Raw genomic sequence first — 144,179 nt, 5'->3', positions numbered from 1 at the left:
CTGCTGTTTTGTGACAGAGTCAAAACCGAGTCACAAAGTGGAGATTGTTTGTCAGTGCCCCAGGTAGACAGTCCATGAAGAACACTGGGTGACGACAGTGCGTTGGATTGATCAGCTGGTCTTTAAGAGATCTTTGTGAAATGAGATTGGTGAACTTGACCCAATCTGAGCAGGCCTGGGCCCAAAGTATAAAACTGTTCATAACTTCATTGTTTCTACCAGCTAAATGGAGGGCGTGTAGCACAATAGGTAACACTCCTGCCTCTGAACCAGAAGCTGTGGGTTCTCATGTGTGAAGATATGAAACAACCAAAACAAGACTGGATAGGCCGGGGCTGTTTTCCTTAGAGCAGAGAAGGCTGAGAGGGCACCTGATTGAGGCGTACAAAATTATGAGGGGCATAGATAGGGTAGATAGGAAGAAATGCTTTCCCTGAGCGGACGGGTCAGTAACCAGGGGGCATAGATTTAAGGTAAGGGGCAGGAGGTTTAGAGGGGATTTGAGAACATTTTTTTTCATCCAGAGGGCAGTTGGAATCTGGAACAGACTGCCTGAGGGGGTGGTAGAGGCCGGAATCCTCACAACATTTAAGAAGTGTTTAGATGAGCACTTGAAATGACATAGCATACAGGGCTATGAGCTGGAAAATGGGTTTATAGCAGATAGGTACTTGATGGCCGGCACAAACACGACAGGCCGAAGGGCCTGTTTCTGTGCTGTATAACTCTACGACTCTATGACTATAAATCACAGAATCATCCAGTACACTGGGAGGTCCTTTGGTCCATCGAGCCTTTACCAGCTCTCGGACAAGAGAGATCCAATTAGTCCCACTTCTCATAGTTCTACAAACGTATCCTTGTCCAATAAATATTCAATCCCCCTTTGAAATTTACAACTGGAACTGCTTCCACTGCCCCTTTCAGACAGTGCAATCCAGATGGTGACCAAAAGGGGAATTTTTTTTTAAATCATCTCCTCATCGGCATTTTTAAATCAATTATTCTAAATCTATGTCAATCCGAAAATATTTACACTTCATTAAGGTCAGAGTCTGGCAGGCAAATACCACCAACTCTTTGCCTATCTGTTGCCATTAAACCAAACATGCTCTTCGTCCAAAAGTTAGGTGTGTCAGCTCATTCTAGAATTGTCAAAGCAAGTGTAGCCTTTGGCGGACTGGGAACTGTAAGGGGCATCAGACTGGGAACTGTAAGGGACATCAGACTGGGAACGGTACGGGGCATCGGATTGGGAACGGTACGGGGCATCGGATTGGGAACGGTACGGGGCATCGGATTGGGAACGGTACGGGGCATCGGTTTGGGAACGGTAAGGGGTATCAGACTGGGAACTGTAAGGGGCATCAGACTGGGAACTATAAGGGACATCAGACTGGGAATGGTAAGGGACATCAGACTGGGAACTGTAAGGGGCATCAGACTGGGAATGGTAAGGGACATCAGACTGGGAATGGTAAGGGACATCAGACTGGGAACTGTAAGGGGCATCAGACTGGGAACGGTAAGGGGCATCAGACTGGGAATGGTAAGGGACATCAGACTGGGAATGGTAAGGGGCATCGGATTGGGAACTGTAAGGAGCATCAGACTGGGAACGGTAAGGGACATTAGACTGGGAATGGTAAGGGGCATCAGACTGGGAACGGTAAGGGGCATCAGACTGGGAACAGTAAGCAGTAGGTCTGCCTACCAAACTGAAAGGCTCAGGCTTTTGCGGCATCGTGGAGACTCAGTGGAGCTTCCAAAATGGCAGACAGGGCCTGGAATTGGAAGCCCCACCCCCATTTCTGACAGATCCAATTTTTGTCATTAAGGGAAGTGGCGAGAGGTCACTCACATGAGGGAAACCCAAACCCAGCAGGACCATTTGAACTCAGTGCTGAGTTCAAACAGAATCTGTTTTGGCTGCTGCAAGGGACTTAACCCGCCGTGTGGGAATCACAAATTTATGGAGTGGGCGTAAATGCTCTTGAAGGGTGGATAATGTGTGTTTAACTAATCTCCAGCCTTTTAAAATGACAACAAAAACAGGCTTCAGGTGTCAGTGATAATTTTTTCAAAAGTCTGTTCTAGCAGTTTCAGTGGTTGTCTGTTGACATTTCCCTCAAGGTTGTTATTAAATGCTTGACTGATTTCCAAAAGCTACAATTATTCTAGTGGGGGGATTCTGAGTTCACAGTTTGATTGACAGCTTAGAGAGGCCATTAAAGGTTTAGCTGTCTTTAATGTGGGGTATGAATGGATGTTTGTTTGTTTGAATAAGAGGTTAAGTATTTAAGGTTTTAAAACAAGCTTTGAATGGACTCTCATGAATGGGATTCTTTTTACTATTAAGTCTGTATAGTGAGAGCTGTATTAGATTTTTAGAACTTTATTTTATTTCATCGCCACTGGCAACTGAGGTCTGCCCAGAGTGGATACCTGGTGAATTGGCACAGGGGTGTAAGGGGCCATCGGCGTATATGTGTTGGCATGATTTGGTATGAATAAGCATGGGGGTATATGGGACCATGGGAGGTGGATGGGGGCATTAGCTGGCATGAGATGGTATGGGGGAAAAGGGGTCATGACAATATGGGTGGGGATCAGTTGGCATGAGATGACATGGAGATATAAAGAGGCATCAGGGTGTGTGGGGGGGTGAGTTGGTATGAGATGGCATGGGAGTCTAAGGGGCCATGGGGCGGGGGGGGTGGGTGTATAAAGGACAATGGGGGTGGGTGGGGGGGTGAGGCGGTGTGAGGGCTAGAAGGCCCAAAATCTTATAACACAACTGAGATGAAGTTCCAGAGAATCGAGGTGGGCTTGATGGTAATGGTGGAGCAGGGGATGTGCCAGGCCATGAGGATACAGATTGCGGTTGATACAGATTCTGCAGCTGCTGATGGCCCACAGCGCCTCATGGATGCCCAGTCTTGAGGTGCTAGATCTGTTCAGAATTGATCATAGTGATAGTGCTGAACAATAGGATGCAGTGTGTCCTCAGTGTGAAAATGGGACTTTGTCTTTAGAATGACTGCGCGCTGGTCACTCCCACCGATACAGTCCTGGACAGACACATCTGCGACAGTTAGATTGGTGAGGTTGTGGTCAAGTGCGTTTTTCCCTCTGGTTGGTTCCCTCACCACTTGCTGTTGACCCAGTCTAGCAGTTCTGTCCTTTGAGACTCAGCCAGCTCGGTCTGTAGTGGTGCTACTGGACATTTAAGTCCCTCACCCAGAGTACATTCTGCGCCCTTGCCACTCTCAGTGCTTCCTCCAAGTGATGTTCAACATGGAGGAGCACTGATTCATCAGCTGAGGGAGGGCGGTGCATGGTAATCAGCAGAAGGTTTCCTTTCCCATTTTTGACTTGAAGCCATGAGACTTCATGGGGTCTGGAGTCGATGTTGAGGGCTCATGGAGCAACTCCCTCCCGACTGTATACCACTGTGCCGCCACCTCTACTGGGTAGGACAGGACATACTCACCGATGGTGATGGTGATGGTGGTGTCTGGGACATTGTCTGTAAGATATAATTTGGTGAGTATGACTATGTCAGGCTATGGTTTGACTAGTCTAAGGGACAGCTCTCCCAATTTTGACACAAAGCCCGGGTATTAGTGAGGAAGACTTTGCAGGGTTGACAGGGCTGAGTGTGCTTTTGTTGTTTCTGGTGCCTAGGTCAACACCGGGTGGTCCGTTTAGTTTTAATCTCATTATAATTTTCAGCAGTGGTCTGATACAACTCACTGGCTTGCAGGGCCATTACACAGTGTAGTGTCACATGTAGGTCAGACCGGGTAAGGATGGCAGGTTTCTTTGCCTAAGAGTCATTAGTGAACCAGATGAGGTCTTAACAACAATCTCACAATCACCATTACTGATAATTGCTTTCATTTTATTCCAGATTTTTAAAATTCAGATGGATGAGCAAATTCAATTTGAAACATCACCATAGGTGCTGAAGACCAGTTTCATTATTGGTTGTCTTGATCAATGAGGAGAGCGAGTGTGAGACATGGAAACAACCGTGCGGGTACACTAAGGTCTTATAACTGAGTGAAATCTGCTGAGCTTGCTTCTGCCTTTCCTTAACGTTTCTTCTTATTAAACCTGCTTTTGCTTTATTCTTTAACGGGATGCAGGCTTCACTGGCTGGGCCAGCATTTATTGCCCATCCCTAGTTGCCCTTGAGAAGGTGGTGGTGAGCTGCTGCCTTCTTGAATCGCTGCAGCCCATGTGGTGTAGATACACCCACAGTTTGTACCAGAGTTTGGAGCTTGTGTCGAGATATGTGGTTTTCCCCAAGTATTCTCTGTCTGTCAGACGGAGATAGCGGATGCAAGACATCGTGTACCTGCTTCCAATGAGGCTCTGACCCTTGGTAGGTCAGGTTATTAGCTGGAAAGTGAGGGTTTGCTTTTATGGATGGTCTTTTGCACAGGGCTGAAGAGTAATTGTCTAGTGAGAGCTGACATATGGCCCTATCTCCCTGTACCTTGCTGCTGAACAGATTATCCACTCAGTTTTCGAAAGAGCCATCTGGAAAGTTGCAAAAACTGACACCAACAATCAATTTTTACAGGTATTTTTGTTTGAATTTCCAACACTGTCGCTGGGTCAAAACCCTGGAACTCCCTCCCTAACAGCGCCGTGGGTGTACCTACACCACATGGACTGCAGCGGTTCAAGAAGGCAGCTCACCCCCCACCTTCTCAAAGGGCAATTAGGGATGGGCAATAAAAGCTGACCGAGCCAGCGAAGCCCACATCCCGTGAATGAATGAAAAAAAGATGTTTCTTTTAATTCTCCTCAGCTGGCTGGTGCACAGGTTTCTCTGTTTCTGTCTCTCTTCAATTTCGGCTGGGGCCTATGGGGGGCGCTGCCTGAATATTCTTTAGCCCAATGTCATCTGAGCCAAGAGTTTCCCCCTTAAAGCAAGAAAGATTTGCGTTTATATAGCACTGTTCACATCCACCAGATGTCCCAGAGTGTTTCACAGTGAGTGTGTGAAGCACTTTTGAAGTGTAGTCACTATTGTCATGTAGGAAACAAGGCACAGCAAGCTCCCACAACCATCAGTGTGATAATGACCCAGATAATCTGTTTTTGGGATGTTGATTGAGGGATGAATTTTGGCCTGGACACCTGGGATAACTCCCTCATGCTCTTCAAAATAGAGCAATGGGGTCTTTTACATCCACCTGAGAGGGCAGCCTTGGTTTAACATCTCACCCAAAAGTTGGCAACTCCAGCAATGCAGCACTCCCTCTGTACCGCATTGGTGGGTCGACCTTGGTTTTTGTACCCAAGTCCTGAAGTGAGACTTGAGCCCAGAACCTCTTGGCGTAGAGACGAGGGCGTCACCTACTGTGCCACAGCCTTGGGGACAATCACTAAACCCGGCACAAATAGAACACAAAATTGCACCGGTTGTCGAAAGGGGTTTTTTTTTGAGCTCACGCATATTTGCACATTGCCGGACTTAAAATCTTCATGAACCAGCGCAATTGGGCAGCGGTTTCTAACTAAATTCCCTTTTCAACTTTTGCATCAGAAAATATTCTTGGCTATATTAAAGAGCAATAACCAGCTTGGCTCACTGTGGGCTCAGAAAAAACAAAATTACAACATCAACTCTTCACCTGTGAGTAATCCAATTTTAAACTACTGAAAATTACTTTTAAAAACTATTGCAGGACCATTTTCATTGGTGTGCGGTAAGATTCTAAGTAATTTTTTTTTTAATTAAAAGCTTTTAAAATGTGTCTATTAGCATCCTTGCATCTAAGAGAAAGTTTAATTTTGAGATGCTCAGTGAAGGCCCATAAACAGGAACAATTAATAACAACAAAAACAGAAAATGCTGGAAACACTCAGCAGGTCTGACAGCCTCTGCGGTGGGAGAAGAGGAAGCAGAAGGGTCACACAGACTCGAAACGTTAACTCTGTTTCTCTCTCCACAGATGCTGTCAGACCTGCTGCGATTTTCCAGCATTTTCTGTTTTTGTTTCAGATTCCCAGCATCCGCAGTATTTTGCTTTTACAGTTAACAGCAACTTGCAACACTTGTTCATTTGATCGTGGAGCATGGGCAGTTTTTTTTGGGGTGGGAGAGTGACTTACAGTGCAACGTTTTTTTAAGCTGGTGTGATTCACACTGGATGCAATTTACACTTGAAACTCCGCAATCTTTTGTGGTGATTTGGCTGAGTTTCGAAACAGCCTGGCCCTGAGCTTTGGCGACTGCACTGTGGCTCCTACTCTGCTGTCGCTCAGTGTTCCATCTCTGTGTTCCTCTACAGTCCATTTGCCATTTTGACTGCTCTCTGTTTCCCTGGTTTCCCGGCCTTCTTGTCTTTTCGTAAGTTATTAATTATTCCTTTGTGATTCCCTCTTTGTTTCTGACCCACTCTCGACTTACAACTTCAGCACCTGTCTACTCCAATCAGTCTGCTGCCTTCTCTCTCTCTCTCTCTCTATCTTGCTTTCCCTGTTTTTAGATCCGAAGACTGTGTCCCACTAGTGCAGAATGCAATAGTTAATTGATAACTGGCAGTTAACAGGCAGTTTTCAGTTAACTGGTGCATTCTCAGGCTCAAAATTGTCATCCTCAACAAGGCTGTCCTAAGCCACAAATGTAAGACACCAAAGAAAAGATTTACCAGAATGGTAAAGGCGAGGGATTTCAAATATGTGGATGGGCTGGATGGAGAAAGTGGGTTTGTTTTCCTTGGAGCAGAGGAGGTCAAGGGGAAATTTGCTGCAGGGGTTCGAATTTGCGGCAGGTTTTGACAGAGTAAGGAGAAACTGAGATTTGTCAATGAGGGCACAATTAAGATAATTGGCAAAAGGAGCCAGAGGGTAGAGGGGGAGAATCTATTTTATGCAGCAAATTGTTGTGATCTGGAATGCACTGCCTGAAAATCGAGGTGGAAGCGGATTCAATAATAATCAAAAGGGAATTAGATGAATACTTGAAAAGCAAATATTTGGCAGTGCAGCGGGACTAAGGGAGTGGGACCAATTGGATAGTTCTTTCAAAGAGCCAGCACAGATATGATGTGTCAAATGGCCTTCTTCAGTATTGCAAGATTCTAAATAGCTTCTGTTCTAATAGTTGTTGGGTAGTGCAGAACTTGAGTATTGCTGAAAATTAACACATGTTGTCGAAGTTTTTCATCTTGCACTCATCAGGACAATTTGCAAGAATACCAAATTGTGAAGAGAACAACAATTTGTACTGCATGAGAAGACAGTACTGATTGGTTGGCAAGTGGACTCTGATTGGTAGAGGCGTTGCCATGGAGAATGCACCAGTTAACTGAAAACTGCCTGTTAACTGCCAGTTATCAGTTCACTAGTGCATTCTCCATGCCAACGCATCTACCAATCAGGTTTTTATTCTACAGAGTGACACAATGGCCTGAATTTTCAGCTCAGTGGGCGGGTGCAATCGGTGGGCCCAGGAACAGACAGGAAACAGACCACTGACCATGACCGGCCCCCCGACCGCCATTTCACACTGGCTGGCCAATTAACAGCAGTGCTGCCGGGGTGGGTGGGGTGGGGGTGCGGGAGGAGGGTGGGCACTGACGTCAATGCGGGTGTGGGTCAGCGCTGACAGGAAGCTCCATGAAGGCTGGGAGCTGCCTCAGGGAGCTGGAGGCCCGAAACCCAGGAAACAGAGTTTCTCATCATTTGACGATTGGGAATTTACTTTATTCAATGCTTATGGTCAAGCAGATACTAACAGTATCCAAACAGTAAATGGTCAGGTCAGGGATGTCTAACGTTCTTGTCTACATTGTGGAGTCTTGGAGGCCACATACATTCCAGGGGTTTCCCCTTTCTGATGGAGAGTCACAGACCCGAAACGTTAACTCTGTTTCTCTCTCCACAGATGCTGAGTATTTCCAGCACTTTCGGTTTTTATTTCAGATTTCCAGCATCTGCGATATTTTGCACTCTTGCTTTTCTTCAGAAAGTGTCTTGGGACTTTTGCTTGATAGGGCTGACTCAGTTTAATGTCTGATCCAAGAGAAGGCAGCTCTGGCAGTGCAGCACTCCCTCAGTGCTACACTAAAGCGTCAGCCTAGATTTTGCGCTCAAGTCTCTGGAGTGGGGCTGGAACCCCTAACCTCTGTCTCAAAGGCAAGAGCATGTATCACATTGCTGATTGTGGGATCTTGCTGTGCACACATTGGCTGCCAATGGTCCCTCCATTACTTCAGCAACTCAGAAAAGTACCTGATTGCTTATTAAACACTTTGGGATTTCCTGAGGTTGGGACAGGTGCTTTATTAAACACTTATTCAGTGTTTTATCTCCTTCTGATTATAGTAAAACACTCAAAAGTTCCACCCACTTTGAGATCACAAGATAAATACAGATGAGGAAGGCCATCCGACTCCATTTAGTTCATCTCTCCAGTTATTCCTGAAATAACTCCATGATATCTGGCTGCATTATCTTACCCTGATGCCCATTCTGTGTGATCACTCTGTCAGCCACCTCCCAGCACTAGTCCGAAACCTGCCTTCCACCAGTTTGTCCTGTGGTACAGCTTAGAACTGACTTTCCCGGGTTTAACTGTCCGACGTGTCTCTGCGCTGTCACAGAATCGTAGAATTGCTACAGTGCAGAAGGAGGCCATTCGGCCCATCATGTCTGCACCAGCTCTCCGAATGAGCAACTCACCTAGTTCCGTTCTCCCGCCTTCTCCCCTTAGCCCTGCACATCCTTCCATTTCAGATAACAGCCTCATTTCCTTCTGAAGGCTTCAGCTGAACCTGCCTCCACCACAATCTCAGGCAGCGCATTCCAGACCCTAACCACTTGCTGAGTGAAATAGTTTTGCCTCATTGCTTCGTTCACCAATTGCTTTAAATCTGTGCCCTCTCACTCTCGATCTTTGTCACCTCTCCTTGCAAAGCTGGAGTTCTTCAGATCTTGCCCTATATTTCAGTCCTTTGATGCTGTTCCTCATTAAACTGCCTGCAGCATATTTCACTTGTGTCTCCTCTCCTTAGCACAATGTCAGTCTGAAACTCTGTATTCCACTGTAATCTTACTGCTAATTCAATCCGAGAAACACAACCCCTGCATCGCCCACAGGGGCACAGAGCTGGAGCCTGGAGCCTGGTCGAGAGGCAGTGGGTCACCCTCTGGCATTAGCCTGACCACCTCAATCATTTCAGGGCAACCCAGAGAGCAGCCTCACTTAACAGTGCGGAATGACTGGCGTGAGCAGGGACCAATGAGGGAGAGGAACCTGCGACAAGCGGCCAATCAGGGAGGCTAGGGGGCAGGACCCAAATTTAAGTCAAGTTGGACTGACTCACGGCGAACTGTAAGAGATCTTTAAATATTTGTCTTTTTCAGGATTAAAACGGGTAAATTCGACAGCAAATGATTCAAGACAGCAGTAAGAAATAAAGATCAAAGACAAGACATGCAATAATTAAAGCAAAAGATCCAGACAGATATGAATTTTAACTTTAGCAAAAGTTGTTCCAACTTTTATAAAACTTTCTTAAGTTGTATGGAATAGCGGTGGGAAGGTGGAAATGAGATAAGAAAAGTTAAACCTGAGATATCAGCAGAAGGTGCTTCATGCTGGGCGGCTTCGAGCTGCTCCGCTTGTCCTTCTCTTGGTAAAATGCTGTCCAAGGACGTTCAGTGTGACAGCTCTGAAACTCTGCAGCTGCCAAATCACAAGGCTAAGGGCAGCTGCACAGATCAAACTTCTGTCTGCAACACTGCCAGAGAGATAAAATCAACAGTTTGCATTTATATAGCACCTTTTCTGAGACCTCGCGTCATCCCGCAGCCCTTTCCAGCCAATTAAGCATTTTCGAAAATGCTGTGACCATAGAATCAGAGAATGGGTTGCAGTACAGCAGGAGGCCATTCGGCCCATTGTATCCATGCCAGCTCCCTGTAAGGGCAACTCAGCTAGTCCCACTGCCCTGCCCTTTGCCTGTAACCCTGCAAGTTTCTTTCTCTCTTCAGGTTCTTATCCAGTTCCTATGGAAAGCCCCGATTGAACCTGCCTCCACCAACGCTCTCTGCCAGTCTATTCCAAACCCTAACCACTTGCTGTGTAAAATAAAGTCCTCATATCATCGTCGGTTCCTTTACCAATCACTTCAAATTGATGTCCTTTAGTTCCTGAACCTTCCACCAACAGGAACAGTTTCTCTCCCATCCAGGCACCTCATGATTTTGAACGCCTCTATCAAATCTCCGCTCAACTCTCTTCTTCTCCAAGGAGAACAGTCCCAGCTTCTCCAATCTATTTTCCTGACTGAAGTCCCTCTTCCTGGTGGGAAATGCGGCAGCCAATTTGCGCACAGCAAGCTCCCATAAGCAGCAATGAGACAGTGACCAGGTCATTTGTTTCAGGTTTTGATCGAGACATAATTATTGGCCAGGTCACGGGAGGGCTTTCCCGGTCTCCTTCACAATATTGCTGTGGGATCTTTCAGATCAAAGTGAAAGGACCCGGATTAATGTCTCAGTTATCATTTTCGACAGTGCAGAACTCCTTCAGTGTGTGTCAGCCTACACTTCGTGCACAAGTGGTTCGAAGTGAAGAGAGATACCGAGCCAGGGCTGCCTCTGAAGATATTCCCATAGTTTCTGTCCCCTCACTGGTTTCCACCATCAGTTCCTCTCCTCTTGGAATCCATACTAAACCACAGGAGCCTTTAACACCCTTTAACACTGGTTTGTCTGTGATTGTACGTAGAGAATTATGGGCCTGTCTGACTGAGTGTTTAAATCGCTTTAAAGATTTAACAGGGTGGATGGATCAAGAGAAACTGTTTCCTGTGGTGGGGGAAGCCCAGAACAAGGGGGCAGAACCTTAACATTAGAGTTAGGCTGATCAGGGGCGATGTCAGGAAACACTTCTCCGCACACAGGGGAGAGGGAATCTGCAACTCGCCTCCTCCCCCAATAAAAAACTCTCACGGTTGGGAGTCAGTTAAAAATACCAAGACTGAGATTGCTCGATATTTCTCAGGTAAGGACGGCTAGATGGGTTACGATGCAGTTCAGCCATAATCTAATTGAATGGGGAAACAGGCTGGAGGGGCTGAATGGCCTCCCCCTGTTCCTATGATTCCAGCCCCAGCCACACATCCAGAGTGCACATTTCCCGAAGCTGTTGCTGGACAGTCCTCAGCAGTGGGGATGTCATAAACATGGAATTCTGCTGCTAATTCTAGCATTGATACCAAAATAAAATACTGCAGATGCTGAAAACCTGAAATCAAAACAGACAATGCTGGAAATAATCAGCAGGTCAGACAGTATCGATAGAGAGAGAAACAGAGTTTACATCAATGAACTTTCCCCAGAAACCCCTTATGGGCTCTTACTGAGTGAAACACTCAGTTCATTGTCAGAAGCTATGGGTTCACAGCCCACTGTAAACAGCCTGTGGATTTGGGGTGTGAGATTTTCAGTTTCTACCTGTTCTCTTTCTTAGACAGTCCCTCGGGATCGAGGGTGACTCATTACCAGTTTGGTTCGATGGGCCCTGAGATGGTCGATAAGTCCGATGCGCGGTCTGCAGACTCTGTCACAGGTGATGTCGGAGGGTTGGGTAGGTGAGTTATTCAGAGGTTTGTGCACTTTCCCTGATGCCACAAGTTTACCTCAGCGTGTTCCTAACAGAGTCTCTCACTGTGTTCAGTACCTCCCTGAATGAATGTCTTCCATTTTGGTCAGTCACAAGACAGGGACTCCAATGAGTCGGTGAGGATGTTTGATCTCTTCAGGGGTGTTTTGAGGACATCCCTAAAGTGTTTCCACTGTCTCCCTGGGAGTTTCCTGCCGTGGCCAAGTTGTGAGTAAAGCAGTTGCTTTGAGGGTCTGGTGTCAGAAATGCGAACAACACCTCCTCACCAGCCCAGCTGGTTTTGAGAAAATGGTTAAGACCACAGCCAGATCAGTCATGATCTTATTGAATGGTGGAGCAGGCTTGAAGGGCAGAATGGCCTACTCCTGCCCCGAACTCCTATGTTCCTATACGTTTATGGGATGTGGGCTTCGCTGGCTAGGCCAGCATTTATTGCCCGTCCCTAGTTGCTCTTGAGAAGGTGGTGGTGAGCTGCCTTCTTGAACCGCTGCAGTCCATGTGGTGTAGGTACACCCACAGTGCTGTTAGGGAGGAAGTTCCAGGATTTTGACCCAGCAACAGTGGAGGAACGGCGATATATTTCCAAGTCAGGATGGTAAGTGACTTGGAGAGGAACTTCCAGGTGGTGGTGTTCCCCATGTGTCTGCTGCCCTTGTCCTTCTAGATGGTAGTGCTCGTGGGTTTGGAAGGTGCTGTCTCTGGAGGTTTGGTGAGTTCCTGCAGTGCATCTTGTAGATGGTACACACTGCTGCCACTGTGCGTCGGTGGAGGGAGTGAATAATGAAGGTGGTGGATGAGGTGCCAATCAAGCGGGCTGCTTTGTCCTGGATGGTGTTGAGCTTCCTGAGTCTTGGAGCTGCACTCACCCAGGCAAGTGGATTAACGTCTTGCTGTTGGGCATGTTGGTTTGGGAGAGGACTCTACTGTTGGACCCCTTTTCTTGCCAATGGATTTGGAGAATCTTGGTGGTATTTCTCTCGTGCTTTGAGGTCCTGCAGCTTACAGCTAATTGTACACCTTAGGGTTGAAACACTAAAGGATAACCACTCATTTGTCTGCATTCACTTTATTTCATTACAGCCTCCAAATTATTCTAGGTTCAAGCACTGAATGTATTCAGGTAAATGTCTTGCTGCTCTTTTTGCACAGTCTTTAATTAGTTTATTTTAAACAGCTGGACAGCTCCATGCAAATAGCAGAAGAGGAGCTTCAAACAAACCTCTCAGCTTTTGTAGATTGGTGTCCCCTGGGGTTAAATTCAGGGCTTTTCTCTCTCCACAGACCAGCTGTTTCTGAGGCTCCAGTATCCATTGTGACAATGGAAGTTCCCTATTAGTGTTTCTGAATGCTCACCCTGTGTCACTCACCCTGAGCTGAGCTAATCACAGAACCATTCGCAACACAGAAAGAAGCCATTCAGCCCGTTGTACAGGCAGAAAAAGCTATCCAGCTTAACCCCACTTTGCAGCTCTTGTCCCATAAGCCAGTGGGTTACAGCGCTTCAGACGCATGTCCAAGTATTTTGTTTAATGTTATGAGGTTTTCGGCCTCTGACACCCTTTCCGATAGTGAGTTCCAGACCCCCACCAACCTCTTCATGAAAATGTTTCCCCTCAACTCTTGTCTCATCCTTCTACGAATTAATTTAAATCTATACCCCACCCCCCACCCCCAGTTATTGACCTCTCTGCTAAGGGGAAAAGTTCCTTCCTATCCGTTATATCCAAGACCCTCATAATTTAATATACCTCAATTAAATCTCCCCTCACCCTCATCTGTTCTGAAGAAAATCACCTCAACCCACTCAATCTTTCCTCACAGTCAAATTGTTCCAGCGCTTCAGCTGTGACCTGACTAGTCTTTTGTACAATTGCAGCATAACCTCCGTTGGCTGATAAAGGAAACTATCCCACGTGCCTTCTTGGCCACTTTATCTCCCTGTCCTGCTCCTGTCAGTGATCTGTGCCCGTGCACTCTGAGGTCCTTCTGTTCCTCTCCACGTCTCAGTATTCGAACATTTATTAAGCATTCCCCAAGGGCACGACCTCACTCCTGTGGATTGAATTCCACCTGCCCACCAACTAATCATAGAATCATGCAAATGGTTACAGTACAGAACGAGGCCATTCAGCCCATCATGTCTGTGCTATCTCGCTGCAAGAGCAACTTAGTTAGTCCCATTCCCCTGTCCTTTCCCCATAGCCCTGCAATTTTTTTTCTGTAGAGGTGTTCATCCAATTCCCTTTTGAAAGCCATGATTGATTCTGCCTCCAGCGCACTCTCAGGCAGTGCATTCCAGATCTTAACCACTCGCTAGTAAACCAGTTTTCCCTTTTGTCACCGTTGGTCCTTTTACCAATTACCTTAAATCGATGTCCTCTGGTTCTTGGCCCTTATGCCAATGGGAACAGCCTCTCTCTAACTACACTGTCTAGGCCTGTCATGATTTTGAACACCTCTAACAAATGTCCTTTAAACATTGTCTGCTCTTCTCTAAGGAGAACAGTCCCAGTCTAATGATATCTTCCAGCTTCTTACTCCTCATCATCAACTGTAGCGTATCATCTGCAAACATCTTAATCATGCCCCCTACATTCAAGTCTAAATCATTGACATATACCGCAAAAAAGGGAGCTGAACCCTGTGGAACCCCACCGGAAACAGATTCCCAGTCACAAAACGCCCGTCCATTATTACCCTTTGCTTCCTGTCGCTGAGCCAATTTTGAATCCAATTTGCCGCTTGTCCTTGGATGCCAAGGGCTTTTACTTTTCTGATCAGATTGTCATCTTGTCAAAATCCATTTGACTACGTCAAGTGGTGTTACCCTCATTGACCCCCCTTGTCACCACATCAAAAACTTCAATCAAGTTAGTCAGAAATGACCTTCCCATTACAAATCCATGTAGACTGTCACTGATTAATCCATGCCTTTCTAAATGATGATTAATATTGTCCCGCAGAATTTCTCCCTATAACTAGACTGACTGGCCTGTTATTATTCACTCTATCCCCTTCTCCCTGTTTAAACAAAGGAACAGGGTAAGCTGTTCTCCAGTCCTCCTGGACCACACCTGTAGCCAGAGAGGATTGGAAAGTGATGGTCAGAGCCTCTGCTATTTCCTCCCCTGCTTCTCTTAGCAGCCTGGGATACATTTCATCCAGGCCTGGCAATTTATCTGCTTTCAAAGGTGACAAATCCATTAATATTTCTTCCCTCACTATGCTTATCCCATCCAACAATTAACAACAATGTCTGCATCTTCCCGCTCTTATGAGGACAGACACAAAAGTATTTATTAAGAAACTTGTTAATAAAATCCAAACCGGTTGGTGAAGTCAAGGCCAAAACCAAGACACAGAGCCTTTCTTTACTGAGAGAGAGAGCTTAGTGACTTTGTTAAGACTCATAGCTCTCCCCACACCCCCAGTGTCCCAGCTGCCCCCTATTTATACTCTTTTAGCAAAACAAACAAAAGATAACCTAATTAACTAATTAAAAAGACAGTCCCTTAAAGGGGCACTGTAACAAAAAGGCAAAACTTCAAAGGAAACTTAACAAATCAAATCAAAATGTTGTTCCTGGGGCTGATGATGCACTCCAGTCCCCACGGTGCCCACTGGTCACCGAAGGCTTTAAGTATACCAGCGGACACTGCGTGCTTCCTCTCCAGGGACACTCGGAAGTCCCCTATTTATATGTGCTCGAAGTACTTAATTAAACAATGCCCTTCACCTGTAATTAACATACCATTAACAACCATGCTGATGTCTTCCAGCTCCACACACGCATAATCCTTTTGGTCTTTAATAGGTCCTACTCTTTTATGAAGCATCTTAGGGTTTTACTTGATTTTGCTTGCCGAATATTTTTATACCCTGAGCTTGTTTTCCTAATCCTCTTTCTAATTTCAGCCCTACATTTTCTATCCTCTTCCAGGCTTTCTGCACTGAGTTTTTGGTGTCTGACATAAGTTTCCCTTTTTGCCTTGTCCCTTGTACCTTCCTTGACATCCAGATACCTCAAGGTTTGAGAATCCCACCCATTTTCTTTGTAGGAACAACATTTGCTCTAATCTCTGGAGCTGCCATCTTTTGAGAAGTCTAAAAGCAGGCAGGTGGCACAATAGGGACAGGACGGGTGGGGTCATGGCCTGAGTTCTGTTGTACGCTTTGTTGTAAATGAAAGTGAGCTCACAGGGATGCATAGCTTCAGTTGATGTGGAGAGACTGGAGAAGCTGGGACGAACTTGCTTAGAGATGGGGGGAGAACATCCTTAGAGCTGAGAAGACTAAGGGGAGATTTAGTGGAGGCGTTCAAATCAATGAGGGGTCTTGATGCAGTAAACACAGCAAATCTGTTTCTACTGGCAGAAGGGTCAGTAACCAAGGAAACAGATTTAAGATAATTGGCAAGAGGAGCAGAGGACGGATGAGGAGATTTTATTTACTCAGATGATCTGGAATGTGCTGCCTGAAAGGGCAGTGGAAGCAATTGTAGCTTTCGAAAGGGAATTAAATAAGTACTTGAAGGGAAACATTTGTAGGGCTATGGAGAAAGAGCTTGTGAGTGGGATTAATTCAAGGAGCCAGCACAGGTTTGATGGACTGAATGGCCTCATTCTGTGCCCTATGACATTATAAATTGAAACTTTTAATCATTTGGCATCAGCACAGAACAAAATGGAAAACATGCATTTGCTGCTGAAACTTTGTGTCTTCAATGGCCAGCTTTCACTTCTTAAACTGTGGTGCAATGTGGAATGAAACACTGGGTCTAATTTTACACTCCCTTTGTCAGGACACCCGCCTTTCCTCACTCCCCTCACACACCGTTGGTCCCACTCCTCCACCCTGCCCTGCTGAGATCTGTTAATTCTACACAGGCTGAGATTAAAGTGGCAGAGACACAGTGCGAAAAGAGACCGACAGTTAAGATAAAAGAGAATCCAAAAATCGTCTCTCGGCGTATAAACAGTAAGAGGGCAGTAAAGCGGGATGGGGACAATTAGGGAGCAAAACGGAGATTTACTCACGAGGCAGAGGGCAAGGCTGAGGTACTGAACGAGTACTTTACATCTGAGTGTAGCAAGGATGAAGATGCTGTCCCAAATCTTAGTGAAAGAGGAGGTAGTGGGGGCACCTGGATGGGTTAAACATTGATAAAAGGGAGACATTAGAAAGTCTGGATGAACTTAAATGTTTATGTCACCGGGACAGCGTTGGATTTGTGCACATATACCCCCGGGTCCCTCTGCTCCTGCATCCAAGGATAATGAGGCAAGTAAGCGTGGAATTTGTGGAGGCACTGGCCTAATCTCCAACCCTCCTTGGATACAGGGGCAGTACCAGATGAGTGGAGAATTGCAAATGTTACACTCTTGATCGAAAAAGGGTGAGAATAAGCCCAGCAAATACAGGCCAGTGATGGGAAAGCTTTTAGAACTGATAATCTGGGCCAAAATGAACAATTACTTGGACTGGTGCAAATAATTTAAGGAAAGCCAGCACAGATTTGTTAAGACTCGTGTTCAGCTAACTTGATTGATGAGGTAACAGACAGAGGGTAGATGAGGTGTACATGTGACTGATGTGGTGTACATGGACTTCCAAAAAGTGTTTGATTAAGTGCTACATACCAGACGTGGCAGCAAAACTGAAACCCACGGAATAATAGGGACAGTAGCAACATGGATACGAAGTTGGTTGAGTGACAGGAATCAGAGAGTAGTGGTGAAAGTTTGATTTTTGGACTGGAGGAAGGTCTACAGTGGAGTACCCCAGGGGTCAGTATTAGGACTGTTGCTTTTCCTGATCTATATTCATGATCTAGACTTGGATGTACAGGATACAATTTCAAAATCTGCAAATGGCACAAAACTTGGAAGTATTGTGAACTGTGAGGAGAATAGTAACAGACTTCAAGAGGACACAGAGGTGGAATGGGCAGACAATTGGCAGATTAAATTTAATGCAGAGAAGCACGAAGTGATACATCTCAATAGAAAGAACAAGGAGAAGCAATATAAAATAAAGGAGACAATTTTAAAGGGGGTGCAGGAGCAAAGGGACCTGGGTGTATATGTGCATAAGTCATTGAAGGTGGCAGAGCAGTTTGAGAGAGCGGTTAATAAAGTGTACGGGATCCTGGGCTTTATAAATAGACACATAGCGCGCAAAAGCAAGAAAGTTATGTTGAGCCTTTATAAAACACTGGTTCAGCCTCAACTGGAGTATCCTGTCAAATTCTGGGCACCACAATTTAGGAAAGATGTGAATGCATTAGAGGAGAGTGCAGAAAAGATTCATGAGAATGGTTCCAGGGATGAGGAACTTCAGTGATGTGGATGCACTGGAGAAGCTGAGGTTGTTCACCTCGGAGAAGAGAAAGTTGAGAGGAGATTTGAAAGGGGTGTTCAAAATCACGAGGGCTGAGCAGAATAAATAGAAAGAAACTGTTCCTGGTAGTGAAAAGGTCAAAAACCAAAGGACATCGATATAAGGTGAATGACTAATTCACCAATGGCAAGATGACAAAAATCCTTTTTCCAGAGCGAGCGGTTAGGACTAGGAGTGTTCTACCTGAGAGTGTGCTGGAGGTAGATTCAATCATGCCTTTCAAAAGAGAATTGGATAAGCACCTGGAGAGAAAGGAAAGGACGATGGGGAAAGGGTGAGGGACTGAGACTAGCTGAATTGTACTTCCAGAGAGCTGGAACAAACGTGATGGGCAGAATGGTCTCCTCCTAGGCTGGAACCATTCTACAATAAGTGCCAGCCTTTTCAAAAATACTTCTGTCAATTTATAATGAATCACTCCTGATGGTGCCCTTATTGGCTGTGTTCAAAAGTTGTGATTTCTAAGGTGACATTGTTATTCACATTAGCTGGTAGGATATTCAATGGAAGTGAAATTGGCTTCAATAACAGGTGCCAATTTTATGTCTAATAGGGCAGTTGAAAATCCACCTCATTATCTCAATGCTGGTCTGTACCTCCATGCTCCCAGAAGGAAAGTAACAGGAGGTTAAGAACCTGTGGAAAGAGGAGACCAAGAACTTGAACAAAGTACAGAACTGAGGAAACCGAGGATCTAGAGACACCAGGTGGGACCAAGGATCTGAAGAGCAAGAAAAGTCCAAGAACTAAGGGCCGGATTTTCACCACAACAGAGTGGCTCCCTCTGAAAATGGTGCAAGTGCCCGAAAATCATAAGTCCCCACCCCTCCCAAACGCGGCTCTTCCCATTTTCACGCGCGTTGTCATGGAGACAGCTGGCCATTGAAATCATCAGCTGTCTTTGCTGGAGTCAGGTTTTTCTATCCCAGGACCTGTGAAACCTGAAGTGTGCAGGGCAGACCTGGTAAGAGCAGGCATTAACTTTGTGGATTCGTTTGGATATCATGATACCCCTTTAGAGTGGTAAGTTACCCCCTTTACTTTTACCTTTGTTCTTTACCCCTTTGGACATGGTCCCAGGACACCATTGGGGGAGGTCAGGTGCCCTTTGGAATTGTTAACATTAGGCATAAATGTGGGTAAAAAGTGTAAAACTCTGACTGTCAAGGTCATCGAAAATGTCAACAGATCTGTCAAAATCAACTGTCAAAATCAACTGTCAAGAGGACCTGTCAAAGGGAGCTGTCAAGGTGTCATTGGCGTTTAAGAGTCCTGCCCTTTATATCTTTGAAAAAATATCTGGTGTGTTAAAAAAAATCATTGCTTGCTATTTCACTCTGTCTGTTCACATAAACCAGAGGGCTTCCATTACTGGATTATTGCTGCATGACTGATTTCACAACCATTCATTATCACAGTAGGGTGCCTGCCATTGCAGTTTGATTGACAGCTAGTAGTAGTTATAGACTCTTTGAAGTGGAACTATAAATTCTAATGCTTATTATTATTATTATTATTATTAGGGATTATGCACTTGAATGAAATGTTTGTTGTTATAAGGCTTTATGTAGTAGAAGGAACATACATGTAGTAAATGGGTTTTTATGAATTAAAGTATTGCAATAGACACTTAGAACTTTATTTTATAAAACCATCTTTTATCTCATCTCTGCATGGGTCCTGCAGTCTGCCCATGGTGGGTACAGGGTGAGTTGATATGGTAGGCATAGGGGCAAAGGGTGGGGGGCATGGGTTGGCACCAAGTTGGAATCGGGGCTATAAAGGCCAATAAGGTGCATACAGGACATGAAGTGGCATGGGTTGCCATGGATGGGGCATGGGGTGTATCTGGGGGTGGGAGGGTAAGGGGGTGTGGGCTAGAGGGATGTTTCATGTTTTATTCTTTCTAAAAAAAATTTGGAAACAGCGCCAGAGCCCCAAAGCAAGCCTTTTGCCCAAGCCTGCCTCTCCACCCAGCATGACCTCTAATCCAGCTTGCCTGGCACTGCGCCCCCTCCCCCGGAAATCTGATATCCAGGCGGCCAGTTTTAGTCCAGTTTGTGGAGCTGGGAATCCTCCTGACTCTACGCATCTGACTCACGAATGAAAATCCAAACCTAACAGTTGGACGGAGCAAGCGGGTAAGTCTATGTTAATTTCGATATAAAGCCAAAGGTTTTCAGTATCGGATAGCTTAGAATTCATCCTACACTTTCAAGACGTTCATATCTTGCTGCTGTGTTTTATGGAGAGTCCCCTTGTATCGATGTCTTATGCCCCCTTCCCCACCCCACCCATCTGATGCCACCCAGAAGCACTCTCAATTGGTCCATTGGTGAAGAACGGAAAACTAGAGGTTGCCAAACTTCTAGGATTATCCTGACATCTCCGGGAATTAAAGATTAATCTCTCGGATATTGCTGCAAGCGACACCCAGGAGTAAATTCCTAGCGGTGTTAAAACGAACGGTATCCCTTTTTCATTCTCTTTGTACAATTTCATTAATGGTTATATTGGACATGGGGTGAAAAGGTTGTTTGACTGGGTGGTGTGTCTAGGTCATGTGATGCAGACACGTCTTCTCAATAAACTACACAGCACAATGACAGCACGATGTCACATTAGACATCACATACACTGAGCAAGCGGTGAGTTGGATGTGGAGCTGGTAAAACCAGCCCAGGAAACACAAGAACTAAAGTAGGTCTCCACCTGCTGCTGGATAAGAAGTCGGGGTGAGTGATCCCAGAGGTACTGAGGAGGATGCCGGGTGGAGAGGCAGCCCGGGCAAAAGGCTTGCTTTGGGGATCTGGTGCTGTGTCCAAATTTTTACAAAAAGAATAAAACATGAAACATCCCTCACCCTTCACCCGCTCAGCCCCCAGACACACACCATGCCCCATCCATGCCACTTCATGCCCTGCACTCATCCCATGGCCCCTCATACCCTCCATGCCAACCTGTGCCCCTGTATCCACCCCCATTGGCCTTTATAGCCCCTATTTCAATGGTGCCAACTCATGCTAACCCACCCACCACCCTTTTTGCCTTTACACCTACCGTATCAGCTAACCCACTATACACCATGGACAGACCTCAGGACCCATGCAGAGGTGAGAAAAAATAAAGTTCTATAAATTAAAGTTCTAAGTGTTTATTGTCGATTACTATATTGGAAAAAACACTAATTCATAAAAACCCATTTACTATATGCACATTCCTTCAACTACATAAAGCTTTTTAACAACAAACATATTTCAGAGTGATTATTAATAGCACTGTGTCAGCTAATGAATTCGAGATTGGGCAGGGCTTATGGCAGGATCTACAACAAACAGTCTATTTTACAGCAAACAGAGTCTATTTATCAACAAATAGGATCTACTTAACAATGAACTGGAACTCTTTCATGACAAATAGCATCTAGTTTAAAGCAAACAGACTCTATTTAAACAGGAGCCAAACTAACTGCAGCAAACAGGACTCATAACCGAAACTATAGCAAAGTCTCCCAATAAAAGAAGGATAATTTCTTCAAGAAAATGCAGTGAGTGGAGGATAGTTTCACAATACAAATTATGTCCGTTAAAATCAGTCCCAGTCATTTACAACAATGTGGGATCCAGGCATGATTGACAGGGATAATTACCCACTCATTATCTTTGTGGCCAGGAATAGTAGTGCATTTTGACACTACTAATAGTATTGGTGCAACATATAATGCAGCAATTATATTTACAAAGGTGAAGACAGCAGGTGAACTGTGCATTTGCCATTGACTGTTGCAACATAAAAACACCTCTGAGCTGAAATGATAGTGAGTTCTGTTATATTTGGTCTATAGACAAAGTGGTCCTGATCTGCACAATGCCATCACTTCCACCAGTGACTTTAGTGTTGAGCAGGTTAATATTTAGTGGAGTGAACTGTGTCAAGGTTGAGTTGACTGTTCCATTAGGGGTTTCTTTGTGTTGGAATGCTCTTTGCTTACCCTGTGTTTTCCAGACCCAGGGCTGGTTCCCGTGTTTAGATCTTTGTTTAGATTCAGCACAAAGTTCAATGGTTCCAAGTGCCAGTCAGTCTGAGACCAGTTACTTTCCCAGCTCTGGATAAACTGGAACACAGAGTGAGGTGGGAATGATTTCCTCACACGTTTGGGGGCCGGAGGTTTCCATTACTCTTTGCTAACTTATCTACCAACGGTGGCCAAGGGGGCATCGGAGTGATCTGCTGAGAGTCCCGACCAGCCTCATGCTTAAGAGGCTCCTAGGGGGAGCAGCAAGAGTGACTATCCTTCCGACCGCTCTACTCCTACAGGCTGAAAATGGCCATGGTTTGACATATTTATTTATTTCTTTAATGATACCCAACTAGAGCCATACCCACCCACCCTGGCAGATTGGTAGCAGTGTGGCAGTGGGCGGGTAGTGAAAGCAGACATTTGTTACACTGCACCATGCAATAATGCTGCATCGCGCTGCACTATTGCTCTGTCTCAGTTCTGACTGTTTGCTTTTTCTGCCTGTTTAGTTTGCTCCATTGGTGATGGATCAGAGAGGGGGAAATAACCAGTGACATCGATAAAGTGTGGGAATGACAAGAGGAGATTGTGATGGATGGAGAATGGGGACTGGAGGCCAGAGGTGATCAGGAATCAGGAGTGTGAGGGAGCTGGGAGTCGAGTGGAAGCTTTAGGTTGGTTTAGACTTTGGTAGAGTGAGGAATTTCCTTAGGATTTTTTTCTTAAAAATCTAAAATTTATAAAATTTCGACAGCACTTTTCACAAACTCAGGACATTCCAGCAGCCAATGAAATAATTTTTGAAGTGTAGTCAGTCTTTTAATGTAAGAAACACATCAGATAAATTTGGCTGTGGGAAAAATATTGACCAGGACACAGGGGGTCCTGAGCTCTTGCTCAGAACATTGCCGTGGAATTTTTATGTCCTCCTGAGAGGGGGTGGGGGGCACGGGGGTGGTTAATGTTTTGGTTTAACGTCTCAGCACCTATGGAAGGGCAGCGCTGCCTCAGACCAGCCTTGGTGATGGGCTCAAGTCTGTGCAGTGGCACTTGAACCCACAAGCTTCTGATGCTAAGGTGGTAGTGCTACCCACCGAGCCACAGCTGCCATAGAGCAGTGTTGCTTCCTTTAGCCGGCCCCATATAGTTGTGATGCCTCATGTATCACGATCCAGACCCTCCCAAGGGCACGTCACCTCCCAGGAGAAATGGCACCTGGCAAAATCCAAGGAAAACCTGGAAAATTCCGCTCTCACCTCCCTGGGCGATGGGCATATGTCCAGCAAGCAATGTTAGTGCTGATGTTAGTGCTCTCCTAAGGTGTGAGCTGTGCTCCAGCCAGGAGCGGGAGTATAGAGCGAATCTGCATTGACAGCAGGAGAGTGATCCACAGATCCTACATTCTCTGGGAAATGAAGATGTGCCCAACATCTCACCTAACCCGGCCAACCTGGTAAAGTGAAATCCCTGCTTCTCCATATCCAGTTGTTCCACAGAAACACAATCTGATCCTTTTACTATTTCATAAACCCTGATTATTTTCATAGTCCCTAAGCCTGTACTTTTCTAAAGTATAACGGACCCAATTCCCTGAAACTATCTGGGATGTTTCAAACTTGGAATTACCCGCGTGGTTCAACTTCTCTGTATCCTTTTGGAGACTGAACCAGGAGATAATGTTCTTACTAACTGAGATCTTGCACAAAGGGAACAGGCGTGTGTTCCTTCGTGAATACAAACGAGAAACCAGGTTTGCTTAACCAAAATCATAAAAATCTTAAGACCGAATGAGGCAATTCAGCCCATCGTGCCTGTGCTAGCTCTTTGAAGAGCTAGTGATTAGCACCACTCTCCTAATCTTTCCCCTTAGTGCCTGCAAATTTCTCAAATGTTTATCAAATTCCCTTTTGAAAGTTACTATTGAATCTGCTTCCACCTCCCTCTCAGGCAGCACATTCCAGATCAGAGCTGCATAAAACCTCCCTCTGATTCTTTAAAAGCTCATGGCTTTGGTCATTCAGTGGATACACTTTAACGTCCTTTTGTTCATTGCTGGGTCACATTCAGTTCCCTGTAAGTTTTATGTTTGTTTAGCATTTGACTGGCATCATTTGCCAAACACAGGCCCCAATGCACCTACACGTTAAGTCGTAGCATCCTGAGCTGTTCTGTTACAAAGTTGAAGTACATAAGGTATTTCTGGTTTAACCTGTGTGTTTAAATTTAAGGAAAATTGAGTAAAGAAGGAGTCACGTGACCTGTTCCAAATGCTGGTTGATAGCAAACATGGTTTAGTTGCTAAGGGAATAAGAGAAGTCAAGGAACTTGCTAAAAGGTGTAAAATTCTCACACTTGAGACAAAGTATAGATTTGTCAGCTCCAGGCTGTTGGACAGAAGAGAAAAGAGGGAGAGGGAGAGGGAAAAACCAGGAGGTTCTCTGTTGTCCGCAGAGAGTAAAGGCTGCTGGCTCTGAGTTACCACAGCGGGAGGGACACAGTCTCTAGTTGAAGAGGCCGATCCTGCAGCAATCTACGGATTCCGGGAGATTTGTCCTGGGAGATTTATTCAGCCTTCTACAGATTACGGGAGAAGAAGAATCGTTGGAACAGGCTTTACTGCTGGTAGTGGATTAAGAAACTCTTCGAAAACTGAGGAAAACATCTGGAGATGGTCACTCGAAGTAACCACTCGGCGATTTGGGGATATGGGAACCCATCGGAAGCTGGGAGCAACTGTGAACTGTTTGCTAAAAGGACTGTAATTCTGTGGGGAGTGAGATGGCTGATAAGAACACAAGGGCACTTTCTGCAGTTAATGTAAGTTGCCTGCAAAACAAAAACAGTGTTTAGTCATTAGCTTTTTTTAGTCATTTGTTACAGTAAAAATTTCAAAATGTGAAACCTTGTGTTATTCTTTCAGCTAATAACTGAGTTTGAATCTTGTCTTGCCCATCTTGTCTGTGCTGGCCCTCCAAAGGAGGGATTCACCTACTGCCACTCCTTGGCCTTCTCCTCGTAGCCCTGCACATTCTTCCTTTTCAGATAATAATCCAATTCCCTCTTAAATGATTCAATTGACTCTGTCTCCACCACACTCTCAGGCAGCACATTCCAGATCCTAACCACTCGATTGACCCTGTCTCCACCACACTCTCAGGCAGCGCACTCCAGATCCTACCCACTCGATTGACCCTGTCTCCACCACACTCTCAGGCAGCACATTCCAGATCCTAACCACTCGATTGACCCTGTCTCCACCACACTCTCAGGCAGCACATTCCAGATCCTAACCACTCGATTGACCCTGTCTCCACTACACTCTCAGGCAGCACATTCCAGATCCTAACCACTCGATTGACCCTGTCTCCACCACACTCTCAGGCAGCACATTCCAGATCCTACCCACTCGATTGACCCTGTCTCCACCACACTCTCAGGCAGCACATTCCAGATCCTAACCACTCGATTGACCCTGTCTCCACTACACTCTCAGGCAGCACATTCCAGACCCTAACCACTCGATTGACCCTGTCTCCACCACACTCTCAGGCAGCACATTCCAGATCCTAACCACTCGATTGACCCTGTCTCCACCACACTCTCATACAGCACATTCCAGATCCTACCCACTCGATTGACCCTGTCTCCACCACACTCTCAGGCAGCACATTCCAGATCCTAACCACTCGATTGACCCTGTCTCCACCACACTCTCAGGCAGCGCACTCCAGATCCTACCCACTCGATTGACCCTGTCTCCACCACACTCTCAGGCAGCACATTCCAGATCCTAACCACTCGATTGACCCTGTCTCCACTACACTCTCAGGCAGCACATTCCAGATCCTAACCACTCGATTGACCCTGTCTCCAGCACACTCTCAGGCAGCACATTCCAGACCCTAACCACTCGATTGACCCTGTCTCCCCCACACTCTCAGGCAGCACATTCCAGATCCTAACCGCTCGCTGCATGGAAAGGTTTCTCCTCATGTCTCCATTGATTCTTTTGCCAATCACCTTAAACCTGTGCCCTCTCGTTCTCAATCCTTCCACCACTGGGAACAGTTTCTCCCCATCTACTCTCCAGACTCCTCATGGTTTTGAACACCTCTATCAAATCTTCGCTTCTTTAAGGAAAACAGTCCCAACTTCTCCAATCTATCAACGGAACTGAAATTCCTCATCCCTGGAACCATTCTCATGAATCTTTTCTGCACCCTCTCTAATGCCTTCACATATTTCCTTAAGTGTGGCTCCCAGAACTGGACACAACACTCACTCCAGTTGAGGCCAAACCAGAGTTTTATGCAAGTTTAACATAATCTCCTTGTTCTTGTCCTCTGCCCCTACGAATAGAGCCAAGGGTGTCGTGTGCTTTGTTAACAGGATGTAACCTGTCCTGTCACCTTCAATAACTTATGCACATGTCCACAACCTTCACCCTGCCTGCTGATTATAATGATATTGGCCTGCACAGGTGGGACCTCAGTTCACTCATAGCTTCGAGGTGAGTGGAAGGTATATAGCCTACCTGCCATCGCGCTGCGCCGGTCTTGTAGCGATGAATGCCTCACTGCTGGGGCTCTAGGGTTGGTCTGCTCCTGCTCTTTGTCTACGTTGTCCCGAGGAACACCACTGCGCTGTGATACTCATACAGGCCTCCACTTTCAGGCAGTGACCAGTCCTGCGGCCGGGGTTGGAGAGTGCAGGGGTCTCCTACTCCCGGTGGCTCAGACTGTTGTCCACAAGGACATCACTGTCCAGCTGTAGTCAGACAGAACTCAACCTTCAGAAACTCGCACCTCACCCAGGGGTGGGGTGTGAGGCGAGGATGGGGATGACAAGCACAAGGTGGGCTAAGGGGAGGGAAGGCTGTGGAATGGTAGTGAGGGGGAAGGGTGAACATGAGGGGGCCTTTCTGGGGTCACCCTCTAACCTCTTGTTGCCGCAGGAGTGAGCAGGAGGCTGCTTAGAAAGAAAGGAGCAATACCTCCTTGCGGTGAAAGCCACTGAAAGCCAATGGCTTCATTAACACTGTTAAAGGGCAACTCAGAACTCAGCGGCTTCACACCACAGTCACTGCATCTCAAGAGGAACACAGGAACTAGAATTTGGGAATTAAGGCCACAGTGAAAGAGGCACAGCTGCACCATACATGGCATTCCATCAATGAAGGCCTGTCACATGTTCCCCAGATGTGACACTCCTAATAGGCCATAGGTCATCCAGCCATTGACCATGAGCAGCTGACTGGTCACTGCTGTCCCACATCAGAGATTGGAGCACAGAGCTAGGTGTGTCTCAGGGACAAGCAGCATCAGCCATTGTGCAAGTAGAGCGGCAAAAACTTTGTACCCTCACAGTCTCCATATGCTTCACTTTCTTGCCCCTTGAATCATTAATGTCTTCAATGTTTCCTTTCAGAGAGAAGGGAAAAGCAGATATGGATCCAGGGCTCAATGCTGCCCTTTGTCAGGGTCCTAATGCAATGAAGGAGGTGATGCCATGCACAGCTCCAGCAGGAGGGACATGCCTGAGGGACATGGTCAAGCGGGGCCAGAGCATGGACAGGATCTCTCGCGCCTGTTGTGCACCAGCTTGGCCTGTATGAAGAGGAAAGAAAGGCGTGTGTGAGAAGGGATGGAGCAGAGGTTGGATGAGATGCATGACCCCCGTGTGTGGTGAGCCCTCCCCAGAAGGGCCAGAGGATGGATTGTGAGCTACATGATAGATGTGAACGTCTCGGTGAGAGAATGAGTGTTGATATGTGTCCTGCCCCTAATGGTTGCGTGAGATCCCTGAAGAGAGCAGCCGTTTGAGTGCATGGTGTCTCGATGAGAGTTTGATATTGGAGGGAGCTGAAGGATGACTTACCCTGGTGGAGAGGATGAGATCATTCACCCTCTTCCTGCGCTGGATAGTGTTTCAGGCGTGGTTCCCAGCTGCACTGACCTGCTCTGCGACAGCCTCCCAGGCCAGAAATGTGAGGCTGCTGTGCTTCCTGGGACCATCCCTGGGATACAGGACATGCCTGTGTGCCCACACTCCTCTGACCGAGGCCTGGAGGGCCCGGTGGGTGAAGCGGGGGGCCCTGCCTTCTGCTTGAGGCTTTCGTCCTGCTTCTTGTGGATGGAAGACGTCTCTGCCCATGTCCTGAAGACAAGGTGGACTGGAGAGAACGAGATTATGTGTTGAAGTGGTGTTTAAATGTGGCGCCCTGACCTTTGACCCCGCCAGCTGACAGTGGGCAGACCAATCAGCTCCCGACCCGCCGGGTGATTCAGCCCGATACTCGCCTGGGCATAATGACCCTCCAAGCACGGATTTCCCGCCATTCCAGCCAGCGGGGTGGGTGCCAGCAAAGCCGCCCACCACCGCACACAGCCTCATAAATGGAAAATTCCAGCTGTTCCCTCTCTCTCTCTCTCCGCAGATGCTGAATTTTTCCAGCCCTTTCTGTTTTTATTTCATGTCTCCAGCACCAGCTGTATTTTGCTTTAATTATATTGGAGCACTGGGAACACCAAAGGCAGAACAGTTGCTAAGGCAAAACTTCCCAAACTATCTTCCAATGTGACCCCATTTTAACACTTGAAAGTTAAGGTGACCCCAGACACCAACAAAAACAGAACATGCGATAAAACAGCTGAGTAACATCCAATATGTCATTATTAACGTTTACAATCAATAGATAATGCATTGTATAAATATGAAAATCTATGTTTTTGCAGTATTTTGTAAAAATGTTATTAATTTATGTACTCACCAGTCTATCATTTCATCTGAGCTCTTCCTGCTCGTGGGTCTTGACCAGGAAGCAGTGGATACTATTAACATTCACATTTGCGTTCAGCATTGCTAATCGATAGCAACATCACAATAAAGGTTTCCATTAAACCGTTTTGACATTGTTGATTTTAATGAGGCAAATCAAATAAACTTCTAATTTTCTACTGAGGGTTTCAGTCTCTCTCTCCCCACCCCCACACTGTATCAACCCCTCTCCTCACCCCTCCTCACACACATACTGTAATCAACCCCTCCCCACCCACCCACCCACACACTGTAATCAGACCCTCCCCCACCCACACACTGTAATCAGACCCTCCCCCACCCACATACAGTAATCAGACCCTCCCCCCACCCACACACTGTAATCAGACCCTCTCCCCACCCACACACTGTAATCAGACCCTCCCCCACCCACATACAGTAATCAGACCCTCCCCCCACCCACACACTGTAATCAGACCCTCTCCCCACCCACACACTGTAATCAGACCCTCCCCGCGACCCCCACACGGTAATCAGACCCTCCCCCCGACCCCCACACGGTAATCAGACTCTCCCCCCGACCCCCACACTGTAATCAGACCCTCCCCCCACCCACACACTGTAATCAGACCCTCTCCCCCACCCACACACTGTAATCAGACCCTCTCCCCCACCCACACACTGTAATCAGACCCTCTCCCCCCGACCCCCACACGGTAATCAGACCCTCTCCCCCACCCACACACTGTAATCAGACCCTCTCCCCCACCCACACACTGTAATCAGACCCTCTCCCCCACCCACACACTGTAATCAGACCCTCTCCCCCACCCACACACTGTAATCAGACCCTCCCCCCACCCACACACTGTAATCAGACCCTCTCCCCCACCCACACACTGTAATCAGACCCTCTCCCCCACCCACACACTGTAATCAGACCCTCTCCCCCACCCACACACTGTAATCAGACCCTCCCCCACCCACACACTGTAATCAGACCCTCCCCCCACCCACACACTGTAATCAGACCCTCTCCCCCCACCCACACTGTAATCAGACCCTCCCCCCACCCACACACTGTAATCAGACCCTCTCCCCCACCCACACACAGTAATCAGACCCTCCCCCCACCCACACACTGTAATCAGACCCTCTCCCCACCCACACACTGTAATCAGACCCTCTCCCCCACCCACACACTGTAATCAGACCCTCCCCCCACCCACACACTGTAATCAGACCCTCTCCCCCACCCACCCACACACTGTAATCAGACCCTCCCCCCACCCACACACTGTAATCAGACCCTCTCCCCCACCCACACACTGTAATCAGACCCTCCCCCACCCACACACTGTAATCAGACCCTCCCCCCACCCACACACTGTAATCAGACCCTCTCCCCCACCCACACACTGTAATCAGACCCTCCCCCCACCCACACACTGTAATCAGACCCTCCCCCCACCCACACACTGTAATCAGACCCTCTCCCCCACCCACACACAGTAATCAGACCCTCTCCCCACCCACACACTGTAATCAGACCCTCCCCCCACCCACACACTGTAATCAGACCCTCTCCCCCCACCACTCCAATCACAGCTGTGACAGCCCAGGCCCCAGCTCACACTCCAGCCTGAGCTGGTGGGCCGTTCGGGAGGAAAGCAGGTGCTCAGGCCGGATCCAGTGAAAGGTTCAATGGAGGAAGGGATCACCTGATTTTCCATTGAACAAGCTTATTTCACATCATTAATAGGGAGGAGATCAGGATGGTCCGATTTCGATACAGAGACAGACACAGGGTGAGGGTAGGGCCGGACACTGTCTGGACTCCGTGCTAGTGCCGGGCGCAGTCTCAGAGGAGGGGGTGCCCGTAACCCCATTCGCAATTTGTGTGACCCCAACCGGGGGTCTTAACCCACAGTTTGGAAAACACGGCAGAATGGAGCGCACAAAGGTGACCAATTGGCTTCTATAAAGACACTGGGGACACTCTGCTGGGTGATGATGGTTCAGAATGGTCATTGTGTGGCTTTATTTCAGGATTGTTGCCCAAGCCATGCTGTGATGGCCCATGAGAGAGGAGATGGAAAGGTGTGGCAATGGGATTTGTACAATGGGATTTGGGGTTGTGGTCATGGGAGCCGTGGTCAAATGAGGCAATGAGAGACAGCCCAGTCAGGACAGGGATGGGCAGCTGCCTCCCACACTCCTCACCATGTCCCTGGGAGGCAAGGCCTGGGCCCTCTGGATGCTCAGCTTGTGGAGGTTCACCACACTCCGATGGGCGCTGCAGGATTCTCCAGGAACAGTGCAGGTAGTGGAACCATCGCTTCAGCACCTCAATGGTCAGCTCTGGGATGCTGGGCGTGGCAGTGTGGCTCTCAGTGTAGCCGCGCTGATCATGTGTGGTTGGGTTGGGTTGCGGAATGGAGTCACGAGACCGGTGTGGTGGATAGACCCTCTCACCCAGCTTGGCTTGGCATGATGGGCTGAAAGGCTGAAGTCTCGGAGCCCCCTCAGCAGATAAGGCATCTCGCTGAGAAGCTTTCTCCTCCCCCCTCTCCTCCCCCTCCCTCTGAGAGCTCATTGTTGTCTCAGCTCCATCCCACTCACATTGCAGCTATAGCCCCCATGGTGGGGGGGGGGGGGGGGGGGTGGGGGGTGGGGGGGTGGTCAATGGCCTTTCAGTCACAACTCTGACCCCTGAACCTTTGCTCTCTCTGTCTTGACTTGCCTGCCTAGACATTTCTTGAAAGATTCAAACTGTTCCCAGTTAAAACATCCATTTTCAGGCTGTGGGTCAGATTTTAAGAAAGCCACAATTCGGAGGGATTGGCTGAAAACAAAATCCAAAGACCAAGGGCAAGATTTTCCACTCGGTATGCGAGCGGGCGCCCAACACGCTCGAGTGTGAAATAACGCGCGATGATGTCAAGCGAGCGTCCCAATGTCATCGCAGACTCGCGCGATATATTTCGGTCAGCGGGTCTGTGTGTAAGAGTTGGCAGGGCGCCGGCCGACAATTAAGAGGCCATTAAAGTAGCAATTGAGAGGGATTTTTCGCTGGCCGTCCAACGTTACAGTTGGCGGACGGGCGAATCGGCCAGGCAGCCTTTGCATTTCTGAGGAAACCTCATCCAGGGGCGGGATCGTGTTTCCGTGATTCGTTTTTGAAAAAAATTAAAATGTTTTGAAAAAGTTTTCACCACCCGTATGTTGAGGTGACTCATCCTGAGACGTGGACATTTTTTTCCGGGTTTTAAATTCTCCCGGAGGCAGGTCTCTGCCTCCAAGGTGCTTTCCCTCCGCGATCCCCCCAAACCCGCACTGACTTCAGCTCTCGCCCTCCTCCCACCCCCACCCCAGCAGCGCTGAGCCTTTCAGCGCCCGTTTCACGCCCGTTAATTGGCACAGCCGGTGTGGAATCGCGGTCAGGGGCCGATCGCGGTCCATGGTCCATTCCCCAGCCAATCGCCGCCGCCGCCTGCCCACCCAAAAATTCTACCCCATGTTCGGAAGCAGTCACAGCTCGTCATGGGTTTGAAATGTGATGTCAAACACAGGAACCAGTTCCACAGAGGAGAAGAGAAGAGTAGGCAGCAACCTCGGCACCTGGGGACAGTGGGGAATGAACTCTAACAGCCGTTTTCAAAGCCGCATTGAGTTGTCCATCTCCTCATACCCGGATGGATCCAATTCACTGGCCATGGGATAGACAATGTCATTTAATTTGACCAATTCTTGCGGATGGGGTAACACAGGAAATTTTAGGGGGTCAGGTGACCATTTGGGCCACAGCTCTTCTCAGTTTACCCAACACAACCTTCTGACAAACAAACAAGAGTCAACACATTGGTGTGGGACTGGAGTTACATATAGGCCAGACCAGGTAAGGACAGGTGGTTTCTTTTGCTAAAGGGCCTCAGTGAACCGGTTATTTACGGATTTAAGATTTTTTTTTTACTGAATTCATATTCTTGAAGAGCTGTGGTGGTATTGACGCTCACATTCACGGGATTATTAGTCCAGTAACATAACCAATCTAATCTGAACCCAGGCACTATGCTTAAAGTATATTAAAGATACAAAGAGTGTTTTTATTTTAACATTTTAAACTGCATTCCATGGATGGCAAGTAGCCTCTAGCACTCCACCATGGGGCTGTTCATCATGTGTAAGTCTGGAATGTGTAAGGTCAGCAGCACATTTACCCTTAAAGAACATTCTATTATTCTTCCACCCTCACATCTGATTCCCACTGGCGACTTGGCTCACCTTCCTACACTTTGCAAACTCTTTGACTCTTCACCTCGCTTTCTTAATAACCAAAAACCTGCACCAATAAACCCTGACCTGTGACACTCCAGCCAGTGGTCTCTTTTCATTGGATGGCTCACATCTGCATAGCCAATTAAGAGCTGATTGGCTCCTTTCACAAGATGAATGCGCAGGATCCAACGAGTCCTTGAACAACTTCAGTTCAATTTGTTCATCACTATTTTTTATTCTTTCATGGGATGTGGGTGTCAGTGGCAAGGCCAGCATTTGTTGCCCATCCCTAATTGCCCTTTAACTGAGTGGTTTGCTGGGCCATTTTAGAGGGTCAGTTAAGAGTCAACCACATTGCTGTGGGTCTGGAGTCCCATGTAGGCCAGACCACGTAAGGACGGCAGATTTCCTTCCCTAAAGGACATTAGTGAACTGGATGGGTTTTTACAACAATCGGTGATAGTTTCATTGGTCACCATTACTGAGACTAGCTTTCAATTCCAGATTTATTAATTGAATTTACATTCTATCAGCTGTCATGTTGAGATATGAGCCCATGTCCCCAGAACAAGTCCACTGATATTACCACTACACCATTGACTCCCCGTGATGAAACTTCTCCCGAAACCAGTTCTATATTTGCCCTTGGACAGTCTGAACTCCTGCCCTGGCTACAATAGTGGACAGAATTCCCTTGCTCTTTTTCAAAGAGTGGCACGGGATCTATTGGGGAGGGCAGACAACTCCCTCAGTGCTGCACTGCGTAGAGGTCAGCCTAGGTCATGTGCATGAATCCCTGGGACTCGAACCCATGACCTTCTGACTCAGAGGTGAGAGCGTCAATCACGTGCTTTTTTTCCCAAATCGAGTTTGCCACTAAAAGAAATGGTTATTTTAAGACTGTTGCATCTTTAACATCCTGTCAACGTAGACCCCCCCCCTAGGGTTTGTCTACATGTTGTGGATCCAAGGACACCTGAAATTGGATTGAGTGATCCAACTCATCCATCTGGGACGCAAGACAAAGGAAACCTTCATCTCTGTCTATAGGCAAAGACAAGCTTCCAGAGTAGAGTTTTCAATCCTCCAGGATTGTCCTGGACTCTCCAGGAATCAACCTCCTAGAGGGAAAAGAAAATCATTACAAAATCATTCTCTCTCGTCATCTTCTTTGAACAGTGCTGCTCATTAGTTACAAAAATATTGCAGGAGTCGGGGGGGGGAGGAGGGGAAGATTTTCATTTATATAGCACCTTTCACGATTGGCGGGCGCCTCAAAGCGCTTTACAGCCAATGAAGTGAGTGTAGTCACGGTTGTGATGTCAGAAGCAAAAGGCTGCTTGATGGGAGCGGGGTGGTTGGAGGTAGCGATGAACCTTTCAGGAATATGTCCAGTTGGAGATGACATCCCTGCTCCAGAAGGTGAAAGGCAAGTTTGTAATCCATTACTGCCAGCCCCTTGTTCCAGTTACTCAGTAAACAGCATCACATTGCAGAGTTACTCAGTAAACAGCATCACATTGCAGAGTTACTCAGTAAACAGCATCACATTGCAGTACCCACAGGTTTATTTTATTTTGGTTCAGATGATACAGTTTCTGACAATTGCAACCAAAATTACACAGAGTCTCAGACTCCCATCACCAGGTTTTGGGGAAGAATGGGAAGGGTTACATCAAATCACTGGGTCTACAGCCTTCCCCCACTAACACTGACCTTTCCTGCTTGTTCCTTTTCTCATGGCACTTTCATCTTCGCCCAATAGTTTCCATCCACTTGCATCTACAGCACCCCCTTCCCCATCATCAACCATGCATTGCTCTTTACCAACGGCCCGACAATGGCCCTGTAAAATCTTTGGGGTTAAGCCACTTGTCGGTCAGCAAGTAACTACAGAGCCATCTAGAGCACAGGCTGAGCAATGATACATACACCTGTACCCAGCACCCGCCATTGGGGGAGAGACCCTGCCACCAGTCAATGGATCAGCATCGCTGTTGTTTCAAATTAAGGAAGTTTTGAACTACAGGCCACCAGGAACGGAGAGGCTGAACAGCCCTCAGCAGCTACACATAACCTCAAACGCTTTGCAGTCTGAAGGATGTTGAGAGATCAAGCACGCCTCACAGGGTCTGGCCGAATGGGACCAAAACAGGATTTTGGACAGTTAATTAGGGTTGCCAACCCTCCAGGACTGGCCTGGAGTCTCCAGGAATTGAAGATCCAGACACTGCTGTGAGCAACCTGGGAGAAAAATCATCGGGCCATTAAAAAAACACTGTTTCTTTTAAATTTTCTTTGAACATTTCTCTTTAGCTGATACAGAAGTGTTGAAAATGGGGGGAAAAGGCTGTTTGGCTGACAGTCCAGCATCATCCAATTGGGTAATGAGTCATTTTGCTATCCAGTTGGCGTAGGAAGGCCGTACGTCACAAGGATGGACGTGTTCACAGAATCACACAGTGCAGAAGAGGCCCTTCGGCCCATCGAGTCTGCACCGACACGTGTTGGCCAACTAGTGGCTGGAGTGTGGGGGTAAGTCACGTGATGATACCTCCAAGAACACTTTTAATCACAGTTAGCAACCCTAGTTACCATGGAGACATCTATGTGCTTAGACTATCGTGTAATCCAGGGTGAAGGGGAAAGGTGTAGAGGGCTGGAAGGCAGGGCAAGAGGAGTGAAACCTGAGGTCAAATTATAACAAAACATAAATGAGAGAGAGAGACAAGGCCCTTTCATTTCTGGAATAAGTTAGAGAGTTTAGAATGATGTGATTCGGGATGGACTTTTGAGCCTGCTGTAACATCAGCTTTTTTAAACATTCATTCCCAGAATGTGAAGGTCACTGACGTGCCAATATTCATTGTCCATCCTCAGCTGCCTTATTTGATACAGCTGAGTGGCTGTCTGGATCATGTCAGACAGCAGACGGTGGTAAGAGGAAACCATGTTGGTCCGGAGTCACCAGACTGGGAAAGGACGGCAGGTTCCCTTTCCTGAAGGACATTAAAGGACCTGTTGGGTCTTTGATGACAATCCAACAGCTTCACGATCGCTAATCCCGACTGCTTATACACACTGAACTCAAATCCTTAACTGGCCATGATGGCTTCTGCAGCCCTGGCCTCTCGCTTACCAGCCCTGAAGCACAATCACTACACAACCATAGCCCCCATGAGAGCACGTTCATTAGAGTAGGGGAAAGGCGCCATGGCAAACCCGGGTTACGTGAGGCGTGGAGCACTCTCCCAGGGCTTGAGGAACAGGTCAGAAACACTCACAGTAGTTAGGAAGAGACAGCAAGTAAAGTAATAACAGGAACGGTTTCAACAAACTGGGTTTAAATTCCCCTCTTTAAAGTTGCCCATCAAAAGCGAAGCTGTTCCAGTTCCCAATAAAAAGTGCCTTTAAGGCATCCATCACCCCATAATTAACCAGTGACATTGCAACATCTTAGAAACAAAGTCATACCCAAACATTCGAGCGTTTCATCCGTGCTTATTCATTTTTAAATTGCTGACGTTGTTACACTAGATTTTCAGCAGATCTTCATAATGAAAGGTAATTATTTCACACGAACAACGTTTTATTATAGAATCTTAAAGCAAGCTAAACTGAGAGGAGGAGTTTGCCACAGCTGTTCCCTTATTACGGTCAACTGGCTACAGACCACCCCCAGCTATGCAGGCCCGTCATTTTCCCTTTTATTAGTATTTCGAATGTTAATTCAAGAATAAATCGTGCCCAATCAGCTCTGTATTTACAGTAATTACTGTGCCTGTTGGTGGCAGTAGTTGCCGGAGGTTCGACAGCATGGTGCGGACTGAGATTACAGGAAATCTACAGCTTCTGAAAGGACAGGGCCCAGGCCCAGGATGAAATTATTAGGGTGACCATATTTTCTAAATCAAATCGAGATGCGCAGCCCAAGGTTCAGCCGCACCACCCAATCTGGCTGCGCTCACTAGCCAGTTACCAGCGATTCCCGCCACTCGCGTATTTTGGCTCCAGGCCCCGTTTTATCTGCCAACCGGGTTTCACAGGAAATCTGCGCGCGGTTCTGGAGCTATGATTCAGTGGGGAGCGGAGTTTGGTGGGGGTGTGGTGGTCGATCACACACACTGTGGCAACAGAGCGTGACCTCTGCGTAAATTAAAGTCCTTCAAGTTAATGCTGCAAATGCTGTGACAATCTATACCTATAGATGTAGCTCTTGGGGCGAAAGGGATCAAAGGATATGGGGAGAAAGCGGGAGCAGGCTATTGAGTTGGATGATCAGCCATGATCATAATGAATGGCGGAGCAGGCTCGAAGGGCCGAATCGCCTACTCCTGCTCCTAGTTTCTATGTTTCTATAATTGAGTACATGTTCTAGTTGTGATTAAAAGCAGTTAATACTAATTGGGGAAAGGTTAGGGCACAGATAAGAACTTGGGGGTGGGGGGGGAATGTTGTCTGAAAGGGAAAAGAAGTCAGAACTTATGTTACACTGGGTTTTGTGAATAACCCGATGTTGAAAATGGACTGGGTGCAGCTTCTTCCTTTGCCGGGTGGATATGTTTCAATGAATTAACACCTCACTGAGTCCACCCTTTCTATTGGTGAAAACAGGAGATTGACATCCATCCCTCCCACCAATCAGAACGCACCCTGTCCAATTTATTGATCAACCAAGGGGCAGCTCGGGGTCACGTGACTCCTGATTTGAACCCACAAAGTCCTTAATAATTAGGGTATTTATTCAGAGAATGGGTTTCGTGAACCTGAAAGTCTTAGAGTCATAGAGTCGTAGAGTTATACAGCACAGAAACAGGCCCTTCAGCCCATCGTGTCTGTGCCGGCCATCAAGCCCCTATCTATTCTAATCCCATTTTCCAGCACTTAGCCCCTAGCCTTCCTACTATGGCGTTTCAAGTATCTATGCCCCTCATAATTTTGTGTACCTCAACCAGGTCCCCCTCAGCCTTCTCTGCTCTAAGGAAAACAACCCTAGCCTATCCAGTCTCTCTTCACAGCTGAAATGCTCCAACCCAGGCAACATCCTGGTGAATCTCCTCTGCACCCTCTCCAGTGCAATCACATCCTTCCTATAATGTGGCGACCAGAACTGCACACAGTACTCCAGATGTAGCCTAACTAGCGATTTATACAGCCCCAACATAACCTCCCTGCTCTTATATTCTATGCCTCAGCTAAATAAAGGCAAGTATCCCATCTGCCTTTTTAACCACCTTATCTACCTGTTCTGTTGCCTTCAGGGATCTATGGACATGTACACCGAGGTCCCTCTGATCGTCTGTACTTTCTAGGGTCCGACCATTCATTGTGTATCTCCTTGCCTTCTGGGGATATTGTTTGACGTAGAAACAGTGCCTCAGCTGGTGACCCAAGCAGGAAAGTATGGCCACCCGGGAGTTAATAAAACACCAACCCATTCTTCCTCTTCACTAAACGTACTGTGTAACTTCCCCATTTTTCCCCTCATTATCTTAGATTTGCAGCCCTTTTGTCAATATAGTGACTATATGACAGGGTCAGTACTGCCTACAATAGGCCCTTGGTAGCAGAGCAGTTCTTTCACACTGAACTGCACAGAGCCAAATTAAGTTGATATTTTCACAGTGATAAATTTAAATGTGAAATAGGAACCTTTTGGGCATAAAGCAAAATGTTTGTCAATAATTTTTCCGGTGGTGATATAACTGAGAATGAGTCAGAGTTTGTTTCCAGGGTCTCAGTCAGGGGCGGCCATCTTGCTTTGTCCAGGCCGTGCATCCTGGGATGTCCCTGTGGACAGTAAGTTCCATCTCAGACTTAATCCTCCATCAGGTGGCACATCCTCAGAGCCAAGAGTCAGGGCCTGATGAGTTTGTCACACACTGTCCTGACTTGGAAGTATATCACCGCTCTCTCGCTGTCACCAGGTCGAAATCCTTTAACTCCCTCCCTAACGGCACTGTGGGTGCACCTACACCACGTGGGCTGCAGTGGTTTAAGAAGGCGACTCATCAGCGCCTTCACAAGGGCAATTAGGGGTGGGCAACAAAACGTGGCCTCACACGAATAATGATGTTACACTGGGTTTTGTGAATAACCCGATGTTGAAGATGGACTGGGCGCAGCTTCTTCCTTTGCCGGGTGGATATGTTCCAATGAATTAACACCTCACTGAGTCCACCCTTTCTATTGGTGAAAACAGGAGATTGACATCCATCCCTCCCACCGATCAGAACCCACCCTGCCCACTTTCTTGATCGACCAAGGGGCAGCTCGGGGGGTCACGTGACTCCTGATTTGAACAAATAATTTTTTTTAAAGTTCTCCAGATTCTGGGAGTGGAACAGTGAGTGGGAAATCCACAAAACGCACGGTTAACCCTCAGAGCCATGACACAGCAAAACAGGCCGCACTGTGTCATGGAGCCACAAAACAGTGACGGAGTGAGGCGAGGAAAAGATCATCAACATTCAACACAAACGGTGAAAGAATTGTCTTTGTAAGGTGAAGTCCTAAGAGCAAACTCCCTCCAAGTCTCAGTTTGCTTTAAGAGCCCAGTTGCAATTCAGTATTGGTACAGATTAATAAAGTGAACACAGGCAGAAACCGAGGTGCTGCAATTCTGACCCTGCGAGCAGTGTCGGGGTGTGATGGGGTCAAACACTGCCATGCAACACTAGCGAATGCATAGTTTTAGTTATCGAAGGAAGAACAGATCTCGGAGCTGGGAAAGTGGTAACAAACCATCTGCTCACCGCGATGTTGCTGATGGTGGTACGGGAGCTGAGGTGGGCTGGGTGGGGGGACAGACAAAGCCGTTTATACTTTCACACAGGCCGCATGCAGATCGCTTGCAAGGCCAACGGGTTAAGAGGTCAGGGGTCAGGGTGTGATGGCATTTGCAAAGAGATGTTTGTGATGCTTTCATTGGTGCAGAAAACCATCAGGTAACCACAGTAACAGTGAACTGACAAGTAAACGAGCACTTAAAGAGACAGCATCCCCCTCACTGTATAAAACAACTGTATTAAAATAAGAACAAAGAGACAGGATTCCACTTTCCAGGGGCTTCATTCTACAATGCGGAACAGAACGGTCTAAGGCCTCTTGTTCCCTGGGACCTTTCGTTTGTTAACTTCAGCATTTTAAGAAATAGTTTGCTGTGAACGTTGAACGTTAACTATTCTGAAGTAACTTAGAGAAACACAAGTACTGGGAACATTTCTTAAAGGGGTAGAGTTGTCTGCTTTTTTGTGTGTGGAAATTCCACTCTCCCTGGACGTGGGCCCCACTGGCTCAGGAGGTACCCCTGGATAAGGTTGGGCTGGAGATGAGTTTTTCTATGGCGCAGCCTCCAAAGCTTCCTTTCAAAAATTCTCGTCTGCAGGTGCAGAACACCAAATTGGTGTGTCAAGAGAGCAGGCTCCCGTGTCCAATGATCGAAGGAAGGAGGTAGCAGAAAATACGTCGGGGGATGTGCTTCTCTATCTAATTAGATGTATCGTCGACACCACAGAATCTGGGAGCTGGGAACTGAAGGGGGAGGTTTAAGCGTGGAGGAAGTGCTAAGGTGTGTGGACACTCCTCAGCGCATCCCTCAGTATCTTTCCAACTCCCCCCCTTCCCAAGTTTGCCAAAAAAAAATTGGCCGGAATGTCTTAAGTCTATGGCGCCAGGTCTTTGTGCTTTATTGGCTTTTGGTGAATGCAAAGGTACAATAAGAAAGGCCTTGATTTTCACCCCCATGTTCCAAATACTTGGATTATCTGAGGCACACACATCCAAAAATCCCCTAAGCCGAGAAAGAGCAGGTTACCAGGGAAGATGCTGTCTCTTTATTATAAACAACTACAGTTGTGTCCTAATAAACACTCATCCGATCCAAACCTGGGGAACCCCAGTCTACCGTCTCAATTCCTAGCCCCTTTCGCGGTAAACAAGGAATCCTGATTTCTACATAATATTGCTTGGCAGAAGTTAAGAAGAGTTTTAAGAGGGTGTACTCAGCGATGGAATGGGACTGGCAGAGAAATCTCTGGCACCCAGGGAAGCAACTCTGGCAACCAGCATAGTTTGTGCAGGATAAATGCCACCCGGAATGTGCTGGAGATTTCTCGTCCCAGCCAGTTTGTGGGAGCCGTGGCCTTAGAACAGGAACCGTCCAACTGGGGTTTGGCTCCTGGTCTATGGTCTTGCATCCCAGTGAATTATTTGGCTAATAGATCACAGGCGTCAGGATTTGCGGTTCTCTGGCTAGAAAAGGTCTTAGGATCTGCCGGGTGTTTATCAGAATTCAACTGTGTCTTGCGAGCTCGCTTTCAGTATGTGCCCATTTTTATCACAATTACAGAGAAAGACTCAAACATAAAAAACCACTGACAAGTACAAAGATTAAAAAACTAAATACACTCCATTTACTCTTTAGACAGGCATTAATACAAATTCACATTTAAAAAAATACACTTTCCACAACTGGAACAATTTGTTACACTGAGAAATTATAAAATAAATTAAAATGTACAGAAAGATATTGAACCTTGTGGTTTCCTATCACAGCAACAGGGACTTGCCCCTCCAGGACCTTTCGGATGCTGCAATGGAGAATGGGATGGGGGAATCTGGCAGTGCGAGCAGGGTGGGTGAAAGGTTTGCTTCCCTTCAGCCACTTTCCAGCATCTTGTTGGCGTGTTTGTTGGCTTCATCGATGCGGGCTTTGTTCATATCCCCCTGGGTGAGAGCAATATGTGGAGTTTAGAGCTGTGTGCGTGTATATACCCAACTCTCCCATGTAACCTTCTGCCATCGTTCCCTACAATCCTGTCATTCACTCCCTCTTGTTTTCCTTTCCCATCTCACCCCCAAACCCAAATCTCTAGTCAACTCTCTTAACTCCTCTTCCAATCCTTGCCCAATGTCCAGATTTCACTCGCACCCCTTGTAAAACATCTTGTAATGCTTGCTCCATTAAAAAGGCACTTTAACAGTCAAAGCTGTTGTGTGATTATTTCTATCTTTAACGGCTATAGTTTTGTTACAAAGGGCAGTAGGTACAGTGGCGCAGTGGTTAGCGCTGCTGCCTCACAGCTCCAGGGACCCAGGTTCAATCCTAACCTCGGATGTTTGTGTGGAGTTTGCGTGTTGTCTGAGTGAGTGTGTGTGGGTTTCCGCTGCCTGTTTCAGTTTCCTCCCACAGTCCAAAGATATGCTAGTTAGGTGGATTGGCTATGGTGAATCACCTCTTAGTGTGAGGGTGTGTGCCCTGTGATGGACTGGATGTACCCTGCCTGTTGGGATAGGCTCTGACTCCCTGTGACCTTGAGTTGGATAATGTGGTTCTGGAAAAGTGAGTGAGTTTTTAATACAAGATTACTCTGGATGATGGAATATCTCGTCTTTCCAAGGAAGGTTCATAGGAAACCTCTGACCTACACCTAGGAATACTTTGCCAATTAATTGGCATTTGTGGAAAATACATCTGACATCTGGAAATTGAGCATCTCAAAGTGCAATTATTAAAATGGAGGAGTTGTTGCTTAGGTTTTTAACAAATGCAAAGAGAACATAATTCAGGCTGAGACTTCCGGCTGTAGTGAGGCAGTGCTGTACTGCCAGAGATGCCAGTTTTCAGATAGCACCATTTAAAGAGCAGACCAACATTTAAGCATCAACCAACATCCACAGAGCAGATTGTCTGATGAATTATCCCACAGGAATTGTCGGGACATTGTGATGTACAAACGTTTTAATGGTATTTAATTGCAGCTAGCAACAAGGCTTCCCATTGACTGCACTGGATATGGTCTGACACTCCCAAACTCAACTAATCAATATATCAACATTATGAACTCAAACTTGAATTTATTTGAACGACTAGCTCCTAATCTGATAATGGCCCAACATTGTTTGATGTTTGAGGGATGCACCTAAAGTCAATTGGTCATAAAATGTTATTTGAAACTCTGGTTACATTACAGAAATATCTCATACCAGACGTTCTGATCCACTATCTCAAACAAAACGTTCCGCCAATCTCACTATTATTACCTTGGTCACAATCCGGTCAATCTGGGTGTTCTGGGAGCTTATCTCGTTGCCCATGTCAAGCGCCATATGTCGCAGGTTTCCGATGATACTGCCCACCTGATCCAGGTTTTCCTCCATCTCATTTTCTCGAGCATCTTCTGTGACTCTGGAATGAGACAAGTTGCCTAAGGTGAGATGTTGAATTCGGAAGCATCCCCAGGTGCCTCTCATATGGGTGCCTTTAGTTTGACTGCAATGCACCAAACTCAACAGCCAGAACAGAACAACTAACATGAGTGAGTGAGGACCAATAGCCCAGGTGACTGGTGAGCTGTAGATATCCATAGAGGTTGGGTCGGGTTAGTCAGCAAAAGCAAAACTTGCCTTTTAAAAGAAATTTAAAACCAGTCAAATGGCATTTTCATTGAACTGATGGCGTTCAGGGTGCGATTTTAACATTTAAAACATGACGGGTGGAATTTTCCATTTCTGAGACTAAGTGCAGTGATGGGCAGGTTCGACAGTGTCCACCCCGCTGGCCGGAATGGGGAGAACCCACGTCCGATTTTGGGCTTGGAACCTTATTAATTATGCACAGGTGAGTATCGGACCCAATCACCTGGCGGGTCTGGAGCTGATTTGTCCGTCCCTCCATCGGCTGGAGGGGTCAAAGGTCCGGGCGCCATATTTCACAGAATCACAGAATCACACAGTGCAGAAGAGGCCCTTCGGCCCATCGAGTCTGCACCGACACGTGAGAAACACTTGACCTACCTACCTAATCCCATTTACCAGCACTTGGCCCATAGCCTTGAATGTTATGACGTGCCAAGTGCTCATCCAGGTACTTTCTAAAGGATGTGAGGCAACCCGCCTCCACCACCCTCCCAGGCAGCGCATTCCAGACCGTCACCACCCTCTGGGTAAAAAAGTTTTTCCTCACATCCCCCCTAAACCTCCTGCCCCTCACCTTGAACTTATGTCCCCTTGTGACTGACCCTTCAACTAAGGGGAACAGCTGCTCCCTATCCACCCTGTCCATGCCCCTCATAATCTTGTACACCTCGATCAGGTCGCCCCTCAGTCTTCTCTGCTCCAATGAAAACAACCCAAGTCTATCCAACCTCTCTTCATGACTTAAATGTTTCATCCCAGGCAACATCCTGGTGAATCTCCTCTGCACCCCCTCCAGTGCAATCACATCCTTCCTATAATGTGGCGACCAGAACTGCACACAGTACTCCAGCTGTGGCCTCACCAAGGTTCTATACAACTCCAACATGACCTCCCTACTTTTGTAATCTATTCCTTAAACAACAGTCGAACACGTACATCCCAGTCTCTGCAGGTCACCTGTTTCCGGGAGACTGTTACTGATGTGGTCCATGCACAAGAAGGAGGCAGCAGCCAGCATCCAACATGACGCCTCTCCAGGCCTTTATCAGAGGCGGGTGCAGGTGCATTGGGGTGTGCTCTATCCCAGGGACGGTTCCAGGAAGTAAACCAGCTTCAACCCCCAGGCCTGGAAGGCCATCGCCAAGGAGGTCAGTGCAAGGTCAGAACAAGATTCAGTGCAAGAAGAGGATGAATGATCTCATCCTTCAGCTCCCTCCAATGTCTAACTCTCATCATGTCACCATGCACTCAAACGGCTGCTCTCTTCAGGGGTCTCACACAACCATTACCAGGGGACACATATCAGCATTGACAGACTAAAGGAACCTTCTACATCACCATCACCCCCATCTATCATGTTGCACACTCTCTATCCTCAAACCTGCTGGGGAGGGCTCACCACACACAGGAGGCCTGAATCTTTGCTGACCTAAGAGCCACCCCTTCTCCTCACCTGCCTTTCTTGTGTCTTCGTCCAGGCCAAGCTTACCCGCAGCAGGCAGGAAAGTTCTGAGGGCAGGGGGTGGGATGGACATGGCCGCCATCACTAGCCTCAAGAAGGCTGCAGCCCAGACCGCTGGGGAGGACAGGGATCGCTCCTGTGGGGAAGAGGAGATCGGATTGTCTCAGCAATCCAGTACGGATCACTCCTCCATGAACTCATCACATCCTGAAAGTTACAGTGAGCGACATGAAGTCTTATATTCCTCATGTCCTCGTCTACTAAAACTACATTCTTTATCTTACTGGCACCTTATGGAGGCCCAAAAGGAACATCACCAGAACTCCCAGCCCTTAGGCCACGTCTGAGGAGGGAGATGGTGAAGAACTGTCACAGGGTACACCCGCACTCTCCAGCAGTGCATAGACACACACCTCGGCGAGGGACATCTCCAGATGAGGCTCGGGCTCACTTTCTGGGGAACACCTCACCGACACGTCCCCGCAGCAGTCGGAGGCAGGGACAGGCCAGATCCCCGGCACTCGGAGGGCTGCTGGAAAGGAGCCACCTGCCCAGTCCCAGTCATTTGATGAGCCTCTGGAAGCGGCCTACTAACTCAGGATGGAGAGTCAGTGAGAGGCGGGGGGACAGTTGTGTTTGGAGCCCTCAAAGAGGGTGTCTGCCAAAGACACCAAAGGCAAGAGGGCAAACAACTCCGCAGGGGGCCTCCACGTCTGCAAATATATTCACTCACTGCATATTGTCTCCTGTTTCCTTTCAGCTTCCCCCTAAAGGCTTTGCCTGCACCCCTTCCCACCAGCCCCCCAGCAGGTCTCCTGCCTGCAGCCAACCTCACGACAATCTGCAAGAAGAAGGGTCTGTGGCAGGACCTCTCAAGGCCTCATGCAAGCATTCTCCCCACGCACAGAGCCTTCACTCTCCCCACGCACAGAGCCTTCACTCTCCCCACGCACAGAGCCTTCACTCTCCCCACGCACAGAGCCTTCACTCTCCCCATGCACAGAGCCTTCACTCTCCCCACGCACAGAGCCTTCACTCTCCCCACGCACAGAGCCTTCACTCTCCCCACGCACACGGAGCCTTCACTCTCCCCACGCACGCGGAGCCTTCACTCTCCCCACGCACACGGAGCCTTCACTCTCCCCATGCACACAGAGCCTTCATTCTCCCCACGCACACGGAGCCTTCACTCTCCTCACGCACACGGAGCCTTCACTCTCCCCACGCGGAGCCTTCACTCTCCCCACGTACACGGAGCCTTCACTCTCCCCACGCATGGAGCCTTCACTCTCCCCACACACACACGGAGCCTTCACTCTCCCCACGCGGAGCCTTCACTCTCCCACACACACGGAGCCTTCACTCTCTCCACGCGGAGCCTTCACTCTCCCCACGCGGAGCCTTCACTCTCCCCACGCACACGGAGCCTTCACTCTCCCCACGCACATGGAGCCTTCACTCTCCCCATGCACACGGAGCCTTCACTCTCCCCACGCACACGGAGCCTTCACTCTCCCACGCACACGGAGCCTTCACTCTCCCACACACACGGAGCCTTCACTCTCCCCACGCACACGGAGCCTTCACTCTCCCCACGCACGGAGCCTTCACTCTCTCCACGCGGAGCCTTCACTCTCCCCACGCGGAGCCTTCACTCTCCCCACGCACGTGGAGCCTTCACTCTCCCCACACGGAGCCTTCACTCTCCCCACACACACGGAGCCTTCACTCTCCCCACACACACGGAGCCTTCACTCTCCCCACACACACGGAGCCTTCACTCTCTCCACGCGGAGCCTTCACTCTCCCCACGCGGAGCCTTCACTCTCCCCACACACACACGGAGCCTTCACTCTCCCCACACACACACGGAGCCTTCACTCTCCCCACGCGGAGCCTTCACTCTCTCCACGCGGAGCCTTCACTCTCCCCACGCGGAGCCTTCACTCTCCCCACACGGAGCCTTCACTCTCCCACACACACGGAGCCTTCACTCTCCCACACACACAGAGCCTTCACTCTCCCCACGCGGAGCCTTCACTCTCCCCACACGGAGCCTTCACTCTCCCCACACACACGGAGCCTTCACTCTCCCCACGCGGAGCCTTCACTCTCCCCACACACACGGAGCCTTCACTCTCCCCACACACACGGAGCCTTCACTCTCCCCACACGGAGCCTTCACTCTCTCCACGCAGAGCCTTCACTCTCCCCACGCGGAGCCTTCACTCTCCCCACACGGAGCCTTCACTCTCCCACACACACGGAGCCTTCACTCTCCCACACACACAGAGCCTTCACTCTCCCCACGCGGAGCCTTCACTCTCCCCACACGGAGCCTTCACTCTCCCCACACACACGGAGCCTTCACTCTCCCCACGCGGAGCCTTCACTCTCCCCACACACACGGAGCCTTCACTCTCCCCACACACACGGAGCCTTCACTCTCCCCACGCGGAGCCTTCACTTGCCCCACGCGGAGCCTTCACTCTCCCCACGCGGAGCCTTCACTCTCCCACACACGTGGAGCTTTCATCCATCAAACTCATCTTACTGGTCCTTAGCAAAGTCATTACTGCTGCTGTGCTTCCCTTTCTGTTGTCCATCTGAGCTGAGCGGCATCTCCTCCCGTGCAATGACCCAATTCTCATGCAGCACCTGTGCCCGTCCAACACGAGGCTCCACTCACTTTCGATTTGAGAACTATGGGAGTGGTCACTTTTTTATGAGCTGCCCGACCATTTTCCCTCCCCCGGTCACCCATGTCCTTTCTCCCATCGCCATTGACCCTCCTGGCATCACCTTCAACCTCCCCACCATCACCCTCCAGCCCGAACCCTTCTCCTTCCAGGATGTCCAGGTGAACCTGCATGTTCCCTACCTTCCTGAACATCCCAACCCTGTGCACATTGACCTCCCCGACCTCCTCCTTACTACCCCACCCCGTGTCCGTGTCTATCTCCCCGACTAACAACCCTCGCTGCTCCTTCATCTGACACCGTCAAACCCTCACCCTCCCACCCTGCCAGCTCCCTCTGCCCCCTGTAACCTTAACCATCCCCTCCTACCACATGCGCCCTGAGTTCACACCCCGAGTGACTCCACCGAGCCTTGCCTGTGAGCACGTTCACCTGGGAATCTCCTTCGTCCCCATCGGTACCTCCTGCTGCCCTCCACCCCGCAGCTGGAGGCTCCCATCCCCCATACCGAAGTCCCTGGGAGAATGCTGGAGCCCACGGTGAATCCCCTTGAAGATGGTGCAAAGCTTCAGCGAGGTCCCTGAAAGGTCGAAGCCTCAGCCAAGGTGAAGCTGCAACCTGGAGACCTTCCACCTCCTTAAGGCTGCTTCGCACAGGAGCCATGTGCTGAGGCACCACCCACCATGTGATGCATGTGTTCCTCCAGGGCCCGGCTAGCTGTGGGCTTCCATCAGCTTCCTCTCATCGGATGTTCGCAAACTGAACAAGGCCCTAAAGGTAAGTCCCAGCTTGTGCACCTCACTCACATTCAACCGGGTTTGAGGCCAATGTAATTTCCCGCTGGAAAGCCTGACAATATTCCAGCGAGCGGCTGTTTCAATGAACATTCGTGAGATGTTAATGAATGTAAACGGTGTTCGGCAGGATAATCGCCCCAACATTAACCCGCCATTGGGAGAATTGCAAACTCTTCTTACACCGGTGGGTTTCCCACTATTGAGCTGCTGTTAGATTCTCCGCCCCCGCTCACCATGGGACCTGCCATGGGAGGGATGGGAAAATTCCACCCAATGAGTTATTTTAGAGAGGGGACGTTAGCTGTAGTGAGAGGGTTCAGGGAGATGACTGGAACTGTGTTAAAACAGATTTGTTTCTCAGGGACAGTTACACTGGGATGGGTGTAGGGAGATTGTTCTAGAGAGAATGAGACAGGGAGATAGGTATCTGAACCGTTGTATCTGATTGGCTCTAACTACTGCACTTCTGATTGGCTGTGAGCCATTCTCCCAGATAGCCAGCACTTGGAGTTGGCCAGCGCTCTTTCTGATTGGCTGGGAGCTGAAATCTGCAGTGTCCTCGTTAATTGCCCTAACTGAGGCTCGGTTCCAGCTCGGAGCTCCTTTGTCCTACTTTGAACGGTGATCTCTGGCCTGAATGCTGACTTCATTTCAGACCTCGGCTATGTTCTCACTTTCAAACCTGCCGTAATTTTGTTAAGTGACTGGCCCTGCCCCCCTGCTACGCCTCCTATTTTCTTGCAGACGTCCCACTTTCTTGACGAGTTACAAAGCCTTTGTTTCTCTAATGGCATAATGCCTCTGTCCATAATTTGGCTGAGATGATCTACTGCATATTTCATACATGGTTCCACAGTATTTGTTTATATATGTATACATTGATACATATACGTACATATATTATATATACTTCCCCCTCATTCTTCCGATTGGATTCATACACCTGCCCATCTCCTTTGGAAGAATGAAAAACAGTTGCACACAAGATATTAACCCATCTGTTCTCTTCCCTGGTGTTGAACATTTATATCTAGAATCTTCTGTTTTTCTTGTCTTACCAGTCAGCTGTTACTTTAGTGTGACTTTGAGATTTGTCATACCCATCGTATTATGAATTTTCAGTCAATACTTTTCAAAATTGGAGACAAACAAGATATTAAAATGGCTGCTGAAAATCACATGACCTTTGACATTTGGGCTACAGTCAGTATCAAGTCTCAGGTGAATACCTAATTAAATATGGACGTTCACAGCCATCAGGGAATTCACACAGCTCTTTGTTTAAGGATGAGCCAACACAAAAGGACAACGGCATTTCCAGACTGCCTGACCGGACAAAAGGAAAGATTGGAATTCAATTGCTGGAAGATGTAGGTAAATGGCTCCTATCTCTGTCCCAGTGTTTCATGATGGCTTTCCCCATCCAGACTAGACTGGGTGAACCTCAGAGGAGTTAACCCACAACACAGGGCATGAAATCAACGTAAAGATCACCCGTTAGTTGGTGAAGGACCTGAACTTGTGAACAGTCACATGACGAGAGGCAGCCATGTTTTTCTCTGCTTTTAAAAATCAGCTAAGAGTTTTTTGCAGTTGTCAGTTGGTCAAAAGCCTGACCATAAATGAACTGCAAGTCATCAAGCATCCAAGGTAATTAACAGCAATACCTTGAAAGTGGGAGATGCCAACTGAGAGAAGGACGTGTCCAAGAGGACATTGGGGCCAGTTGGGGCCAAGCCTATCACTGAGGTAAAATGAAAAGGGAAGTCAATACATCATGAGATGAACAGCACTTGTGAAAGGCACAAGGGAAGTACAATTGCAGTTACCGTGAAATTGTCCACTAAACAATCACAGCATCAGGTTCACAATCCTAAATTCACCTAAACCCAGCAGCTCAACTCCCGAGCCCACTGAGGACAACATGCAGGGGAGAACCCGGACACCTCTCAGCGGTTTAAAACAATATACCACACACCATCATCCTAGAAATAAGGATCATCAATAGACCAGAATCCAAGTTGTCAGACCCCAGGGTTGAGGAAACGGTGATTAAAGGATTAAGGACTCTACAAGCAAGACAACCCAGCAATCAGAGCAATTTAAATACTGCAAAACTTTCAAGCAGACCCCAGGCCTATGATATCTGTCTCCTCCCCAGGAGCCAGCCTGGAATTTGAACTCTCCCTAACTTTAAATGTAGAAAGAACCATATGCCTGTTAATTTTACAGGCCCCAGAGCCATGTGTACAGATATTAGTGAAACCTTCATCAGATGACATGTAAGTAGGGATTTTAAAAGGAGATGCAACACATTGAGGAAATCGTGGGAGTATCAGATTTCTGTACGAATGATAGAATCTGTGAGGAATGTAGAATGTCACCCATCGCAACCTGTTCCAGTTTAAAATTCATCTGAGAATCAAACTTCCGGTTATTCGACTACAAGAAACCTCACAACCTGCTGCGAATCCTTTGCTATACAAGACCCTCACTCCAACTTTAAATCATCAAAATCATTCAGGAAACCAGCCTACCATGTGCAAGGTCAAAGATCATAAATCAGAGACTGAGATAACTATAATCTGTAAAAGTACATTACCTTCACCTGTATCCAATATCTGTGTGTGCATGCATGTGTGTGTGTGTGTGTGTGTGTGAGAAAGAGAGAGACAGAGAAATAAAGTGAGTAAAGCTGCATTAATTCAGGGTAAGTGTGTGAGAATAAATAACCTTTATATTTTAACTCACAAAAGCTTACTGCTGAAATCATTTAACTGGAACATACACTCAAAGGGGTAAGAAAACACAGACCTCGTTCCAGACAACACATATGGATCACGGGCCATAAGAAAGCACAAAAATTCAGAATGCCGTGTGTTTAATGCTCCTACAAAGAACAGATTGGGCGACCTTCCATTCTGAGCTTCTGCTATAACAACAAGTACTCCCAGGTCAGAGGAAAGCATGGGTTAGACGCAGAATAAACTTCCCTTTGTTCTAGCCTTCACCTGAGAAAGCCCACCCTCACTGTACCAGTGGAATATTTACCCATTCCTCACACGAGTTCCTTAATGGCCTCTCTGAGTGGGATTGCCAATCTAGTGTGAAATTACAGACCATTCTACACTGTAGGCGGGGGTTGCCAACAAGTGATATTCCTAGAACTTTCTTCACATGACCTCCTGCCTCCAGCAATAAGACTCAATGAAGGAGCATCGCCCACCACCTCCAAAATTTTTATAACTAACATCCGATGAAAATGAAAATAAAGCCTTTTTTTAATGCCTTTACAATTCTTTCTCGTCTTGTTGTGGTTGTTTTGGAGAGATTAATCCTTAATCCCTGGAGACTCCAGGACAATCCTGGGGGGTTGGCAACCCCTCCATGTTTCTAACTGCCCAAAGGCATTCCTTTCACTGGAGCTTTCCTGTCAGGAGGAAGAGTGAAGACCTTGATCAGCCTGGGCTGTGTCCAACATCACCCAATTTCCATCCACGAAACACATTCCTGTCCCCACATGTCAGTGTGAACAGGAGCGGACTTCACCAAAATAAATTTCTAGCCTCCGATCTCTGTTTACAAATCTTTTACCTTCGGATGTATCCACCGCTCATCGCCATCTGTTCCCGATCATCCATCACTCTGGCCGGCTGGCTGGCCACTACACCGTCCTGGTTATTCCCCCACACCTTCTTGTAGGCTCCTCCCGCCTCAAAGTTCTTTAACCTGAGATGTAGAAAATGTACAAGTGTTTTTTTTCTCCTTCATTAATTGTTTAAAGCCAATGTCTTCCTAGTTCTATATACCCCATGACCACACTTTACAAACAGGTCATTGGGCAGCTCATGGCATCAGTTCCTAAGGCTTTGTGCGATAACATTTTACTCATGCACTTATTCCAAGACACTTTGCTCTTTCTCACCTTCTAGCTGTTGCTGTGCTGTGAATATGGGAGGTACTTCCCTTCAAGGTGGTGAACCAGCCTGGACTTATTGGCTTGCAGTGACTGTGAGGCCCCACAAACAACAGCGCGATAATGACCAAACAATCAATATTTGAGAGGCCGGTTGAGGGATAAATATTGGCCAGGACACACCTTCTCTTGTGTAGATCGTGCCATGGGATCTGTTATGTGCACCTGAGATGCCGGACAGTTTAAAGCCTCATCTGCAAGATAGCACCTCTGATAGGGCAGCACTGTCTGGGTGCCACACTCAGAGTGTCAGCCTAGATATTTTGTTTGAGTTTCCAAAGTTGGGGCTTGAACCCATAACCCAGAGGCAAAAATGCTACCATTAGGCTGCAGCTAAGCCTATTATTAGAGCTCCCCTGTGGCTCAATTGGTATAAGGAAGAGGTCTCAGAGTTAATCCATAGTTTATGTTCACTGGTCACCCTGAGCCAGAGTGGTATTAAGGATGCTGCAACCACCATCAATGTCCCTGGGCTAAGGAGCGGGGAAGAAGTCACCAGGATTCATGCTACAAATAACAATCCCTTCGAGACAGTGGGGTTTTTATGGAAATCCATGATGGCCCCTGGCAGGTGAATACCTTGCAAACATTCACCGTCTGTGCTCATGCATGGCTACACGGCTAAAACCCCAGAGGGTGAAGAGGGGGAGAGGGGAAGAGGAAGAAAAAAACTATTGTCCTTTTTGAAGAGAGTGGAGAACATTACCATTCTGCAGCCAACACGGCCCTACAGCTGTAACATTTGTCAATAGGAATTAATTATTTGTAAGCCTTTTAATGAACACTGCAACTGCCATAAATTAATTAGAAGTACAAGGAGCCAAGAGACTCTGTTCTGTACAGCACCACTCAACAGTGGAAATAATATGAAGACAAGAGTCGCAAAGGTCTCAACTAATCTTTGTTTGAAGTGCACTGGAGGAGCTTTGTTGGTTCACCAGGCATGTGGATTGGGGTCAAACACTCTTTATTGGGTTCAGATCTTTATCCTGGCCATTTCCTGTCCCAAGTTAATTTGTTACCAACATGAGGGCCAGGCAGGAAGGATGTTTCCCCTGACTGGGGGGGGTTTAGAACCAGGGGGACACAGTCTCAATGTGAGGGGGAGGCCATTTAGGACTGAGAAGCGGAGGAATTTCTTCACTCAGAGGGTGGTGAATCTTTGGAATTCTCTACCCCAGGGAGCTGTGGAGGTTCAGTCGTTGAGTATGTTCACGATTGAGACCGATAGATTTCTACATATTAAAAACATTGAGGGATACGGGGATAGCGCAGGAAAGTGGTGTTGAAATAGAAGACCAGCCATGACCTCATCGAATGGTGGAGCAGGCTCGAGGGGCTGAATGGCCTCTACTCCTGCTCCTATTTCTTATGTTCTTATACCTTAGGCTTCAATGCGTCTCTTCCAACCCATAGATTGATATCATCCAATCATTACTCTCCCTTTTCAGACAAGGTCCCGCCCTACGCTCGATCAGGGTAGATAATGGAGGGAGGTGAAGTTTCTCCCTGTTCTGATGGCCCTCTGGTACTTAGGGGTTTCCAACCCTCCAGGATTGGCCTGGAGTCTCTGGGAATTAAAAGTGAACTTCCTGGAAACTGCTGCAGCAAAACCCAGGAGAAAAATCATAAACCCATTAATTATTTTTTTTAATGTTTTCTTTGAACATTAGTTTTAGACTGGCCGGAGTTGCTGCTGGAGAGTTCTCGTCACTCGGTTACTGGAGTAGATTCTCTGGAATTGCAGCGAGGAGGGACAGTTGTATTTTTGGATGCGCTGGTGCTAGGCTGCTGATAGGGGATTCCCAAAGATCAAGTGAGGGAGTCTGAAGGCTCCTTGGGGTGACTGTGGAGCAGCGAGGGATCTGAGGGGACAGCACTCCTGCTTATCTTGGCCCACAAGGGGCTCAAAGACAGATAGAAGTTGGCCTGTTTTGGCCAGTAACCATGTGGCTGCATGTTGCCAGGCAACAGGCAGTGTAGGACTCCCTGTGTGGGTCTTAAATTTACAAAGCAGTGTCAATGCTGTTAATTGTATATTAATTGAGTGTTGATTGTACATAAGTGGTGGGCATTAATTGGGGATTCACTGGTGCTCATGTCAGCTGTGGCTCAGTTCATAGCACCCTCGCCTTTGAATCAGAGGGTTGTGGGTTCATGTCCCACTCCCGGAAACCAAGAACTGTGATTGTACTCAAAGAGTTGCAATCTGTGACTGTTGATAACTCGAAAGAGTATAAATAGGAGCAGCCCTCTGTGCCCTTTAGCTTGGTGAGGACGGGTTTCCTGCATGGGCTGTTGCTGCACACCCTTCACCTCCTTACCCTCGTCCACTGATCGGACGTGTGCCTTGTTGTGGTCCAGCGGCGTGCGTCCCCAGTGGAGGGCTTCCTACTTGGCAGTCCTTCCCCTTACCATCGGGGACCTGGGGTGAAGGGTGTTGCACACAGCAGCCACATACAACCGTAGGACGTGTCGGTTCATGGACTCCCAAGAAGCCTGCGTGTTTTGCGGCCTTGTGGGGTCCGTGGACCACTCACATGTTAATTGTTGTCAACTGCACCCCCTTTTCAGTTACTTGAATAACTTGTTACTTTTGCTCTGTTTGCCCCACGCGCCTGATCTTCGGTCACCCGGTGTGGAGCGGGAAGGGAGGAGGACATCCCCATGAACCTGCTCCCGGGCCTGGCCAAGTTGGTCATCAATAGGCCCAGGCGATCGAGGTGGGGGGTGTTGTCCAACCTGACTGTCTGGCCCTCTTCCATGGCGATGTTTGTGGCCGGGTGTCCTTGGAGAGGGAGCACGCGGTGTCCGTGCCCGGTGAGCACCGCGGGGACTGGGGTGTTTTATTAATCCCTTTAATCACATTTTGATTTGACATTTGCAAGTTTCCTTTAAGGTTTTGCTTTTCTTTTTGCAGTAAGTATCCCTTTAAGGGGCTGTCTTTTAATTTGTCCCTTAATTTGTTAATTTTATTTATTTGGTTCCAACAGAAAGAGTTATAAATAGGAGCAGACTGAAACTGTATTTTTATAAGTTTTGAGGTGCATGTTTGTACAGTGTGTCTTGGTAAATTAAATTTTATAGAGTATATAAAGGTTAGCTCCAGTTCTATCCTTCACCACCTGACCATCTAGATCAGAACAGATGACATTATTGGGCATTTTAATAGGCTCCTGTCTGCTTTTAGGGAACCTCGTCCAGGGCCTGAACCATCACCAGTTAATATTTTGGCAGGGGGTTCTCTAGGTTACATGGTTAAACTTGACATTTTATTTCCTGCTTTCTTAAAGAAGGGTTTACGATCAGTCGGTGGGGAAAATATTTAACAGAGACGTCTGTAAAAACGTATATTATTTCAGTCATCAATCCTCTCTCACAAAGGGACTACAAGCGGCTCGAGGATTCAATAACTCCACTGAATAACTAATCAAGCTCTTGTGGTGTTGCACAGGGGAATGAGTGACGAGTGTAGGCTTCAGGGGGAGGGAGTTAGTGGGTAGAGGTAATTATGCCTGGGCATGCAGACTTGGCATTACAATGACTCCACTGAGAAGGAGGGCATATTGCAATGACCACCACAACAACCTGTATTTATAATGTAATTAATCATCCCAAGGTGCTTCACGGGAGCATTATCAAACAAAATCTGGCACTGGGTCACTGAAGGGAGTATTCAGACAAATGGTGAAAGAGAAATGTTTTAAAGAGCATCTTAAAGGAGGGGAGAGAGAGGTAGAAGGGTTTCGAGGGAGAATTTCGAGGCTTAGGGTCCAGATAGCTGAAGACACAGACATCAAAATGGAGTGATTAAAATCAGACGTGCTCAAGACCTCCACCTGGAAGTTCCCCTCCAAGCCACTCACCATCCTGACTTGGAAATATATCGGCCGTTCCTTCACTGTCACTGGGTCAAAATCCTGGAACTCCCTCCTTAACAGCACTGTGGGTGTACCTGCACCACATGGACTGCAGCGGTTCAAGAAGGCAGCTCACCACCACCTTCTCAAGGGCAATTAGGGATGGGCAATAAATGCTTCCCTAGCCAGCAACGCCCAAATCCCACGAGTGAATTTTTAAAAATAGGCCAGATTTTGGGGAGTACAGATATCCTGAAGGTTTGTGGGGCAACAGTTACTAAAAGAGTCGTGAGCCTCTGGAATGTGCTTCCCTGATGCAGTGAGCACTGACTCTGCTAACAAGAGGGATCTGTGGTTTCCGACTGGGGTAGAGATTGCACCACCTGGAAGATAAATGGCTTATGGCCCACATGATGCTCTGGGCTAGTTTTGATCGCCTGATTTTTGGATGTCTCAGGAGATTTACATGGGCTGCGGACAGGCGGGAACCAGGGGGAGTAGGAAGTGTCCAGTCATGATGCTGCAGTGTGGGGCAGGATTGATGGAGAGGTCACCTTTACCTGCTTATCCGTTTCACATGTCAGTAAAACAGCCCTTCCCAAAGCTTGAAATTCCGAGGGGACAACCAGCAAATTAAAAATGTCAGGGTGAATAGGACTGAGCAGCCTGGGTTTCCAAGGTGAGTTGGACACTCTTTTTGAGGCTGTGTACTCCATAAAGCTTCACTCAATGATAAAGCAACACAAGCAGTGAAAGGAAAATAATGCATGTGCTCAGGATAGAGGAACGCGGGGATTCTCTTAACATTTTATGCAGTGTCCCTGTGCCCATGGCTCTCTCCATCTCCATGACCTCTCCATCAACCCTGCCCGTGACTCTCAGAGAAGCTCTGAACATGCATTGGAATGTACATACTCACATACATTCTTAATGGAGCTCATTCTTATCTACTGAGTCTGTAAGGCAACGCAAGGTCATGGAAGTTGGGAAGAATTTCATAAAGGTCTCCCAAGCTGCTTCCAAGACATTCATTGGCACCCGGCTCCCCTTCATAATTTTACACGCCTTCTGCAACTCAGCAGGGAAAGGTTATCTATCATTAAATTGCCTTCTGAATGATAGCGGTTGAACAGGCTACTCAGTCACCATGCAGGTCAAAGCATTCAAACCATGCGGAGAAATGATCTTCTCTTCATGGTACCTTCAGCTGAAGCAAGCTGAACAGATAGGCTCCAGATACATACAGAAATAACACATCCAGTTCATCGCTAGGGCTAGTTATAGGACATCGACACCAGTATGTGTATGAGCATTACATGTTTCAGCTCCATTCACCCTTCACAAATACATTGGGGCTGCCAACCCACCAGGATGGCCCTGCAGTCTCCAGGAATTGAAGAATAATCTCCAGAGTGCTAAGAGCAACAACCAAGAGAAAAATCATAAGTAATTTGTGAACTGTTAACATTTTCTTTGCACCTTTTCATTGGAGTTTGGTGGGGGAAAGGGGCTGAATGACTGACAGTCAAAATTAATCTCATTGGGGAATGAAGAATCTGTTTGCTTTTCAGCTGTGGGAAAGCACAACACATGGAGGATGGACCAATGGTGGGAGAGTAGGGGATGAAGGGGTTCAAGGCAAGATGTCACATGATGAAACCTTCAGGAACCCACCCATGTAGAGCTTCCAAACCTATATATGCCATCTGTCTCCCTGGGTATCTCTTGCTAAGCTCCCCCTGTCTACCTTCCTCACCCCTTTTCCTAATCTATCTCCCCGTCATTCAATATCCCTCCATTTAGCTCCACATCCATCTCTCTGTACCCCATCCATCTCCCTCATCAATCTATCTCCCCAGTCTATCTACCTCCCCTGTCCATCTATCTTTCCCACCCATCTATCTCCCCGTCTATCTGTCTTCCCTATCCATCCATCACCCCCATCCATCTATTTCCCATGCCTACTCACCTCCTCCTTCAATCAACCCTCCTCCATCTATCTCCCCCTCCATCTATCTCCACCCCCATCTCTCTCCCCATCTATTGCCCTGCTAATCTATCCCCCGATCTATTCCCCCTTTAATCTTGCCCACCTCTCTCCCCAACCTCTCTCCCCATCTATCTCCCCCATCTTTTTGGCCATCTACCCCGTTCCTCTCCCTCTCCCCTCCTATCTTCTCATCTATTTACCCACCCCTCTCCCCTTTCTACTTCCTCATGCCCCTCCATGCCCCCTCCCTTCCCCCTATCTCCCCTTGTCTCTCCAAACTCCTCTACCTTCCCCCTGGCTTTTTCCATCTATCTACCCCACATCTCTCCCCTGTCTACCTTCCCTGTGTCACTCACCGCCCCTCTCCTTTCCGCCTATCTCCCCCATGTCTCTCCCCGCCCCAATAACCCCACTACCTCCACCCCTGGCTACTTCCCCATCTATCTATCCCACCTCTCTCCCCCCTCATCCCTCTCCCCTGTCGCTCACTATTTACTGTGTGTTCATCACATTCCAGATGGCACATTTTTATTTTTCACGGCTGCTGCAATAACTTTTAAAGAGGAGGAAAGCTTGGAATTTCATCCCAGGCTCTTCGGAGCCGCATCCCGAAATTTACAAGCAATTTACCTCTCACTGACCCCACCAACTGAAAAGAAACAACCAGGTGAACTCCCATGTTGAATAACTGATTAACTGGTGAACCTCACAACCATGCTCGAAACCTCAAGCAGTAACAAGGGAGGCTAGATTCTGATTGAATTTTTCTTTATGCAACAGCAGAAGTGTTTAGGAAAATGTTCCCATTCAGTAACTTTGACACCAAAACTGTCTTATTTCTAGAGCAATTTAGAAATCTAATCAGACACCATATTCCTGGTGGGTAGCATTTGGCTTTAATGTCATAAAACCCTGACTGATAGTTAGTTTCTTAACAGTCATATTTATATATATATATATATATATATAACAAAATTTTGCAGAGTAGAACACATTGACAGGTTATTTATTCAGTGCTCCAGTGTTTTAACAAATCGATGCCTCACGAACACAAGGATGTCACATAAATAGCCCCAGTGACTCTCTGTTAGCAGAAACAAGCACTGAATGACACAGAAGGAGAGAGACAACCATTTTTCAAGAAAAGGAAAGAACAAAAGAGTCAGATTGTAATTGAACGAGACCCACGTGAGGATTTCGTGTTACAGTTTCCCGATGCTGGTTGTTAACAGGCCTTGGAAACAACAATCTCCACTGAATACCCACTGGATAGGCCCCCTCGCGGCAACCAGTGAGATAAACCAATCAAAACTATGCTCTAAAGGGCGCATACACGGCCTAGCGTTTAGAAGCTAACCTTTGTAACTTATGGAATTGGGACCATTGGCCATGTCGCCATCCTCACCTCAACCCAGCTGGCAAGTTAGGTCTGATTTTTTTTTTTTGACCATCTTTGTCTGGTGCACTCGTGAAAAATACCCTGTCCTGGCAGATTTTCCCGCCAAGAGTCTTTCCTGAGATGTAACTGCTGAAAGCAGCGATGTCCCTTAAACATCAAACTCTCGCGGTTTTATTTCACTGTGAATCTTTTGGGTTTACACAGCGCACGAGGGCGCTGAGGGTCCAGCAGAGGATGGGCTGAGGGTCCAGCGGAGGATGGGCCCACTCAAGCGCACGGTGGCCAGGAGTTTCTGTCCCGACACTGGCAGGCACCGGCTTTTAATGGCTCTCCGAGTTTTCCCGTCCCGCCCGCAATGCTGCCCACCGGTGTCGGGGCCGGAGATTCCCGCCAAGTGTTGATGACCACAGCTACTGGCACTGACCACACTCATCAAGTTTTTGGTTGTTCTCATCAAGAAGAGTGAGGACAATACTGGGGTGACTACATTTCGTTTTACTCCAATAGTGCCCATCACCATTTAAAGATAAGGGGGTCCCCCGTTCACGAGGGCGAGATGAGGAGGGAATTTCTTCTCTGAGGATTGTTAGTCTTTGGAATTCTCTTCCACAGTCGGCAGTGGAGGCTGGGTCACTGAACGTATTCGAGGCTGAGTTGGATTTTTGATTGACAAGGGAATTAAGGATTATGGGGGACAGGTAAGAAAGTGAAGTTAAAGCCACGATCAGATCAGCCATGATCTTAGTGAATGGCGGTGCAGGCTCGATGGGCTGAATGGCCTACTCCTGCTCCTACTTTTTATGATCCATTGTTGAATCTCACCTGACCAAGGTGTGTAATACAGTGCAAAACTTCCTCCTGCATTCCTTGACCAATGAGTAAGAGCAAACATCTGTGATTAGTTTGATAGTGGCTTCAAGTTTAGACAGTTTAAGGGGAGATGGTGACGTGGTGGTGATATCACTGACCAGCAATCCAGAAGCCCAGGCTAATTCTCTGGGGGCATAGGTTCAAATGGCAGCTGGTGGAATTTGAATTCAATGAATAAGTCTGTAATATAAGGTGGTTTCAGTAACGCTGGCCAGGAAACTATCATTGATTGTTGTAAAAACCCATCTGGTTCATTAATGCCCTTTAGGGAAGGAACCTTACTGTCCTGGCCTACATATGATTCTGGACCCACAGCAATGTGGTTGATTCTGAACCGCCCTCTGAAATGGTCTAGCAATTTCACTAGGTTCAAGGGCAATTAGGGCTGGGCAACAAATGCTGGACTTGCCAGTGACGCCCATCAACCATGAAAGAATTTTTAAAAAAAGTTCAGAGACTCAGTACACTCCAAATCTACTTTATGATATCAAGTCAGCTGTCAAAAGTGTGGAGAAAGCCTCTGCTGATTGCCAGACATTTAGAACATTTACCACTAAGGGACTGAGATGCAAATTATTACTAGATGTCTAGGTGCTGAACACCAACCTCAATTTAGTTTGCCAGAGATTAATGTGTAACTCGAGAAATGCCTACAAGCTTAGAAACTGACCAACAGTCAGCTGACAAGCTTAGAAACTGACCAACAGTCAGCTGACAAGCTTAGAAACTGACCAACAGTCAGCTGACAACAGACAATCACCCTGACAAGCTTAGAAACTGACCAACAGTCAGCTGACAAGCTTAGAAACTGACCAACAGTCAGCTGACAACAGACAATCACCCTGACAAGCTTAGAAACTGACCATCAGCTGACAACAATCACCCTGACAAGGAGGCCCCAAAACAAAAAAGCAATATGAAAGACTTACCTTTGCTGTAGTGATTTCACATGTTGGTGTCTAATGGTGGGAATCTCTTCATTGGACACTGAAAAATTACATTTCATGCGTACAGAAGGAAAGTTTGACTCTGCACATCTGCACTGTGCTTCTCCTCTCAAATGGTTCGAATTAGATGATACTCTTGTGTTTTCTATTCTCCAAATGTTGGCCATTTTCAAGACAATTTGGTGACAACGTTTGGGTTCAAAGATGGTCTCTGTAAATCTGTCTCCTGTTACTCAGTGCCAGGACACTTCCTTCCTCTACAATCTATGGGCTTGTACAATGAGATTAAATCTAGGGTCACCCTGTACCTTGAGTCAGGAAGCAGAAATGATGGCCAAACTCCTAGCGTGCAAGCCTTGCCAACTGGATGTAATGTCACTGGACCAGTAATCCAGAGCCCAGGCCAATGTTCTGGGGACATGGGTTCAAATCCCATCAGTGGCAGCTGGTAGAATTAAATTCAATTAATTAACCTGGAATTGAAAGCTAGTCTCAGTGATGGTGACCATGAAACTGCCACTGATTGTTGTAAAAACCTATCTGGATCATTCATGCCCTTTAGGGAAGGAAATCTGCCATCTTTACCTGGCCTGGCCTGGCCTATTTGAGTCCAGACCCACAGCAATGTCGTTGACTCTTAACTACCCTCTGAAATGGCCCAGCAAGCCACTCTGTTGTCACCACCAACTTCTTGAGGGCTATTAGGGATGGGCAACAAATGCTGGCCTTGTCAGTGACCCTCATATCCCATGGAAGAATAAAAAAAACACTGCCATATAGAGGGGGCCATCAGCTTCTGTGTCTGAGCTGGTTTCAAACCCAATTCTCAGATCTGAAATCTCATGTCACGGTTACTACATCCTGAGTTCTATCCTGTTATTACCCAATTGGACAAGTTTAATTCACAGCACCAGGGTGGGCAATGGGTTAGTTTACACCCAATAATAAAATATTGTAATGTTAGCTGAGTTCAGGATAACTTGACGCCATTATCATTGGGGCCTTCAATGGAATTTTTTCATTTAAAATCCAACAGATGGGTAGCACAAACCAACTGAATGATTCAATCTAGTGTTTAGTGGAGGGAGTGAAACTCACAACATTGGCAAGGCGGGGGGAGAGAGGGAGTTAATGTGCTAGTGATGTCTCTCGGAGACAGGATATTTTACTGTCAATCACCACTCAGCATTTTGAACATTTGTCTCCATGGAGATAACCAAAGGCTCTACATGGCATTCATGGCTAGCCAATCAGAAACTTTGCTGATGAGATACAGTTGGTGGGAAAACTCAAAATGATCATCTTATGGATTGAGTTGAACTTCATGGAATCAGAGAATGAGAGTCTCAGGGAATGAACAAGCCAACAGTTGGGAGGTAATGGTTTTCACGTCTACTCTGCAGCAGGTGGTTCACGAGGCTGTCAGTGGCTGTATGGAGCCGTGTTATTTCTGAGCAAGCAGGTTTCAGGCAGGCATGCAGGCAGGCAGGTGGCCTCTCGGACCGACGGTTGGCACCTACTTATTGCAGGGGCAGGAACAAAGACCACAGCATTTGCCCAGATCCGACAGATTTTTTTCTGCTTCTTTCATGTCCTTATTGATTTGATCCATTCCCTCTTCAATCCTCTCCAGTTGCTCTGAATGAGGAAGACAGTTAGTTTCCACAGGCACTGACAACAAAATGAACAGGGGATCAGTGAACCCCACAGACTGATCGGGGTTGAGCCAAGGCAATTGCAAAATGGGGCATAGATGCTCTCGGAGAAGCTTCAGGATGTTGGACATTGATGTCCCCAGTTGGCACCCATACCACAGTTTACACCGCCCCAATCAGCGAGGGATTCCCTCATCCCTCTGACGAGCTACACACTTGTCGAGTGATGGAAAAGAGAGAAATAGACAGACAAAAAAAAGTACCACATGGACACAGGAAGCTATCACAGTACCCTGACTCAATGGGGCCAGTGTAGGCCCTTAAAGTGCCTACTATTTGGCAAATGCCAATACCTACTTGGCGCATGGGCAAACGCAAAGGCCACAGCACTTTGCCATGTCTGATAAATTTTTCTCTGCCTCCTTCATGTCTTGGTTGATCTGGTCCATGCCCTCCTCAACACGATCAAGTTGTTCTAGTCAGAACAGAAGCAAAGGAGTTGAGTTTCAAGAGGAAAAAATAATCGGGGGCAAACAGCATTGAGAATGAGTTGGGAAGTTTGTTGTGGGACTGATATTCCAAATTCATGACTGAACTACTCGCGTCCAGTTACCTTTAGGTCTGCAAGATTGTAGATATGATGCTAAAATGTTATTTAAAAAACAGTGGCACGTCATAATTAGGATAAGGGTCACTTGATTATCATTCCCCTCTGTTCCATATTCTTCCACTCCTCCCTGTTAACTACATGGAAACATGTCATCATTCAAGGACAAGCTGCAATGCTCCAGGAAGTAACAAGCTCCACAAATGCTGTTGCTCCTGAATCAGATAACCGGGTGATAAGATTGATCAGGCTGCCAAAGGACCAGAACACCTCACTCCTCCAATCCCCAAGAGCTGCCTCAGATGAAATTAAAATTAAGATGTAAGCATGCCGGACAGGACATGGCCACAGGCTTACACTTGCTACTCGCAGGTCAAGTTCCCAAGCCCAACTGTGCTATCAGAGGTGATACTGAATAGAAAGCAGTTGTACCTCCTCAGTGTTTTGGGGTGGGGTTGGGGTACTGTCTCACACACCTCCAGAATAGCACTGACAAAAACTCAGGAAGGGTAACACCATACGGGTTGGGAAATGTCATGTGAACGTAGGATTCTAACATCGAGAAAATAACATGAACCTGAAATAAACCGGAGGAAAGCAAGAGGGGAATGTATTAATCCTGGGTGAGGTTGATCATGGGGGGTGGGGGGCTACACATTGGCGCAGTGGTTAGCGCTGCTGCCTCATAGCTCCAGGGACCCGGGTTTGATCCTGACCTTGGTTGTATGTCTGTCTGTCTGTCTGTCTGTCTGTGTGGAGTTTGCACGTTCTCCCCGTGTCTGTGTGGATTTCTGCCGGGAGCTCCAGTTTCCTCCCGCTGTCCAAAGACATGTTGGTTAGGGTGATTGGCTACGGTAAAGTTTGTGTGTGTGAGAGAGAGAGAGTGAGGTGTGTGCGGTGGTGTATGTGTGTATGGGAGAGGGATGTGTGTGTGTGTGTGTGAGAGAGAGAGAGACAGGGGGGTATGTGTGTGTGAGAAAGAGAGAGGGATGTGTGTGTGTGAGAGAGAGTGAGGTGTGTGTGTGTGAGAGAGAGAGGGAGAGAGGTGTGCGTGTGCGTGTGTGTGTGTGCGCGCGTGTGTGTGTGTGTGCATGTGTGCATGTGTGTGCGTGTGCATGTGTATATGAGGGAGAGGGATGTGTAAGAGAGGGAGAGAGGTGTGCGTGTGCGTGCGTATGTGTGTGCGCATGTGCGTGCGTGTGTGTGCCCTGCGATGGACTGGTGCCCTGTCCTGGGTGTATGACTCCAGGCTCCGACTCCCCATGACCCTGAATTGGATGAAACGGTTCTGGAAAAGTGAGAGATTGATTACAAGGAATTTGACTGGGGGTTTCAACCAATGAGCTCTTAGAATGGAGCTGGAGATGTGATTTTCATTGCAGTAATATGTAGAGCAGAGTTTGGAAAAAGCAATCAGATCTGAGTTTTCATTCAGAGGATGTGCCCCATGATTGGCCTTTTGTGATATATCAGAACCACCACGTTCTCAAGAATTCTCTCATGTAAATTGTTACCTTAGCTTTCTCCTTCAGATACTAACTGACCTGCTGAGCATTTCCAATACTTCCTGATCTTACTTCAGGTTTCCGGGATTTACAGCTTTCCTTTCCACCTGTGATCTCTCGCCTGCCTACCTGGTGCTGGGGGTGTCATCACCGCCCACCAGCTGGGACCTGCCACTCGCGTTCCCCGAGCGGGTGGCCCCGGTGAAAGGCTGAATTTGTGACACTGTCACAGGCAGATCACTGGAAAGAAATCAGCAGTGAAACCTTGTGGATATTCCAGATGTGACCATGAAGACTCAACGGGGTTAGTCTGCAGGCGGAGTGAATTGCAATCTCATTATACAATCTTCTGGAGTTTAGTTTCCATCGAAATCTATAAAAAGCTAGCCCAATTTATGTGCGACACAGAGCGTAGAAATCAGCCAGTATTCCTGGTCCTGATCCAGCGAGACCTATGAGAAAGTGTTGGATAGACAGATGTCTGGTGAAGGTAAGGTCAACTGTGCTGCCTTCCTTAACTAATGAGCCTTTAACAACACACAAACCTAGATTTGCCTACCGGTGTTGTTTTGACCTAGTTGTTTTACAGACCGATTAATGCCGGCATTGAAACAACGCTGATCGGGAAATCTAAGGTGTGCCTAGACAGGATTGGAAACTGAAGTGAGATGTCAAAGGCTGTCTCCATGTATATGGAGCTATGAGCTAGCAAAGGGTTGGAATTTTCAGAGGAGAGAGGGAAGCAAAAAACTGAAAACCAAGAATAAAGTGGGGAAAAAAAAATCCTTCCGAGATCCCACCACTATCTGTGCCTCTGTTTATTAAGCAACATGGGGAAATGTAACCAATTGCAATGCTGTAACTAGGAATTTAATTTCGTATCCAGACTTTCTGAAAACATGGACAGCAAGATTAATAACTTCTTTTGACTCCAAGGCGATTAAGCAGAATTTCCCGTAATATCAATGCACAAAATGTGCTGGGTATTTGATTAAAGGCCAACCAAGAAAACATTTTCCTCTTTTTCTTGTAACTCATTTTACAGGTAATTTTACATGTTTACAAGTAATAACAGAAAATATCTCGAAATAATTAGGTTGCATGGTGGACACGCAGAGAGATTAAGTGTGAACCATTTGCAGTTAATAAACCTGTTTACAGAACAACACCATGTTTCTTTTATGACTTGCACCATTTTCTAGCCATGTTTTATCAAAGAGACGGAGCTGATTAGAGTTTGGTGTTGATGGGCATGAAACTGGTCCCTTTCTTTCCGCCTTCTCTTTACCTGAGTTTATCAGTGGTGCCCATTTCCCCTTTTCAAGACCTCTTGTCTCCACATGGCTCAGAAGGCCGCCAATGATCATAAGAACTTCCTACCCACTTGGTGGTCCTTGGCCAGTCGACAGGCCTTCTATTGAGTTGAGACCGCCTGGGCTAATCCTTTCTTGTTCACCTTCACTTGCCCCCACCCACCCCACCCCCTTACTGCCTCCCCAAAACGCTAACATTCCACTGTTCAAACCATCCCAGCCAGCAAGCTCGGTAAACAAAACCTTGCCCACTCACTGCTGGGTGACAATGAAAGCTTGGCACCTCCCCGCCCTCAGCCAGCTGATGCTTTTCCCCTCTGTCCCACATGGTACAGAAAACTGTCTCACTGAGTCGTTGGTGCCCAAAATCACATATTTCGTTTTCTCTGACATTTTCTCTCTCTCTCTCTCTCTCCCCTTCCAAGAGATGTATCCTCATAACGCAGGTCAAGAGGAATAAGATGGCCATCTCATTACCCACTGAAATATGGTCTTAAGCATTCTGCCTGCTCATTGACACTTGCCCGTCTCTCCCACATCAAACTGCACCACCTTTTTCTATGAGTTGGGGATCAATCTGTCATATTTTACTGATTAGAGGAACATTGTCAATTGTATAGAATTTCTTGTCCTAAGTTTTCTCACCTTCCTGGCTGGTGCAGGCAGCACAGGGAAAACAATTGGGATAAAACTGAGGGAGCAATGTTTTGAGTACAGGTAGGGGTGGAGTAACCTTACTCAATGGCACTCCATATCCACACTACTCTCGAGAAGTGCCTACCCCAACCCAAAGTAAAAACCTCCAGCAAATTGGCTGAACTTATCGCCAAAATCACAAACAAGCAGCCAGTTTATTGGGGGAGATGGTGGAGTGGTGGTAGTGTGACTGGACTAGTAATCCAGAAGCCCAGGCTAATGCTCTGGGGACAATTAATACATCTTGAATATAAAGCTAGTTGAGCCATCATCAATCTGGTTCACATCTGGAAAGGAAACCTGCTACCCTTACCTGGCCTGGACTCCATGATCCACACCAATGTGGTTCCCTCTGAAATGGCCTAGCAAGCCACCCAGTTCAAGGACAATAAACGCTGGCCTTGCCTGCGATGCCCACATCCCATAAAAGAATAAATCATTAAAAAGTCTGCTTTTGTTTGATTCATATTGGCTTTGGGTTCGGTCAACAGGTCTACAACAGCATCCGCAATGCTCAAATTAAGCTGGTTTCTCTGGGCTTCAAGAGTTGGGTAGCTAGCAGCAGAAGCGAGGAGCCAAGGTAATGTTTAAAGCCTTGCAAAATAATGCTTTCAACAATTACTGTTTTGTAACTGAGAGGTACTGGCTGTAATCCCCTTGTTTATGAGCCTTGCTCATCCCGAACAGCCTTGCATTCGGGGAACACTGATTGGATCCGTTGGTTTTCAGGCATTGAACAGGATAAATTTAATTATGAATACATGAGATTTTAATTGGAATTTGTAAACAGTGTTGTGGGGATCATTTTCCACAAATTCTGTCCCATACATCTGTTCCTGGGCCCAAGAAGGAGAGTTCAAATCTCACCATGACAGCTTGGGATGTGAACCTGATTTCAAAAGGATCTTGAAATAAAATGTTGCAAATACTCAACTAGTTTACTCTTGTCCTTCAGGGAAGGAAACCAGCCACCTTACCTGGTCTATATGTGACTCCAGTCCTACGTCAACATGGTTGACTCTCAACTGCCCTCTGGATTGGCCTAGCAGGCCCCTTCCACTGTCTCAAGTTGCTACAAAGAATAGAATACAGCGCTTCAGTGAGAAAGGTCACCATCACCTTCTCAGGGCAACTAGGGTTGGGCATCTCCAGAACGAAATTTAAAACAGTTAAAAAAAATAAATCGGGCTTGACTCAAATCGTTCCAGATTGGAATGGGTCAGGGATTAGGATGTTGCGATGTGGGGCAAGACTGAAGAGTAGGATGGCTGGTTGTTTTAACTGTATTGGGGACCCCTGTGAAATCCTGAAGTGGAATAAGTCACAACATGTCCACTGTAACACCACAGGTACCTGAAAACTGAACGACCTATGTCAAGATCCCAAAGTAATTCAGTAGATTCGGGGCGTTGGGGAGCATCACTTTTGCTGTCCTATTTTGGATGGATTAGGTCAGCAGAGTCCAGGGCTGGAACACTGGGAGCATCCTGGGTCTGTATGACTTAGCTCCACATTGGGCCATGCATTTACCCACTGAGCGAGAGTGGCATTCTAACTTTAGGCATCATACCAGCAATAGGAGAATGGTTTCCTTGTGCAAGTGTTGCTCTGTAGCTCAGCACCATGACTCTCATCCCCACAGCCCCAGCTGTTGCCTCAGTCTAAACTCAGAAGGATCAACATTTCCCCTTCCATCTCCCAATATGAACCCATGAGTGTTTTCTGAAACCCACTCACCTCCTTGTTCATCCAGCATGACAAGAGTCCTGATCCCAGCATCTTTGCTCTGTGTGAGGTAAGAAGCAGAAAAGAATGTGAGAGACAGAGAATTATTCAGAAGGGAACAGGTACAATTGTCAGCTTTTATATGTATATCAATAATCCAATCCTTTACCATCCTCGGTTGGTACGTTCCTGATAAGAGTAAAACCAGTGTGCGCTGGAATATTACAGATCAGCATTGAGAGTTCCATTAACTACACACAGAGTTACTGCAAGATCTGAAGAACGAAGTTTATGACCGTAGACCTCACAACACTGATGAACATCAAAGTTGCATGTCCTTCAACTCACTGGGTAAGTGCCATATCACCCATTTGGTTTGAGATGCACAGGATGTTGGGTTTGGGGTTCCCCCAAACCAAGCTGCAGAGAAGACCACAGGCCTGCTGTACTGTGCATGCCCTGTACAGTGATACACTCACTTACCAAATCTGGCTGCATTTAACCAGCTAGAACCGTATAGCTTACCAACAAAGAGTGCTTGTAGGTTTCCTTTTAGAGATTTAACTGGAATAATGATACCTGTTGGAGCTGAGTGTGCCACAGAGATTTGACTTGATTCCAATTTCCCAATGACCAGACTGGCTACCTTGAAGCTAACTTGGTCCCAAGAGCCCGCACAAAGTGTAGAACTGGCCATGTATAAATAAAGCCTGGACCTAGCCAGCTCTATGACAGAGTATGGACCTAACTAGTTATATGGACACAGCATAGGCTTAGCCACCTCTGGGTGACCACGGTCCTACATTTCCCGGGATCGTCTCGTAGTTTGGCCTTTTGTCCTGTGTTCCAGGGCTAGGCCTTCCCTAACCTGATTTCTTTTACAAATGACTTGTTTCTGCACTGGCATCAGGCCTGGCACATACACAGCTTGAGTTCAGAGATGCCCTGTGGACAGTGAGTCCCTCCCTCCGGCTCTTACAGGTCCAGCAGCAGCCCCATGCCCCCCGCTGTTACAGGTTTGCCCCGAATGTCAAAGTGTCCGCTAAACTTCTTGCTGGGAGCTGGTCACCCTGCCGGCTATAAGCACAGGGTAAGGGCTTGACCATGCATCCATTTAGTTATTTCTCAAGATTAACATATTACAAAGTGGGGTCAGCAGGGTTTCTGGGTCAAAACCCCAGAACTCCCTCATTGTGGGTGTACCTACACCACATGGACTGCAGCGGTTCAAGAAGGCAGCTCACCACCACCTTCTCAAGGGCAACTAGGGATGGGCAATAAATGCTGGGCCCAGCCAGCGAAGCCCACATCCTGTGAAAGAATAAATTTAAAAATGTGTTACTTTCCAATCAGCCTTTTATCTGACTGAGAAAGCTTAGGAAGGGAGGGAAGGAATTACACCTCCTCCAGGCCAAGGAAAAGGAATGAGTTAAAGTAAGAGTCCAACCCCCTGCACCTCTGTGAAACGTCAACTAACCAGGGGAAAACAAACAGCTGAAGTGATTAGTTTAAATGGTTTTCTAATACTTAGAGAGTTGGGCTTTGAGCCGATCAATAATTTGAGACTGTATTCCATCTGGCAACTGATTAGACAGCGAGTTTTAATGGGGGAAGGGGGAATTTGTTTGTACAGGAAGTGGAATTGTATCCTGGGCTATTTGGACCAGCTCTGAATTCAGCTGGGAGAAATGTTACACAGTGCACTGGAGTGTGATTTACATTCGCAATATTATCTAGTAATTTATGGATTTTCAGTCTCCTGCGCTGGTAGCTATCCAATAACGATCCATTCCTACGGCGTGTTCTGGCCCCATGGGGGTTAGGGTGTTTATTCAGCCAATTTATTTCTTCTTCAGTTTTTAATGACTTTGTCAGGGGAGGGGAACAAAGTGATGCAGGAGACTTCGTCATCGACTGGTGTCAATCTTGCTTTGTGATCTGTGCAGGAGGACTGGTTTACCAGCTCCTGTCCCCTGTGGATCCACAACCTTTATGGGATAGAATCCTGGAGTGTAAGAGGGTATAGCTAATCTACACACAACTCCATTTTAGCAGTAATGAAAATCAATCAGACAGACTCTTACACTAACCCTGGTGAGGATGGTTTCTGTGTTTAAATCTAAGTGATGGCAGGGCAGGGGAGCAAGGTCATGGATTAATTCCCGTTGCGCTATCTTATATATCGAATGGCAGAGCAGATTAGTGGGGCGAAATGGCCTACTCCTGCTCCTAATTCCCGTGTTCTTGTACACCCTGACCTTGCCCCACTGCCCTGCCATCACTTAGATTTAAACACAGAAACCTTTCGCGTCGGGGTCAGTTTGTAATCTTTTATATCGGGCTACACCCTGCCTCGATCTGACAGGAACTAGGCAAAACCATTGAATGAGAGCAATAGATTCAAGTGTGTGAGGGTTGGTTAGAAACTGTGTCCCCTGGAAGAGAAGCTCTCTGAGAGTATACGCGCTCCTTCAGTGTCTCTCAGTGGGTAGTACTCTCAGGTCAGGAGGTTGTGGAATCCAAGCCCCACTCCAGAGACTTGAGCACATAATCCAGGTTTACACTCCAGTGTAGTACTGAGAGGCTGCTGCACTGTCAGAGGTGCCATCTTTTGCATGAGATGTCAAACTGAAGCCCTGTCTATTCTCTCAGCTGGGTGTAAAAGATCCCATGGTAGTGTTTTGGAGAAGAGCAGGAGAGTTCTCCCCTGGTCTCCTGTCCTGGCCAATATTTATCCCTCAACTAGCAACACTAAAAACAGATTATCTGGTTATTATCACACGGCCTTATGAGGGTCTTGCTGAGGGCAAATTGGCTGCCACATTTTCTACATTACAACAGTGACTATAACAATTGTGCCCTCAGGTTGTGAAAGGTGCTGTATTAACACAAGTCATTTTTTTTTTGTTAATCCCTGCTTCCATTCTGTCGTTCTAACCTATCGCGCTGAAGGACCACAGCTCCCCAGGTCCCTCACGACAGGCCTCACTCATTCCAACAGTAATGTTGTTGAACATTCGGTGATCACCGTCAGATTTCCCACTCTCTCTACATATCACGGGACAGATGGTCTAATGTCACCTGCTTGCCCCAAGGCCACTCCAGATCATTGTGCTTTAGATATTGGCTGCTTTTCACTCCCTGCACAAACAGCACCAACAAAATCACTTGTTTAGCACCAGAATTGAGTTGGCACAAAGGCAGAAGAACGCAAGCAAAAATGAAATGAAACAGGAGACTCTCTGACCCTGAATACAGAGTGAATGCAGCATGTTGTTAACACTCACTTGGAGACCAGTTACTGGGGCCTGGAATGAAGTACGATTGCTATTAAATTTTGACAGGCCAGGATATAGAATGGTGAAATTTCACAACAAATTGCCTGAAAACAGCTACACAGAGAATGCATTGTTTCCATGTCACGTTCCACTCTTTCTCTAATGATACCAATTCACACTGTAGTGGATCTCACCAACGCTGGCTACCTACTGAGATAAAAATCCATTTACACTTCAAGAAAATGAGTCGGATGCTCATGTGATGAACCCAGGAGCATCTGTGCAATCACAGAGGCTTCTAATCTGCCAGAGTCGCTCTTTAGGAGAATGTAGTAGCAGTCGTCAAAATGCTATATAGCTTCTTGTGAATAAATCTGTTTAAAATCAACAGAGGTCTTGACCTAGTACAGCACTGAGGGAGTGCTGCATTGCCTTTCGGGTGTGACGTGAAACCCAAGTCCCATCCGCCCTCTCAAGTGGTTGTAAAAGACCCCATGGCATTACTTGAAGAAGAAGAGGGGAGCTCTGGTGTCCTGGGCTAATATAGATCCCTCAACCAACATCACTAAAACAGATTATCTGATCATTATCAAGGAACTATGGGCAGCTATACAAATGCAAGTCTTACTTTATGATGTCCTCCAGGTTGTCACCAAATGATCAATCTTTACCTGTCAGCCTAAGGAGTAAATGCAGACAGCTTAAATGTAACCCACCTACCACAGAATCTATAAACCCACATGGAGAGAGTCAGGAATGGGGGAGACAGTGGTGTAGTGGTAATGTCACTGGACTAGTAATCCAGAGACCAAGGCTAATGCTCTGGGGACATGAGTCCAAATCCCACCAACCAGCTGGTGGAATTTAAAGTCAACTCATAAAATCTGAAATTGAAAGCAAGTCTCAGTAATAGTGACCATGAAGCTATCAAAGTTTCTTCTCTCAGAGGGTGGTGAATCTGTGGAATTCTTTGCCACAGAGGGCTGTAGAGGCTGGGTGGTTAAATATATTCAAGGCTGAGATAGACAGGTTTTTAATCAGTAAGGGAATCAATGGTTACGGGGAAAAGGCAGGAAAGTGGATTTGAGGATTATCAGATCAGCCATGATCTCATTGAATGGCGGAGCAGACTCGATGGGCCGAATGGCCTACTTCTGCTCCTACTATCTTATGGTCTTATCATCGATTGTTGTAAAAACCCATCTGGTTCACTCATGCCCTCTAGGGAAGGAAATCTGCCGTCCTTACCTGGTCTGGCCTACGTTTGACTCTAGACCCACAGCAATGTGGTTGACTCTTAAATGCCCTCTGAAATGGCCCAGCAAGTTGGGCAGTTAAGGATGGGCAACAAATGCTGGCCTTGCCAGCAACACCCACATCCCAAGAAAGAATGAAAAAAATGTGAGTTATGTCTATGGCTGAAACCACTCAGCTCTCACCACGTGCTGTAGAATACTACATTGTTGCACACAGGCTATAGTGGAGTCGGGAATGATGTGGCATCCTGGACACATGCAGCTAACAATAAAGTTTCAAATAATATAACAAAGGGCCGTGGATGAATTTGTTTTGCTTCCCAGCACAATGACCAGCATCACCAGTTCAATGGCAGCTAACTGAGTATAGACTTGAGATGGGCCATGGGGCTTTCCTTGTCTGTGGAATTGTGGAATGAGTTCCCCACTTTCGATGCAGCAGTCCGATATTTCTGCAGAACCGCAGGACTTGGTTCTGTGGGTAACATTCTCACCTCTTTGATCAGGTTGGCACACCAGGAGTTTGAACTCAGGCCTGAGGTGGCACTCCAGCTTTTGGAAGTGTCATCCTTCGGCTGAGACTACAAACTGAGAAAAATAACTTAGGCTTGTATAGCACCTTTCAGGACATCCCAAAGTACTTTACAGACAATTAAGTGTTTTTGAAGGATTGTAATACCGGGAATGCAGCAGCCAGTTTGTGCGCTGTTAGATTCCACAAACAGCAATGAGAATCGTGTTTTAGTGATAAGAGTAAAATACTGCGGATGCTGAAAATCTGAAACAAAAACAGAAAATGCTGGGAAAACTCGGCAGGTCTAACAGCGTCTGTGGAGAGAAAGACAGGGCAGAATCTTCTGTCTGGCATGCAGGGGTGGGCCCCGCTCGCCAACGTGTAAAATGACGCGTGGTGACATCGGGCATGTGCCCTGATGTCACCGCACATCATTCCGATCTTCAGTTCAGTGGGCGCGCACCAGTCGGCCACACGCCCGCCAAACTGTCAAAGGCCTGTTAAGGCCATTAATGAACTAATTAAAGTACTTGTCAGGGCTGCCCGTCCAACCTTAAGGTTGTCGGGCAGGCGAAGAGCCCAGGCGGCCTTTGCATTTGTCATGGAACCTCATCCACGGGCGTGATGATGTTTCATGAAGGGTTTATTAATTCAATACAATGTTTTATGACAATTCATAAACATGTCCCAGCTCATGTGACAATGTCACATGAGGGGACATGTCTGGGTAATTTTATTTTTTATTTTTTCCAATGTTTGAATATGAAATTAATCTCCCTGAGGAAGCTCCGTGTCTCAGGGGGATTCCTGCGCTCTTTCGCGCACCTTAACCGGCCCGCCCATGTAAAATGGCAGCGTGCAGCTGATCGCGGGCGGCGATTGGCTGCTCGCCCGCCCACGTCCACATCCCGACCGGCCAACCCGACGGGGAGAAAATTCTCCCCACTGAGTTAATGTTTCGAGTCCGTATGACTCTTCTTTAAGTGACGTTGGATGAGGCATAAATATTGTCCGGGACGTCAGAGACAACGTCCTAATCCTTGTACGAATAGTGGCTGTGGGATTCTTTACATCCACCTGGCAAGGAGCACCTTCCAAATGTCTCGTCGAAAAGCTGGCTCCTCTGACAATACAGCCCTCCCTCAGTACTGCACTGGAGTGTCAGCCTAGATTGTGTGCTGAGGTCTCTGGAGTGGGACTTGAATCCACAGCCTCAGCAACAGGAGATTAGAAAGAGGACAAGAAGAGAAACCTGCTGTAGGTCAGTGAAATGAAGGCAAATACACGAGAGCAGAACTGGGGGAATTAAACCATAGACCAGATTTAAGATCTTTTCCCAAATTGTAAAGCCCTAGTGATGGGCCAGGGCTCACAGACCAGGGAACCGGTGAAGTTACAATAAGTGGGAGGGAAGATGAAACAGCTTCAATTAACAGGTCACAGGCTTGGGATTTGAAAACCTGAAAGATGAATGTTGTGGAAATATCTATAGATAGTCCCATTACCAAGTGGATACAAGTTCCATCGGGCTTTGGGGGGACAAAAACACAACACGGCCGTGAAAGAGAAGGGGTAGAAACGGAATGTGAGTTGGGAAAATATGTCCTTTCACATCAATGAGTGGTGGGGAGGAGGTTCTAGGTGAAGAGTCCAACATCAGCCAGCACCCAGAGCGCACCCACACAGACATGGGGCTACCAACCCTCCGTCAGAGTAAACACCTCATCTTGAGGGCTCCCGGGTAACTCCAGCTTTTCTGCTTGGGCCCAGTCTGTCTAAACTGAAGTATCCAATTGCAAATATAAAAGAAGTCATGGTAAACCATAACTTCACTGGTCAGGCTTAAGATGGAATATTGCGAACCATTCTGGGAACCACACTTTAGGAAAGGTGTCGAGGCCTGAGAGAGGATGTTGAGGAAATTGACTAGAATAACCACCAAGGATTAGACTTTAGTTTTGTGGAGGGACTGGAGAAACTGAGGTTGTTCTCCTTAGAGCAGAGGAGATTACAGGAAATTTTTAGAAGTGTTGAAAATTATGAAGGATTTTAATTGGGTAAATAAGGAGAAACTGTTCAATTGGCATGAAGGTCAATAAATAGAAGACACAGATTTAAAATAATTGACATAAGAACTGGGTGTGGGGAGGGGGGGTGGGAGAGACGAGGAGTGTTTTAATGCAGAGAGTTGTTATGATGTGGAATGCACTGCCTAAAAGGGTGCTGGGAGCTACCTTAGAAACAGGGAATTAAAAAGAGGATAAGGATAGAACGTCTGAAAAGGAACTGGGTAAGTAATTGGAAAGGAAACATTAGCAGGGCTATGACGAAAGAGTGGGTGAGTGGATCTAATTGGATAGCTGTTTTAAAGAGCTGGCACAGGCACAATAGACTGAATGGACTCCTTGTATTGTCCTGTTCCATAAAAGGGGGAGAGGGTGTCTGTAGGTTGCTTTTGTGAGAGGGAAGTAAATGATGATGGGAAGCTAAAAGGCAATTTAAAGCCTGGCATTGCTAAAGTCAATGTATAGAACAGGTGTATGTCTGTACAGCACCCAAGAGAGGTTAGAAGAGCAAGGGAGAAAACATTATCTGCGCATCTCTTGAACCAGAGCAATAAAATATCACAGAGAGAGGAACCAAGTGCTCAGATGAGAAAAGCATCAAAAATTATTTCTGGCATCTGTGAGTTTAATTCATGCAGCATGGGAGATTGCAGATAGAATGGTTGAAGTATTTATTGGAGGGCACCAGTGCCCCTGAGGGAGATTGGGATCGTGCTGAAGGATCGTGCTTCTTCAATTTGTTTCTGCTCGGCCCAAGTGTCACTACAATATCAAAAAATCAAGCTTAACATCGTAAGAGCACTTGCAAATCTCATAAAGCCCCAGTGCTTCCTGTACCAATTTGTTCTCAGGTGCTTGAGGTTCTGATCAAGTGCATTTAGCTCTTGTGTCTGACTGTAGCCTGCACCCACGTGTTCCAGACCATCCAACAGGGTGCTCGGCTGTGTTTCTATTGATATTTCAACATTATTAACCTGAAATTAACCATCCCATCAAAGTGGAGCAATTTGTGAAACTGAATCAGGAGATTAAGGATGGAATTGTCCCAGATTTTCACGCAATGTGGTAGTGGGCAGGAAAAATGTAACTTTACCCGCCGGCCGCAATGGCAGCTTTTCACACCCTAATTGGCCCCTTCCAGCCTCATTAATTCACAGCCACAGGAATCACACCGTCTCGCTGGTGGGCAGCCTCTGATTTACCCGCCACACTCTCACCTCACTGCAGGGCACCATATTTAAACTGCAGCCGCGCGCACACTTCTCAATGCCTGCAGCCCAGGACCTGCTCCGGTGAAGACATGGCCCCAAAAGCCAAGAAGAGTGCAGACCCTCGATTCATGACATATCCTTGAGAAGCCTTCTGGACACCATGGAGGCTCACCGCCATGTCCTCCACCCCCGCTCTGGCTGCAGGAGGCCCATCAGTCTCACCACTCCGGCTTGGGAGGCGATGGTAGAGGTGGTCAGTGCCAATGCTGCACAGAAGAGGTTGACCATCCAATGCAGAAAGAGGATGAATGATCTCATCCATGCCGCCAGGGTAAGGCAACCATCTCAACACTCTAAACTCACACACTCACAAGCCCATCACACACTCACTGGCATCTCACTCACTGCCAGCTCAAGGGACATCGCCACTCACTCTCTCACACTCACCCTCACATCTCCATCTGGCCTCATCTCCTCTGGAGGCGGCCTCCTCAGCCCTCACCATCTTGAGGCCACTTGCACAGATCAACATGTGCCCCCACACACACCCTGGGATACCCCCCTTCCCCAGTACAGCCCTTGCCCTGCAGCCTCTTCCCTTGCCTGAGGCCCCTTCTCCCCCTTCCTCAAACAAGCCCTAGCCCTGCAGCCATTGCAAAGCCACCCCCGCCTTATGGCTGGTCTGGTAGGTAGAGACCTGCCCGTGAACCCCCCTAAAAGTGATGTGGTGCTGCCTGTGAAGCCTGGCGCTGATGCCCGTGAGTGCTGCCCGAAGCAATGTAGGGAAACAAACCTCGAAGTCCCGAGTGAAGTGCAGCTCACCAGGTGCAGGTCACTTATGTACAGTTGTGAAACACATTGGCGTGCATACACACCGACGTACCCGGATGATCCAGCGTGAGGGGAGGGGGATGATTCCGGTGAACAGGGTTAATGATGAGATGCTAAGGTATTGAAATTAGGTTCCTGACGGGTGGTGGTGGGAAACATGTCCCGTCATTGACGGGTGGAGCGGACAATCGCAAACCTGTTTCATGACGGCCATGAGGCCGATTTTTGGCCTTCCCGCCATATTGTCCGCTCACACCCATCATGACGCCCGACGCCAATGGGGGTGGAGAACTCCAGCCATAACGTTTTGGTTTTCTGGTAGTTTTCACTATTAAATATATGAGGACAAGTACTTGACATAGATAATGCAAATCCTGAATGAGTTACGTAACAGACTTTACAGAACAAAGCGTGCTTTCCACCGACTGTTTCTGTTTTTGTTTTTGATGTCACAGCGATGAGATTTTTTTCTGATGGTGAATGACAGGAACATTTATTAGTTTAATGTTGGTATTTTTTATACAACTGTTATCCTGAAACCTGGGTGAAGGGACACGGAGCACCGTGCAAGACATAACCAAGGCTCCAAAGGTTGGGAAAGAAGATAAGTTAAAATCAATCAGGAATTAGCAATTAGCCATTGCCAAGTTTGCGATTTTAAAAGGTTGTACCTATAGATAGGAAAACTGACAGCATTTCAGAGCAGTTCAGTTCCACCATTCGTAGAAAGAGTGTATTAAAGTAGGAGACACGTCAGCACAGTGAGCATTTCAAATTCTTATTCTCGTGTTCAGATCTCTCCATGCCTTACCTTCCTCCCTATCTCTGTAACCTCCTCCATTCCTACAGCCCTCTGAGAACCCTTAATTCCACCAATCCCGGCCTCTTGTTCATCCCCGATTTCCTGTTGGTAGCCATGCCTTCAGCCATCTAGGTCCAAAACTGGAATTCACTTTTAAATCTCTCGACTTCTCTTTCCTTCTTTAAGGCACTCCTTAAAACTTACCTCTTTGACCAAGCTTTTGATCATCTAATATCAGCTCAGTGCCAAACTATGTTTGATAACACTCCTAAAAAGCACCTTGGAGTGTTTGACTGTGTTACAGGTGCTATATCAATGCACATTCTTTATGTAGAGAGGGGGGGAGAATGTGTAAGTTGGCTTATTTAGAGCTTAGGTGGGTTGGGAGAGTAAAGGGCAGGGAAGCAAGGGTCATAGTAATGTGTAAAATGAAGTATTGTGGAGTGCGGAAGAGTGATGCACAGGGAATTGTGCATGGGGTGGGGAGATATGCATGGGGTTGCAGATATGCATGGAGTGGGGAGATATGTATAAGGGAAAGTTGTGCACAGGGATGGGGAGTTGTGCATGGAAGTGCTGAAGGGAGGCCTGAATGTCTTGTTGCCCAAGATCCCATGAATCTTAATTGGCATCTGTCTCAAGACCTTGGTGTTTGTCTCAGACTGTTCAGTTGTTTATATAATCACTATAAAAAGAAACTGAGATAGCAGCACATCGTACTGTTAACACACCAGTTGTAAGACCAAGAAGATTTTTAAAGCAGTCCTCTATTTGAAGATGGTGATGTTATTTTCTGGAAGGTTTCTTGCCACCAATGCATATTGAAAATCTATATTGAAAACAAAGAGGCACTGGGGAGGGTTCAGAGAAGCTTTATCAGGCTGATACCAGACAGGCATGGGTATACATATCAGGAAAGAATGGAGAGACTGGGTCTCTTTTCTCTTACAAATAGGAGGCTGAGGGGTGTCCTAATAGAGGCCTTTAAAATGATGAAACATGTTGTTAGAGTGGATACAGAATATTTGCTCTTGTGGGGAAGACCATAACTAGAGGACAGCAATATAAGATAGTCACCAAGAAATCCAATAGGAAATTGAGAATAAACTTCTTTACCCAGAGAGTGCTAAGAATGTGGAACTCGCTACCACAGGGAGTGGTTGAAGTGAATCGTGTAGATGTATTTAAGGGGAAATTAGACAAGTATGAGGAAGAAGGGAATAGGGGGTTACAACTGTAGAGTTAGGTGAGGAAAGATGGGAAGAAGCTCAAGTGATGTATATACACCAGCATGGACTGGTTGGACTGAATGGCCTGTTTTGTGCTGTATGTCCTATATTCCTAATCCATAATCCTATTTAAATCCCTATATAGTCCATCATCTCCTGCCACTGCAGTATTAAAATCATCATCAGATGCACTCTCTTACAGCTCCAAACCTCTGCTCCATTACAACTTTATTAAATATCCCTTAATGTTAAACTTACCAATATTAAGACCAACATTAATATTAATTTGAATATTAATAGGTTATGGCTTTCAGGAAAGACTGACTGGACTGGGGCTCTTTAATCTGGAAAAAAGACTGGGGGGTGACCTGATAGAAGTCTTTAAACCTATGAAGGTCTTTGACAGGGCTGATGCATTGAAAATGTGAGGGGGACCAAATCTAGGGCTCATAAATATAAGAGTCACCAATAAACCCAACAAAGAATTCAGGAAAAGCTTCTTTACCCAGAGAGTAATGAGAATGTGGAACTCACTATCACAGGGAGTAACTGAAGCAATTAACATTGATTCCTTTAAGAGGTAGCTGAATAAATACATGAACAAGAAATGAATAGAGGGATATGTTGATAGGGTTGCATGAAAATACTCCTGTGGAGGATAAACACCAGCACGGAGCAATTGGCCAAATGACCTATTTCTGAATTGTAATTTTTTTTCCCCTTTATTTGTTCATGGGATGCGGGTGTCACTGGTAAGGCCAGTATTTGTTGCCCACCCCTAATTGCCCTTGAACTGAGTGGCTTGCTGGGCCACTTCAGAGGGGCAGTTAAGAGACAACCACATTGCTGTGGGTCTGGAGTCACATGTAGGCCAGACCGGGTAAGGGCGGCAGATTTCCTTCCCTAAAGGGGCATTAGTGAACCGGATGGGTTTTTATGACAATCGATGATAGTTTCACAGTCACCAAAGTGAGTGGTGAGTCAGTCAGAAAGGCCATTCGGTCCCTTAGCTGCCTGCATTCTCCTCATTGGGGCAGCTTCAGATTGGGGACATTCAGGGATAAAAGATGAACCCTCCGGACCTTGCCCTGATGCCCCCTAATAGTGTGCATTTTACAGGACTGTACTGTCAAAAGTAAACATAAGAATAATGAAATCATAAAGTTAATTGTCAGTAATTTAACTGGAAGAAAAAGAGAATGGGGGGAGAGAGTTCTACTTGGTCATTTTTGGTTGCCCTAGTGTGAACACATATTGATCCTTCCTGGTTCACTAATCTCCTATATAGAAAAGAGAGAAGAATAAGATCACAGAATCACAGAATCACAGTGCAGAAGAGGTCCTTCGGCCCATCGAGTCTGCACCGACACGTGAGAAACACCTGACCTACCTACCTAACCCCATTTACCAGCACTGGGCCCATAGCCTTGAATGTTATGATGTGCCAAGTGCTCATCCAGGTACTTTTTAAAGGATGTGAGGCAACCCGCCTCCACCACCCTCCCAGGCAGCGCATTCCAGACCATCACCACCCTCTGGGTAAAAAAGTTTTTCCTCACATCCCCCCTAAACCTCCTGCCCCTCACCTTGAACTTGAAGAATGAAAAGAGTAGTAAGAATAAGGAGATTCAGAGAGGTCAAAGAACAAAAGAAAGAAAAATGGCTGCATTTCTAACACACTTTTTATGACCTCGGGATATTTCAAAGTGCCTTACAGACAATGAAGCAGTTGGTGACATGAAGTATAATAGGAAACCAGAATGTGAGCTACATTGTGTGGGAGAGAGAGGAAGAAAGAGAAAGAAAGAGAAAGGCTGAAGGAAAGAGGAATGAAAGATGAACGAGAGATATTGAAAGGGAGGGAAGGAGCATGAAAGGAGATGGAGAGCGAGAGAGAGAAGAGGGGGAGAGAGGGAGGGAGGGTGGGCGGGATTTTTCTATTGGCCTGGTGCTTTTCTGTTCCTGAGTATGGTGGGAGCAGATTCAGACAATGACCAAAGTGTGTTTGTTCTCCTTGTAGACTGACAGACTTAACACTCCCAACTCCAAACAGAACTTGCAATTCATTGAGCTACACAGCAAGCTGATGTGAAACTGTCCTTCAACATCTGCTCAGCAGGGCTTGTACAGTGTTCTACTGGAACAAGGCAGAATTCTGCTTTTCCCTTCCTTCTAATGTCTCTCTGATCTCTCTGAAGGCCGTAGGTGCCTAATCGAAAGAGAAGGTGATGTTCCTCAAGCTGCAGTTGAGCTTTAGTGGAACAGTGTAGGAGGCCGAGGACAGAGAGGTCAGAGGGAGACTGCGGCAAAGAATTAAAATGACAGATGAGCGGAAGCTCAGGGTCATGCTTGTGGACTGAATGGGGCACAGGGCACGGGGTGGGATAGGAATTAATCTCAGCTGATGTTGCATAATGGTTAATATTGCACTGACCGCCTGTTGCTACCTCCTGAAATTAAACTTAATTGCAGCCAATGGAATGGAATATCGGGGTGGGGCAGCGGGGCTGCTGGGGGGTTAATGGGCAGCCATGGAGGTCCTGGTCACTTTGTGCTGCAGTCCAGGAGGAATCTCTACCCCAAGGGCACCCCCACACCCTACACCCCCAGCTTGGCACGAATCCATTAAGCTTTGAAGAAACATTAAAAACACAAAATGCTGGAAAGGTTCATCAGGTCAGGCGGAGTCTGTCCAAAGACAAACAGGTCGATGACCTTTCATCAGATTCTGGATGATGAAAGGTTAGAGAAAAGGTTACAGGTTTTAATTAAGTACAGGGACAGGGAAAGAGGGGAGCAGGGGGGCCACATAAAGAAAGGTCAGTGATAGTGTGGAAAGCAGGAAGGATTACATAACAAAATAAAAAGAAATTAGGGCAGAGTTTATGGTCTGAAATCATTCAACTGAGTGTCGAGTCCAGAAGGCCATAGGTGCCTAATCGAAAGATAAGGTGCTATTCCTCAAATTGCCATTGAGATTTATTGGAACAGTGTAGGAGGCCGAGGACAGAGAGGTCAGAGGGGGACTGCGGCAAAGGATTAAACTGACATGTGACCAGAAGCTCAGGGTCATGGAGGAGCTTCACAAAGCAGTTTGCTTTCACCCAGTCTGCTTTGGCCTCCTCTAGTGTAGAGGGGACTACATTGTGAGCAGCGCATGCACTATAATAAGCGGAAAGGATTACACGTAAATCACTGTTTCACTTGGAAGGAGATTTTGGGGCCTGGGGTGGTGAGGAGAGAGGGGGTAAAAGAAAAGGTGTTGCATCTCCTGCACTTGCATGGGAAGGTGCCAGGGGAAGGGGAGTTAGGGGTGAGTGAGGAGTGGTCTCGGGTATTGTGAAGCAAACAACCCCTTTGGAATGCTGAAGGGGAGAAGATGTGTTTGGTGGTGACATAATGCTGGAGGTGTTGGAAATGGGGATGATTTGTTGAATGTGGAGGCTGGTGGAGTGGAAGGTGAGGACAAGGGGAACCCTATCGTGATTCTGGGAGGGAGGGGAAGGGGTGAGAGCAAAAGTGTGTGAAATAGAACAGACACGGTCAAAGTTGGGGGGGAATCCTTACTTGCGACAAAATGAGGGCATACTGGAATATCTGGAATGGAGGGTCACATTGTCAGAACAGATGTGACAGAGACAGGAAAACTGAGATAATAGAACAGGGTGCTTACAGGAAGCAGAAAGGAAGGCATCTGTGGGAGTCAGTGGACTTATAGTGGATATTGGTTAATAGCCTATCCCCAGAAATGGAGACAGGAGTTGAGGAAGGAAAGAAAAGAGTTGGAGGTGCTGTCAAAAGAACAATGGTAAGTTGCTGCAGTGCAACTTGTATATAATACACGCTACTGCCACAGTGCACTGCTGGTGGAGGGAGTAAACAGTTAAGGTGGAGGATGGGGTGCCGATCAAGTGGGCTGCTTTTCTTGGATGGTGTCGAGCTTCTTGAACATTGTTGGTGCTGCATTCATACTGGCAATGGAGAGTATTCCATTGCACTCCTGGCTGGTGCCTTGCAGATGGTGGACAGGCTTTGGGAAGTCAGGAGGTGGGTTACATGATGCAGTCTGAATAACTTCTGACTTGCTCTTGCATTTATATGGTATTTATTCAGTATTTATATGGCTGCTTTAGTTAAGTTGCTGGTCAATGATAACCTCAAGGATGTTGATGGTAGGGGATTTAGCATGTTAATGCTGTTGAATGTTGAGGAGAGATGGTCATTGCCCAGCTCCTGTGAGGCGTGAATGTTACTTGACACCTATCAGGCCAAGCCTGCATTTGTACATGGACCTTTTCAGTATCTGAGGAGTCGCAAATGGTGCTGAACATTGCGCCATCATCAGTGAACATCCCCACTTCTGACCTTATGATGGAGGGAAGGTCATTGATGAAGCAGCTGAAAATGGTTGGGCCTAGGACACTACCCTGAGGAACTCCTGAGACTGAGATGAATGACCTCCAACAACCACAACCATCTTCCTTTGTACTAGATACGACTCCAACCAGTGGAGAATTTTCCCCCTGATCTCCACTGACTTCAATGTTGCCAGGGGTCCTTCATGCCACATTGGATCAAATGCTGCCTTGATGTCAAGGGCAGTCACTCTCACCCCACCTCTTGTTTGGACCAAGGCTGTAATGAGGTCGGGAGTCCAGTGGCCCTGGCAGAACCCAAATTGAGCATCGGCGAGCACATTGTTCACACAAAGGGCAGTGGAGATCTCAAATTCTGATCCCTGGCAAGTTGTTGAGGCTGGAGGTCAACTGAAAATTTCAGAACTGAGATTGATAGATTTTTGTTGGGCAAGGGTATTAAGGGAGGGCGGGTAAATGGAGTTCAAGTACCGATCAGCCATGATCTAATTGAATGTCGAAACAGATTTGAGGGGCTGATTGGCCTCCTCCTGTTCCTGTGTTCCTTTGCCCACTCAAATGAAATTCTAAACAATACTTCTGCTCTCTGTCTCCACTTTCCCAAATTCCATTCTTCCCCATAATCCTGTTTTATTTGTATTAGTTCAAGCTTTACTTTGTCATTACATCAAACTATTTCATCCTTCCTAGTCACTGCTTTGATGTTTAAATTCTTCACTGTATTCTTAACTATTCCACTTAGATCATACATTTTTAAGTTGTGATCCCAGTTTTATTAAAAAATAAATTTTTAATAAAACCACAGTCCTCAGGAACTGGCCAAGAGCCAAAGGCACATACCTACTGCTGAGAAAGAGGTGGTGCAGTGAGAATGTCACTAGGCTAATACTCCAGCAGCCTAGGCTGATGATTTGGTGATATGGGTACAAATCCCACCACTGTAGCTGATGAAATTTAAATTTAATTAATAATTCTTGAATTAAAAGCTAGTCTCAGTAATGGTGACCATAAAACTATCACTGATTGTCATTAAAAACCCATCTGGTTCACTAGGTCCTTTAGGAAAGGAAATCTGCTGTCCTTACCTTGTCTGGTCTACAGACTCACAGCAATATGGTTGACTCTTATCTGCCCTCTGAAATGGCCCAGCAAGCCACTCTGCTCAAGGGCAATTAGGGATGGGCAACAAATGCTGGCCTTGCCAGCGACACCCACATCCCATGGAAGAAAAAAAATTCTGAGACAATCAAAACTTAACCTTTTTGATGTGAGACACAAGCATGTTTTCCTCTGTCTGTGTTTCCTTGCTCTGCGGTGACACAGTCCTAGGACAGTGTGTCGGACTTCAGGCTGCCTCCATTGATTGTGCCGCAGTTGTGCACGAGAACAGATGTTCAGTCAGTGCCTTTGACGGGCTTTAATTGATTGGTTGCCAAGCTGTCACAAGGCGTGGGTGAAGCCTCTGTCTGTGACCACAGACAGGGTTATCGACACAAAGACTGAGCTGGCGATAGTTGTTTTTAATCAAAAGTGGGATTGCTACAAAGGGAGATAAATGTCTCAATGGCTGTCCAACGCCACAAGTCAACACCAGGAAATGAACGGCTGTAAAAAGCAATCGTGCTTTCAGTTCAGTTATATTATGATTTAATTGAATAAAGGAATCAGAAACACCTGAATTAGATGACAAGTGTGTTCACAGCTTTGTTGTTGCATAATGTCATTACTGAGTGTAATATTAGGTGTTACAAATTCCACATGTTTGGGTTTATGGATATGATATGTTTTGAGCGTTACAAAAGGCATTCAGCCCAGAAGGAATAATGGATTCTGACAACTCAAAGTCTGTTTCCTGAGAATTAAAAATGTACATTTCTACGCACTAAAAATTCGACAGGAAATGTTAACGGAAACCAATCTACTTGCTGATGGGTGATAGAGAGGCACTTGCTACACAAAAGTTCTTTATGACTATCAAAGCTGCTTCTATTTCTCCTCCAACCCTACAATCCTCTGGGATCTCAGCACTCCCCCAGTTCTGGCCTCTTGACCATCCACCACTTCCTACCCCCCACCCCCACCCCACCTCAACTCCCCTCCCCCCACCACTGGGGGCCATGCCTCCAGCAGCCTAGACCAAATCCTGGAGTTTGCTGTCTAAACATCAGGTGCCTTTCTCCTTCTTTAAGATGCTTATTAAAACCTACTTATTTGACCCAACATTTGTCCACCTGTCTTTAATATCTCTTTATGGGTCAAATTTTGTCTGGCAAGGCTTTTTCTGTTTATTCGTCATGAGGCGTGGGTCACAGGTTTGGAAGGCGTTGTCGGAAGAGCCTTGGCAAGTTGCTGCTGTGCAGCTTGGAGACGGTGCTCACTGCTGCCACTCTGCACTGGTGGTGGGGAGAGGGAACTGTCATCTCCTATAAATGCACATCATATCCACAACTTTCCCAACATGAACTTTACTCAGTGTGGAATCTTTTGGAACTGTCTTTTCTTTTAAAAGTGGACAGTGATACGTGCTGCAAAAGATGACCACTGGGGGTCATCTGACCCGATGTGTGAATTCAAAAACTGCCACACTGCATCGCAAGGATAAAAAGGATACATTCCAGACGAGGAGGTGTCAACCACCTATATCCTGAGACCATGCAAAAGGCATTCTTGAATTGAATGGGTCTTTCTGAAACAAGATGGTGACTGTCTCAACCCACTTCATGGGAGGGGAGGGAGGCAGTGGCATAATAATATTGTCACTGGACAAGTATTCCAGAGAGCCAGGGTAATCCTCTGGGGACCTGTGTTCAAATCCCACCACAGCAGATGGTGAAATTTGAATCTAACAAAACAAAATCTGGAATTAAAAGTCTGATGATGATGATAAACCCATTGCCATAAAAACCCACCTGGTTCACTAACACCCTTTAGGGAGGGAAATCTGCTGTCCTTACCTGGTCTGGCCTACATGTGACCTACATGTGACTCCAGACCCACAGCAATGTGGTTAACTCTTAAATGCCCTCTGAACAAGGGCAATTAGGGATGGGCAATAAATGCTGGCCCAGACAGTGACACCCACATCCCATGAACAAATTTAAAAAAAACAATAAACCAGCTAACCCAAGACAATCACCAAATTTGGAAAAGGGAATTTTGAGAAGCCACATGGTAAGGCTGCCTTGTTAGTCTTCTCATAATCTTTAAGTGTTGTCTGCAGAAGATACAGCAGCAGAAAGGAACTGGAGACTGAAACATCGCAAGGTCTCCAGGCCTGTTCCTTTTCAGCTCCACCAATACTGCCAGCTGACCTGCTGGTAATGAGGCTGCAAGCAACTAACTTCACGACCTGCAGAAAGTCCATGGCCAGGTTTTCGGGCCCTGACACCTGCAGGGCATCGCCAAATCTTCCCGTCCCGCCTGCTACGATGCCTGTCGATGTCAGGGCCGGAAAAGCCCGTCTCATCTCTTTGATCGAATCCTGAAAACCACTCCAGCTGCTGAACCTACCTAGACTACACTTGAGGAGTGAAGACGCCTTTTCCATCAGGCCTCCGACGCAGGTTTCCCACAGTAGGACAATCACATGAATTATAAACTATTCCTTTTGTTTATAACTTGGAAAAGTCTCCTTGACTGTACTTTCCTTGAGTATGTTTGTGTGTGTGTAAGCGTGTGAGTGAGTGCCATAGGATTGGATTTTGGGGTGAGCACATGAATAAACAATCCTCGATGTAAACCCATGAAAAACTTGCTGCTGGTTATTCAAACTGTCCACACGCTCAGGGGTTAAGAAGCACACGTCTTCCTTTCAAAAGTTGACTGCTTACGGAGAGTTGGGAAGGGAATAGGGGTTTCAATAGCTCTCTCTCACCTTGTCTGGAACAGGTGGATGGGGAGCCAATCAAACAGGCAGCTTTTCCCTGAATGATGTCGAGCTCCTTGGCTGTTGTTGGAGCTGATCTCATCCTGTGCAGCACCTTTGCAGGGGTGGGTGGGAAGGAGCAAGCGGGAAGTTAATAGTGAGACCATTGAGTTGGGAACATAGAGGTGATGAGTGACCAGTCAGCCCTTAAAAACAGGGGGAACATGATGTGCTCACCCACGGAGTCGAGCTCTGAAGGAGGAACGTTGCTCAGAACCTACTGGTTTCCCCTGAGTAATTTTAATGGATCTGTTATGGCTGCTTCAATCTCAGGGACCGGGCCATCGGCCTAACATTTTAATCCTATGGCACCACCACCTGGCAGTGTGGCTCCTGGCACTAACTGGAAGGTGAGTTGAAGCCCTTGGGTAGTACTCGAACCCACCATCTTCTAACTCAGAGGGGCTACCAGCTGAGTTAACAGGAGTCAAGGGCCAATGAATTGTTACCTGTCTGAACTGCTCACAAACTTTGAAGGCCCTTTCTTAGTTGCAAAATTGCTGTGTTCAGGCAAAATGAAATCAAGCATATCTGTTAGAGGTAGAGGTTTGACATAGAATTTACATACAGCAACTGGCCATCTGGTTAATGCTCCACACCAGCCTCTTCCCAATCTAACGCTCCAGCCATGACCTGAGGTTATGGGATGTCACCTCTATTGCTTCCAGTTTGAAACTAAAAATGAACAATGCTCCTCCCCACAATAGTCTCAATAGTCTGAACGCAGTGCCAGCAGGAATCCTGTAGAATCCTGGTTTCCCAGTCATCCTTAACATTCTGAAGAATTTTACACTGTTAACCTTTGGGTTTATTGGCAAAGCAACAAAGCCTCAGCAGATTAGATGGTTCCAGTCTTTTATCAGGTAAATTATACACAATCTGCCGAAGCAGTCAGTTTATTCATTTGGATGGCCTCTCTTCAATCAGCTGCCTCCAGGGCATATGTGCGCCAAGGAAATATTAGCATAAAAATAAAATAATATTTAAAAGAACCTTAGTGCATAGAAACATGGAAACATAGAAAATAGAAGCAGGAGGAGGACATTCGGCCCTTCGAGCCTGCTCCGCCATTCAATATGATCATGGCTGATCCTCTATCTCAATGCCGCACTCCTGTGCACTCTCACCATACCCCTTGATGTCTTTAGAGTCTAGAAATCTATCTATTTTCTTCTTAAATATATTCAGTGACTTGGCCTCCACAGCCTCTGTGGTAGAGAATTCCACAGGTTCACCACCCTCTGAGTGAAGAAGTTTCTCCTCATCTCAGTCCTAAATGGCCTTACCCGTATCCTGAGACTGTGACCCCTTGTTCTAGACCCCCCCAGCCAGAGGAAACATTATTCTTACATCCAGTCTGTTCATCCATGTCAGAATTTTATGTGTTTTAATGAGATCCCCTCTCATTCTTCTAAACTCCAGTGAATACAGCCCTATAGCCCAATCTCTCCTCATATGACAATCCTGCAATCACAGAAACCAGTCTGGTGAACCTTCACTGCACTCCCTCTATGGAAAGTATATCCATTCTTAGGTAAGGAGACCAAAAATTGTCCACAATACTCCAGGTGTGGTCTCACCAAAGCCCTGTACAGCTACAGTAAGACATCCTTGCTCCTATATTCAAGTCCTCTCGTAATGAAGGTCAACATACCATTTGCCTTCTTAACTGCTTGCTGCACCTGCATGCTTGCTTTCAGTGATTGGTATACAAGGACACCCAGGTCCCTTTGTACAGCAACATTTCCCAATCCATCACCATTTAAATAACATCCTGCCATTCTGTTTTTCCTACCAAAGTAGATAACTTCACACTTATCCACGTTATACTACATCTGCCATGTATTTGCCCACTCACTCAACCTGTCTAAATTGCTTTGAAGCCTCTTAACACCCTCTTCATCGCTCACATCCCACCAAGTTTCGTGTCATCAGCAAACTTGGAAATATTACATTTGGTTCCCTTATCCAAATCATTGATATATATTGAGAATAGCTGGAGCCCAAGCACTGATCCCTGTGGTACCCCACTAGTCACTGCCTGCCACTCCGAAAAAGACCCATTTATTCCTATTCTCTGTTTCCTGTCTGCTTAACCAATTCTAAATCCATGCCAATATATTCCCCCAATCCCATGTGCTTTAATTTTACACATTAACCTCTTACATGGGACTTTATCAAAACCTTTCCGAAAATCCAAATGCACCACATCCACTGGTTCTTCCTTATCTATTCTGCTAGTTATGTCCTCAAAACACTCCAGTAGGTTAGTCAAACGTGATTTCCCTTTCGTAAATCGATGTTGACTTTGTCTAATCCTGTAGATATTTTTTAAGTGTCCTGTTATCACAACATAGCAGAAATGAGCAGGTCAGAAGCTAGGAATTCTGCAGTGAGTAACTCACCTCCTGACTCCCCAAATCCTGTCCACAATCTACAAGGGGTAAGGCAAGAGTGTGATGGAATGCTCTCCATTTGCCTGGATGAGTGCAGCTCCTACAACACTCAAGAAGCATGACACCGTCTTGGACAAAGCCGCCCACTTGCTTGGCATCACATCCACAAACATTCACTTCTGCCAGCACTGACGCACAGTAGCAGCAGTGTATACCATCTACAAGATGCACTGCAGCAACTCACCAAGGATCCTTAGACAGCACCACGACAAGGACATGGCAACACCACCACCTGGAAGTTTCCCTCCAAGTCACTCACCATCCTGACTTGGAAAAATATCACCGTTCCTTCACTGTTGCTGGGTCAAATCCTGGAACTCACTCCCTAACAGCACTGTGGGTGGACCTACACCGCATGGACTGCAGCAGTTCGAGAAGGCAGCTCACCACCACCTTCTCAAGGGGCAATTAGGGATGGGCAATAAATACTGGCTCAATCAGTGACGCCCACATCCCATGAACAAATAAAAAAATGTTGTAACTGAACAAAGCTAAGCCCTACCTCCACTGGGTTTCTCTTAGTTTAATCTATAGGGAACAATTGTTCATCATGCAATGTAGTTGGTGTTGTAGCATAAGCTTTTTTTATTTTTATTACCGTCTTAATTCATCAGCCCAAATTGCTCACACCAACAGTGACATGCTTGTAAACCCTTATTGCTCTCTCCACATACAACCCGAGTTTGGAGTTAGACTGCCGGATATTTATTCAAATTGGATAAAGTCTGAATAAAACCCTGGTGTCGGCACCAATGGAGACTGAAGGACCCCGTCCCAGTCTTTGTCCTTCAGTTAAGCTGCTGGTTCACATTAACAACCCGTCTGTCAATTGCTCATGTTATTAGCACAAGGATTCACATGAACAGATGTTCCTCTAAATGCATCAACTGGGACAAGCAAACTAATTATTTGCTGTAGAGTATGCTTGCTTGCGTGGTGAAGATTAATGAGATTTAATAAATGCAGCGACAAACTTTCTGCAGTATGACAAGCCAGCCCGAAACAATCCCCATTGGCCCATCTATTTCCAAAAGACAGGAAAGCCTTGCATTTATATAGCACCTTTCCCTGACTGAAGCTGTATTTTGAGCTGGTGGCTTTGTGGAGATGATGGTTCTTGCTGGATAAAGAGTGCGGTTTGACAAGTGAATGGGATGTGGGCATCGCTGGCCAGGCCTGCATTTATTACTCATCCCTAGTTGCCCTAGTTCAGGGTCAACCACAGTCATCATGCCCCCACTGTGGAATTACACCACCAGCCTCACTACAGCCCTGAATTATCCTTTTCCTACCACATTGTTCAATCTGTTGAGTTCCCAGCTACCTTTACCTCCAGGGTTGGACTTCGGGGGTCAGGGGGGGGCGGTGGGAACAGCAACTAAAACTTTGCGGAATGAGAACTAACTGGAGTATATCACCAGACTGCTTTGCGAAATTTACATACCTGGAATCTAAAGTAAAACGGCCATTACAGATCGGACGGCACTTTTCTTAAGATGCCTGAAGCTGGGTGGAGCATAATGTTTACTCATTTATAATATTTATGTACGAGGCTCCAATCTCAAGCACTGACCCTGTGCGTTGTGTTAAAAATTCCATTACTTGAGGGCTAAGATACCGCTGGTTATTTTCCTGTACCCTGCTAGTCAGGTGGCAATGGATATTCTATTGGAAAGCACAGACTGGTTAAAATAAAGAGAGGGTTCATTTCCCGAGGGTGATTTGAACTTGGAACAGCCGACCATTACCGTCCTAGGGTTGCCAACTGCGATTAAATACATGCCTGGAGGTTCCAGCACTTGACTTGCCCCCACCCTCCAGACATTCGTCGGCCAATACGTCCATCCTGGTGATGAATTACCCCAATCGGAAAGCAAAATGGCTCATTACCCAATTGGATGATGCTGGACTGACAGCCAAACAGCCATTTTTTTTTAACCATTTTCAATATTTTTATATCTGGTAAAGATAAATGTTCAAAGGAAATGACAAAAAAAAACCAATATTTTTTAACGTCCCGATGACTTTTCTCCAGGGTGGCACATGGCGGTGTCCTGGAGATTGACCTTCGATTCCTGGAGACTCCAGGCCAATCCTGGAGGGTTGGCAACCCTATACCATGCCCACCTAATTTCTCTACATCTGATAGATAGTGAAATGGGGCTGGTGTCTAACAGGCAGTTAACTCATTATCGCCCATTTTACACAAACATCCATAGTTAAAATAACAGCAGCCCCCCACCACACCCACCTGATGTGCTGATGCAATTTAAACCTCAATCAAGAAACAGTAAGAACCAGCAGCAGCAAGTGTGGGAAGACTGGTTCCCCAAGAGGTGGCAACAGAAGCTGGAGGAGTGGAGTGGGGGTAATTTGGAGGGAGGGCGGGGATGGGAGACCAACTTCATTAGTTGCCGGCTAAGGGCATGGAGGATTTGTTACTGGTTGAGAGCAGCTCTCCCGCTCCGGTGTGAGGTGGTGCCTCCTCTGTGCATCAGGTGACCAGAAGTGATGTCACGGGTCAGGAGATAAAATCTGTGGCTGTTCTAGGGGAGCCAAAGGGGGGAGGTGGGGGGCAGCTTATTGGTATCCCTGCCCTGGAACTGAAGCCTGGAGGTCAGGGAGGTCCCCAGTTGGATGATTAATCCCCCGCTGGTGTGCCCTTTGTGGGGTAGTGGTATTATCACTGGACTAGTAATCCAGAGAGGCAGGGTAACGCTCTGGGGACCTGGGTTTGAATCTCACTGCGGCAGATGGTCAAATTTGAATTCAATTAATTAAAAGTCTAATCCAGACCATTGCCAATTATCATTAAAAAAAAACCCCATCTGATTCAACAATGCCCTTCGGGGAAGGAAATCTGCCACCCTTACCTGGGCTGGGATTTTCTGGACCTGTTGTGGGTGAGGCGGTGCCCCAGCCAGAAGTCCATTGACTTATGGTGGGACTGGAAGATCGCGGTGGGTGGGTGTGGAAAATCCCGCCCCTGGTCTGGCCTACAGGTGACTCCAGACCCACAGCAATGTGGTTCATTCTTAAATGCCCTTTTAATGTGGGCAATAAATGCTGGCCTAGCCAGTGATGCCCACATCCCATGAATGAATGAACACCCTGTACTAGATTGACTGAGCTCTGCTAAGGCAGCAGTAGAAAGCTGCATCTCTCGTGCACATCTAGACTAAGGGGAGGAACAAATAATCAGGGGTTCCAGTGCTAACTTACTGGAAAGTGTTGAATGAGGAGAATCTTGACCCCATCATGGTCAAAAAGTTCATCACAGATGTTCGCACAGGGGGATTGGTCACCTGGGTGAGAGTAGCCATGGGCGTTAAACAGGATTTGGGGTGGGGGGAGAAGGAAGTTTAGTGCGTGTCATTTCCATTTTGTCCCCCCAGATGTAAATCTCGCTCTGTGATGATCCCAAGCAACGCTCGAAATGTCACAGGAACATGGCCGCAACAGGAATTCACCAATACAAAAAAATATATGAAATTTGCTGGCACGATACCTCCTCCACCAGTTGCAGCATACGACGGGTGCTTTCCAGGGACTGTGGAGAGACAAAGAGAGAGAGAATCACACAATTAGACCACTGTAAACAAACACGAAGGCTTCAGTTTACCAGCAATAAGTTCTGTGCCTTAATAAACATAAACCCAAGCCAGAGGGGCGACCTTTAACCTCTCCAGAGCCCTAACAAACTTCGAAAACAATCACAGGTTCAGAAAGAAAGAACTTGCACTTATACAGCACCTTTCACAAACTCAGAGTGCCCCAAAGCACTTTACAGACAATGAAGTACTTTTGAATCATACTCACTGTTGTAAGGTAGGAAACTTGGCAGCCAATTTGCGCACGGCAAGCTCTCACAATCAGCAAGGTTATAATGACCAGGTAATCCACTTTCAGTGATATGGGTTGAGGGATAAGTATTTGCCAAAATACAGAGGAGAGCTGTCCCTCCCCAACCTCCCCATGGAGAGGCTCCAAGCAACCAGTGCCCAGCCTCAACACTGCACTGGGATTGAAAACAAATCCTCCCTATTGGAACAAAGTGTGGGATGGTGTGGGAGAAACGGGTTCAAAGGCAGGTGGGACAAAACAGTGCTGAGTAATATCAATAATAAATAATAAAAAATGTCTATTTGTATGCACTCCTGTCTGTAAATCCATACTCAAAAACAGAATTACCTGGAAAAACTTTCTGACATTCACTCCTGTCTGTAAATCCATACTCTCTGATGACATGCTTTGTTCACACTTTTGAGTCAACTTTTCCCATTATAAATTCCAATCTCCACATTTATAATTGAATGTGCTTGTGTAAATGAGTCACGCCCGGCAAGATGGGCTGCTTTGTACTTCTTTGCACTTGCTAGTCTGTCTGTCTGCCGCGTTGCCTTCGTCGGCTCACTGGCTCCCTGTCTGGTCCATGTGTGCGGCTCAGTGAAAGAATTCAATGGTTAGTGCAGATGGTTAGAATGATAATAATAATACAGGGTAATGCCAAAGTCACAGGTTCAGTCCTTATACTGGCCAGTGTGGCTGCTCGTCCTCCATGCATGACCATGTCTCATCCTAATTTTGGGCGTCAGCCATCTTGAGCTATCTCTGCGCAAGTGTGTGTCCCGTTCCTCAGGCTGAACATATGATCTTTCTGGCAGACAGAGCAAGGACACACCTCTGTGCACGCGTGTGTATGCTTTTATCGATGGTTACCATTTCTTTGTATGAAAACAAAGAGCTGGGAGATGGTGGCATCGCAGTAATGTCACTAGGTCAGTAATCCAGAGGCCCAGGCTAATGCTCTGGGGACATAGATTCAAATCCCACCAAGGCAGCTGGTGGAACTTAAATTCAATTAATTAATCTGGAATTGAAAGCCAGTCTCATTAATGGTGACCATGAGCCTATCATCAATTGTTGTTAAAAACCCATCTGGTTCATTAATGCCCTTTAGGGAGGGAAATCTGCCGTCCTTACCTGGTCTGACCTACATGTGACTCCAGACCCACAGCAATGTGATTGACTCTTAACTGCCCCTCTGAAATGTCTTAGCAAGCCACTCAGTTTTACCAGGCTGGTGGTTCAAGAAGACAGTTCACCAGCACTTTCTCAAGGGCAATTAAGGATGGGTAACCCATGCCGATGTTGCCTGTCACGCCCACGTCCCATAAAAGAATAAAAACTATAAACGTGTCATGCTGTAATTACACCTGCCCACGAATGGGGGCGCTCTTTTGCTCTGTACTACAGAGCTCCATTTATATATATATATATTTATTTATCTTTATATTCTGTACTTTCCAGATTCCTTTAAGTTTATAGTATTACTATAAATAAGCAATAGAATATCAAATTATTATATAAAACATGGCCAAAATGTATAGCTTTAAAATGAGGCCTAACTTTAAAATGCAAGGCCTAGCCCAGTTACTGCCCCCAGCTCTAACCCCACTGCACCTGAAGGATACTGTTGGCCTTGGCTGATCATACACACTGCCCACAGGAGATAAACCAATCCCTAAAGTTCAATGTGCCTGTTTGAAATCAGGCACTATGACCGGGCTGTTAAAACAGATTAAGGCCTTTGCTGAAAATAATAGGTTAAAGAATGTCCTGGGAAAAGGTTAAGTGTTCACTAATGACGCTCCTCACAATCCCACCCTCATGATACAGGGCACCAGGATACACCAGGAAAAGAGGTGACGATATGTACAACGCCCTGCCCAGGGGTGAGGAATGGGCTAGTTTGTCACCGGCACCGATCGCAGGGTCCCAGCACCCAGAGCTCCCAGCACCCAGAGCTCCCAGCACCCAGAGTGCACACAAGCACAACTCTGATTCAAATGTGACACTGCCTGGCTGTGAGAAACAAGGTGGCAACACTTTAAATCAGGTTGCTTTTTACTTTTGCCTGTTCCCCCCCAGCCCCTCCAACCCCAACCACCTCCATCCCCTCAAATCATCCACCCCAACTGATTGTGACGGTCACACAGCGGAGGAGTGAATGGGTTAATACCATCCAGTTTAGATTACAGCTGCTCCAGCCTCTGGGGCTCATCGAGGGGTTAATAGAATAAAAACCTGGCAGACAGTGTAAACACGACCAAAGCGAAGTTAAGTTAGGTGCTGTCTGTACTGACGTTAATCTGTTTTAATTTCCGATGCTGTCTTACTCATCACACTACCTTATAGCACACACGGCATAGACAGTAACCCAGAGGCCAAGTTCCATTTCCCCTCTGTCGCTGTCAAAGCCCTAGGCTCTGGAATTCCCAGGCTAAATCCCTTCACCTCTCCATCTTCCTCTCCTTAAAACCCTGCGACTCTTTGACCAAGTTTATCATCCCTTCTCCTAATATCTCCTGCTTCAGGTTAGTGTCCAGCACCCCCCACCCCCCTCCCCACCCCCCACCGCAGTGTGTATTCCCACAGGGGGGGCTGGTTTAGCCATTGAAATCTCCGTTCACATCAGCGGGACCGGAGGATCCCACCGGCGTGACAGGCTGGAAAATCCCAGCCTCTGTTTCCCTCTCCACAGACGCCGTTGAGTATTCCCAGCATTTTTTGTTTCTCTTTCAGATTTCCAGCATCCGCAGTATTTTACTTTCGTAAGGATGCACGAGAGCAGGTGAGCCAAGGGGAGAGAGATTGAGAGAGAGAGAGAGAGAGAGAGGGGGCGGAGAGGCATCAGTGATGGAGATCCAGAGCTCCGGGACCAGACGGCTCAAAAGAGCAACGGAAATAGGTGACAGTCAAGAGGCCAGAAGGGAAGGGAAGCAGAGATCCCAAAGGGCCTCAGTGCTGCAGGAGGTTGCTGACGTAAGGAGGGGATGAGGCTATGGAGAAGCATGAGGATTTTAAACTAGAGGTGTTGCTGCAGTGAAAGCCACTAAAGATCAGTGAGCGCAGGCTGCTGGGTCCCCTACGCTGCTTTAACAAGAGGTAGCATTTAGACTGTGCTCTCCTCTTACTTTGCAACACAAAGGCTGCAATTCTCTCCTCAAAGTAAGCACGAGCGTTAAATCGACCAGGATGCTGCTCCTGCCCTTTTTGACTGCTGTTGGATTTAATCCTCCTTCTCCCCCACTGGCATCTCATTTGACAAACCACCTCATTCTAATCATCAGGAAGGTCGGTCTGTGTTTCTTTGCCCTTTGCAGTTTCAGGTCCCACACGGCCACGGCCATGAGCTGTCAGCACCAATTATCCGCTTCCCCATCACACACTGCGGGCTCCCATCTTTAATACTTCCTCCGTCCTCAAGGTCAAACTTCACCTCATCTCGCCGCATCCATTTTCACTCCCTCATTATTCACAGCCCCCGTGACCCTGGGGGAAATTACTGCCAATCTGGCCCATTCGTAATTTTACAGCCGGGCGGAGACTTTCTGAGCCAGGGATAAATAAGACAACAATCTCAGCCTCTCCAAAGTCACTGAAATTCATGAAAAACATCTTTGTAAGTCTAGTACTAACAAGTATTTCCCATTTGAAAAAAAAGGAGAGATCTTTATTTTTTATAGAGCTTTATTGTGTCTCTCAGAAACACCTCAAAGTGCTTCAGGTACAATGAATTAAGTTGCAATGATTACCAATTACCAAGACAGCCTACTTCCACCTCTGTCCATCTTGCACAGAATCACAGAATCTTAACAGCACAGAAGGAGGCCATTCAGCCCATCATGTCTGCATCGGCTCTCCAAATAAGCATTATGACCTAGTGCCATTGCCCTGCCTTTTCCCCGTACCCCTGCACATAGTTTCTATTCAAATAATCATCTAACGCCCTCTCAAATGCCTCGATTGAACCTGCCTCCACCACACTTCCAGGCAGTGCATTCCAGACCTGAACCGCTCATTGTGTTAAAAAGTTTTCTCTCACGTCACATTTGCTCGTTTTGCAAATCACTTTAAATCTGTGCCCTTTCGTTCTTGATCCTTTTACGAGTGGGAACAGCTTCTCCCTATCTACCCTGTCCAGCCCCCTCATGATTTTGAAGATCCCTATGTTGCTGGAACCCTCTTCCACATCTCGGTTTACTCTGGACCGGACTATTCCAATGAATTCCTGGTCAGCCTCCCGTCTTCTATTCTCTGTAAACTTGAGCTCACCCAAAACTCGGCTGACCATTTCCAAACTTGCAGCAAGTTCCATTGCCCTGTGACTCCTGTGTTCACTGACCTACGTTGGCTCCCAGTCTACCAACAGTTTGAATTTAAAGTTGTAATCTTTGTGTTCAAATCCTCGTGGCCTCGCTCCTCCCTGTCTCTACAACCCTCCGAGAATCTTGCCATGCCTCCAGTTGTGTCCTCTAGCACATTTTGGATTTCTTTCACCATGTCATTGGCAGCCGTGCCTTCAGCTATGGGGGGCACTAAGCTCTGGAAGTCCCTCCTTAAACCTCTCAGCCTCTCTACCTCTCTCTCTCTCTGTCTTTAAAACGTTCCTTAAAAGATGCCTTTTTGTCACCTGTACTAATATCTCCTTATGTGGTTCGGTGTCAGATAATCTCTCTTGTGAAACATCTTGGGACCATTTGCTACATTAAAGGTGCTATATAAATACAATTTGTTGTTGTGCTGTCATATTGCGCTCAACAGGATCCCAAAAAGGGCAATGAGAAAAAGACCAGTTTGTTACTGGGGCTGATAGTTGAGGAATGAACATTGGCCAGGCCACCAACAGAGTGCCCTGCACTATTCTTAAAAGTGCTCGGGGATCTCTGTAATCTGAGTCCTTATGTATTCCAATGAAAGCATTGGACACTGGGGGTGGTATTCAATGGAGCCGCTGGGGGTGGGGGGGGGGGGTCTTGCCCACTGGCTGAAGAGCCGGCAAAAGCATCGCCTCTATTGGGGAAGGTTGGCTGAATTCAGTGCCAATCAGGCACTTAACTGGGCAGCAGATGGCCTTCCCCGGGATCAAGGACCCCAGGGTGAGGAAGTCGAGCCCTCCGAGAGCTGCCAGCCAATCAGGGGCCAGCACCTCTTCATTGCTCAGCAGCACCACAGAGGAGGCGGCTGCTGCTGCCGGTACTGCACCCACTCGAGGCGCAGGATCACCGTGGACCCAGAAACAGTCGACTGGTGGGGGGGCGATGGGGTGGTGGGGGGCGATGGGGCGGTGGGGAAGGGGGGCAGGGGTATCCTTCCGCGCTGTACCATTCTACGGTGTCAATTTGAACCACCTCGAGGGGCAGGAAAGGCTTGAGTGAGGGGCTGGAATTCTAAAGTTCAAGAACCCACCTCCAATCTCCTGTGTTTCCTGCTGGTGTAACATTATTGGCAGCGATTCAGAAGCTGGGCTAGGCTCCCGTTACAACAGACTACTGAAAATCCAAAAGCCCAATAAGTGTCATCAATGTAATTATATGGTCCACGCGGGAGGGGGTCCTGTCTAGCTGCTACCTGGGATGAGCAGCGTGATGGGACAGGCTGACTGGGCAGAAGAAGCCCAGGTAAATTTAAAAACTTCAGCCCCTCTTTGAAACCCTCGTGGGCCAAGAGGAGCACGAGTACTCGTTCTTCTGCCAACCTCTCCAGCCCGGTAGTCCCACAGCCTCTCTGCAAGAGGAGTTCCCAGCCTACCCTCCCAGTGTGAAGCCTGACTGCCGAGACCCTGACTGAGGGCCCCTGTCGCCAGATCTCCCCACTCCTGGCCCGGTGATCATGTGGCCAATCTAACCAGGTAACGGGCGGCCCTCTGCAGAGATCTATTCAAAAAGGGCCTTGCTGTTAAGATTGACAGGACCTCCACAGATCCATCACTCAGTTACTGGCTACCTCATACACCCCACCTGACCCCTGTAAATATTGTGGCCCTATATGTACACCCTCCTGTACCACAAGCTGCCGTTGTACTGCGATTTACTCTTGTTCAGATCCACAATGACCTTACCTTTGGTCTTCCCAAAAGCAGGATCCATTGATGGTTAAGACCAGTAGATCCGGCAATACTGGGCTGGATTTTGCCCTTCCCGTCGGCCCTGCTGTTGGTATCTATTACCCGCCAAGTTTTCTCATGTTCCTGCGCTCAGATCAAATGTTATAGAATTTACAGGCCTCGGTAAACCGACATCACCCCCGAACCCCCCCACCACCCACCCACCCTCCCCCACCCCAGCACCCACCCACCCAACCCCCCCCTCCACCACCCACCCACCCCCACCGCCACCACCCCCCCACCACCCACCCACCCCCACCACCATCCCCCACCACCACTCCCCCGCCCCCACCACCCCCCAGCCGCCCCTGTAAATTGTCACAGTTCAGGGCAGCCTTCCCACAGCCTACCTGGCTGCTACCAAACTGTCTGACATTTTACGGGGGCGGTGGGGGGAGCAGGGGGCTGGTGAGGGGGTGGGTGGGTGGTGGGGGGTCGGGTGGGTGGTGGGGGTTCAGGTGGGTGGGTGGTGGGGGGTCAGGGGGTGGTGGGGGTTCAGGGGGTGGTGGGGGGGGTGGGTGGGGGGTTGGGGGGTTGGTGCTGGTGGGGGGTCGGGTGGGTGGTGGGGGGTGGGGGGTGGTAGGGGGTGGGTGAGTGGTGGGGGGGTTGGTGGGTGGGTGGTGGGGGGGTTGGTGGGTGGGTGGTGGGGGGGTTCGGGGGTGATGTCGGTCTACCGAGGCCTGTAAATTCTGTAACATTTGATCTGAGCGCAGGAACATGAGAAAACTTGGCGGGTAATAGATACCAACAGCAGAGCGGAGATCGTGGAGAGGGATATTGGGAGTATCCAGTCTGCCGAGAATCAAGAATAAAAACATAGCTTGGACAAGAAATAATCCAATATAGTGGATCACCCTCTCTCCAGCAGGAGTCAAAGAATAAAAGCAAAATACTGCGGATGCTGGAAATCTGAAACAAAAACAAAAATACCTGGAAAAACTCAGCAGGTCTGACAGCATCTGCGGAGAGAGAAACAGTTAATGTCTCAAGTCCGAATGACTCTTCACCAGAATCTGGCGAGTTCTGAAGAAGAGTCATACGGACTTGAAATGTTAACTCTGTTGTTCTCTCTACAGATGCTGTCAGACCTGCTGAGGTTTTCCAGGTATTTTTGTTTTTGAGTCAAAGAGTAACTCTGATCACTGCTTTTTTTCCAGTTGAAAAGCTCCTCTGGTGGTTTCAGAGTAAATGAACCAACATGCTAACGCAACAAGAGGCCCAAAGTTTAATCCATAGTCTGCAAAGAATGAAAGACGTGCATTTATATAGCTAATGGGCTGAATGACCTCTTTCCATGCCATACAAATGTTTATGTTTGATTCTATTGCCCCTTTCAGAAGTTCAGCCCGTCCAATGCCCCTTACAGCCAATGAAATGCCTTTTAAGGGTAGTGGCTGTTGTAATATAGGAATCCCTGGGACTCCCAACACCAAACAGAAGCAGGAGCTCGGCACCCTCTCCACCCACCAGCACATGCCCACTTCATCCCACTGCTGTTGTCATTGCTGTGTGCCCGTTGTCCACTAAACCTCTCGCTGCCCTGGTCCTGACCAGTCTCCCCATCCCGATCGCGCCTTGCCCATTGCTCCACTCCAGGTCCCTCACTGCCTCCTGCTCATTACCCCTCTGGCCGTCTCACTCACTGGGAGTGAGGCAGCAAAGTTTCCCGAAAAATGAGGGGAAAACAATTTTCTTTTCAAGCAGAGTTTGGTCTGCGCCATCTTTGATGCTGGCAGCTGTCTGGGTGTCACTGGCAGTGATTGCATGAGCGGGGTTGTACCCTCTGCAGCCATTTCCTGTTCCCTTTCCCCCTTAAGTGTTGAGTTTAGCCCTTTAACGGACAGTGAGCTGAATAGTGCTAAGAGCTGTCTGATTCAATTAACTATCCTACTCTTTCATCAAGATTGACCATGTCCATAGGGCTTTGATCTATCAGTATCCAGTGAGTGCTCTCACCTGAATTACCTCCCACCACCACTTCCTCACGCCCAAGATGTTTTGACTGATATGTTATGTGTACAGTCGCTGTTAAGTCATTTATCTATGGTTCATCGGCAGAACTGTTTTTGATTCTCAACTTGTCATGGCAATTCCTCTCACACTGAATGCATAATGAGGCCTGGCTGAGAACCCACACATCCATTAGACTGTTGAAACAGCTGAGCCCTAGGGAAAACATTGCTCGATTGACAGCTCTGGTTCTCTGATCTCTCCTATCAATTTTCTCAATGTTTATTTACACAACATAAAGAGGTTTCAAATGCTTGCAGTTTCTGCTATTGATACTTTAAAGGGTCTGGATGATTGGCACTTTTATTGGTCTGTAGTGACAGGAGTTTTTTTTTCAGAAAGTGCGGAGTTATGAACGAATGACTTTTCTTAAAGCTCTTTTAACACATCCTGTTGTCACTATAAGGTTCAATGATTCTATATGGTGGGTGAATGGGGAGGGAAGAGTTATAGTTGGCATGGGGGGTGAGGGGGTGTGAGGGGTGAGGGTCCTACTGCTTTATTATAACCGGGACGAAGTCCCACAGCCCATCTCGGTGTCCAGACTCTTTCCAGGGTCAGCAGGCCTGACTGTAGCAATGCACCCGCCCCCCTCTGAATGGTGAAAGTCCTGCCTTTGCCGGAACTTTCTCTGGAGGCCAGGAAATTTCCCGACTCCCACTACACACCTCGAAGATGAAAATCCAACCCTATATCTCCTCCAAGGCCAATATATCCAACCTGAGCAAGATAATGTGTTCTCCTGTATCCTTTCAACCACGTATGACTGATTTAATATCGTAAAGATGTTACAGAAGCCAAATAGGGAGATAATCCTGCTACTTTATAAATCATCGGGGTGCAATAATCACTGTGTACAGCTCTTGTCACCACAGTACAAAAAGGATACTGAAGTTATTAAAAAGATACAAAGGAGAGGTTGGGACTGTTTTCCTCATAGCAGAAAATGTCGCAAGGAGATTTGACAGAGGTGTTCAAAATCATGAGGGGTCTGCACAGAGTGAATAGGGAGAAGATGTTCCCATTGACGGACAGATCGAAAACCAGAGCAGGTACAGAGTTAAGGTGACTGGGAAACGAAGCAATGGAGACATGAGGACAAACACTTTCCCTCTGCATGTGGTTAGGATCTGGAGCACACTCCCTGAGAGTGTGGTGGAGACCAATTCAAGCGAGGCGTTCAAGAGGGAATTAGATTATTATCTGAAAAGGAAGAATGTGCAGGGTAACTCAGGGGAGTGGCACTAGGTGAATTGCTTCTTCAGAGAGCCAGTACAGACATGACGTGTGAATGGCCTCTTTCTGTGCTGTAACCATTCTGGGATTTTATGATTCTATCTCTGATGTACCTGCAGATGCCCATGTCTTATTCCTCCTGTACCTGATCTGTTCTGGGTATTAACTAATAGGTTTATTTGACAATCATTTGCTTCCTTCACCTGAAACCAGCCAAGCTCTCACTGGGGGGTGGTGACCAGAATTGCAACCGGTTCACTCTTTAGGAAGGATGTGAGGGTCCCTGAGAGGGTGCGGAAGAGATTTACCAGAATGGTTCCAGGGATGTGGGATTTTAGCCACAAGGTTAGATCGGAGAAGCTGGAGTGAAGGAGATTGAGGGAAGATCTGGTCGAGGTGTACGAGACTCTGACAGCTTTAGATAAAGTAGACAAAGAAAAGCTGTTCCCATTAGCTAATGGTTCAAGCAGTAGGTGACCCATTTAAGGTTTTGGGCAAGAGATACAGCGACCTGGAACTCACTGCCCAGGAGGGTGGTGGAAGAGGAGATATTCAATAATTTTGAAAGGAAATTGGACCAGCGCTTGGAAATAAACTTGTAGGGCTATGGGAATATAGCGAGAGGATAGGACTGGTTGGAATGCTCTACAGAGAGCTGGCACGTGCTCAATGGCCGAATGGCCTCCTTCTGCGCCACAATGACTCTATAAAAGATTAATCAGAATGATTGTGGGGAAAGAGAGATTGAGGAGTGATTATGTAAAGTGGGCACGTTCTCAAAGGGAATGAAAAGGCTGAAGGGTGCTCCGATTACTGTTTTTAGGGTTCCAGAGGGGCGAGGTAATGTTGACCATGACAAGCTGTTTCACCTTGAACAGCAGACCCAGGGGGCTTAGTCTGTGCTTGAAGGAGGAGCAAATTCAGAAATAACCTCTGGAAGTAATGGGAGCCATTTTAATTTCTGCCACCCATTGGGAAACTAATGGGTATGAGTGCAATGGGTATGAGTGCAATGGGTATGAGTGCAATGGGTATGAGTGCAATGCTGGGTTTACTACCTGCCCAATTTTACTCCCTGATGAAGTTAGTAGAGAATAATATTGACATGGTGTAAAATGGGTGTTCCACATGATCCCACAGATTCCTCGCACAGCAAGTTAAAATTATCACCAACATTTCAGGAAGCGAGTGGCTTTTCTATGGGGTAGACACCCTAGGGACACAATGCAAGTAGTTAGTGTAGGTTTATTCAAATGCATATTTAGATAGATTTCTTTCGGTTAATAACTTTTTTGGGTATGTGAGTAACTTGATGGCATATGCTAAGTGTAACAAGTTTGGGGAGGACAGTTGACTTTGGACTTACGGTTCCCAAGGCTTTCCACCAGTGGGGTTTGTCTTATGTCATGTCCGGGTCTGTTATAGATTCATTGATAGAGATCTATCACTTTAATTGGTCAACAACTCCATTATCATTGTATCAAACTAGATGGACCATGGTCTACCTTTCATTTCGCAATTGCAAGTTTCCTGTGCAATGGTAGAATGTATTTATAAAGAAATGCCCTCTTGGAATTGCCACTCACCTCGTCTGTGATCTGGTCAGCACAGCGCTGCATTTCCTCCAGTTCCGACCTCATGTCCACATTGCCATCCATGCTGCTGCCCGAGGTTTATTGTGACAGCACGTCACGTCACGAAGAAGCACTTGTGGTTGCACAGAGGCTTTCAAAGATCTGAAAATCAGAAAATGGAATGCTTTAGAACGGTTATCATATTTAGACCATTTATTAGGTGTCAGCCGTCGCTCAGACAATATCACTCTCATCTCTGAGTTGGACGGTCATGGGTTCAAGCCCCGCTCCAGAGACTGACACTCCAGTGCAGTACTGAGGGAGTACTGTACTGTCATGGGTGCTATCTTTTGAATGAGATATTAAACTGATGCTTCATCTACTCACTTAGGTAAACGTAAAAGACTCCATGTCATTATTTCAAAAAAGAGTTAGTGCACTTACATAGAATAGAACCAAAGAACAGCATAGGAGGAGGCCATTCAGCCCATGTCCATGCTGGTTCTCTGCAAAAGCAACTCAGCTCGTCTCATTCTCCTGTCCTTGTCCCATAACCCTCCAATTACTTTTTCTTCAGGTGCTTATCCAATTCCCATTGGTTCTTGACCCTTCCACCAATGGGAACAGTTTCTCTCTATCTACTCTGTCCAGACTCTTTGTGATGTTTTCTCTAGGGAGAACAACCTCAGTTTCTCCAATCTATCCACAAAACTCAAGTCCCTCACCTCTGGAACATTCCTCGTAAAGCTTTTCTGCACCCTCTCTAAAGCCACCACATCCTTCCTAAACTTTTTTTTGGTTGTTCATTTATCCCCAGTGTTTGCCACCATCACTAAAACAGATGATCTAGTCACATTGTTGTTTGTGGGAACTTGCTGTGTGCAAACTGGCTGCTGTGAAAGTAACAACAGTGAATGTACTCCTAAAGCACTCTATTGGTTGCGGAACGCAGAATGTGAGAGACTATTATATAAGTGCTAATTCTTTCTTCCATTAGGTGACTTAAACTGTAACTAAGAAATCCCACACTCAATAGAGATGGAGTTCCCTCATTAAAAAGCAACGCTCTTTTTTAAAAATTCTTTCATGGGATGTGGGCATCACCAGCAAGGTCAGCATTTGTTGCCCATCCCTAATTGGCCTTGAACTGAGTGGCTTGCTCAGCCACTTCAGAGAGCAGTTAAGAGTCAACCACACTGCTGTGGAAATGAAGTCACATGTAGGCCAGACAAGGTAAGGACTGCAGATTTCCTTCCCTAAAGGGTAGTTGTGAACCAGATGGGTTTTTAATGACAATCAGTGATAATTCATGGTCATCATTACTGAAACTAGCTTTATATTCTAGATTTTATTAATTGAATTTTAAATCCCATCAGCTGCCATGGTGCTGTGTTGAACCTGTGCGCCCCAGAGCATTAACCTGGGTCACTGGACTATTAGCCCAGTGATATTACCACTAGGCCACTGTCTTTCCCTCATGGTGCATTAAACAAAGTATTTCTGTCCACCCTTGACTATCTCTTGAGTGTAGCCATTTTGTTTTTTGCCCCCAATCCAGATAAAGAACGTGGCCCAATGTTAATGATAAAGTTTCTTAATGGACAGAACGGGATTAGGGGTCAACACCCACCCGATCTGGATGGGGCAATCCAGATTTTGTGTGGCCATCCAGAAATTCCTCAAATGTAGGAAGAACACCCGAAATTATTGTTTTTTGTTTACAAAACAAGAGAACATTTTGCCGCTGGCAGGGTAGGGGCTAGTGGTGATATTTTTCAATGTAGTTGCGTAGACAACAAAGCAAATATCCGAACACAAATCATAACCTGCTCCCTGCCCTGTCCATTTCTCGCCACCTATCTCCTTTTCAACAACATTAAAGACAAAGCCTAAATCGTGCCATATTATTGTTCAATGATTTCTTGTTTTCATTCTCACATTAAAGCTCTATGAAAATGCATGGATATGGGAATCTAAGCAGCCACCAGTGTGACTCATCATTTTATAAAGCTTTTTACACTAACTCTTAAAATAGATCTTTCAAGCGGTAAGTGCTGGAAAAGCACAACAGGTCCATTCAGTGTGTGAAAGAGCAGGAGTAGAGGACGCCTTCTAATGAAGAGCTTACCATAATGTTAGCCCAACACCCTCAGACACACATGCTCTATAATTCCAGTATTTTCTGAGGGTTAAGGGTATATTTCTCCAACCCCTACTTGCACAATTTTTTTCCTCTTCTAAAGGCACTCACTCACTCCCCCAGGTTGGGGCACAGTTTCCCAGGCCTAAGGAACTATGCCGTATGTCACCAAGGGTTGCCAACTCTGGTTGAGACTTTTCCTGAAGCTTTCATCAAATGACCTCCCGACTCAAACTGCCCCATCCCTAAGGTTGCCAACTGTGATTAAATGTATTCCTGGAGGTTTCAGCACATGACTTGCCCCCACGCTCCAGCCATTAATCGGCCAACACGTCCATCCTTGTGACGTATGGCCTTCCTACGCCAATTGGAAAGCAAAAAGACTCATTACCCAATTGGATGATGCTGGACTGTCAGCCAAACGCCTTTTTTTCCCATCTTTAATATTTTTATATCTGGTAAAGAGAAATTTTCAAAGAAAATGTTTTAAAAGTCAATTTTTTAACATCCGATGATTTTTCTCCCAGGGTTGCACACAGCAGCATCGTGGAGATTGATCTTCAATTCCTGGAGACTCCAGGCCAGTCCTGGAGAGTTGGCAATTCTATACCCAGCCCCTCTCTATGTCCATTGGTCAATTCTGCAGATGCACTGCATTCCCATGTCCAATCGGAAAAGGAACAGGCTGAATTAGACTTGAGCACAAAGTTTCCATTGAAACTCCCAGTGCAGTCCTGGGGGAGTTCCGTACTGTTGGAGGCGCTGCATTTTAAATAAGACATTAAACCAATCCACCCTGGTATAGATGGTCTAGAAGAGTTCATGGGACTATTTTGAAGAAGAGGAGGGGAGCTCTCCCCAATGTCCTGGATAAAACTTATTCCTCAAACAACATCACTAAAGCAGATTATCTGGCCATTATCACATTTGCTGTTCGTGGGTACTTGCTGTGCACCCATTGGCTGCCACGATTCCTACATCACAACAGTGACCACACTTCACAAGTACTTAATTGCTTGGAAAGCACTTTCCTGAGGTCGTGAAAGGTGCCATAGAAATGCAAGTCTTTCTTTTACTCTCCTGACTCCCCCCCATTACGGCTCAGTGAATGCTTCTCCTCTGTGTAGCAACCTGGGAGTTTTGGCACAGTGAACGCACAGTCCAAATGGAAGGTGCTGACCTGCTTTTGCTTTTCAAAAGTTCCTGCCTTGTGGAAGCTCAGGTGAACGTTCGGAGGGAATCAAAGAGTTAAAGATGGAAAGCAGGACTCAGTGACGCTGAGGAGCAGTGAGTGAGGAATAAATTAATACCTTACCCATGACACAGATGCCTGGAGCTAATGGACAGGAAGGCTTCAAATGGGGCAATTAATCATGCAAACGGCCCACAAACAGAACCGCCCAGCAATTAGGCGTTAAAACTACTTCTCAATAGGATCGGCAGTGGGAGATGGAATTTTGCTTTATCACTGTCATTTCCATGAAGCAGCCAGCGAGATATGGTCTTATATCAAATCCCCGCGCCAGATGCTGAGGGACGTTAGTGCTAGAGAACGGAAGAGTTTCTCTGTTGGCCACTTGAATCCTGATTTTAATGGGGTGGGAGGGAGGGGGTGCGGTGAGTGTGAATGGAGAACCTAGGGAGTCCAGAGTCATGGATCCTGTCCAGTTTTAACAGCCGGTCTTCATTTACATAAACTACATTCAGCACGATCCAAACCCAGCCTGATCCGTTACCAGATTGCTGAGCAGGAGTGGGGACTCAGTAACAGGAGGCGGCCGGGGTCTGGTGAGAGGGAGTCTGAATGCGACTGGGGTTGAATTGTGAGGGGCAGTGGTGGTGGGTGGGGAGGGTGACTCTGAAGGAAATCCCCACTGGCGCAGACCTTCCTCGAAATGGTGGCGTTAACAAGGGAGAACTGCACACACGTAAAGCTACCCCAACATTCCTGTAATACGTTGTGTCAGGCGAAATAAAATGAAAAATCTTCCCCGGCCTCTTAGATTAACTCATGCAGTGTTAACTGGAACCAAGTAGAAGCTTCTGGTAACTATCGCTCCTACTCTCGCTGACAGTCATTGGCTCCCGGTCCCGCAACTCCTGGATTTTAAAATTCTTATCCTTGTAATTCAAATCTGTCCACAGCCTCGGCCCTCCCGAGCCACACAACCCTCCATGAACTGTGTGTCTCCAGGCCTCTTGTACATCCTCCTCCCCACCATTGTCGGCCGTGCCTTCCACTGGTCAGACCCTAATCTCTGAAATTTTCTCCCTGAACCTCTCTCTCCTCCTTTGACATGGTTTTCAAAATCTGCCTCTTTGTCCAAGCTTTTGGACTCCTGTCCTAAAATCTTCTTATGTGGCTCAGTGTCAAATGGTGTTTTATAAGACACCTGGGGGAGGATTTTTGGCTCGATGGGCAGGCGCGTGCCCAACCCGACCGAGTGTAAAATGATGCGCGATGTCCTCCTCCTCCTCGCCCACACAGGCAGTGCTGAGCACTGACACACGCGTCTCATGCTGTGCAGGCCTTAATTGACCCACCAGCATGAAATCGCTGTCCACCCCCACCAAGCCCGCCCGACAAAGGAAAAACCCTCCCCCTGGGAAACATCTTGGGATGTTTGTCTATATAAATGCAATTTGTTGCTGCAGTTACACCCAGGGGCAGTGTCCCGCTGAGATCTGGTTAGTTGGGATTGTGGGATACTGATAGCCACATGACACCTCACTGCCGTTCTGTTGCCAGAAAGCAGCCCCCTCACTCCAGCAGCAGATTCGCAGCCCCATCTGGCGGGATCTCTGGAGAGAGAAGGACCTGAAATGCACTGCTGGAGGAGGAAGATCCAATCGAAAGAGAATTGGATGATTATCTGAAGTGAAAAATCTGAAGGGCTGCAGGGAAATGGCAGGGGAGTGGCACCAGGTGAGTTACTCTTGCAGAGATCCGACACAGGCATGATGGGCTGAATGGCCTCCTTCTGTGCTGTAACCATCCTATTCATGAATGCACATGGACATCCACCTCACACATCCCCGATAAGTATGTCCCAGCGTTAAAGGGATCCAGAAGGGATGGATGTATAGTAACTTCTAGACTTAGGCAAACGTTGGCAACAGGGAAAGACTCTCTTGGCCAACCCGCTGGCCCCGTACAACTCTGATACATTGTGTATGACAAAATGTACACGCACCAACCCACCAAATGATCATCTGGAAGAGGTGAAAATCTGAATAAAAAGTCCAGGCCGATGTGGGGGAGCATAACCTGGGCAACCCCACACTCCAAAATCCTTTAGGCAGGAGGTAGGAAGCTCGTGCATGACCTAATAAAACCGGAACCGGTCTGCGTTCAAAGCTAAATAAAAACCACAAAGTGCTGGAAGAATCCAGCAGGTCCGGCAGCGTCGGCGGAGCAAGAAACAGAGTTAACGGCCGGGAATTTCCAGCCCTGTCGCGGGTGGGACATGTCGTGGGAGAGAGGGTGCCCCAGCCAGAAGCCCATTGACTTGGGAAGGGACCGGAAAATCCCAGTGGCGGGAGGGTGTGGAAAATCCCGGGGGGAGGGTGCGATAGATCCCGGGGGTGAGAGGGTGTGGAAGATCCCGGTGGTGGGTGTGGAAGATCTCAGCGGGGGGGAGGGTGCGGAAGATCCCAGCGGGGGGGGGGGGGGGGGGGGTGTGGAAGATCCCGGTGGTGGGAGGGTGTGGAAGATCCCAGCGGGGGAGGGGGGGGGGGGTGTGGAAGATCCCAGCGGGGGGAGGGTGTGGAAGATCCCGGGGGTGGGAGGGTGTGGAAGATCCCGGGGGGAGGGAGGATGTGGAAGATCCCGGGGGTGGGAGGGTGTGGAAGATCCCAGCGGAGGGGAGGGTGTGGAAGATCCCGCCCAATGTTTTGAGTCCGTATGACTCTTGGCAACTGACAGTTCTGAAGAAGAGACACATTGGACTCGGAAGGTTAACTCTGCTTCTCTCTCCGCAGAAGGTGCCAGAACCTGCTGAGTTTGTCCAGCACTCCTGCGTTTTTATTTCAGATCTCCAGCAGCTGCAGTATTTTGCTTTTATTCTGTGTTCAGTCCTGTTTTATTGAAGCTAATGCTGAGTCTCTTGGCCTGATATAATCAGCCCTCGGCTACGTCAGGCACAGGGGAACCATCATTAGGAACTGCTATATTTGTACCTCGGGCCATCCGATCACCTGCTCTGCCACCGAATGTAAATCAAAATATTCTGAGTCAAAAATAGCAAGTCAGGTAATTTTGCGAGACAGCTTCTAGGTTGGCACTGGCAGCATTCATTCAATCTCAGCATCTGTGAATCTAGCAGAGTAAAGGGTGGTATGGTGCCTTCAAAATAGCTCAGTGAGATCTTCTATGTCATCTCAGTTTAATGCCTCATCCAAAAGACGGCACTGACTGTGCAGCACTCCCTCGGTACTACACCAAAGCATCAATCTAGATTATGTGGCCAAGGCTCTGCAGTGTGACTTTAACCCATAAAGATAGCGCCTCTCACTAAGTGAAGCTGGCAAATTGGTTCAAAGCTGGTGATGTGGAAATGTTAATAATTTAAAGTCTCAATGAGTTTTCAGTAGCAACAGGAAGCCTGAATACTTTGTTTTTAAATTCAAAAATGTTAAGAAACCACCAATCAAAGGGTCTTGACCCAGAACTCACATAACAACCACAGATACAGTCCTATCCCATTCTAGCCTGAGAACAGATTGCAGAGCCCCACCAGCAAAGTGATGGTAAAAATCTCACTCAGGTCGCACTCCTCAATTCACAAGAACAAATGGAATTGTCCTGATGAACAGGAGAACACAATGAGAAGTCCCCTGGTGATTTAGTAAAGCCTTTGGGAACTACGGGGCAAACAATTGCTCTCAGCCTTGGCCTGTTTGCAGCTTGATTGAATGCCGCAGCCTTAAGCTTACAGAATGAATTAGCGCTTCCCCCAGAACGGCCATGGAGTATAAAGGAGAGAGGCAGAGATGCAGAGAGGTTTAAGGAGAGAATTCTAGAGCTTAGAACCTGGACACTTAAAGGCACAGCCGCCAATGGTGGGGGTGAAGAAAATTCAAAATGCACAAGAGGCCAGAATTGGAGATCTCAAAGGATTGTTGGGGCAGAGGAGGTTACAGGGATAGGGAGCGGTGAGGCCATGGAGCTGATTTGATCACCTAGATAACAATTTTAAATTTGAGGCGTTTCTGGACCAGGAGACAATGTACATCGATGAACACAGGGGTGATGATACGAGTTTGGATATGGGCAGAAAAGCTTTGCTCAGGCTAAAGTTTACAGGGGGAGGAAGATGGGAGAGGAGCCGGGGAGCGCACTGGAATAGTATAGCCTGGAGGTGACAAACATATGAATCTGTTGTCAATAATATTAGACTCTCCAGGATGTTCACCTGCTCTGACTGCCCTGCTCCAAATACTGAAGCAGAACCATTGCCAGTGGCAGATGGGCCCAACATTGGTTCATTATCAGTTCGTTTCTGCGGCAGAGTACATCACTGGAGGAACAAAACCCTGGTCATTAAAAAGCAGTTAAACTATTGCAGAGACTCTCTTTCAGAGATTGCATTGACAGAGGGCAAGATCTTACTGTGCCTGATGGTGATACGGCTTTCACTCAATAACAGGCTGACACCAATCCACTACAAAATATTTTAGTGTACGCCAAACCGAATGCCGTTGGTTGTACCTAGGATGCGTGATACAATCTGAGTTTGGGAGCCACTCCACCATACTAAACTGTTTCAGAAACAGTTACAACCCAAAAGGCCCAAGGAAGGCCATTCTGGGCTTTAAAAAAAAATCCCAATTCACTCTAAAAGATCTGTCTAAATTTGCCTTACATTGTTTTCTACTGCTGTTAGGGATATATGGGCACATCAAGAACTGTTGAGTTTCGTCTGTTTAGAATGAGAATCGTTTAAGAGTTAATTGACCTTAGCTAGCGTTTGGATGAACATCACAATTGGTCACAGGATTCTGAAAATTTGGAGGTGGAAAATAATTAACCAAAGTTCCTGCTCCTGATCATTACCCAGTGATTCTTGTTGAAAAGCAGATGTTGGGCGCAGACAGGGTTGGTTTCAGTAATGATGCTCTCAAGGCTGAAGATCCTGAAACTTACTGTCCAGTCTCCACATTAGAATTGAACCATTTGGATGAGGTGCCAGAGGATTGTCAACACCTATTGAATTATAACCTTGGGTCAGCCGGGATCATTAGGAGAGAAAGAGGGAGATTAGGAAAATAAGGGATCGATTCCTAGGTATATACCTCTGAACAGCAAAGCCCACTCTGTTGAGGAAGAATTTCTTCTGATGATGGTGGAAACTGTAGAGTAAAGGGTTAACATCAAGAGCACTGAGACTAATGTAACTGCTGATGTAACTATGATGCAATGTCACATGATTAAGTAACAGAGATCTGGAGGGAAGCAGAGGAACGACCTCATGTAGAATGCTGAGATGTACATAGATCTGTAAATAAACAAGAATGGTTTTTACTAGTAACAGTCTACAGTAGCAACCTTAGGATAACAGGAAAACTCTAAAAAAAACCCCACCTAGACCCGATCACAAGACGAAACAGAAACACAGGTTCTTCTGTAACGTGCCGGCTATGTCACTACACCTAGTCACCACAGCAATTTCGATTCCCCCCTCCGACCCCTCCCCCATGGAGTTACAATCAATCCATTCCTATTATTTCCCTGAATTTGACAGCGCTGTCTGACTGTGTGGTCTCATCCCATTGCAGCCCAACTTTATTCACAGCACCATCGATAGGAGACATACCCTTTCAAAACCTACAGAACAGCTGGGTCTACACCACAAAAACAACTCATTGGCTGAAGAGATGTCATCAGGTTTGTCTGCATTCGAGATAATTTAATCAGAACTAGATCAGGCAATTTCGCAATTTGTGTTCTCATAGATCCACAGGGTCATGGATAAAGTTTAAATCCCTGTTCCCTTTAATTTACATGAATCCCGAGCTGCTGATCCTAATGATCAGATCCGATTCAAGCAACGCCACTCAGGATAGTGCTTTCGAAACTTCCAGCTCAAAATAATTCTGAGGATGAAGAGCTCAGTAAGAAATATAACTCGGAGTTTTGTGTGTGTGCTCTTGCAATCGTAACACAAGAAGAATGTAAAAATAGGAGGAGGAGTAGACCATTCAGCCCATTGAGCCTGCTCCGCCACCATTCAATAAGATGACCTGAGTGCAACCTTAACTCCACTTTCCTGCCTGCCCCACCCCTCCCCCAAACCCTTGACTCCCTTGTCAATCAAAAATCTGTCTAACTCAGCCTTGAATATATTCAATGACCCAGCCTCCACTGCTCTCTGGGGTAGAGAATTCCAAAGATTAATGACCTTCTGGAAGGAGGAATATTCCTCCTCATCTCCATCTTAAATGGGAGACCACTTATTTTGAAACTGTGCCCCCTAGTTTTAGATTCCCTCATGACCGGAGACATGTTGGTTGGAAGGCCCGCCTTGATTCACTGAAACTTTGGCCCAGTTGTGCAAAAGACTTCTAGGTCCTCTAGCCCTCACCCCTCCATGCCCCCTCATACCCCAATTCCATCTCCATGACCCATGCCACCGCCAATGCCCCCTCATACCCCAATTCCATCTCCATGACCCATGCCACCTCCAATGCCTCCTCATACCCCAATTCCACCTCCATAACCCATGCCACCTCCAATGCCTCCTCATATCACCCATGCCACCTCCAAGCCACCCATACCACTCCATAGCCACCCACCCAGTATCTACTATGGGCAGAACTCAGGAGATGAAAAAAAACCTCCTAACAATCTAAGAGAGTTCTTATTCATACACACTTGATTCTGGAAAAAAAACTCTTGTTTATGAAACCCATTCAAAAATTCCAAATCCACCCAAGTGGTCAACCTGTTGTAAAAACAAACAAACTTCTATTCACTAACCACATCAAAGACAGCAAATCCATTAACAGCCCCTGAAAACTGTCAATAAAAATGTGAATTCAGCACTCCTCCCCCACAAAGGTGTTTTTGAGCTTTTGAAACTCAGTCGTGCATTCATAATGGGCTCAGCTGTAATAATAACCCTTGGGAGATGTTACAATGAAGTCTATTGAAACTGCAGGAACAGATGGCTAATGGCTTTTTGTAAGCTACACCAGATGGCCTGTTAATCAATGCACTCCAGCAGCAGGTGTCTTCCTTACTCCAACTGAAAAATGTAGTCTGTTTTTTTTTAATCCCCAGGTCTGAGGATTTAAATAACTTCATATCATAACATTTAGGTAGACATCATCTACCATTCAAGAGCATTTATGCCTCCTCCATAAATTTGTGACTTCCACACTGTGGGTAGAGGCCCTTGGGACAGGGAAAATAGTGTCTGTTTGAGCTCAGAACTAATCTTAAGTGGCCCAGCTGAGTTCGGGTTTCCCACCTGTTTCATTCATGATCCGACCCTTCCCCCTTCGGCAAAAATGGAATCTGCCAGAAACGTAGGTCAGACTTCTGTATCCTGGTCCCTCCCGCCATTTGAAAGGCCTCCTAAGTTTGCCTGGCTCCACGAAAATCTGGCCTCCTCACAATTTGCTTTCCTACCTCTCTTTGTATCATCGGAAAATCTGGCTACAATGCACTTAGTCCCTTCATCCAAGTTATTAATACAGATTGCAAACAGTTGAAGCCACAGCATTGACCCCTCTGGCACTCCACTAATTACAGTTTGCCAACCCCTTTATCTCAACTCTGTTTCCTGTTAATTAGCGAATCCTCTATCCATGCTATCGGCACTATAAGCCTTTATCCTGTGTAGTAACATTTTATTTGGCACCTTATCGAATGCCTTTTGGAAATGTAAACACACTATGTCTACTAGTTCCCCTTTATCCTTCCTGTTTTACACACTCTCAAAGAACTCTAACAAATTTGTTGCACATGATTTCCTTTCATGAAATCATGAACCAATCATAAAATCAAAGAATAGTACAGCACAGATGGATGCCATTCAGTCCATCGAGTTTGCTCTTTCTGGCTCTTTCGAAGGACAATCCATTTAGTCCCAATTCCTAGTTCTTTCCCCATATTCCTGCAATTTTTCTCCTTTAGTCTATCTGCATAACTGTAATCCCCCATCCCTGGAACTATTCTGGTGAATTTCTTCTATAAGCTCTCCAAAACCTCACATCTTTCCTAAAGTGCGGTGTGCAGGATTAGACACAATCCTCTCATTGGAGCTGGTTTAGCATAACAGCCTGGCTTGTGTACTCTCTATGCCTCTATTTATAAAGCCCAGGATTCCATATGCCTTATTAGCTGCTTTGTTAACCTGTCCCGTCACCTTCGAGGCTTTGTGCATAAACACCCTCAGATCCCTACGTTCTTACAGCCCCTTTAAAACTGTACCATTCGGATTGTATTGTCTCTCCTCATTACCGATTATCTTAAATCTGTGTCTTCTGGCTATTGACCTGTCAGTAGCTTGCGTTCAGCATAATGGCTACAATATGCTTAGGAGTGCTCAGATACAAATCCTTACATGGATTTATCTCACCAAACCCCTGCAACCTTTATTAACCCTACATACCAGTTTAAACCCTGTCCTCTTGAATTTCTGCCAAAAGGCATTTATGATCACCTCTCTTTTTCCATTCCACCAAGGATTGTCTTCCTATCCCCTCTTAATTGCCACATCTCTTCCTTCAGGTGCTCCTCAGCACCTATCTATGACTATACCTTTGGTCCACAAACCATTCCCCCAAGCCCACTGCCCAGGGTCTTCATTGCAAAACACCTTGGGACATCCCTCTCCATTAGGACATCTCTGTCCATCCTTCGGCAGCACCTTCCAAACCCACGACCACTACCATCTAGAAGGACAAGGACAGCAGACACATGGGAACACCACCACCTGGAAGTTCCCCTCCAAGTCACTCACCATCCTGACTTGGAAATATATCGGCCGTTCCTTCACTGTCACTGGGTCAAAATCCTGGAACTCCCTCCCTAACAGCACTGTGGGGGTACCTACACCACATGGACTGCAGCGATTTAAGAAGGCAGCTCACCACCACCTTCTCAAGGGCAACTAGGGATAGGCAATAAATGCTGGCCCAGCCAGAATAGCCCACAACCCGAGAATGAATAAAAAAGAAATTAGGAATGCTATATCAATGCAAACTGTGACTGTTTCATCACTTCACACAGTTTCGGGGAGCAGTGACCTGTTGAGTAGGAAAACACAGCAGTAAATGCGCTGTAGCAGAATCCTTCCAACAGCAATTAGCTGAAAGGCCAAATTATGATTAATTTTTTGGAGGCTCTTATTGAGGGAGGAATGATGTTCACATCACTATCAGAACTCCCTGCTCTCTCCAGGTAAGGATTTTTAACATTCAGATAAACAGACCAAAGGGGCCTCGGTTTAATGTAACATGAGTATTAGTAACAGGGACAGAAATAACCTGGAAGAAGCATAAACTGGGACAGGAACCATACCACAGTGGAGAGCAATCCCTAGTTCCAATTAACTGTACCTGTCCCAGGAGTTGATGCATCCCAACAATATCACAGCCAGCTGAATGCTGCACTTTGAGTCTTTGTACTGTTTATTGCGATGTGACTGCAAATTAAATAATGTGACACACTTGCCCTGAAGGCAGACAGCAATGAATCTGGCATTTCTGATTAATTTTGGCAGTAGAAAACCACGATTTCTCAGTGGGTTTAATTTACTTAAAAAAAGACAATTCCCCTCCTTTACTCTTCCCCTCCTTTACTCTTCCCCTCCTCAATGGTTGCACCTCCCACCTTGACTGAGAGCTCTCTGTTCCAGGGATTACAGTTCCTTAGAGCCAGGCATCCTTTGGGACCTTGTCTCAGGTGGCCATTCTTCATGTGTGGGCCTTCACAGTGAGCAGCACAGAATATTGAACTGTGGGATCCCTCACAGCCAAGCCCACTCTTAGCTCCACCCAATGACACACATACCTAAGGTGATTAAAGGACTTGATCGGGTAGATAGAGAGAAACTTTTCTCTCTGGTGAAGGGAGCCCAGAACAAGGAGACCATTCAGGAGTGATATTAGGAAGCATTTCTACACACAAAGGGGAATGGAAACCTGCCCCTAAAAAGCTAAGGCAGTGGGGAGGCATTTGGAATCAACTGAAAATTTCAAAACTTAGATTGGTAACTTTTTCTTTGGCTAACAGTCTTACGGGTTGTGGAACCAAGGCAGCTGGATGGAGTTACAAAACAGATCAACTATGATCGAATTGAGTGGTGGAACAGGCTCTATGGGCTGAATGGCCTCCTCTTGTTCAAATGTCCTACAGGCATGGGATCACTGGACAGCAAGAAAGCCTGGTCAATTTTCCCCTTCCTTATCTGATGCCATTTACAGCACCATTAGCAACAGCCTGACCGTTACTGGCTGTGTTTTTAATATTCTACCTTAGGGTGTGAGCTAAACTGCCAAGACCTGTAATTATTTCCCGAACTACCCTTGGGAAAGTGGCGCCGAGCGTCTTCTTCAACCACTGCAGCCCGTGTGTTGTAGGTACACTCACAGTGCTTTCCTTCCCTGGAGTGGTTTGCTGGGGCCATTTCAGAGGCTGGTTAGGAATCAACTATAATGCTCTGGATCTGGGGTCATGTGTAGGTCAGACTGGCAGACTTTGTCCCCTGAAGGAACCAGATGAGCTTTTAGGATAAATTGGTAGTTTCACGATATTAATACATTGATACCAAAAACACAGAAACCACCTTATAACCTACAACAGGGACAGTAGAGAAACGAAGCTGGATTACATCTCTACATGCAAAGGAAACAAATAACTTCAAAGCCCTTTGCAGGACCTGCAGAGTCACAGACTCGAAACGTTAACTGTGTTCCTCTCCGCAGATGCTGCCAGACCTGCTGAGTTTTCCCAGCAATTTTGTTTTTGTTTCAGATTTCCAGCATCCGCAGTGTTTTGCTCTTAACTGCAATGTCTTCCCTAGCGAGGCACTGACCACGCACCCAAGAGTGCTAATGGTAGAGCTGATTGCAAAGAAAACACTGCGGCAGAAGAGAGAGAAGACAGAACATTAGGTGGTGGAAGCTCAAAGATCCACAAGTGAAGGAGGAATTCCGAGGTCAGATGGTGGGACCGCTAAGAGAAATAGGACTTTTGAACACTGATGGAACTTGGTGGCAGGCTTGATTAGCAAAACCCAAAGCCTGTCCACCATCTACAAGGCACAAGTCAGGGCTGTGATGGAATACTCTCCACTTGCCTGGATGAGTGCAGTTCCAACAACACAAAAAGCTCGACACCATCCAGGACAAATAAGCCTGCTTGATTGACATCCCATCCACCACTTTAAAAATTCACTCCCTCCACCACCACCGCACAGTACCAGCAGTGTGTACCATCTGCAAGATGCACTGTAGCAACTCACCAAGGTTCTTCAACAGCACCTTCCAAAATTGCAACCTCTGGCACCTAGAAGGACAAGGGCAGCAGGTGCATGGGAACATTACCACCTGGAAGTTCCCTCCGAGCCACTCACCATCTTGACTTCCTTCACTGTCACTGGGTCAAAATGCTGGAACTCCCTTCCTAACAGCACAGTGGGTGTACCTACACCACAGGGACTGCAGCGGTTCAAGGAGGTGGCTCACCACCACCTTCTCAAGGGCAATGAGGGATGGGCAATAATTGCTGGCCCAACCAGCGAAGCCCACATCCCATGAAAGAATAAAAAAACTGGTGAAGAAGTGTGTGAAAGGTCATCAGGGAGAAGAAAGACTGGGAAAGAAACTTGCAGTAGAACGAAAACATAGAAAGTACAGTCAAAGAAAAGAAGGAACTGTTAAAAAAGTGGAAACAGTCAGGACTCAAAGAAGATAAGGAAGAGTACAAAAAGGCAAACAGGAATGCAAAGAAAATGATTGCTCGAGAAGGTACCCTGATCATGGAAGAAATATATGGAAGTCAAAGAGGGACAAAAATATATCTTCAGAATAGCAGCTGCTCGAGATAGGTGAACAAAAGGTGTGGGAAATGTATGTACAATCAAGTATGCAGGTGGCATAACCTTAGTGAAAGAGGATGAAATCAAAGAGAGGTCAGGCCAATACATTAACTGGCTTGTGAATGCAGAAATCCCAAGAACAAAGACAGAAGAGGTAGCTACAAATCAAGGAATGACAGCAAGCATCAATCTGGAAGCAAACAGAACATCACTGAAAGAAATGAGAAGCGGCGAAGCAGTAGGACTGGATTATATACCAGAGGAAGTATGGACCTGCCTATGTGAATATGGGTCACAATATTCAAAGGAAAAGAGGGCATTCAAGGTTGCAAAAACTACCAAGGAATTAAACTCCTACCACATACCTTCAAGGTATTGGAGAGAGTCATGGACCAGAGACTGAGAAAAATAGTGGAAATCCACAAAGGCCGGTTCAATTCATGCTCGGAAGAAGCACTACTAATGCTATGTTTGCTTTGAGACAAGCAACAGAGATATATCGGGAAGGTCAATGCAAAATGAAGAGTATTCCATTGACCTGGAAAAGGTTTATGACTGGGTGTCTAGGAAGAAAGTCTGGAGATGTGTTAAAATTCGCAGAGACTCTGACAAGTGCTGATGATGATTCCAGGACATGTACAAATAGTGCCAGACAAGAGTAGGAATCAGGGTCTGGGAGAATGAGAGTTTCAAATTCAAAGCTGGATAGCACCAAGGGTCGGCACTGAGCCCCTTCCTCTTCCTGATTGTCATGGATATTCAAACTGCGCAAGTGAGACAGGGTCAATGATATCTGCAGCTGGCATTGAGCTATGTGGTGGGAATGATGAGAATATGACTGAGTACCTGGAGAACTGGAGAAAAGCTCTGGAAAGCAGGGGTACGAAGATCAGTAGACCCAAGACCCAATAAATGGACTGTCAGTTTGAGCCGAGGGAAGAGAATCAGAGTGAAGATGTGAAGACTTGGAGAAAGTGAGTAGTCTCAATTACCTGAGGACCTGCAGTCATTGGTGGCAGAAGATGGAAGTATGGGTATGGAAATTAAGCAACAGAATAGCTCTGGTTGGGGTAATTGGAAAAAGTGCAGTGGGGTGTTCTGTGATAGGAAAGGGACCATTGAAGCCGAAAGGAAGAATCTACAAGAAACTTCAACCACATCAAGAAGGGAGGAACTGGATACTAATGAGATTGCGGATGCTGAGATGGATGTGTGGAGTCACATGAAAGGACAAAAACTGGAACAAGCACATCGGTGGGGGGGTGAGGGGGGAGTCAATGATGCTTGTGGAAGAAAGTAGCTGAGAAGATATTGGAGTGACATGGTCATCTGTTGCAGACAGAGAGAGAGATAATATGTGGTGAGGTTGGTGATGGAGATACGATGGCTAGGAGAAGAGAAAGGATTGAGACCAGATGGAAGGATGCAGTTGGCGAAAGACTTCACACAGCAGGGTTGGAAGAGGAATGGGTGACCGAGAGGAGGAGATGGGGCAGGGTGATCAGCCAGCATTGTGACGAACCCAGCTCAAACGGGAGAAGCTGAACGAAGATTGCTACAAATTCTGGGTAAAGTGTCATCAAAGATAGATGCATCCTATGTAAGGGCAATTATCCAACCGGACATAGTTGATCTGGTTCTGGGTAATGCATTCCCTACAGCAACTGGACCATAGTAACAAATACACTGAGCACCAAGGAAGCACCTCCATAAAAGGGAGAAAATTAGGTAAAGCAAGTGGTGATTAAAAATCTGAAGAGAGTGGCAGATTTGTCAGTTACTCCCTTTATTTAAATAAAAGCAAAAAACTGCGGATGCTGGGAATCCAAAACAAAAACAAAAATACCTGGAAAAACTCAGCAGGTCTGGCAGCATCTGCGGAGAGGAACACAGTTAACGTTTCGAGTCCGAATGACCCTTCAACAGAACTCCCTTTATTTAATTGTGGCAAATTGGCGGAGAATTCTTAAGGGACTGAGACGCCAAGTAAAATCCAATATGGTCAGCACCAGCCATCTTTAACCAAATCAGAATAAGAGTGCTATCCACAGCTCTATTCACTGAAGTGTGAGCTAACAGGCTGAGTTTTGGAGCATAGGAACATGAGTAGGACATTCAGCCCCTTCAAGCCTGTGCCATCATTCAGTTGGATCAGAGTTGATATGTATTTTAATTCAATTTATCTGCCTTGGCTCCACATCCCTTAAGAACACGTATCGAACAAAAATCTATCAATCTCAGTTCTGAAATTTTTTAACTGACTCCCAGCCTCAACAGCTGTTTGTTGGGGGTTGGGGGGTGGGGGGAAGAACTCTAGATTTCCACTTCCCCTTTTGTGTGAAGAAGTGCTTCCTGACATCACTCCCGAACGGCCTGGCTCCAATTTTAAGGCGCTGCCCCCTTGTTGTGGACTCCTCCACCAGGGGAAATGGTTTCCCTCTGTCTAAACCAACAACTCCTTTAATCAGCTTGTACAGCTCTGGAGAAATGTGTCAGAGATTTTTAGTTATCAAAGATGCCCTAAAAAAAAACCTTGTATTCCAGAGGCAGCCATTTTAAGCGTCTGGTCCAAACTGCAGTGACTATGTCACTGAGAAAGTTACATTTTGCATTGTTTGTGAGTCCATCCAGTTTCTATCTCCCTTGATTAATCGGTGTTGATTCTGAATTTGAGTGAAGTTATTTAATTCAGTACTCAGAAACAGCTCACATTTATGTAGAACTTTTCAGGCTGTTCCAAAGTACTTAACAGCCAATAAATTACTTTTGAAGTGTGGTCACGGCTGTTGTACAAATAAATAGAGAATGCAGCAAATAGCAATGAAATAATGACAGTTCATCTGTTTTGGTGATTGTGGCTTGAGAGATCTCCATTGGATCTTTCACGCCCACCTCAGGTGAGTGACAAGACCTCCAGTCAACGTCTGACCTGAAAGACAGCACCTTCAACAATGCAGCACTTTCTTACAGTGCTGCGCTGAAGAGTCAGTGTCGGTTACGTGTTCAAATCCTGTAGATGGAGCTTGAGGTCACAATATCTGGATTCTGAGAGGTGAGAGTGCTACTATTGAGCCAAGACAAGACTAGCCCCAGACCATCTACCCGATTCAGCTGTTTGTCCAGTTATTACTGTGTAATTGTCACTTAGGAATTGAGCCTTTACCTTCCCCATCCATTCCTATGGACATGAATTTTGTTCAACAAAGTGGAGGAGGGATACAGGTTAATGCTCATTACATTTGCTTTACTCCCTTCAGTTTTCTCCAGCCTTCTGAAGACACAGTTTCACTGGCTACAGGAGACAGGCATCTCGATATCTTGCCTGAGGGAGCCTGGATAGTATATACCAGCAGACTATTGAACCACGGGGGTATCACATCTAAGCTGGTCCTCCTCTTCACTCAACAGGTGCACACTGAGTGATGAGGAGGGTCTGGCTGAGATTCCTCCCTCGGTAGTACAGGGTCTTAAGTGACTATTTCTACTGGCCTCCCCCTCCCGAACTAGAGCTAAGCTAAATAAGCACAGCTCTAGGATAAAACCTGCGATCAGTGTTGGGTTAAATGGCTCCGTTCCACATTGCACATATATCAAACTAACCAGGGGGGAAGGTCCTGCCACTGATTTTGGAAAAGTCCCTTCAGACTATCCATGTCCGGACACTCCGACCTCTGGCGGAGCATCACACCCCTGTCCCCCTGACCTGACCCTGTTGTAGGACCCGCTGATTTCAAAGTATTGGCTGTAACTGAAATCCTTGCACCATAAGGAGTTAAACTCCTGAACTCGGTCAGATCAACACATTCTTTCCCTCTGTGCCCGGTGGGCTGACAATGACACAAAACACTTGACTGAAAATCCTGCACAATTTTGCATCAACACCTTGTGGCGTTATCAAGTGAAATAGTTCATTTGGTGGGTGGGTGGGGGCAAGTTAATTTTAATAATAACCTGTTAAAGATCTGATCTTTGAAGCCCTTTTTTGTTCTAGTTTTACGGGGTTGATGTCATAGCAACAACAGGCAAAACAGCCAGAACCACAGCCCCGGAAACAGCACCAAGAACAGATCCAATCATCTACTTCCACTGTTGTCGATTCATTACATTCACTATCTTCCTGCAAGATTATCGTATTATAAACATTAAGAACTTTAACCACAGCACAATTTGAGGTAATAACATACTCAAGTCCTCTCCCAATGAGCCAGTGTCCACAGGTTGTTCAAATCCTGTGCAGTGTCTCAGGTTCCAGACAACTAACCCATGCAACACTCGTCTCAGACCAAGCAGGACCATCACTGAGTGGAAAGGACAGGTCAAGCAGGACCATCACTGAGTGGAAAGGACAGGTCAAGCAGGACCATCACTGAGTGGAAAGGACAGGTCAAGCAGGACCATCACTGAGTGGAAAGGACAGGTCAAGCAGGACCATCACTGAGTGGAAAGGACATGTCAAGCAGGACCATCACTGAGTGGAAAGGACAGGTCAAGCAGGACCATCACTGAGTGGAAAGGACAGGTCAAGCAGGACCATCACTGAGTGGAAAGGACAGGTCAAGCAGGACCATCACTGAGTGGAAAGGACAGGTCAAGCAGGACCATCACTGAGTGGAAAGGACAGGTCAAGCAGAACCATCACTGAGTGGAAAGGACAGGTCAAGCAGGACCATCACTGAGTGGAAAGGACAGGTCAAGCAGGACCATCACTGAGTGGAAAGGACAGGTCAAGCAGAACCATCACTGAGTGGAAAGGACAGGTCAAGCAGAACCATCACTGAGTGGAAAGGACAGGTCAAGCAGAACCATCACTGAGTGGAAAGGACAGGTCAAGCAGGACCATCACTGAGTGGAAAGGACAGGTCAAGCAGAACCATCACTGAGTGGAAAGGACAGGTCAAGCAGGACCATCACTGAGTGGAAAGGACAGGTCAAGCAGGACCATCACTGAGTGGAAAGGACAGGTCAAGCAGGACCATCACTGAGTGGAAAGGACAGGTCAAGCAGGACCATCACTGAGTGGAAAGGACAGGTCAAGCAGGACCATCACTGAGTGGAAAGGACAGGTCAAGCAGGTGCTCCGCTATTGCCTACTGTTTGCAGACTTCCTACCTGATGGTACCTGCGGTTTGAACAGTTGGTATTTGTGATGATCCCGGATTGTCCACCTCAAAACACAAAGGCGAGTCGATGTTGAAACAAAAAACAAACATCTTCAGCAGAAAGATGCCCGTCACTTTCTAACCCCCCACCACCCCCACCCCCCCACCCCCAAACACACACCAAAATAGATTAAATCCCATTAAAGATAGCCCTCGGATAAAACAACTGCAGGTACCCAGGAAGGGAGCTGAACCTCGCCAGTCTTACATTGTAGTTCTCACCTGCCTGAAGTAACTAAGCTTTTTGTTCTAAACATGACTGGCTAGAAATGCTGTTTTTTAAAATATATTTTTTTTATTAATAGTGCAGTACTAACCGTCAATTTCTCTTGATCCCTCTTGATTTTTTTTTGGAAAGGCTGTGAGCATTAATCCACTCTGTGATGGCTGGTTTTGCCTCCCTCTCTCTCTCTGTCTCTCTCTCTCTCTTGTTCTGTGCCTTCGGATGAATTGCTCTTTAAGAAGCTCGGAGACAAGGCGAGAGAGGGTTTCTCTCCACCTCCCACAATTCCCATTCAGTAAGAGCACACACACACACACTGCAGCAAACTGCTGTCAGCCCCTGAGTGACACTGCACCTCGGATTCAGGCTCCACCCAAACAGCCTGCGTTCCGTGTCTAATCGCAAATCAAGGGAGAGACAGACAGGAGCTGTTCGATTGTGGCTCAAAGTGAACAATGTACAAGGGGTTAGGGGAGCAGAAGGGAGTGGACCTTGAGCTGCTGCTCTCTCTCTCTCTATACACTATATATGCAAATACACTTCGTACACTGGGTTGAATGAGGCTAGAATAAAATAACTCCAGAATAACCTCACCTATCTTTCTGGCTACATTTTTTTAAATTCCTTGTTAACAAAGTTTCAAGTGTGGGCAGATGACAAGTTTAAAAAAAAGTATGTAGCCAAAGTGGTAAGTTCAGAAATAAAACAGAGAGAAAAGATAACCAATTCTGTTAGAATCAATCACAGAATTTTAACAGCACAGGAGGAGGCCATTCGGCCCATCGTGTCTGCACCGGCTCTCCAAATGAGCATTATGACCTAGTGCCATTGCCCTGCCTTTTCCCCGTACCCCTGCACATTGTTTCTATTCAAATAATCATCTCATGCCCTCCTGAATGCCTCGATTGAACCTGCCTCCCCCACACTTCCAGGCAGTGCATTCCAGACCCGAACCACTCGCTGTGTGAGAAAGGTTTTTCTCACGTCATATTTGCTGCTTTTGCAAATCACTTTAAATCTGTGCCGTCTCGTTCTTGATTCTTTTACGAGCGGGAACAGCTTCTCCCTATCTACCCTGTCCAGCCCCCTCATGATTTTGAGCATATCTATTAAATCTCTTAGCCTTCTCCTCTCCAAGGAGGACAGTCCCTCCAACCTCTCCAATCTATCCTCATAGCTGAAGTTTCTCATCCCTGGAACCATTCTTGTAAATCTCTTCTGCACTTTCTCCAATGTGTTCACATCCTTCCTATAATGTGGCACCCAGAACTGTACACAATATTCCAGCTGAGGTCTAACGAGTATCTTATATAAATGCAGCATAATCTCCCTGCTCTTGTACTCTATGCCCCTATTAATAAAGCCCAGGATACTATATGCTTTATTAACTGCTCTCTCCACCTGTCCTGCCACCTTCAATGATCTATGCACATATACACCCAGGTCTTTCTGCTCCTGCACCCCCTTCAAAATTTCACCCTTACTTTATATTGTCTGTCCATGTTCTTCCTACCAAAATGCATCACCTCACACTTCTCCGCATTGAACTTCATCTGCCACCTATCTGCCCACTCCACCAACTTGTCTACATCCTTTTGAAGTTCTACATTGTCCTCCTCACAGTTTACAACACTGCCAAGCTTTGTATCAATCACAAACTTTTAAATTGTCCCCTGCACACCAGATCTAGATCATTAATATATATCAGGAAAAGCAAGGGTCCCAATACCGCTCCCTGGGGAACTCCACTACAAACCTTCCTCCAGCCCGAAAAATACCCATTGACCATTACTCTCTGCTTCCTATTAATCAGCCAATTTTGTATCCACGTTGCTAATGTCCCTTTTATTCCATGAGCAATAATTTTACTCACAAGTCCGTTGCATGGCACTGTATCAAATGCCTTTCGAAAGTCCATGCACACCACATCAACAGCATTACCCTCATCAACCTTTTCTGTTACCTCTTGAAAAAACTCCAGCAAGTTAGTTAAACACAATTTCTCCTTTAGAAATCCATGCTGGCTCTTCCTTATCAACCCATATTTTTCTATGTGACTACTAATTCTATCCCGAATAATTGTTTCTAGAATCCTGCCTACCACTGAAGTTAAACTGACTGGTCTGTAATTTCTGGGCTTATCCTTACAACCTTTTTAGATCAAGGGTGTAATTTTTGCAATTCTCCAGTCCTCTGGCACCTCCCCTGAAAAATTATGGCCAGTGCCCCGGCAATTTCTACTCTCACTTCCTTCAATATCCTTGGATGCATCTCGTCCAGTCCTGGTGCCTTGTCAACTTTAAGTACTGACAGTCCAATCAACACTTCTTCCTTATCAATTTTGAACCCTATAGTGACACAGTTTCATCGTCTGTCACCATGGCCTGGGTAGCATCTACCTCCTTGGTAAAGACGGATACAAAGTATTCATTTAATACCTCAGCCATGGCCCCTTTGTCCATGTGTAAATTCCCTTTTAGGTTCCTAATCAGCCCTTGTTCTCCTTTTGCCACCCATTTACTATTTATATGTCTGTAGAAGACTTTGGGATTCCCCTTTGTGTTGGCTGCCAGTATTTTCTCAAAATCCCTCTTCGCTTCTCGAATGTGCTTTTTCACCTTCCCCCTGAACCTTCTGTATTCCTCTTGGTTCTCAATTGTATTTTCTACCTGACACCTGCCATAAGCACACTTTTTCTTCTTTCTCTCACCTTCTATCTGCTTTTTCATCCAAGGAGTTCTGGATTTGTTAGTCCTACCTTTCCCTTTCGATGGAATATACCTTGACTGTGCCCCAGCCAATTCTTTTTTGAAAGTAGCCCATTGTTCAGCTACAGTTTTTCCCGCCAATCTTTTGTTCCAGTCTATCTGGCCCAGCTCCGTTCTGGCCCCATCGAAGTCAGCTCTCGGCCAGTTAATGATTCTTACTCTGGATTGAGTATCATCCTTTTCTATCATCATCCTAAAACGTACAATACAATGATCACTGTCCCCTAAATGTTCCCCGACTGACATTTGATCTACTTGGCCCACTCCTCATTTCCAAGAACCAGGTCCAACAGTGCACCTTTTCTTGTTGGATTGGACACATACTGCTGTAGAAAATTTTCCTGAACACAATCTAGGAACTTTTTCCCCTCTCCACCCTTTACACTACCACTGTCCCAGTCTACAGTCGGGTAATTAAAGTCACTCATTATAACTGCTCTATAATGCTTGCATCTCTCTGTAATTTCCCTGCAGATTTGTTCTTCTACGTCCTTCCCACTAGTTGGCGGTCTATAGACTACACCGAGCAATGTAATTGCACCCTTTTTGTTCCTTAGCTCTAGCCAAATTGATTCTGTCCTTGAACCCTCTAGGACATCCTCTTTCTCCAGCACTGAATGCTTTCCTTGACAAATAACCCCACCCTTCTTCCTTTCCTTCCTTTCCTATCTTTTCTGAACAATGTGTACCCAGGAATATTTAACACCCAGTTCTGCCCTTCCTTGAGCCTCTCTGTTATCGCCACAATGTCATATTTCCACATGGCAATCTGCGCCTGTAACTCCCCAGTCTTAATTACTGTACTCTGTGCATTCACATACATGCACAGTAAACCTGATATAGATTTTATTACTTTCTCCCTCACCATGACTTCACCTATTAAATTACTATTCTCTATACTAGTGCTACCTGTCTCTCCCAGTATTTTGTGCACCCTGGTATTCCTCTCTAATATTTTCTCTAGGTCCCCACACCCCTGCTGAGTTAGTTTAAAGCCCTCCCAACAGCACTATCAAAGCAGCCCACAAGGAACTCAGTCCCAGCTCTGTTCAGGTGCAGCCCGTCCGACTTGTACAGGTGCCATCTCCCCCAGAGCCAGTCCCAGTGTCCCAGGAATCTAAAGCTCTCCCTCCTGCATCATCTTTCCAGCCACGCATTCATTTGCCTTATCCTCCTATTTCTGTACTCACTGGCACGTGGTACTGGGAGTAATCCAGAGATTACTACATTTGAGGTCCTGCTTGCTAATTTTCTACCTAGGTCCCTAAATTCTGATTGCAGGACCACATGCCCCTTCCTACCTAAGTGTTAGGTACAGCCTCTCTGATAGAACAACTGAACAATTCACACCTTTTCCCTTTTCAGTCTTTATTGGGTCAAAAACCCAGCATCTTCTGTTCTTATATCATCTTAGAGCCCATAAGTGGTCAGATTTCTTGCATTGCTATCTACTTCCAATAGCAGGAGTAGGTAATACGTCCGGGTATCAATTTTCTGCTTTTTTTTAATGATTTGTCCAGTTTATTATTCTCCTTACCAAAAGTCAGGATAAAATATGACGCAGTGAGAAAGTTTTAATTTGAAGGCGGCTGAATAATTTTACATTAACAGATATTCTGGCCCTGCATCAAGACCTCCAAGTGTGATTTGAATGTAATAGGTAGCCGGATGAAAAACCAACAGATTAGCAACCCTGAAATTCAGACTGTGTGCTCTGAAGCTATAAATCTGGAGATACTACTGATTAAATCCATGTTGTATAATCGCTGACACGGTAGCAATAAAATACAAAGTGCGCATATGGTTGAGTGTGCCGCTTCTATTATACACTGTCAACATCCTGGGGGCTACCATTAATCAGAAGCTGAACTGGAGCAGCCATATTGTGACTACAAGAGCAGGTCAGAGGCTGGAAATTTTGTGGTGAATGACTCACCTCCTGACTTCCCCAAGCCTGTTCACCATCTACAAGGCACAAGTCAGGAGTGTGATGGAATACTCCCCACTTGCCTGGATGAGTGCAGCTCTCACAACACTCAAGAAGCTCAACAAACATCCAAGATGAAGCAGCCCATTTGACTGGCACCCCATCCACCACCTTAAACATTAGTTCCCTTGACCACCGATGCACAGTGGCAGCAGTGTGTGTACCATCTACAAGATGCACTGCAGCAACTCATCGAGGCTCCTTCGACAGCACCTTCCAATCCTTTGACCTCTACCATCTAGAAGGACAAGGGCAGTGGACACAGGGGAACACCACTACCTGGAAGTTCCCCTCCAAGCCATTCACCATCCTGACTTGGAACTCACCACCACCTTCTGAAGGGCAATTAGGGAAATAAATACTGGCCTAGCCAGTGACGCCCACATCCAGCTGAAAAGAACGAAGAAAAAATACTTGCCTTTATCTGGCCCGTGTGCAGCAATAAACATTAGCATAGACCTTTGGGTTGAATAGCCTGTTTGTGTCCTTTAGGATTTACGTAACTCAACCTCAGGATGTCCGAAAGCCCTTTAAGCCAATTAAGTACCTTTTACACAGCAAGATTCCACAAACAACAATGTGCTCCCTTGAACACTTGTCCAAACAAAAGGAGGTAAAATCACAAACATTAACAAATGTATATGTTGCTAATGTTTTCTCTTCCTCTCTTCCACTGAGGGTTATAATACAGACAGGATTGGGGATGAACTGAAACCCTTGTATCCTTTCCTTTTGTATCCATTAGACCTGCCGCTCAACATGACCGGACAGTCTTGCTTGAAATTAAGCTAAACAAACGCTTGCTGGATTTGTGTAGGAGTGATTTGTGTAGGAGTGATTTGTGTAGGAGTGATTTGTGTAGGAGTGATTTGTGTAGGAGTGATGAGCATGATATATATGGCAGGGTTCATCCTCATGGTTCACTACGTCTGTGTATGTATGGGCTGCCCAAGACACACAAACGTCTTGTCCCTTTACACCTATCTTATCTATGGCCGCTTTTGCACAGCACGAATTGGCCAAATGGTTGGGTGAATTGTTATAACCAGCTTTGAGCGAGTTTTCCACATACACAGTGAAGGACTCCTTCACATTTGCGAAGACCATACAGAGCTTGCATATCAATAGCAACGCTGTGTCCATGTCCTCATTTGACATTGCTAACTTATTCACCAATGTTCCACTTAAGGAAGCCATAGGTATTTGAGCTGCAGTACTATATCATGGTGATCAGTAGTCATTGAATTTGTGAACTTGGCAACTTGTGCAGTTGAGTTCAATGACACCATGTGTGCCCAAATAGACGGTGTTGCCATGGGACCCCCTCTAGGCCTGGCTCTCGCAAACACCTAACCTCCTATCCCTCGCATATTTCCGATATGTGGATGGTATGTTCGCTACATTTAAATCCACAGCTGCATGTAACAATTTACCTACATGTCTTAATAGGATCCATCCTGCGCTCAAATTCACCTTTGAAATGGAAGTCAAATGAACTCCCCTTCCTTGATGCACTAGTGGAGAAATCTGCCAGGGGATTCTCTACCACGGTCTACCGCAAGCCTACCTTCACTGGGCAATATACACATTGGGATTCTCACAGTTCCACGCACTATAAGATTGGTCTTATCGCAACCTCGTAAATAGGGCCCCAGCCATTTGCTCTCCATGCAAGCTTGATGCTGAAATAGGCGCATCAAAGACATTCTACAGGATAATGGCTCCCTGATCAGATCATTTCACTCTGTATATCTCACAAACTCATGAACGGGCCTGAGGCCGTCAGTTTCGGCCCTGAAATGTGCCCAGTCTACCTCAGATTACCCTGGAAAGATAAGGTATCTCAAAGATTTGAGCAACAGGTGAAGCTAGCTGTTTCACGCTGCTACTATGCAGTAGCAACACGAGTGGTATTCACCACTAACAGGATGCTGCCGTCAAGCCAAAAAGATGTTCTGCCTATCACACAAATGAGTAACATGGTATATGAGTTTCAGTGCCAGTGTGATGCTAGGTATGTAGGCCCACGTCCCAAAGACTGGAGGATTGTATTAACAACATGTTTGCAACAGGCAAGGTATGGAATGTACCCAACCAGCCTGTGCTCGCAAAACTCAAAACACAGTGTCCAACACTAGATGTTATTCCATAATTGGACAACATTTGCTAAATAATCCTCAGTGTGCTAAGAATTACACTGACATCCAATTTAAGATGGTCAGTCAGGCTCGCAGTGTGGTGCATTTGCATGTACTGGAAGCTACATATATTAATACACTGGGCCCTGTTCTTTGCAGACAGGAAGAACATGTACACACATTGTGCCTGTTTCAGCTAAACAAAATAAGTGACAGCCATTCACTGACTCATTCCTCAGGGCAATGCCTTGACCAATCATGGTCAAGCTGCCCAATTTAAATTTTAAACAATGCTTGGCAGTTAACTGTCAGTCACTATCACTGGTGCATTCTCCATGCCAATGCCTCTACCAATCAGAGCCCACTTGCCAACCAAACCGCACTCTCTTCACATACAGCATAAATCATTGTTTTCCCCTTGTGTTGGTATTCTTGTGTAGTGTCCTGATGAGTGCAAGATGAAAAGTTTTGACATGTCTCTTTTTCAGCAACATTCAAATTCTGTAATACCAAATGACTATTTGTATCCTTCCTCTTAATGCCTGTAATAAGTGTAGTTTTTGGAGAGGAAACTGTGTGTGTGTCTTCAACCCCCAGAGTGTGTGGTCAATTTGAATAACAGCAGCAAGCTTCTGTGGGTTTAAATAAAGAGATTTATTTATTCCCGCATTCACCCCAAAAGTTTAAACACTATGCCAGTCACTCACACAAACACACTCAAGGTAAGAATACAGTTAGAGAGAATAGTGCACTTTTACAAACACGAGAATAGTTCATATTTCACTTGTCTGGCTGATTGTCTGGCTGATTGTCTGGCCGATGGTCTGGCCGATGGTCTGGCCGATGGTCTGGCTGATGGTCTGGCTGATGGTCTGGCTGATTGTCTGGCTGATTGCCTGGCTGATGGTCTGGCTGATTGTCTGGCTGATGGTCTGGCTGATTGTCTGGCTGATTGTCTGGCTGATTGCCTGGCTGATGGTCTGGCTGATTGTCTGGCTGATGGTCTGGCTGATTGTCTGGCTGATTGTCTGGCTGAGAACAGCCATTGTGGGCCCAATAAAGAAAGGAGCCTTCTCCACTCTTGAATTTAGTTTAGATGAGTTCAAATAGGTGAAGTCGGATATCAGGTGTATTGCAGGATTCCCTGGAATAGATGAACGTTCAGCAGGTCATGAAGCTTAGTACTTGTGGCCTTCGTTTCAGGAGATCCAATTTCTTTACAAGTGGACTTGGATTTGGGGATCAGGCGGGGAGGCTTTTTAAGATTTTCCAACCTCCAGATTCTTAATGGCAAAGAAGACACAGCCTTTTCCTGCAGCTGTTGTTTCCTGCGGTATCCTCTTCAGGTCCAGATCTTTCTGTGTCTTCATCACATTGAAACATATAAAACCCTGACAGGGTTGGACAGACTGGATGCAGGGAGGATGTTTCCTCTGGCTTGGGGGGTGGGGTCTAGAACAAGGGGTCACAGTCTCAGGATACGGGGTAGACCATTTAGGACTGAGATGAGGAGAAACTTCTTCACTCAGTGGGTGGTGAACCTGTGGAATTCTCTACCACAGAGGCTGTGGAGGCCAAGTCACTGAATACATTTAAGAAGAAAATAGATAGATTTCTGGACTCTAAAGGCACCAAGGGGTATGGGGGGAGAGAGATGGTGCTGAGACAGAGGATCAGCCATGATCACACTGAATGGCGGAGCAGGCTCGAAGGGCCGAATGACCTACTCCTGTTCCTATTTCCTATGTTTCTAGGTTTCAGATAAAAACTCAATATTTCCAACTGGTTTTGGTCACATGACCAGTAATGGTATTGTCCACCCAGAATGGTTGAAAGCCAGAAGCCATTGCTATGCAATGGATAATCGATGAGTTCTTCACACTTACTGAAGGTGAATTGGTTTCTGCCCAGCTCTCATTGTTAGGGTTCCAACTCAGAGACATAGGACCTAGACTTGTGTTTTGGGTAAATCCCCCAACAATAGCAAGTCTGAATTCCACAGACAGGGCAGACAGACAGTGTGTGCCCAACCCGATTGTGAGTAAAATAGTGCGCGATGACGTCAGGCGAGCGTCCCGACATCATCGCACACTCGTGCGATATTTCACTCGGCGGGTGCCAGAGCAGCGCCCGCCATTAATTAAGCGGTCACTTGAGGTCCTTAATAGTCCAATTGACTGTGTCTTTTCCTCATCTGTGTGATTTTCTGTTCGTTGTATGGGCAAAACGGGCTGGCGCCCAGCCAATATTTTCACAAGTTTTATCCAAAGGCAGGATAAAAAGGGTCAGCAGCATTGCCAGTCTGAGCAGTGAGGAGTTTAGGAAATAGTTTGAAGCTGGTTCCTTATTGGTACTTGGCAGCTTCATCTCTGTTCGGGGCTTCATTCTTAGCATTTCCAGGCCTAATTTCAGGACTCATTGCTGTCTGCCAGGCCCCGGAGGACTCAGACCATGTGGACCCTTCCAGGTCTCAGACAGCCTTCCCTTATCCTGGGAATGGGGATTGTGGTCTCCGCTGGAGGCACCTCCTCTGAGGAGGAAGAGAGGGGCAGAAGGGAGAGGAGGCCGGGTGTCCCAATGCAGTTTCCAGGGGAGGGACCTGTGGGAGGAGAGGCGCAGGCACAAAGGGCGCAGGGTCAGCAGGAAATCCAAGGAGGAAGGGGCCGCAGAAGATGCCACTATCCTGCTGCCCGGGTTTACAGGCGGCGATGCAGTTACCTCAATATGTCCGAGGTGCAATGCCGAAGGAGGCTCTGCCTCTCAAGGGAGACAGTGACCTCCATTTGTTAGATGATTGGCCCTGAGATCAGCTCCGACCGTCTGGGTGGACACCCAATGCCAGTGGCTCTGAAGGTCACAGTGGCCCTCAACATCTATGCCTCCGGCTCCTTCCAAGGGTCAGTGGGGTATCTGTGTGGAGTCTCCCAATCGGCTGTCCACAGTTGCGTCAAGCTGGTGACAGAAGCTCTGATCGGGCTGCTACTGACCTTTACAGTACGGATGAGGGCAGCCAGGCTGAGCGAGCCAGAGGCTTTGCTGCCATTGCTGGGTTCCCCGTGTCCATGGTGCTATAGACTGCACACATGTGGCCATTAAGACACCAACGGGTCAGCCCAGTGTCTTCATCAACAGGAAGGGATTTCACTCCATGAACGTGCAGATAGTGTGTGAGCACAGGATGCAGATTCAGCAAGTCTGTGTAAGGTACCCTGGCAGCTCACTTGACGCTTACATCCTGAAACACTCCCAGGTGCCGAGGCTCTTCAGTGCTCCAGCCCGACTGGATGGATGGCTGCTGGGTGACAAGGGCTATCCGTTGAAGAGATTGCTCATGGCACTTCTCCGCCACCCAGGAACAGAGGCAGAGAAGCGTTACAATACGAGTCAGGCCTCCACAGGGGCGGTGGTAGAGAGGACCATAGGTCTTCTCAAGATGTGATTCCGATGCCTGGACCATTATTGCACTCCAGTACCCCCCAGAGTGGGTGTCACTGATCATGGCTGCGTGCTACGCTTTCCACAAAATGGCTCTGGCAAGGGGGATCCCATTGGAGGAAGAGGATCTTGTCGCAGCTCCACAGGCCACAGAGGATGAATCCAGTAGTGAGTCCAAAGAGGAGCACAGTGAGGAGAACGCTGAGGGCGTGGAGCCAGACCTCGGTAACCTCCAGGGAGGCAGGGACACCAGGGACCCCTTGATCCAACGCTCCTTCAGCTAGGCTACCAAAGATCAGCTTCAAATGCACAAGCTCTTAGTACCCTGTGGGTGAGGGGCCCAGAAATGGAAGCTGCCAAATTTCTAGACCCTGTTCTCTTGCTAAGAGTTTTCTAGTAAACATGTTTGTTGTAGAATGGATTACAGTTTTAATCTATTACAGCGAAGCTATTGGGTGTCTCTGACCCTTTGTGGGATGAATGGTCTGTCAGAATCGGAATTTATTTGCTAGGCAATAAATCAGCCTGTAGACAGGACCTAGATGTTATTGACTCATTTTTGTTTCCTCTTTCTCACTACACCAGGGTGTCCTGTTCCAGAAGTTAAAGGAGACTGAGTAGTATGACAGGTTACACTCGTACTGTCAACTCTGATGGGGGTTTCATCACATTCTGACTCGAACCACTCCACCCCCACACTCTCACCATTGGAACATTATCCAAGTGCACAGTTTTCCCACAGCCAATTGGAAAAGAAATAATTCTGTTATCCATTTGGATTAATCCTACTGTCAGACAGAGAGTACTTTCCCCCATCTCCAATATTTTTAAAACAAATAAGTCAGTGTTCAAAGAAAATGGAGACATTTTCTTTCCTGCCCCTCTGACTTTTCTCCTGTTTTATTTTCTCAAAGCTGTGTCTTGGATATTGATCTTCAATTCCTCAAGGGTTGGTACCTTGAGGTTACACATTGGCCTATGGGGCCATGGTTCTAAGCTGGCTCAAGCTGATGGAATGAAGGTAGGTCCCTCATGAAAGGCTTTGGGCAGTTTTGATCCAACTGTGAATGAACATTGGACCACAGGCCCCCAAACTGACCTTCTAATTGGCAATAAATTGACAAGCTGATTCAGGAAGGCAAGGAATAGCTGGAATGGGAAGTGGAGAATTGTTACACTGGTGCAAGTAAGGGTTCCTCTTGTCCATGCACTCGTGGTAGCACTCGAATCAGTATGTTCAAGTTGCACTCAGGAGTTTGAACATAGATGGTAGGCTGATACTTCAGTACAGCGTTTGAGGGAGTGCTGTATTGTCAAAAGTACTCTCTTTTGGATGACCCTTCAAAGCAAGGCCCCATCTGTCCTCCTCAGGTGCATATCACAGGTCTCTTGTCATTACTGGAAGAAGAGCAAAGTAGTTCTCCTTTGTGTCTTAGCCAGTATTCCTCACTCACCAACAGCTTCAAAACCTGCTCATTTATCCCAAATGCTCTTTGGCTGTGAGGCAGCCTATGGATGTGAAAGGTGCTTTAAAAATGCAAGTTTCCCTTTTCCGGGATTAGGTTGAAAAGAGACGGGGTAGGAGTACCTTTACCAAATGTACTGTACCTCACCTGGGAGTATTTGATGCTGGTACTAATTGCCTGAAATAGGAAGCGTTCAATTCCCAGCACTAATATCTCTCATCTTTGATCAATAGACAACTGACAAAGCAAGTAGAGAGAAATAAAGTGTAGCTCCAAAACAAGTTATTTAGCACATCATTACCACTCTCTTCCAACAGATGTTTTATCGTTTGTGATTTATACAACCTCCTCATCGAATGAGTAATCACAGGGATTACTCACCAGAATGGAATACTGAGAAGATTCTGACACCCAAGTGTGTTGAGCACAGATTCTCCCGCTGTTCAGGATGACTGCTGTCACATGGCTCCGGACTTTCTGGCAACCTTCCGCCGGACGTTACGGCAGTAGACCGGGAGAACCCCAGCCTGTGCTTCATTCAAACGTCTCGCCACTCGCAATGTTACATCGCTGATTAAATCAGGTCGCCAGACCACTGACCCATGCCGCCATTAGTGAAAATTCTTCTTCCTGAGGCGCGCAACCACCATTTTGCGAAGTGTACCAAAACCGACAAGTGCAGGAAATCCATTGTTCTGCAGTGAACGGCGACGTCATCTTGGGAGCCTGTGAGCTCTTAAATCTGAACCCACATTTTTAAAATCTTCAACATGGATCAGAATTCCATACTTTCAACTCCACTGGGACTCACCCAAAGCCCTGATCAGTCACAAAATTGGAGTCCTTGGAGGAAAAGATTTTTAAGATGCAGCATTGCTTCAGGTTTAAATAAAAAATCAGAAGCAAACACCCTTCTTTACTCAATAGGGCCAACTGCAGATTACATCATTGTACGACAAGATATTGATGAGCCATCTGCCAAATTTGAGGAGGTTTTAAAATCCTTTGATGTTTATTTCAACTTGAGATCCAACAAAATATTGGAAAGAGCTAAATTCAATAAGAGAGTCCAGCAGCCTGGGGAGCCTGTCGATTCCTTCATAAATGATCTCTGCAGGATGGCAGAGGGGTGTGAATATGGAGATTTAAAGTTTGAGCTCACCTGAGACAGAATCATGGTGGGTGTTGCAGATAATTCATTCTCTGACCTCCTACAAGCTAAGGATGATCTTACAATAGACAAGGTGATCCAGCTAGTTAGACTGTCTGAGCTGTGTGAACAACACAGGACAATCCTTTGGGGAGAGCATCCAACATGGGGGAGAAGCCAACCCTCAGCCCAGCTTATCAGGTCACAAAGACACAGGGACAATCCAAGTCAGGGAAAGCAATTCCTGAACTTCCCAGCAGAGCGACCTTGCCAGTGCTGCTGTGTGAAGTGCCCTCACAGGAGAGATGAGTGTCCCGTGAGTATGGCCCAATACTTCCACTGTAACAGACACTTTCATAAACTGTGCAGGTCAAACCCCCAGCACCGCACAGATACCCCAAAGGTCATCCATGAGGTCAAGACCGATAACCCAGAAGACACACAGCCATGCTTCTTGGGTGAGGTCAAAGGTTGTGGTTCTTCATTTTGGAATGCTGACATCCTGGTAAATGGTCATCTAACAAATGTTAAATGAGATTCAGGAGCCAGTGTGACAGTCCTGTTGGGTAAGGAACCATGGCTGAAAATCCTCCAAGTTCAAACAACGGACATTTTGATTCATGCGACAGGAGGACTCCACTTTCCAGTCAGACGCACCCTGCAAGCAACTCTGAGGTACAAGGACAACATGACCCAAGCAACCCAATTCATGGTCGCTAACTAGGACTACTCTTTATTAAGCCGCAATGCCTGTATCGAGCTTAACCTCCTGCAATGGATTGATCAGATCAACAGGCACAGGCCTGGCTCCAAATACAGGCAAGAGTTCCTGAAGCTCTTCACAGGACTCAGCAGCCTGGAAAATGCCCCAAGATCACACTCAGGTGTGACACCAAGCCAAGGTGCCTTTTCACTCCACAAATGGACCCCCACCCCCTCACTGAGGGAGTACAGAGGCAGCTGGATGAATTTGTGCACATGGGAGTCATTTCCCCAGTCAACAGCCAAGCATGGTGCTCAGGGATGGTCCCAGTCCCAAAACTGCACAGCTTTCTCTGTACCTGTATAGACCTCACACAGCTGAACAAGGCCATAGCCAGGGAGGTCCATCCCATGTCCTCAGAGGACGAGAGCCCTACCAAGCTTTCAAGCAGCACAGTATTTTCCAAACAGGATGCTAACAGGCAGCTCCCCCTCAATGAGGACTCCCAGCTCCTATCTACATTTAATACCTGCTGTGGCAGATTTCATTTCAACCCTTTGGGATTGTGTCGGTGTCAGAGATATTCCAGTGCACAATGTCAGACATCCTGCACAGTCTTCAGAGGGTCATTTGCCACGTGGGTGACCTTGTGGTTCACGAGGTCATGGCAGCAGAGCACGATGGAAGGTTTATGGCAGTCTTGGAGCGACTGCAAGAGGTAGGGCTGATGCTGAACAATAAATGCGTTTACCAAGATCTCCATTCAGTTCCTGGGTCATGTCATCAGCAACAAAGGCATCACAGCGAACCAACACAAACCAAAACGATCACCGACCAACATAAACCAAAACCATCACCGACCAACACAAACCAAAACAATCACCGACCAACATAAACCAAAACCATCACCGACCAACACAAACCAAAACCATCACCGACCAACACAAACCAAAACCATCACCGACCAACACAAACCAAAACCATCACCGACCAACACAAACCAAAACAATCACCGACCCACACAAACCAAAACAATCACCGACCAACACAAACCAAAACCATCACCGACCAACACAAACCAAAACCATCACCGACCAACATAAACCAAAACCATCACCGACCAACACAAACCAAAACAATCACCGACCAACATAAACCAAAACCATCACCGACCAACACAAACCAAAACAATCACCGACCAACATAAACCAAAACCATCACCGACCAACACAAACCAAAACCATCACCGACCCACACAAACCAAAACGATCACCGACCCACACAAACCAAAACCATCACCGACCCACACAAACCAAAACCATCACCGACCAACACAAACCAAAACCATCACCGACCAACACAAACCAAAACAATCACCGACCCACACAAACCAAAACAATCACCGACCAACACAAACCAAAACCATCACCGACCAACATAAACCAAAACCATCACCGACCAACACAAACCAAAACAATCACCGACCAACATAAACCAAAACAATCACCGACCAACACAAACCAAAACAATCACCGACCAACATAAACCAAAACCATCACCGACCCACACAAACCAAAACCATCACCGACCCACACAAACCAAAACCATCACCGACCCACACAAACCAAAACCATCACCGACCAACACAAACCAAAACCATCACCGACCAACACAAACCAAAACCATCACCGACCAACACAAACCAAAACCATCACCGACCAACATAAACCAAAACCATCACCGACCAACACAAACCAAAACAATCACCGACCAACACAAACCAAAACAATCACCGACCAACACAAACCAAAACCATCACCGACCAACACAAACCAAAACAATCACCGACCCACACAAACCAAAACAATCACCGACCAACACAAACCAAAACAATCACCGACCAACACAAACCAAAACCATCACCGACCAACACAAACCAAAACCATCACCGACCAACATAAACCAAAACCATCACCGACCAACACAAACCAAAACAATCACCGACCAACATTAACCAAAACCATCACCGACCAACACAAACCAAAACCATCACCGACCAACACAAACCAAAACCATCACCGACCAACACAAACCAAAACAATCACCGACCAACATAAACCAAAACCATCACCGACCAACACAAACCAAAACCATCACCGACCAACATAAACCAAAACCATCACCGACCAACACAAACCAAAACAATCACCGACCAACATAAACCAAAACCATCACCGACCAACACAAACCAAAACAATCACCGACCAACACAAACCAAAACAATCACCGACCAACACAAACCAAAACGATCACCGACCCACACAAACCAAAACAATCACCGACCAACACAAACCAAAACCATCACCGACCCACACAAACCAAGATGATCACCAACCCACACAAATGAAGATGATCACCGACCCACACAAACCAAGACGCTCACCACCCCACACAAACCAAGATGATCACCGCCCCACACAAACCAAGATGATCACTGACCCACACAAACCAAGATGATCACTGACCCACACAAACCAAAATGATCACTGCCCCACACAAACCAAGATGATCACCGCCACACACAAACCAAGACGATCACTGACCCACACAAACCAAAATGATCACCGACCCACACAAACCAAGACGATCACCGCCCCACACAAACCAAAAGGATCACCGACCCACACAAACCAAGACAATCACCGACCCTCACAAACTAAGATGATCACTGACCCACACAAACCAAGATGATCACTGACCCACACAAACCATTCACTTCCCTCAGAATCCTTGGATGCATCTCATCCAGTCCCAGTGTCTTGTCAACCTAAGTATAACAGTCTATCTAATACCTCCTACTTATCAATTTTAAAACCTTCTAGTGTATTAATTGCCTCCTCTTTCATAAAGGGCACTTAGTAAACTGTCAACAAACAACTTTAAAGCTGCTGGAACAGATGCCACACCACTTGGTCTGTCAATCAATGCAACACAGCAGAGTTTTTTTTAACTCTCACTGACACCTACAGCCTGGTTTTTGTTTCATTTTTAAAGGGTTGTAGATTTAAATAGTTTCACACCATGACAGTTAACCACACCTTATCTGCCCTTCAGTTGCAATTATGTCTACTCCATTAATTTGTGACTCCCACACTGTGGTTTAAGGCCCTTGCAACAGCCAGAATGTGATCGGTTTGATGGCTCTGCAGAGATCGGCTTTCCCTCCTGTGAGAGTCACACCCTGCCCCCTTTCCCCTACTGACAAAAATTGAATCCATCGGAAATGGGGACGGGACTTCCGCATTCAGGTCCCGCCTGCCATTTTTGAACGTCCTCGGAATCTTCCCGACTCTGTGAAAATCTGGGCTTGAGCATTAACACTGACTGCAAAATACACATAGGACAGAACAACTGAAAGTCATACATCACATATACTAAACACCCACACAACAATAACTGGCATTTATGTAGTGTCTGTAACATGGTTAAACAACCCAAGGTGCGATACAGGGGCATAATCATAGAAAATTTGACAACAAGGCACATAAGAAGATATTAGAGCATGAGGCCAAAATATCAACAAATGAAGTTGGTTTTAAGAAGCATCTTAAAGGACAGAGAGAGGTGGGGAGGTGGAGAGGTTTAGGGAGGGTATTCCAGGGCTTAGGGCCTAGTCAGCGGAAGGCGCGGTAACGAAAATCAGGGATGCTCAAGAGGCCAGAATTGGAGGAGTGCAGACCTGTTGTTGTAGGGCTGGAAAAGATTACAGAGGTCGGGAGAAGTACTTGCACAGACAGATGCTGACTTGGAAATATATCGCCGTTCCTTCACTGTCACTGGGTCAAAATCCTGGAACCCCCTTCCTAACAGCACTGTGGGTGTACCTACACCACATGGACTGCAGCGGTTCAAGAAGGCAGCTTACCACCACCTTCTCCAGGGTAATTAGGGAAGGGCAATAAATGCTGGCCTAGCCAGCGACACCCATGTCTTGTGAAATAATAAATTTTTAAAATGCTAAAACAAGGTTGAGAACTTTAAAATCGAGGCGTCACTGAACAGGAAGCTAATCGAGCAATACCTCTGGACACAAACTCCATAAATGCCACCTCTCTGGACCAACTACTGGAGGGCAAGAGAACAGAGGGGCATCCTCCTCCACATAATCTAGTCTCACCCACACTCATCCGGTCTGAA

The 144,179-nt window shown here is 46.7% G+C and overlaps 1 protein-coding gene and 1 long non-coding RNA gene across 3 annotated transcripts; one reads left to right on the top strand and one right to left on the bottom strand.

Annotated features, from left to right (window-relative positions):
- Nucleotides 1-32,647: 32,647 nt before the first annotated feature.
- LOC144671379 (uncharacterized) lies at nt 32,648-35,840 on the top strand. Its single transcript, XR_013573927.1, has 2 exons — nt 32,648-32,751; nt 35,540-35,840. It is a non-coding gene; the product is annotated as an uncharacterized LOC144671379 (long non-coding RNA).
- On the bottom strand, nt 34,677-126,658 carry LOC144671378 (synaptosomal-associated protein 25-like). 2 transcript variants are annotated; one of them, XM_078533252.1, is made up of 8 exons: nt 126,430-126,658; nt 105,777-105,926; nt 94,504-94,545; nt 69,064-69,112; nt 63,563-63,680; nt 52,103-52,237; nt 43,176-43,320; nt 34,677-41,858 (listed from the first exon to the last, which is right to left on the bottom strand). In XM_078533252.1, exons 2-8 carry the CDS (start codon nt 105,846-105,848, stop codon nt 41,790-41,792), a joined length of 630 nt encoding a protein of 209 aa, XP_078389378.1. In that variant the 5' UTR covers nt 105,849-105,926; nt 126,430-126,658; the 3' UTR covers nt 34,677-41,789. The 2 variants fall into 2 exon arrangements, with proteins under 2 accessions (XP_078389378.1, XP_078389379.1); XM_078533253.1 differs by lacking the exon at nt 63,563-63,680 and adding an exon at nt 63,071-63,188 and having other exon boundaries at nt 126,430-126,652.
- Between the last annotated feature and the right edge of the window lie 17,521 nt (nt 126,659-144,179).

This window comes from Cetorhinus maximus, chromosome 32 (genome assembly GCF_964194155.1).
Source record: "Cetorhinus maximus chromosome 32, sCetMax3.hap1.1, whole genome shotgun sequence".
NCBI classification, from domain to species: domain Eukaryota; kingdom Metazoa; phylum Chordata; class Chondrichthyes; order Lamniformes; family Cetorhinidae; genus Cetorhinus; species Cetorhinus maximus.
Note: the sequence above shows the minus strand (reverse complement) of the source record. Positions and strands in the feature narration are given on the sequence as shown.

Excerpts from the sequence above, each read along its gene's own strand:
- LOC144671378 (XM_078533252.1), bottom strand. The coding sequence starts at position 105,848 with ATGGATGGCAATGTGGACATGAGGTCGGAACTGGAGGAAATGCAGCGC. Across the intron at positions 69,113-94,503 it reads TGCTGCAACTGGTGGAGGAG|AGCAAAGATGCTGGGATCAG; the intron begins GTATCGTGCCAG and ends TACCTCACACAG. Across the intron at positions 63,681-69,063 it reads CATGCTGGATGAACAAGGAG|AACAACTTGATCGTGTTGAG; the intron begins GTGAGTGGGTTT and ends TGTTCTGACTAG.